General features: G+C 43.3%; 2 protein-coding genes and 2 long non-coding RNA genes across 4 annotated transcripts; 3 read left to right on the top strand and 1 right to left on the bottom strand.

Annotated features, from left to right (window-relative positions):
* The first annotated feature begins 4,139 nt into the window (after nucleotides 1–4,139).
* Nucleotides 4,140–6,981, top strand: LOC130210971 (uncharacterized protein DDB_G0288629-like). Its single transcript, XM_056441524.1, has 4 exons — nucleotides 4,140–4,293; nucleotides 4,446–4,522; nucleotides 5,424–5,690; nucleotides 6,837–6,981. The coding sequence occupies exons 1-4, from the start codon at nucleotides 4,272–4,274 to the stop codon at nucleotides 6,840–6,842; spliced, it is 372 nt and encodes a 123-aa protein (XP_056297499.1). The 5' UTR covers nucleotides 4,140–4,271; the 3' UTR covers nucleotides 6,843–6,981.
* Nucleotides 6,982–8,621: 1,640 nt separating this feature from the next.
* On the top strand, nucleotides 8,622–9,577 carry LOC130211106 (uncharacterized). The gene is made up of 3 exons (XR_008834928.1): nucleotides 8,622–8,727; nucleotides 8,882–9,064; nucleotides 9,427–9,577. It is a non-coding gene; the product is annotated as an uncharacterized LOC130211106 (long non-coding RNA).
* Nucleotides 9,578–12,685: 3,108 nt separating this feature from the next.
* On the top strand, nucleotides 12,686–117,323 carry igsf11 (immunoglobulin superfamily member 11). The gene is made up of 8 exons (XM_056441007.1): nucleotides 12,686–13,232; nucleotides 39,857–39,886; nucleotides 96,347–96,510; nucleotides 107,252–107,459; nucleotides 107,863–108,018; nucleotides 109,408–109,530; nucleotides 111,205–111,352; nucleotides 112,626–117,323. Exons 1-8 carry the CDS (start codon nucleotides 13,172–13,174, stop codon nucleotides 113,224–113,226), a joined length of 1,491 nt encoding a protein of 496 aa, XP_056296982.1. The 5' UTR covers nucleotides 12,686–13,171; the 3' UTR covers nucleotides 113,227–117,323.
* LOC130210580 (uncharacterized) lies at nucleotides 57,696–60,169 on the bottom strand. The gene is made up of 2 exons (XR_008834834.1): nucleotides 58,994–60,169; nucleotides 57,696–58,013 (listed from the first exon to the last, which is right to left on the bottom strand). It is a non-coding gene; the product is annotated as an uncharacterized LOC130210580 (long non-coding RNA).
* Nucleotides 117,324–122,012: the final 4,689 nt, after the last annotated feature.

The raw sequence follows: 122,012 nt of genomic DNA, 5'->3' as shown, positions 1-122,012 counted from the left end.
CGAGAGTTTGGGGTGCCGGGCTGTCGGGTCTCTGTGCGACTGCAGTATGAGCTGTGTTTGTATTCTCTGCAATAAATCAGATATGTTCCCGGCGTTCATTGGACTCTCTCTGGTTATTTTTAGAGTTAGGTGAAGGTGGCTGAACCAGACAGATGTGTGATAAAAACTACTAACGTGAAGAAAAGTCTCCAAGTCTCTTTTACCCAGGTTAAGGACCTGAGGACCAGATGAGGAGGACGGAGGACCAGAGGACCAGATGAGTTCCAGATGAGGACCAGATGACTAGATGAGGAGGATGGAGGACCAGATGAGGAGGATGGAGGACCACAGCACCAGATGGACAGCGGCGGTGGTCTTTCTTTCAGTGGGCTGAGTAAGTAATCCCCCTCCAAGACTACAGAAGTAGTACGATTCCATCAATGGAGGCCAGATTCAACACAACAATGTGTCGTTGAGTTCAAAAGTATTCATCTCTTGTGTTTGTGTCTCACAGGCAGGACTCCACTGGGCTTTTGTCTCACTCTTGGGGAAGCTGAGGGTGGGCGTCAACCATCCCGATGCCCAGACCCCCAGCAGACCTCTGAACCCCTCTCAGCACCCCAGAGAGTCCAAGACCCAGTGAATAAGGTCCTAGCTGCCCCCCCCACCCCGACACCACCCGCCAGCCAGGAGGGCGAGGAGGGTCCCGTCCCCACCAGCACAGAGGACGTAGTTTGTTTCCATCTGGAAGCTCCTCACACACACACAGGACTCTGTCATCCAGACAGGAAGCTGTCATCCGCTGTTTGCATCATCTGCTGACAAGAAATCAAGGAGGAGACTGACGCTTCAGGCTGAACGAGAAATAATCATCTAAAAGCTTTCAAATGTCATTGTCGCATAAATTCCTGTATGTTCATGTTCATGTATGTACAGTATTGTTACTGTTTATTTACTGAGTAGCACAATTATATACATGTTCAACAAACCTTCTCAATATGTCTTTCTTTAGATTGTATCATTTTTCTGATCGTTGATACCACTGGGTTACATGTTTTCTCAGAAGAAGCAATTGGTTAATAGAAGATCTATTGTTTGTTTGAGTATGTATAATAAATCATGAAAGTGCTCCTTAACCAATATGCTGGTTTCTGGAAAGCAAATGGGACACCGTTTTACATTGTATCGATGCTAAACACATTTTGGTTCCAAATTGAACAAACAATCTTAAATACACATTGGTTTTTCATAATCAATATCCTGGTGGTGACTGACGAGAAAATGGTGCCACTACACTTTCCTAAAAACGAAACTGAGATCTTCTGAAGAAAGTATTGTAGTTTTACCAACACAGGATTGGTGGTTAAACATCATTTTATTTAAAATTATGCAAAAGCACATCAATATAGCTGATCTAGTACAACAAAGGATTGACGTAGGAAATGTTGTCAGCCAACACTTTACTACATTGGGAATATTGAATATTGTCTCCATAAAATAATTCATAATTCATAATCATATTTCTTCAAAAATAACAGGTGTAGTCCACTCATGTGGAGCCCATTGATGTAGATATTGAATGATTTCACTCTACACTTGATAATAGTGAAGCTATTGAAGATTGTTTCCATAAATGACAAAATATTCATAATAATTATTCAAAAACACATTTCTTCAAAATAAAAGGTGTAGTCCACTCATGTGGAGCCCATTGATGTAGAAATAGAATGATTTCACTCTACACTTGATAATAGTGAAGCTATTGAAGATTGTTTCCATAAATTATGACAAAATATTCATAATTACTCCAAATCTTTTTTCTTCAAAATAAAAGGTGTAGTCCACTGATGTGGAGCCCATTGATGTAGATGTTGAATGATTTCACTCTACACTTAATAACAGTGAAGCTATTGAAGATTGTTTCCATAAATTATGACAATATATTCATAACAATTATTCCAAATCTTTTTTCTTCAAAATAAAAGGTGTAGTCCACTGATGTGGAGCCCATTGATGTAGATATTGAATGATTTCACTCTACACTTGATAATAGTGAAGCTATTGAAAATAGTTTCCATAAATTATGACAAAATATTCATAAAAATTATTCCAAATCTTTTTTCTTCAAAATAAAAGGTGTAGTCCACTGATGTGGAGCCCATTGATGTAGATATTGAATGATTTCACTCTACACTTGATAATAGTGAAGCTATTGAAAATTGTTTCCATAAATTATGACAAAATATTAATAAAAATTATTCCAAATCTTTTTTCTTCAAAATTAGAGGTGTAGTCCACTCATGTGGAGCCCATTGACGTAGATATTGAATGATTTCACTCTAGACTTGATAATAGTGAAGCTATTGAAAATTGTTTCCATAAATTATGACAACATATTAATAAAAATTATTCCAAATCTTTTTTCTTCAAAATAAAAGGTGTAGTCCACTGATGTGGAGCCCATTGATGTAGATGTTGAATGATTTCACTCTACACTTGATAATAGTGAAGCTATTGAAAATTGTTTCCATCAATTATGACAAAATATTAATAAAAATTATTCCAAATCTTTTTTCTTCAAAATAAAAGGTGTAGTCCACTGATGTGGAGCCCATTGATGTAGATATTGAATGATTTCACTCTACACTTGATAATAGTGAAGCTATTGAAAATTGTTTCCATAAATTATGACAACATATTAATAAAAATTATTCCAAATCTTTTTTCTTCAAAATAAAAGATGTAGTCCACTGATGTGGAGCCCATTGATGTAGATATTGAATGATTTCACTCTACACTTGATAATAGTGAAGCTATTGAAAATTGTTTCCATAAAGTATGACAAAATATTCATAATAATTATTCCAAATCTTTTTTCTTCAAAGTACGAGGTGTAGTCCACTCATGTGGAGCCCATTGACGTAGATATTGAATGATTTCACTCTACACTTGATAACAGTGAAGCTATTGAAAATTGTTTCCATAAATTATGAAATATAATTCATAATAATTATTTAAGATGAGTTTTTTCCCAAAATAACAGCTGTAGTACAACACAGGGTGGCCATTTGACGTACGGTATCAGTTGTGTCAGCCTAGACAATCTTTCAGTGGAGCTATTGAATATTTTTGGAATATGTTTTTCCTGGATTGCTTTTTGCAGACGGTCCCTGGGCTTAGGTCTCACAGCTGATCGCACATTGAGACCAACGTTATTTATCGATCTCGAAGACCGGCTTTTTTTGGTAAAATGAAGGTTGTAGCTTGTTGTCGACATCACTCCGGTCACAGAGAGGTGTTTTTTGTGTTTTAACTCCGTTTCGTCAGAGAGCTATTGAGCCGGGAAGTCCGAATCTGTGAATATCTTTCTAACTTTACTGAACTTGAACTCACCCAGTTCAGTATCTAAGTCGAAATAATGAGATAGTATCTCATAATTATGAGATAGTAAGTCGAAATAATGAGATAGTATCTCATAATTATGAGATAGTAAGTCGAAATTATGAGATAGTAGGCCTATCTCATTATTATGAGATAGTAAGTCGAAATAATGAGATAGTATCGCATAATTATGAGATAGTAAGTCGAAATAATGAGATAGTATCTCATAATTATGAGATAGTAAGTCGAAATAATGAGATAGTATCTCATTATTATGAGATAGTAAGTCGAAATAATGAGATAGTATCGCATAATTATGAGATAGTAAGTCGAAATAATGAGATAGTATCTCATAATTATGAGATAGTAAGTCGAAATAATGAGATAGTATCTCATAATTATGACTTACAGGATCTTAATTTTTTTATCACAGTGGCGGAAACGGGCTTCCATAAATAATGCTGCCAGTTTTTGTTAAACTTTTTTACGGCTTTTATTTTATTTGATTCATTTAATTTAGTCATTGTTAATGATTTTTTAAAATGATTTAAATGATTTTTTAATGATTTTTGCTTCATTGTTCATTGTTAGTTTAATTTAGTTGGAGTTAAATCAAAGGGGGTGGGGCGTAACTCTCTCCAGGTGTGTCTCTGATTCGACAACCTACACCGCCTCAAATGATCATATATCATTTCACAAATATTAATATTCTATTGTGCATAAGACGGCTGAACGTCACTGGAAAAACAACAACTGGAAACTCGTCCGGTGAATGTGAAGGCTGTGTGACACTCAGGTGGAAGGTTCAACGCGTCACGTGTTCAAGGCGCGGCCCACCCCAGGGTGCCCGGCGCGTGTGAAGAAGAGCGACACTCTCATTTCTCTGGAGAGCAGCACGAACAGGAGTCCCGATGTCTTTCGATCTGGCGTCAGGTAGGCTCCAACTTATGTGGACTGTTTTTAATAAGGAGCAATACTTTCAATGTCCGGCTGATCTTAGTCTCGTGAAACTTCCGGTCAGCTCCGCGTATCCTATTCAGTGTGTATTCTGCTCACCTCGGCTCGTCTCTTTTGCGCGAGTGCAGCTATCGGTGGGGAGGAAGAAGTGAAGAAGGAAGACGCTCAGAAGGATGAGATAACATGGCCCTGGAACAAGGATAAGGTGTGTGTGTGTGTGTGTTCTTTTCTTTTCCAACTTCTTATCATGTCAGCTGTTTTCTGTTTACAACGCGCATGTCATTACGTCATCACATATCATTTAGCTGACGCTTTTATCCAAAGCGACTTACAATAAGTGCATTCAACCATGAGTACAAAGTCTTGAACAAGAATCAAGGAAGTAATATTTCTTCAAGAAATCCAAACAAAAAAAAAAATCATAAGTACGATTCATTCAAGTGGCGCTGACGTGATAATTTGTTTTTATTCAATGTATAGTCGGGAAAATATGTGTTTTTAGTTTTCCGGTGGAAGATGTAGAGACTTCCTGGTGTCGTTGGGGAGCTAATCCCACCAATCAGGAGCCAGGACACCAAACAGAGGAATTCTCTGTTCCAATCTGCTTGATTCAAGATTCAAGATGTTTTATTTGTCACATACACACACAGGGTGTGCAGTGAAATGAAAGTGGCAATGCTCAGCAGGAATGTGCAAGGGCAACAAGTACACACTATTTACAAATAAAAAACAACACAATATTTACAGTGTGTGTGTGTGTGTGTGTGTGTGTGCCTAAGAGGGGCAGTTGTGTGGGTCTATGTGGGGGTCCTGGTGAGGTCGGAGTTCACAATCCTGATGGCCTGAGGAAAGAAACTCCGTCTCAGTCTCTCTGTTCTTGCAGCGTGACTACGGAGGCGCCTGCCTGACCGCAGCAGCTGAAACAGTCTGTTGTTGGGGTGGTGAGGATCCTTCATGAGGATCCTTCATGTCCCCTCTCAGGCACAATACACTGCAGCCAATGAAATGCTTACTTCTGATAGATTACTCGACTCGAAAGCAACACTTAAGAGAACCCGTCCCAATCAATGACGTTTTCAAAGTAATCTTTTGTCGTTTATTTTTAGGACTCTAAGGACAAGTCTGACAAAGGTGACAAAAAGCACAAATCTGATAAAGGTGACAAAAAGCACAAATCTGATAAAGGTGACAAAAAGCACAAGTCTGATAAAGGTGACAAGTCTCATAAAAAGCACAAGGACCACGACGGCGGAGAGGGCAAGAAGAAGAAGAAGAAGGATAAAAAGGAATCGAAGCATGGACATGGATCTGGATCTGGCTCCTCATGCTCATCCTCTTCCTCCTCCTCCTCAGGCTCCTCCTCCTCCAGTGAGGTAGGCTAAATTCTACAGTTAATTGTTCTCGTTCATTGCATTTTGGACGCAGCCTTTAACCCAGTACCACTTCCCAGTGTTCAGCTTGCGTTTCCCACCAGACACTTGGGTGTCGTCTGTTGACCTCGAAACCTTTTCCATCGCCAAAAGGCAATAAAATGCCGCTCGACAGGAAACCGCCCCGCCTCGCGCCAAAGGTCGGCCGGCAGTGCGAACAACGAGATCTAGAGCGAGGCCGGTGGAACAGGTCTCGCCCTCGGGACCTGTTTTTAATCGGCGACGACGCGCCCCGCCCTCCAGTTTGCGCGCGCGGTGCCATTCATGTCGCGAGCAGTGAAAACATTCCACGCTCGTGTTTGTCAAGCCGCCGCCGAACTTCTGTCCCCTGCTGCGGCTTCGATCCGAGGAAACGGAGCGCGTTCATGAGGATGAACGACGGGTTTACCCAGGGGCGTTTGTAGGATTCAAATAAAGGGTGGGGGGGGGGGCTAAGCCCCAAGGGCAGTGGTATATGATGGGGTAGCCGATGTATGCCCGCGCACTTTTTTTGGGGGCGGGGGCCCGGGCCCGGATATCCATCGTTGGAGACGGTTCATAGATCGGTTCAATCAGAAAGTGATGTCGCTCTGTAGTTTTCTTGCATTCAGTCTATGAGAACACAAGAGACAGAATTTCAGGGTCATAGTGATATTTTATGCTCATTTGGACTCTATCGCTGGGATAAAGATGAACTAATTCAGTGTCAACTATACAATTCAATGGAAAAAATATAATAATATATATATATTAATGCAAAGAATAGAGAGATGTCGATAGTTATTTCTTGTATTTATAATTTGCGTATTCACACTCGCTCAATGGAGACAGCTTCTGTGTTGCCCTTTCATTTGCCTCATGTAAAGCATGACGAGTAAAGAGCCACGCCTAGGGTGGGGGAGAGAGAGAAGGGTCAAGGGTCAAGGGAGCTGTGGTTGACTCATCGCCTCCTTTTACGATGCTTTTAGAGACAACCTGTGTCCTTCCTACACGTACTACGCCTGAGTATCGGAACTCAGTAAAGAGGGAAGAGTTGTTGCTGTACATAATCTGAAGTGTTCGGCCTCTCTGCAGTAACGTCATTGTCCTCTTGTTTTTTTGTCATTTCAGGATTGATGCTAGCTGGGCACCGCTCTCTCGGTCTCTGAGCATCTATTTTACAAAATGACCGTGTGGAGTAGTAATAACTTTCCTTGCATTGATTGTGTAAATGAATCTGCCGATTCCGAAAAATAAATGTTGCGAGTGTCAAGTTTTTCTGTCAAGTGTGTTTATTTCACTTTTTTAACAGAGCAGTGCAGCAGAGTACAACACACAAGGTTGTTTACATTTTGTTGAGATGACAAAACTGAAAAAATAATAGAAATGATTAAATGGTTTAAAAAAAGAAGAAACTCTTAGATAAATATAGTGGAGTGAAACATACGTCTCCCTCTGAGGTGTAATGGGTGGCGTAGAAGTATAAAGTAAAGGAGATGTACCTGAGTGGAGCACCTGAGTAAGTATACATAGTGACACATGCAATTTGAGGATGTCACTTGAACGAGCTCGGAAATTGGGATAGTTTATAATAACAAAGATTGTTTGAATAAGTTGAACTGTTGGTGGCAGCGCTTAACGGAACAAGTAAAACACAAAATCAAACATGAGGCTGTACAGTCAGAACCAACCATTTAAAACGATGTCAACGTTTTTTCTCACTGTTCTCCCAAAATGTAGCCAAATATTGTAGATTTTAAACAACCGTATGATTCCATAACGCTTGATTGCATCACGCGGTAGTTTCATTCCACCAAAAGTAAATGAGAAGCCGCATGTACACTGTAAAATGTAATAAGTTAAGTTTACTTGAAAAAGGTGAGGAAACTGATTGCCTCAAAACTTCTAAGTAAATTTCTTAATTTTGAGTTCTTAAAACTGAAAAAAAAAAAGAGTTTCGGCAACTGATGTAATTGGAGTAAACATTAGCTAAGTCAACTCATATGTCAGTTCAGACAACTTAAAAGATACGAGTGAAGGTAACTTAAAATCTTTAAAGAAGTCTGCTGATGGGCACATTTACTCCTTTGCTGGAGAGAATCATTAAGGTCAGTCATATGTGGAGAGAATATTATATTTAAAAAGCTGGTCAGCCACCTGGTGACTGCGGTTACATTTGTTCAGTATATTTTGTGGGGACATTTTATAAAAGAAAAAGGTTGTCAAAAATAAAGCGCAGTTGTATTCTGTTTCTGCCTTTTTGCTGAATAGACTCGCACACATGTAAAGCTCGGTGTGTACTCCTAATATCCAACACTGTTATTTAATACTTCTGTTTTAGATTTCATGAATAAAATGCAGCAGCAGTTAGTTGTTTCTCTTATGAATGCCCCCCCCCCCCTTCCTACAGCGATACTGTCACACTGGTAATTATATATAACGTGACACTAACGTTGTTCTACATCCTCAAACAAGTTTTCGATGTTGAAAGGAGAGAGTCAACACCCTGTTCCCCAATTATTGAATCAAACCATAATTATAGCTTCAGTCACGACCTTCTATCCAGTCGGAAGGGCAACAAAAATAACACTATATTAATAATAATTAAAAAGTACTACTTATTTAGAACTGGTAACATCTGTAAGTTATATTTTGTGAGTGTAGGCGAATATTTTAATTGAAATCTGCTCAATCAGCCTACAAGCAAATCTACATTCCTGTAATAATTATCATTCTTCATCATGACTATGCTATATTTTGCTCATATGTACTCTTAGATACATCGCAACAGCAGCAGCCCGTGTATTTTTTTACCGAACATCTTATCCCGCTCAGGTTTTCCACTTTTCAGGTTTGTGTCTCCAACTGCGCTGAACCCGGAAGGAGGCGTGGTTTGGGGGCGTGGCTTAGTAAAACCCGTGCTTGAGGTGCGGCGAACGCGGGTACTTCTAGTCGAGTTTCTGAGGACGCGGTGGTTTGTGAAGGTGCACGAACAGGAGACACAATGAGCGGCCACGGCAAGGTGAGAGTTTGGCGTGTGTGTGGGTCATAAGCGTGGTATGAATCGTTGCATTTCGATATTAAATCTAATTAATCTGTTTGATTATGATTACTGGACTCAAACACAACCCCAAAGTATAAAACCTGTCAACTTTTTGTTGTTGTTGCCATTCTAGGGGGGAAGCAAGGAGAAGTCCAAGGGCGACAAGAAAGACAAGAAGCCCAAGAAGGACAAGAAGGACAAGAAGGACGGGAAGGACGGGAAGGACGGGAAGAAGAAATGCTCCGGGAAAGAATCAGGCTCAGGCTCAAGCTCAAGCTCAAGCTCAGGATCGAGCTCCGACTCCAGCTGTGATGAGGTAAGACGAATGCTACTTTGATTTTTTAGAGATCTCCTGCCACTTGCATCTTTGATAGAAAATGTCCGTTCCTTTTTCGGCGTTAGCTCCGTGTTACACCTCAGAACTCGGTTTGTGGAAGTCTTCTCAAGTGACTGTGAAAAGCAGCTCAACGGGTAGGATGCCTGTCAGAGGTCGGTCCCCGGATAACATCGCGCCTGACCCCTCAGTGCCGGTTGTAACTCGGTGTGACACGCCACGCCCTCCACTGTGTGCCACAACGATTCGCCCGCCAGAGATACGGGAAGAGCCGTGGGATTTAAAATGCTGTTGATAATTCTGGTTTCCTTTTTGAGTAACGCCTTTTTATTATTATTTTTCAGAAATGATGCTGCGAGCGGACCGCTGTCAGCCGATCGACTAAACTCACCCATCAGGTCACCGCTGTGAAAGAAACATGCCGATCTTGTGTAAACAAACCTGCTGATAAAATGTTCTGTCAAACATAAAGTGCGTTTCCTTCTTCACAAGTGAGCAGTGTTGTTCATTTTAAAGCGCAATCAAAGTCAAAAGTATTTTAAAGCAGCTTTATTTTCAAGATTTACATTTTTATTTTTTCATATTTAAATCCTTTAAATACCACAGTTTACAAATACTTACAGATGAGAATTATGAATTCCAAATCATTAGAAAAAGGTACTTGATGTTTCAAGTAAACACACTGATAAATGCATAATATTTTTTTAATGTTTTATTGAATTGTGTTGTTATATTGTATTATGTGTAATATATATATATTATAATAATAATATATATATATATAATCCATATATATATATATTACACGTAATACAATATAACAACACAATTCAATATTACATAAAAAAATTATATATGTATACTATATATATATTATCATGCTATAAAACACTTTTACTGAGGCATTAATGTATCAGCAGCATGTTAATGTAGCCGGTGGAGGAGGAGCTAAAGTAAACTGGTGGACTACATGCTGCGTAGTTCATTCCAAAAAATAACTCGTATCACAGGCTAAATGCAGATTTAAATAAATGGGTTTTAAAAGCTGCTTTGAAAGTGGCGAGTGACGGAGAAGCTCTGAGCTGATGGGGGAGAGAGTTCCAGAGGGAGGGGGCAGCAATGGAGAAGGCCCTGTTGTTAATGTGTAAAAATAAAAGTTATGTAACTGTAGTGGAGTACAATGTAGAGTATTTCCATCTGGAATGTAGTGCAAAAGAAATATAAAGCTGGAAAGAAAACAAAGAATAAGTACATTAAGATTGTACTCAAGTATGGTATATTTATTACTTATTACACAAATGGGCTTCCACATCCATACCACAGACCTCCCACTGTGCACTTTAAAGTCCATACTTCCAAACCAGAGGAGAAGGTGGCTGGGGGCGTGGCTAGAGGTCACATGGTTTAGCTGGGATCGAATCAACCTTTGAGTGGGACAGTTTTTTGACGGCAAAGCCCAAAAGTTTCTTCAATTTTAAAATCAGGCAATTCGCTGCCAGAGCTTCAGCTCAACCAAAAAAAACAATCAATGATTTACTGAGAGTCCATTTTTTTCTCCTCATCTTCATCCTCCAGCAGTGATGAGGTAGGCCCGACGCTGCAGTTGAAAACATTTTATTGTGGGTATTTGATATTAAATACTTTATATGAACTATAGGCCTTATTGTGTGGAACTTTTGACCGACTATTATTCGTGAAAGTGTTCCCACGTTCCACTTCTTTGTGGAACTTTTAATTGCAACATGAAATGTAGCTCAACAGGTCACATACCGGTCCCACCTCATGTCAAAGCTTGTCAACTCAATTATTGCCTTTGTTTGTGTCTCTCTGTGTGTGTGTGTGTGTGTGTGTGTGTGTATGCTGATTTCATTCACATGCTGTCAAGTGAACATCTTCCAGATCTGCAGATGTATTTTTAGCTGCCAAAACTTCCATCCTCACCTTTTTGAACTGTTAAAGCTGAACACGTCAAGTGCAGTGTTTTCTTCACCACAAGAGGGCGCTGTTAGCTCTCTTTTTGAGGCCAATCATAGTTTTGAAATCCAGGTCAAAGACCAAAGGAGTTTTATTTTGAAAATGTATATTTACAGAATACACACAGGAAAAAAAAACATATGGGCAAAGTTTATTTGCCCATATGTTATCATTGTAATACATTTTGAATTGAAAAACCTTTTCAAACCTGCCAAAGTTGTGTGCACTTTTCTCGGGTGGGAGCTGAGGGTGCGCACGTGAGAAATGTTTAAATCTTAAAGGAGAAAACGAGTGAGAGATGAAGAACGACAGGGATGTGAAGGCCTCGGGGTGTCCTTAGTGATAAACATCTGTACATGTCTGCCAACGGCTTCAGGGCAGAAGAAAGAATGGAGGGATTGATGTACCCCCCCCCCCCCCCCGACCCGCCCTTCGCCCTCAGCTGCTTCTTAGTAGCTCCTCTCGCCAACAGTTAGCAAATTTAATTTAAAAAAATCACATGCAACAATTAGTTTTATTAAAATAGAATTAAAACATTCACACACACACATAGTTGCCACTTTTTATACTCAGTCTGTGCACACATATGCCTTGTGTCTAATGATGTCCACATTACTGATTCTCTAGCCTACACAGTATCGACTGTATCACGGTAAAAGTTCCACGTGTGTGTGAACAGTCACTATAAATAACTCTCTTCCATCGGTCGTTCCCAAATCTCACCACAAGAGGGCGCCAATGTTCCCCCTCGCTCTCTTTCCTCTCTCTCTCGCTCGTCTGGCGTCAGCGGTCGCCCAGCAACAGCCGGGCTGGAGCTCATTTTAATCATCCGCTGTAGAGCGCAGGCACGTCGCACACACTGAGACCGGAACCCAGGTACATTTCGAACTACAAATTAAAAGCACACTTAGTTCAGCTGTGTTTCTCACCGTCTTATTTACTGTACAGATTTATTTACTGAGGCTAATCCTGGCTGATTATTATAGATTATAGATCTTCAGTGGAGTTAATTGGATTATGTTCACCTTGGACTGTCTGAGTTGTTGGTTTAAAGACGTTTTTCTTTTTCTTTTACAACTTGTACTGTACAAAACATTATTTTTTAAAGTTATCTTTGTTTGTATTGTCGAGAAATTTCTTTTTGAAAGTGTGGGTAGCAGGCTGGTAAAGAAGCGAAGTGGTTCTGGCCCAACTCCACCCTTGTTTGAGAACAATTGTACACACTATTTGTGTGCGTGTAGTCACGGTCATGTGATATGTTGCAGCAAAGTGCTGTCCCATTCATATTTACACAATTTTAAGCCCTCAACCATTTCCCATGTGACGTCAGTAAGTCCCTGAGGGTTCAGGGTTTGAGGGTTTAGGTGGGGGAAATTGGGATTGGGCCCGATAGGTTCAGCGCACGGCGCATGCGCACTGTGCCAAACACTTTTGCTCGGCGCAGCAAAAAAAAAAGCAAGCCGTGGTGGTCGCCAATTATCCCTCGTGTCCTTTTGCCACCTCATTAAAAAAAATAATAATACTCGGGTGTTTTATTTTGAAGGAAAAAAATTAACCGGAAGTTGCCTTGTTTCTAATGCCGTGCAATTTGCTCCCAGGTCTGCTCAGCCGCAGCGGAACAGACGAGAAACCATGGAGCGCAACAAGACGCGTTGGAGAGACTCACCAAGCGGACCGGACGAGCAGTTTGTGATCTGTTCCTAAGTCGCGTTCAGGGACAGTCGGCATCTTTGTGTTCACCAGCAGGTGGACGTTGAGTTGTAACCCCCCCAGCGTGCGCAAATTGACTGGAGCGCTCTATGCAATACAAATAGACTTGGAGTGACCAGCGGGAGGAACCGGAGGAGTGGAAAGGCGCCCGGAGGACCAACCAGTGCCCGCCGGAGAGAAAAATGATCTTGTTTTTACCACCGCTCATTATGTCACGTTGTCTTCGGGACATGTCGCTGGTGTGCGCTGCGTAAAACCCGCTCAACACCCCTCCACCGGACTGCTTTCATGTCTCACGCCATCAGGGCGAACAGTTACTTCTCTTCAAGGAAACTGTGAGCGCAGCTGAGGTTGTATCCAGGAGGAAGGAGGCGCTGGGTGAACACCGAGAGCCAGTTACGAACCATGGCGAAGTTTCACAACTCGGACCTATGGATAGCCTGGATGGTCATCTTCTGCATGGAGGGTGAGTTGTGTGATGGTTACACTTTTTTAAAAACTTATAATTGTAACTTAGAACAAATAATTGTAAAGGGACTTTACATATTTTCTGTCACGTGGACGAATCATTGCTACATTGCGCACAGATGCATTTGGAATTAAATGGTGCCATGAGCTCAACCTCTCCATTCCGAGAGCGCGTGCCACATCCATTTGACCCCCCCCTCCCTCCCTCCATAATACTGTGTGTTTGGATCAGGCAAACAAATCCCCGGCATTTCAACAAAAATAACTAAAGCACCGATTTAGAGTGACTTTTGCCCGGTAAGTCGTGTCATCTCTCCCAAAAGCTCGTGCACATCTTATCCACAATGTGCCCGGCCGCTGTGCGCGCGTCTTACGCAACATAAGGAGGTGGAATGACTGGATATTAGGACATGGGACAGTGAGAGTCACGTGTTTAAAAAAAAGAAATGGTACCCACACGAGAAGGGTAATGAGCGGGCAGATCAGGAGGGGGAAACCCCAAAAGAAAACCACAAGAAACTCCTATATCCTGTGGGGAATTGTGTGAGAGTGTGTATGTGTGTTGATTGTAACACTTTAGAGTTTGTTGACCTTAAATTCCTTCTTCGTCTAGTTGTGGTGTTTGTTATCCAACAATATGGTATTGGAGGTTTGTCATATGTTAAGGTTGTTTCTATCTTGACTTGTCTGACATTTGTTAAATGAGCTCTCATAAAAGCTTTAAGAGATGTCCAGGAAATAAAATTAAATAATTTACAAGAAAATAATTGCCAGTAAAACAAAGGTTAATGGTGCAAGACATTTGCATCAATACAAAATATATATATATATATATATATATGTGCATATATGATGTATATACTAATAAGTAAAGTTGTCTGAAATGAATTATGGGGATAATAAATAGCTTTCAGTTTAAAATAAATGAGTCCATTCAACTTGTTTTCATATTGTGTACACATCTTTATTATTTAGAAAAAGAAAAAAAGTGGAGGAGAAAAATGCTACAATGCCAAACAAGTCCCCCTAGAGCTTCATGTCAGGACACACACACACACACACACACACACACACACACACACACACACACACACACACACACACACACACACACACACACACACACACACACACGTCAATTTGGAAAGAACAATTGTGTGGGATCAAATTCAGTCCTGAGGTGTTTCACTCCGCTGCCCACTTAGCCGTATACCTCTGGAGTGAGTGGTTGTATTGTGACTTGTCAGCTTCACTCAGGGTTACACGCATGTGTACACACACGCACACACACACACACACACACACACACATGCTTATTTGCTTTGTCCATGTCTTACCATTTGTCTAATAAAGTGGTTGTAAATAAACCACTGTGGATCGCGGCCACTCTGTTTCCTTTGCCTCCCGAGTGATTCACACGTTCATCCAATACCCCCCAAACCGCTCAGAACCCGTGCCGAGCGAAGGGTCAAGTGTACGAATGACTTCATCAGCAGGTCGGTGGCGAGCGGCTCTCTTCACCGACCTGCTTGTTCTGCAATGTTCTTCTTCTCTACTTTTTTTTACGTCTTGAGCGCTGCCTGCGTTTCTATAAATACATTCTGATGCAGCAAAGTCCGTATTGATCGTGGTGGCTTCTTTTGGCTGCGTGTTCTGACCTCCACTTTTTGCGTGTCACACGTTGTCACTCGATTGATGGGATCTGTTTTGTCGGGTTAACGGACACCGGATGGTTCCGTCTAGTACGCAATGAGGTGTTTGACTTTTATTTAAAAAATGTGTTGAACAAAAAAAGTGTGTTTTTTGGCTTTGCAGGCCATACTTAAACGTTATACACATGTACATTATATATGAAATCTGACCTCTACATTAAAGCCAGCCTAAGCATTTTAGGAGCAGAGGGCTCCAGCTCCTCGTGAGCGTGTTGGACTTCTGTGTCTTGCTCAAGGACACTTTGACAGCACCAGCCCGGGGATCGAACCACGCATCCTTGTGGTTAAAGTACGACCCGCTGATCCACGGCCCTGCGCGTTCTCGCATGGTCTGGGTCTTGGTGTCCTGTTTCCTGTTTTATTTTCAAGTCCTTGTCTCTCGCGTCCTCTATTTCCCTGCACTTCCTGTCTTTATGATTGTCTGCCCTGTCCCTAATTGCTAATTCCCTTCACCTGTCGCTCTCAGGCACTCCTCTGCCTCCTATTTGATTGCAAGCTCCGCCCTCATTGTTTCCACCTGTGTCTCGTTGCCCTGTGTAATTAGCATGTGTCTACTACTTGTCCGGTGCCAGGTCGTTTTTGTATTTCCCGTATTCCTCGTCCTTGTGTGACTTTTTGCAAGTTAAAGAGAGTTTGTTCGCCTAACCTCGACTCCCGCGAGTTCCTCTGCCCTCGGAAACGTTACAGGACTTGACACGTTCCTAGCTGACGTTCACTCGACAGTTAAGCGGAGGTGAAAAGAGGAAGGAGGCAGTCAAATCCGTAAATGACTTTGACACGCACGCCAGCCACGGCCAAAGTTTGAAGGACACGGCGTGTCGTTTCTGCTGCCATCGCGCCTCCCGGTCGCACATAAATATTGTATCGCTAAGAAAACCTCACAGCTCCACAGAAAAGAGAACTTGGGTTAGTTCAGACGTGCGGGCGCTGAAAAACATTTGTGGTAAAGTTTGTACAAAGTTGAAAGCGTAACCATCAGAGGCTCTCTGCCATCGTCACAACGGACCCCCGCGGCGACACCGACACAGAGCGGCTCTGTCCACGATGCCCCGGTTTAACGATCCGCCCAGAACAACCCTAGAGGGTGTTGCGGGGACTGATCCGGAGGTCCAATCAATTCAAGTAAATTACATTCAAGCAGAGGGCGCTGGCTCTGAACTTTTAGTTTTGGTTGCGTCTGCATAATATAGATGGAATATCTTTTATTTGCACACAGTGAAATGGTTGGATTAGCCTCCAGGACTTCAATCCCACTGTTCTGTATGTTTGAAATGAAGAAGAGACCAGTTGAGGACGAGGAGCGCTCGAGAAGCAATAAAAGAAACCGACAACATGGAGCGTTTTTTAAAAAGCTGGTGGACATTCGGGGCATTTACGTCGGCATCAACGCTGAACTTAGACCAGCTCTCTTCTCCACTTCCTGAGCTTCTTAACCTTTTGAGGCTCGGCTAAACGTCCCGGAATGAAACTGTATAGCGAGCCGGGGTCTGATTATTGTTTACGCGGTCTCCTTTGTTGGGTTTGCTGATTGCATAATATGATGTGTTCACAGTATGAGTGAGGAGTGTTTCAGGCCAAAATACATCCAGCAGTAGAGGTACAAGCTGGACTAAACTAGGTAAAAAAGTGATTTCAAAACCTACATTCAATAATTATATAGTACAATGCATCGCCGGTCTAATAATACATCTGCAAATCACCAACATTATGTGGTTCTATCGCCTCTTCAAAGCTGCTCTTTTCAGTATATTGTTTCTTTCACAAAACAAATGCCAGACAAGAGCTCTGAAAAGATAAGAACAAGTGTTAAGGAGCTGTGATACATCTCCAACCATCATGCAGGTTTCTGTTTTCTTGTTTTTATGATTTAATTCAGAGCCACGACAGCCTGAAAATCGGTTTAAAATCCTGCTAATGCAGAATTCATATGACGGAAAACATCCCGTCTGTCAGTTGTATCTGATAAGTAGCGCTTTTCTTTTTTTCTACCCTCCTTTTTTTCCCGCCTGCTGTGAAAAAAGGAGCAGCTGGAACACGAGTGCTGGACAGATGGAACTTTCCACCTCGATTAATTCTCTCGCTAAAAATATCTTCTCCAAAAAAAATGTAAAGACCCTTTGGGACCGCTTGCAAAAGTGCACGCGCGTGCGGATGTTTGAGCGACGGGCGACATCAGAGACGACGACGACGGCCCTCGGATGATGGCGGCGGCGGACGTCCTGGGAGTGCGGATGAATAAACGACGGGCAGATATTTGGAGGTGGAGAGCGCGCTGCGTTCGCCCCGTCCCACGGTCCCTTAAGCACACATTAAACTAGGCCCCAAAGAGTCAACATCGCAGGGGAAAAGTGTGTTGCCGTACAGCGATACGCAGATCCGTCTGTGTGTTCGAGCCACAAAGAGATAATTGCCGGTGAGATACGTCCTCGATGGAGTACGTGTGATAATAGCGCAATTATGAAACCTGCTGTTAGCTTCAGAACCTGCAAAAAGGCAACGCCTCCGCTATATACCTCAATCACGGAACAATTAGTCGCTGCACGATGCTTTGTATGTCTGGCGGAGGAGGGAAATCCATCGCATGGCGATAGACGGTATGGAAGAAGTGGACTGCCTAGAACTTGCATTTTTTTTACTCATGGCCGTCAGAGGGCCGACTCATCTGGTTGGAAAAATAAAACCTATTGTATCAGTCATTTAGTAAATAATGGTCCCTTTGTAAAATAAAATCTGCAAGAAATCAAGCCGCTACCACGGCAACCCGGCAACCCGCCAACCTCTCTTCCAAATATGGTCACTTGAGGCTCCAAAACAAGGCGATGGCGGCTTGAGGCTTCAAAAACGGTCGTCCGCAAACCAACGGGTGATGTCACAGTGACCTCGTCCACTTCTTTCCTACGCTAGCATAACTCACTCTACATGCGTAATGCATAGAACACTGTGTTTAGATCCATACACCGTACTGTGACAGATTTCCCTCAATTCGGTTGAGACCGTCTTTATTAAATTGATTCAATTTTCGAGTGTGTGTGCGAGAGAGAGAGAGAGAGAGAAGAGCCCTGGGCTTATACATATTTAAAGTGGATGTCTTCCTCCTGTCACGGCGGCCTGAAGATACTCTCCTTGAAATGAGCAGTTTTGCTTGGCTGGCTCTGGAGGCTTGACGGGACCTTTGCTGACAGGACTCCTCCATTACATCAGTTACTCGAGGCATTTGGTACGTGCCGATATAACGTTAAGACGGGCGGAATAGAGTTCGGATGAGTGTCATGTGAAAAACTTTCCGTATGAATGACTTCTAGTCGGCTGCTTACGTCCACGACACGTCCACGTACAACAGTTACTGTTCCAGGTTGTCTCGAAGGCTCGGCACGAACAAAGAGGGTCTCTTTCATCCCATGAATACCAGCAAAGTCACAAGGGTGAGTTTAACTTCCTGGTGGGGGGGGGGGGGGATTTTAAAGTTTACTCTTTCTCTACCACCATTGGGGATTTCCACTGACTACACTCTGACAAATAATTGTTGTTTAGACGCTCAAGATCCTTTGAGATATGACACCCATATTAGAACAAATATATTAGTTTCCAAAGAGTCACCTGACTTGAAAGACAGTTTTATAAATAAATAAAAAGTTGTCATTTAATTCTTTTTATTCGTTTAGACATATTAACATAATACAAATACAAAAATGTCCGACATAAACATTTATATACATACATATACACATGTACAGGCATATATATATATATATATATATATATATATACACATGCACACACAAATCAGGACACAATGATATATATATATATATACATATATATATATAAATACACATGCACACACATAATAGGACACAATGATATATGTATATGTATATACATATATATACATATATATATATACGATATTACACCCATATTAGAAAAAACATATTGGTTTCCAATCAGTTATCTGACATTAAAGTCATATAACAGTTTAATTTTTACATTAATTAATAACAGTTAATAACATTCAACCCAACACATGTCAGCATTTAAAATCTACACTTTGCACTTGACCAAAAGTCATATTTATACTTTATTCTTACTCGCAAAGGTGATAGAAATAATGCTGCTGGCATCTGCTCACTTTCACGTTGGCAACAGTGAAAGGGTGATTATGTTCATTGACTTATTTTACACAAAAAGGTCCAGCATTCACTCCAACGCGCGCGCGCATGTGTGTGTGTGTGATATATTGCTGCTCAGTGTTGCTGCCAGAGGGTCGTTAAGTTGATCTCCGTTACCCAGAATAGTTGCTGTACGCTTTTATGAGCTCAGATCAATGTCGAAGGAAATGCTCCTGTGCACACATTAGTCCCACAAGTGTGTGCTAACAGGCAGTGTGTGTGTGTGTGTGTGTGTGTGTCTGGGACCTCATATTCCCCAGACAAATGAATTACTGTGGATCCCAAAAGGATCAAGGTTTCCCCCGGACTGTAATGACCTCATCAGTTGGATCAACCAATCAGGTTCTAGACTGCCAGTTTGTCGTTTAGGTTCATTAGGCAGATTCAGGCCCTCCAGTGAGCTTCATGTTAAGAGGAACAGGAACTTCAGGCTGTTCAGCTGTTCTTGTTTATGCACAAAGAGGGAATAGCATTTGGACTTGGGCAGTCAAACCTTTTGGAAATAAATTGAAAACTCCTTAAAAAATGCGTTTCAAGCAAAGACGCTATCGGCTAAATGTGTTTTGATGAATTATTATCAACATATACTAACATACTGTGGTTGGCTAAAGCAAATCAGTTGTACAATGGTAAATTGGCAATAGATACAATTAAGTAATTTGAAGCTATTGTGTTACAGCTCAGTGAGCTTTTAAATAAAGACCTCACACGATTTCAAGAGGTTTAATCAATATTTTATTTTAGACTAAGACAAACACATGATAAAGTAAACTGTAGTCTGTAGGTCGGTGGTAGATCAGGATGCTGAGAGAAAGACAATGCAATGAGAAGTCCTGCAGCCCAAATAACCACGGGCCCGTCCCACGTTAGGTGGCCCCGCCCCTCTCCACCTGCAAAAGGAAAAACACCAGAAAGTGGGAGGAGCACTGACGGGGTCGGGGTCAGAGTTGCATTTCTCATTTGAGACAGCACCAACAAGTTTTACATACAAAAACAAATATCTCAGCTAGACAACCACAGGACTGTCGTGACGGGTGGTTCTAGTTTTACTGACACCAGCTGAGTCCAGCTGTACTCCCTGGAGTACTGTGTCCTTGTATCACTAATTTGAAATTGATTGTTAATTGATCGGCAAATTGACCTTTACAGCACTTGATGAACCCGGCGGCTGAACTGGCCTGTGTCACACGGAGAGATAATGCCGATCCTGTGACCTGCTTCGTGTGCATGGGGCCTCAGTTCTGTTGTCTTGACCAGGCTCTAAAAATACACCGAGGATAATTTCACATGAGGAAGGTAACGTTGTAAATTGGGTTGCCCGTGCTCTTCGGTAATGGCTATACCTTTAACTGTTAGCTGGGTTGGGAGCAGCTAACAGGAAAGACTTCTCTTCTGAAGGGTCAGAGGTCTCCGACATGACGCGTCACGCCTTACGTTGGGTGTCTCTTTGCGATCGGGGTGATCAGGGTGATCGGGGTGAGGCGTTCCTGACTCTAGCAGAATACTGCAACGTGAAGAGAACAGAGGGGGCACAAAGTGAAAAGGGGGACGGATTCTCCTGCATTAAATTAGCCCGGGGATTTTCACAGCCATAGGTAATTCATACAGTGGCGGTTGGGGGGTGGGAGGTGTGTGTGTGTGTGTGTGTGTGTGCCTTTGCTCTTTTAATCTAGTTCAATGTCTCTCCTCTGAAAACCTATTCACAAGAAATACAGACAGAGCGGAGGCTGATTAAGTGAAGTAATGAGTTAGTAGTCGTAGAAAGTAAGTTAGTAAGTCGGCCCAAACAAAAGAATACAAACTCACAGGTGTATTATTTGGAATACAAAAATGGCAGGCGTTTAGATTAGGCTGTCTATACACTTTGTTTTTCATTCGTAAAGAAATCTTTTTCTCAGTCTCTTACCCAAAGATATATAATAAACTACACACGTCGTTCTTTACTCATCACATTCTGATGTGGCAATGGAAGCAATGTATATCATCACCAATAGAAACGCCGGTCAAAACGAAGACAGCGAGACGTTGTAACAAACTGAAAATGATCAATGACAAAAACACAAATTGTGGGGGGGGGGGCGCTGATCGATTAAATATATATCTTGTTCTGCCTGTTTTGTGATAAACATGCCTAAATGGTGCCTAATATTTCTAGACTGAAATAATATCGGCATTATAATTATTATAACTATGAGGATTTTTTTAGTTGCCTATTTTGTGGAGCCCCCTCAGGACTTGGTGCCCTCCGCACAGCGCGTATAGTGCGCGTTATGGGAGCGGCGGCGCTGCGTGTGCACGGCTGATCCCACGAGCCACGCTCCGCTCTCAGCGCTCCTATCTAGTTAGTCGGGACTCAGGAATGAGACGTCCTCGCAGGAGTGGAAGCTCCCGGTGTGACACACTTTGGGCTCTCAGTAAATGTGTGTTAACTGCCTGAGTCGCTCCCTTTAGGAAACGTTGTGCATCAGTTCTCAGTCGATTCATTATTAGTCCCCGTTTGGCACAGCGCCCCACAGCCCTCTCTCTCTCTCTCTCTCTCTCTCTCTCTCTCTCTCTCTCTCTCTCAGGTGTCAATCCTTTAGAATACAGGGCAAACTTCTTTCTCTCTTGTATCCTTCCACCTTTCCCTCCTAACCCGATCTCCTCTCTTTACTATTTACTATTTCCCCGTCTCTCTCTCTTTCACCCTCTCTATTTTTCCTCTGTGCCTCACTTTCACGCACTCTAAATGTCTCTCTCTCTTTCTCTCTCTCAGGTGTCAATCCTTCAGAATACAGGGCAACTTCACTCTCTCTCTTGTATCCTTTGCTTTCCCTTTTACATCACTCTGCTTGTCCAATTTCACTTTTCCCTCTCTCTTTTTCTCCCTCTCTCTTTTTCCTCTGCGACTCGCTTTCACGCACTCTAAATGTCTCTCTCTCTCTCTCGGCCTCTTTCTTCGCCGTCTTCCTCACACACTCTGCCGACACACAAACGACTTTCCAGGGACGAGTGCGAGACTGAAAAGCCCCCCCCCCCTCCATCCCATCCCCCGCTTGTTCTCTTGCTCTGTCCTCGCAGACCAGCGAATGAGGGCGTCCAAACGTGATGCGTGTGAACAGCCAGGAAAGAGTGGCGAGCGAAGGCGCACAGTAAGAGAGAGGAAGAAAAAGAGAGAGAGAGGCCAGGACGAGAGATCCCATCTGCGCATTGTTTCAGCAGACTTCACCTTCACGTTGCTGCTCTTCCATCCAATAGAACATGTTCCCCCGTGGCGTGCACACAGACATTCAGGTGCCCTCGCAAAAACTCCCTTTAAAGACATGCAGTGCATTTGCATTACATGCACAAACACCAACAAACACCAACATATCTTATTTACCCATCTTTTGTACACAAGTGTGGGATGTGCTCGCGCACAAACAGGCAAACACACCTGTAATATGCAGCCTTACACACAGTTTGCAAAGTACGCTTTCTTGTGAAGCTATTATTTCCGTACGTATATGTCACACTCTGAAAGTTGCCCTCTTTTCTTACGTGCCGTGGCGACGACCACGTCGGCGGTGCTCGTCTCACAGGAATACGAGGGCCGATGGTATCAGCGGGCGCCATATGCTGCTGTGCCCCTTGAACTCTTAAGCGGCCACGGAGCCTGTGGGTGGGGGCAGGGAGACACTGTCCAGTGCGCCGCACTCTGCTTTGTATTTGTAATGTGCTCGATTTTGCAAATCCACTCGGCCCTACATGGTTCTGCCAAAATGTTAAGGATGTACACACACACACACACAAAGAATCTCCACCCCGCCCTCCCACACACATTCATCTCACGAGGATATTGCACGGACTTAACTGTGATAATTCCAGATCGGAGTGTTGTCACAGACCCCGCTGACACACACGGGGTGTGTTTGTGTCCTATTTGTCCACCACTCTACAAAAAAACCCTCTTTTTAGTAGATCCCGGCTATTTGAGGAGATTTAAATAAGCGTAACACAATGCTGGAATGTGAAGGAGGGCTGAGGGTGGAGACACAGCATCACTCGATTCGGGAAACCACGTTTGGAGAAATACACTCCGAAATATCCTCACTTTGAGATAACCCCTAACTTTGGCAGTCTTAAAAACCTGTAACTTGCTTCTTATTTCAATCTCTAACATCGCAGTGGCACATAAAAATCATCATGGACTGTGTATTTCAGTGAATAACTTGGTTTACTCCTAGAGTGCACAATGTAATGGACCACATACACTTTCACTTTCTCAGCTGGGAAAAAAAACGCCTAATATATTGTGCTTGTATGATGGAACGTGATCATTAAATGATTCACATCGGCATTAACTCGCTTATCTCTCAGCAAGTCATGAGAAATAGGCTCCGAGAGCGTCCTTGTGACTTCGCTTAGAAGAGAAAGTGAAGTGATGCGTTCAGGATGTGTTGAGAGGTTCATAAATTAAACCTTTTAATGTCTTTGCATTCGCACGCGGCCTCCTCTTCTACTTTTAATATATATTCCACTGTTGTAATGGTGTTAAAACCCTGTTGCGCTTCATATGGGGGGCTGCGACTTGCTCACTTGCCTCACTCTGCTGATCCGTAGCCAGCTTGTCCACTAAGAGGTGATTTGTGAAGATGAAACATTGTGTAAACTATTGAGCCAGGGCCCAAATCATCTGCTAAAACGGGCTTGGCAGCAGATTATGTCTGTCATTTGGTCTGTGACCCTGGCTTATAGATAGCTTTGGCTGTACTTGATCAGTTCAGTGACACGAGAGCATGACCTCGCGTGAAAACACACGTATAGGATACACATAAGCCACACTTTATTGTAATTAACACCATTCAAACTACTGTGTCTGTGAATGTGGTTGATTTTATTTTTACATTTTATACATTGCTGCCTTTCACCAGTTTTAAATTAGAACATTTCCCACTTCAGAATGAACTTGCAGATGTGTGAAGAAGACGACTGCCGTGTTAAAAATATATTTGTTTGTAAGCACGTGGAAAAATGTCGAAAAAGACTTTGCAGTCACTGCCAGGTGCCGTAAAAAACCACCATACGTGACGAGCAGAGAGACAAACGCATGGAAGCCGACATGTGCCGCTCACGGCAGACAGGAAGTGAATGTGATGATGCGACAACAGGAAAGCAGCTCTCGGTTGTGGAAAGCCTGATCTGACTGTGTACTAATCTTTAAATGAACGTGAATCTGTATCTTCCCGAGGGGATGTCGGTTCTAAAGATATTGCAGCTCGGTAGGAAACGCTCCACCGCCTGCTAATCCCATCTTGATTGCGGGCGACAGTGTCCCAGCCGGCACCCTGTGGTCGGAAAGGCGTGACAGGGTACATACGGGATGCTGAGATCAGATAAATATGAATGTGTGAGCTTGTTTGCTATTTATAGGCGAGCAGAAGCTGTGAAGGGAGGTCAGAATGTGTGCAATGTGACCGAAACTCTGATGGGATTTCTTATTCCTCAAGATGCTTTTTTGAGTTAAATGTTTCTGCTACTGCTGATTGGTAGTCTGGAAAACATGGCGCGGGAATAAGTCGGGAAAGTTGATGAAACTTGCAGAGAATGACGGCAGAAGTTGCAGAAGTTGTTCGTCCAGGTGTCTGGCAATGCAGATTTGTGTTTCATTGGCAATGCTGTCAAAAATAAAGTAATTGTTGGAGCTATTTATTTTGACATTTTTATTTAGTTTTATTGTAAAGTAATATTAATTATTCATTGCTTATTTAGGTTATATTTTGACATGTTAGAGTTTTTTCTTATGATAGTTGCAGTTTAGTTTAATACATTATGATTGATGTTTAAATATATTTAGTTTTAGGTTCACTGATTGGGTAACACTGGGCACCTGTGGTTATTTGTAGAGGTGGGTAGGCACAGGACCAGCATGCATCAGGGTGGCCTATGGTTTTTTACCAGCACATGAGTGCCAACATTTTGTTTGTTTAGGAAATAAATTATAAGAATAATGACATACGGAAATGGACATTACTTTCTTTTGGCTGCGTCAACTCCGAAACCCACGGTACGTCAGTGGTAATTACCTTCGCATTGAAAATGCGGAAGGTTATGTTTTGATCGCCGTGTATTTATTTATTTATCGCATGAAATTTGGTGGGATGATTGGTTATTATCCGGGGACCATTTGATTAGATTTTGGGATCGATCGGGTCAAAGGTCAATGTAAAGGTCATGAAAAGGTCAAAATCTTCTTTTCACCATAGCACGGTCAATTTTTATCCAATTGGCATTCAACTAATGCCAAAATGTTCATAATTCAATGCCCAATCTTGTGATATGCGAAGGTATGCGCTCTACCAAGTGCCCATTCTAGTTTGATTTATAGTTTTATTTGATTTCTAAAGACAAATGGCAACTACAGTCATGATTATGGATATTATTTTGCAACACGTAAATAGAAAATAGCAACGGGCCGAGGAAGGAACCTTGCGGCACACCTGCGCTTTTCTTTTTCAAAATCAGGTTTGGAATCTTAAAAATGGTTTAAATTAATAACTACTTTTGTAAGATTGCTCTTAGAAGGAATTTTAGTGATGGTTTGATGTCAGATGTTAGACTCGTCGTCTCTTAACTAGTCCGTTCATTGTGAGTCCGTCCAAGAATTAGGAATGAAAGAGATGATATAGCTCGTTAATTATTAAGACGAGAAGAACAAATTGAAAGCCATTAGGAGTGGTTCTCAATAGATTCCTAAAGTAACATTAAGTGTGTGTGTGTGTGTGTGTGTGTGTTGTGCCATCGATCAAGGTGGTTGAAAACAATGATGGCAAGCTTTTGTCCCGCTGCTCCTAAAAATAGATTCTCCTCTGGTAATTTGTTTATTGTCCTCTGCTCCCATATACAAACACATACACCCCCCCACACACACACACACAAGCACCCATGCGAGATGTACACATCCACACAATGTCAAACAATCCAATTTGAGTCGATTGGGGTAATTAGCCGGAGACTATTAAGTCGCTTTCTCCCTGTGCACTATCCCGACTGTAATTACGGCAAAGCAACAATGATGTGCAATTACAGTTCACCGTAATTGCTCCAAAGTGATGCGATGTCAGTAAAGATGGCAGAAGGGGCGCTGAGATGATGGAACTGTTCTTTTACAATATTGATATACATAGAAGCCGCCGGGTTGAGCTCAGTCAGAGAGGGCAGGACGGAATACTCTCACGGGGAGTTGCGTTGGAAGGCTTCGTCAACATCTCTCATAATCAGTGGCGGAATATCAAGCGATCCGTCTTCTCCGGCCTGTAAGCGGTTGACATCTCCCCGTAATGAAAGCCGCGAGATGAACCGCACGGGGTTCTTTCTTTAACGACAACGCGAGATGATCAGTGACTCTATTGTGCCCGGCGCGAGGGTGCTTCGTCAACGTCGGACGGTGTTTTCGGATGATTTCCCGCCATCGGAATATGGGACTCGAATGCGTGCCTCTACCTCTATTGTGCATTGTCATTAAGCAGAATGGGGCTGTGTAATGCTTTGAGTGGGCGTGAGATGGGGAGAGAGCTCGTCTTTATTACTGTACCACGATGAGAGAGACACGGAGATGTGCTGTGTATTAGAGCACAATGGGGGGAAATGCTCTTTTGTTGAAATGAGGAATAGGAGTGCTCATGGAGACGGCCATCAGATGCCATTCGAGACTCTATTCGCTATTGTTATAATGGAACACAAGCGGAGATACAAGATTATGAAAACAGGTTGAACTGAAGCAGCCATTCTGTAATGGATGACACCAGCGATTTTAATTAATCTGTGTTTGAATTACAATGAAAAAGGAATAATAGCCTGAAGATGAGATGAGGCAGAGATGATAAAGCTGTTTATCAAAGCGTCACGGGCTCTGAGAATGAGATCTAAGCGGGAGGCCTGGGAACCTGAGAGTGAGGGAGGAGATGGACTCAGGATGGGTTCTAGAAATGTGATGTTTTGAGCAGCGTCGGAAATACACGAGGGCAAAGGGAAAAGCTGCCCCTATGAAATATCATTTTGCCCCTGATATCACGAGGAGAGGGGCACAAAAAGTTGTTCTTTATGTGTGTCCAATCTGTATTACTAGGTTGGGACACAAAAACAATCAATATCTATAATTTTGAATTATAAAAAAACAAAGAAATAAGTTGAAATTGTTTATAGTTGTTTAAAAAATCGAATAACAATAAACAACCACAAAGAAAGAAGAATAAAATTGAATACGATTATCTGATTTGTAATTTTTTTTTTGAATCTGTAGACTACTGCCTAATATTCTTATTAATGCCATTTTTATGACAATCGCTCATATACTGTAAGCCTAATTAAGTATGTTTATCATTGTTGAACAAAGGTTAAATGTTATTTCACAAGTTTCAAAAAGTGCCCCCAATATATATTTTTAAATGCCCCTGGGTTCAGTCAGTGGGGGCAAAAATTGCCCTCTAAAAAATATGTAAATTTCCTACCCTGGTTTTGAGAGGAATTAAGGGAATGAAGCGTTTACGCTGGAAGCTAAGGAAAATATCTTGGTTCGTTAAATATTGCGACAGCAAACACGCCGTGTCTCGTGCTTCGGGACACTTTTGACTTCCTGTTTCCTGACCCTAAGTGCTTGTGTTGCGAGCGAGCAGACCGCGGGAACACTAATTAGTTATGTTGTCAGTGAACATTTGACAAAGAATGAAAAAGACTGCTGGCGTGGAAGTCTTGTTCAGGAGAAAGGATGTTTTGACTCTGCCGTGCACCTTCGGTTATCTGCCACTCAAGTAAATTGCTCACCGCCATGCACTGTTTTAATGTGGCAGCTTCTATCCAGTTGTGAAGTATGAAGTCATCTCTCCTTTCCTCTCCTCTCCAACTCCAAAGTAAGTGCAATAAGTGTGATTGAAACGTATGTACAGGACTGTCTCAGAAAATTAGAATATTGTGATAAAGTTCTTTATTTTCTGTAATGCAATTAAAAAAACAAAAATGTCATGCATTCTGGATTCATTACAAATCAACTGAAATATTGCAAGCCTTTTATTCTTTTAATATTGCTGATTATGGCTTACAGCTTAAGAAAACTCTAAAATCCTATCTCATAAAATTTTAATATTTCCTCAGACCAAGTAAAAAAAAAGATTTATAACAGCTGAGTGTTTGTCAAGGCTCAGGAAACCCTTGCAGGTGTTTCGAGTTAATTAGACAATTCAAGTGATTTGTTTAATACCCTACTAGTATACTTTTTCATGATATTCTAATATTTAGAGATAGGATATTTGAGTTTTCTTAAACTGTAAGCCATAATCAGCAATATTAAAAGAATAAAAGGCTTGCAATATTTCAGTTGATTTGTAATGAATCCAGAATGCATGACATTTTTGTTTTTTTAATTGCATTACAGAAAATAAAGAACTTCATCACAATATTCTAATTTTCTGAGACAGTCCTGTATATGGAATATGTATGTGTGTGTATATATATATATATATATAAAATGAAAAGGTATGGGTAGAAGTAAAAAAATGCTTATATATTCCTATCCTAAATTATTATAATCAATTAAATCAGAAAATTAATATAAAATAATAAAGAAATACAAACATTATATATATATTACATTTCTATATTATTTTTCTTTATTATATATACTTTTTCAGATTTATTTAAAAAATATATATATTGTTTTAATTTCTTTATTTTTCTTTATTTTATATAAATGTTCAGATTTATTTGATTATAATAATTTATGATATGAATATATAACCATTCTTTGCTTCTACCTATACCTTTTCAGTCTTTCTGTTTTGTATATTATATAGAATAATATTGTATTGTATTGCAGGGATTGACTGAATAAAATACACAACAACAACAACAACAAAGCATCTGGAACTCACCACAGTCTAAATCCCTCTCCATTTAACACTTGTTCTCTCAGTGCCATCCCTCCATCTTTCCACTTCAGGTTCAAAGGACAGAGAGGTCTCTTAAAAAAAAAAAAAACTTAATTTCCCCTCTTTTCATCTCCTTTCCTTATTCCCAGCTTGGGGAGTTGTGAATTAACACAAAGACAAACTTGACTGTTACCCTTCATTTTGCACTGCGTTTTCACTCTCCCCGGCCTCGTGGAGACTCAGGTGGGCACGAGTATTAATAGCTTCCCTCGTCCGTGACGTCAGCTGAAGTCACACATGCGCCTTTCAACGCTCTCGAGGTGTTTTATGTTAATTAGAAACATCACTCTCAGCACTTATTTAGTCGGCGCTGTAAAGCTCTCGTCGAAAAATGTTTTCCTGTCGTGCATTCATTCCTCCGACCTCTTCCATCTGCTCTCTTCTCCCCAATCTTTCTTATCACCATTCTGCTCTTTAATGTGACCGTCAAACAGTATTTCATTCCCCCTCTTTTCTCTATTTCTCTGCATGGCCACGTGACTAATCTCTCTCTCTCTCTCTCTCTCTCTCTCTCTCTCTCTATTGAAACAGGCCTGGATGCTCTGTCTGAAAGCTTAGTGGGGTCCTAAATGCTAAATGCCAGTCTGTCTCTGCCAGGCGCCCGCTTAGTGCCGGTCTCCTTGGTGATGAGACCGGCGATCCGGCCGTTCTGCACCAGACACTGAGGGGCTTGTGATTTAAGCGTGCGTGTTTGTGCGACTACGAGTGTGTACAGTAGATATGTGTGTGTGTGTGTTTTGCTCCCTATCTGTTTAAAGACGCGCCCCGTCTGCGAGGCGAGGGGAAAGCAGGCCAGCACGATGTATTCACTGGCTCATTATGATGCGAATGCATTATGTTTCCTGTCAACATGCCTCTGCCAAACAAGAGGGGCCCTGTTCTCCCCGCCAGGACTCGGGGGCCCCAACTTGGTGCGGCTCTGCCCTGGCACAGCTCACCAGGAGTTTAGCTCCACACACTTCTGCTGGCCTCATCCCCCATTCAGTCCATCTGCACTGGCATGTCGGCGAGATGGGAAGACACCATTCACAAACGCTGAATGATTTGGCTCGATTGGATTTAGATACTTCTGATATAATCTTGAAAATTACAGCAATGTCTTACAGCAGTGAAAAAGGAAAGCACAAGGTTCTTTAACAGTTTTGTCCAGCCGTCACTTTTCTGACGTTAATCCCGACTCGCATTCCTCTCGTCACATACTGACGCCGGGGAAAAACTTCTCGGCAGCACTTTCTAACACACTGGGTAGCATTATTATTTATGAGGGTACTGTTGTGAATTCAAATAAAAAACACTGGCTTGGGTTAAGGCAACAAAACCACAAGATGAGTGAAGGAAAAACGTCTCGGTTGAGCTGAAAGCAAGTCAAATAAAATACGGCGTCCCTGTTGATCTCCAGCTCTATTTTACCCTCACCCTGAGGTACTTGAACTCTTCACCTCACTATTTACTACTTCTAGTTTAGCAATGAGCTTTTGGCTCATACTTGGAGGTGCCGACTCTCATCTCTGATCTGATGATACGACCATGCAGTTGATTGACAATTTAAATGCTGATTCATCTTAAATAAAGTTTTATTTGTCTGATATTTTGACTTAATTGTCCCCAAAAAGGATAAATCCATCTTATATCAAGTGTTAGCCATGCTACTAGTTACAAAACAACAGATGCACTGATTCTGCTCTCCTTAATCAAATCCCAAGACATTTTTTTTTTTTACAACAGGCAGAACACTTTCCCTAAAATCAAACCTCTGCTCCGAGGAGAACCACCAGGCATAATGATCATAATCAGCCCAGTAATACTCAAAAACAGACTCCTTACATCGGCGCTGGGGCTGTAGTCGCAGTTGGGGGTATTGATCCAGCTGACTCGTTCTTTGATACCCAGGCGTAGAGTTGGAGGTCAACTCTGTGGTCAGAGCCTTCATATCTCACTGGGACCAATTTAAAGGCCCGAACAGCCGAGGGGCCTGACAGCATGACTCCTCCTGCTAATGCAAACCTGCGTTTAGTAAAGCTACAGTATATTCTCAGGGTTTCCGTGTGCGTTAGGGCAGGTAAATACACTACCGTTCAAAAGTTTGGGGTCATCCAGACAATTTCGTGTCTTCCATGAAAACTCACTTTTATTTATCAAATGAATTGAAAATTGAATAGAAAATATAGTCAATACATTGACAAGGTTAGAAATAATGATTAATATTTGAAGTATTAATTTTGTTCTTCAAACTTCAAGCTCAAAGGAAGGCCAGTTGTATAGCTTATATCACCAGCATAACTGTTTTCAGCTGTGCTAACATAATTTCACAAGGGCTTTCTAATCAGACATTAGTCTTCTAAGGCGATTAGCAAACACAATGTACCATTAGAACACTGGAGTGATAGTTGATGGAAATGGGCCTCTATACACCTCTGGAGATATTTCATTAGAAACCAGACGTTTCCACCTAGAATAGTCATTTACCACATTAACAATGTATAGTGTGTATTTTTGATTAATGTTATCTTTATTGAAAAAACAGTGCTTTTCTTTGAAAAATAAAGACATTTCTAAGTGACCCCAAACTTTTGAACGGTAGTGTATATCTATATATGTGTGTGTGTGGGGGGGTCTTATATGGACTTGTGCATGCATGTGTATACTCTGCTTTAAACTGCTTGCGCAAGCAAAACTGAGATACTTTGACGTGTGTGCTTGAGAGATTGCATGCGGCTCACACACACTTGTCATGTATAAATGGATGGCGGGTATAACACTCATGAAGCCTGTGTGATTGAGCATATCCAAGAGAGAGGCAGAGACACAGAAAATGGCTCCACCGTGGGCTGAAGCCTCATGTATTATGAAGACGACCGGTTTACTGTCTGTGGTCTGAACTCAGGTAGAGGTGAACCGAGGGTCTGTGGCGGGCTTTTAAAGGGTAAAAGCCCTCTGGGAATTGTTAGTACAAAAATAATACGGTATAAAAACACGGAATTAGTTTGGAGTCGGATCTTTTTTTTAAATTATCCCAAATGAAATCAAAACCAGAATCCATTTTGACAGTTGGAGACTTTGGCTAATAAAGGAGAAGCAGACAAGACCAACAGTCGAAATGAATAATCTCACCGCTTCCAAATCGTGACATTTTCATTTCAATTTCAATTTTAGAAATACGCTTATTGCCTTTCTCGATGAGAACAGTGATGGTCCCCACATAGAAACGCTTAGGGAAGCGGTTGTGTGCTACGACTCAACCACCGAGTCCTTATCCTTCAAGTCTTTTCTTATGTAAAACTGAGAAATACAGTTTAAAAAACCCTTCCGATAAAGCATGATGTAAATCTGACACAACGGGAATTAGTTTAGCACACAATACTGGTGATTGCTTGGCAACCTCACAGTGATGACAGGTCTCCTGGACGTGGCTGTGACGGGACCTGGAACAGTCGGGTACATACTGCATGGAAAACCACAACCTCAGCATTTTTATGCGTCGGTTTTCCACATATAGCGTGTTCATTTTCTGAGCTGTAGAAGCGCTGTGGCTCAGTGGAGACAGCATGTTGTACTCCAGCCACCCTGTTGGCGATTTTAACCCTGACATAAAATGTTTGGATGCCACAAAAGAAAAATTTCAGATCAATTCGGGGATGAAAGAAGGTGAATTTTGTAATTTTGCCGAATTAATTTCAGTGCATGACTCGAATGAAAGAAAATAATTTTGAGGAAATAAAGCTCAACACATTATTTTGGTGACTGACATGTGACGGAGGCCTGATTGAGAGAGAATGTAAAAATAATCTGGCTACCTCTACTGGTAAATTGACTGTCAAATGACCTTTTGATAAAAGCATATGTGGATCCACTAAATTGGCTCCAGCAGTCTCACGCTCTGATGTATCACTGCCACACTGAGCCACTCTAACTGTTCTTATTTCCTTCACACTTTTTCCAATTAAAACATGACTTGTGATTAAAGGCCAGCAATCCGTTTGATACAGTGTGTGTGTGTGTGTGTATGTGAGTTTAATGGAGAAGGAGATATAAGCAGGCCTTTTGTGCGAGTGAGGACATGCTGCCAAGTGTCTTTGTGACATTGTTCATATAGCTTGGCATTTGTAGATAAGCGCGTGTGACTGTGTCTTTATTTAATTAAAAATTAATAGAGTTCTCAGTTCACACGATGAGGCTAATTGACCTCTGGAGACGTTTCTCTCCTCAGTGATGAAGAAGGTCTGCGATATACGATTATGCCTTAGATATGAGCTTTTTAAGGGCTTTAAGTTCTGAGGTGACTGCTTACTTTTTCAAGAAGACATTTGAACACATCATTTCCTGTATTGTGAAATATTTCCATCCACTGGGCTTTACTTTATGTTTTTTTTTTTATCATTTCAAGATGTTGGGTATTTAAATATTCAAATCCGACCGCAATTAAACGACTTACCAAAACACAGCACTTATATACTCGTCAGGTGATGCTTTTAACACAACTTTGAGTCGCAGTGCTTTGGAACAGAGCTCCTGGAGCGGATGTGTTTTATATGAGCAATATTAAAAGGTCTGATCATCAATGATTAATCGTCTTTGCGCTGTAATGTCGGTTAGGACCCAGGAGGCCCGCTAGCTGGAACGCAAAACAAACAAATCATTCTCCATGAAAGGAAAACACCTTTTAACACCCGCTGCGTTGTGTTGTTACGACCTGTATTCCCTATAACAAAGACAGCTGATGATGAGAAATCATCAATGTGTGGGAAGTCAGGATTTTTGTTTTGTTTTTACTTGCGTTTGAAATGTGTTCGCAATCCACTCGGGGACAGTGTGCACACACATGAGCGGGCACACACGCTCACTCAGAGGCATTCGCACTGACACAGGCAAAAGAAAAAAATCAAACTATAAGAACACCTCTCTGAAACCAACAACTTGGTTAAGACTCAGGAGGGGAAGAGAATCAGGTGTGAACACCGTGGGTCATGAAGTCATGTGTGAATGTTTGCCATGGACGTGTGTGTTTTAAAATTGTGTTTTTTAAAGATGCAGTTCGTGTGGGTTGAATGAAATGCGGCGCCTCCTCGAGGGAGTTTGTTTGGGCATGTTATCTCCATCACTGCCTGCTCACTACCTGGCGAGCGTCTTCTGGCTGAACACACGAGCCGGAGAGCCGAGCGTGGGTTTGCCTCCGGGAGACGCCGTTTATTGTTTTCCTTGAAGCGGCAACCATTGAGCGTCTCTCTTCCTTTACTTGTTCTCTTATCGGCAAGATGGAATAAAAACTGGCAGCGGGGCAGACCAACGAAAGAGCAATTTTTTTTACTCTACTTAAAAGATTCAGATCTAATCCTTCAGACCACCAGGAGTGAATCTTTACCTCGACACCATTCCAGGAGATAAACTTTGATTCACCGCGACGATGGGACTTTGTCGTACTCCACAGCTCAAACAGTAACCTCAAACATCTCTCTCTCACTCTTATTCATCCACATTCTTGAGTTTTCTTGACTCTTTTGACTCTCTCTCTCTCTCTCTCTCTCTCTCTCTCTCTCTCTCTCTCTCTCTCTCTCTCTCTCTCTCTCTCTCTCTCTCTCTCTCTCTCTCTCTCTCTCTCTCTCTCTCTCTCTCTCCCCCCCCGGTTGCCCTCGGACTTTCCCTGCCCCACACTTCGACACACCTGTTCCCACTTCCCTCGTTAGTCGCCGCCCACACGCTCACCTGCGTCTCATTACCTAATCAAGCCTCACTGTGCGGCAGTGTTGCCAGGTCCGCGGTTTTCCCGCGGAATTGGGCTACTTTTGAAGTGTTGCCGCGGGTTGAATTTTTTGTCCGCTGGTTCGCGTAGACCTATTTTGCATGCAAATTACATGAATATCTTTAAATAAAAATCCATATTTTAAATGAAATAATTTATTTATACCCAAATCCTACCAAACTGACTCCAGATCAGCACGTACACACATGGACATGGACTTTAAAAGCAGTGTATATGGTTTGGCACGGGCATATTTTGAGTTCTGATATTGGGCTGGTTTTGTCACACAGACCTGGCAACCCTGCTGTGCGGACCGGTCCATTGACCTGTTTTCTATAGATGTGTTATCTGAGACCTGCATCCTCCGTCCTGCCGGTTTTGAACCTCTGCATGATGTGTTTTTGGACTTTGGATTTCCTTTCGGACCACCTTCCTGGTTTTGACTCCTGCCTGCCTCGGTACTCAGCTAACACAACCCCGGTTTTTCAATAAACCTCTGATCACTCTACCTCTATTGTCTGCATTTGGGTCGTTCCATGGCGGCCTGTACTCACCCGCCCCACTCGTGCTCTTAGAAGAAGAAGGAAAGACTGGGTAGTAAATGCATATCGTTATGTTACAGAGGGGGAGAAGATATAGGAGGTGAACTGACTGCCCGCTCCCGCCCCTGGCTGTGGTCATGAAGTCCCTGAGAAGACTGGTATTGACCAAATAAGAAGGAATATTTTAATAGCATTAAATAGAATGTTTTGAGGATAATTATATGATTTATGATCAGACACAACATGACAGATTGTTTTTCACATACAAATTAATCTTCTCACCTAAATGCTATTTCTTCTGTTGCTGCTACTGAGCTACAGTTTTGCCCTCATTTGCATACAAAGGTCATCCATGAGTCAATGTATTCTATATTATTTTTGCATTGTTCTGGAGTCATTTGTTTCGCTGACAGTATACATTTTTTAACGTCAGCTGCAATTTAACCGCCATTTGCCACTGAGGGACAAAACAGGTTCTATTACTGGGACAATTTCTTCAAATGAAAACTATTGACCTTGTCTCGACCTGTGGATGTGGTTTGTCTCGATAAATAACGGCACTGTGGAAAGAGATGCGGCTGTTGAATTTTGTAGATGTCTTCTGTGTGTATTCTTATATTGCTGTACCGCAAACTAAATTCCATTCATCTCCATTGTATTGATTACTTTACATTCAGCTGACGCTTTTATCCAAAGCGACTTACAATCATGTTACATGCATACCCCGTAGACACAGGGAGCAACTCAGGGTTAAGTGTCTTGCTCAAGGACACGTCGACTAGGGCGGGGATTGAACCACCAGCCCTCCTCAAGACAGACCTGCATGATGAAATGTCAGATGTGGAAATCTCAAATTGAATTGAACTTATAACTCCTAAATAGCCAGAAGCCGCTGGGTAGAATTTTCATTTTTATAATCTACTTTATTTGTGTGTAATTTGGATGAGGCTACAACCCTTGATATGAATTCCCCTTGAAGTCCCAAAAGACAATAATACAACACTCCACATATATAGACCTATTCCCCAGTGACAACTTTCGTAACTCTCAAGTTAAAGACTTCAGCACCGATCGCGCGTCTGTGTGATTTCATAAAGTCAAAGACCAGGAGCCTTCATTCCACATCTATTTGCTCAGCGTCCGAAGGAGTTGGCAACGCCGTAATACTGAATAAAAAGAAGGTTTCAGTTGCGCTCCCATCAGGGTGGATCATCCCCCGGACAACAGACTCCAGCTGTGGATGCGGACATACTGTCTCCACTGTTTCACACGCGTCACCATGTCAATCGATGGCACACAGTTGATTATTTACACATCCGGCAGCAGACATAGAGCAACATTATCATTCAGTCAGAGTCGTGCCTCTGGTTTACTGGAACAGTGCCTCTTGTTTAGCTCCGTCTTGGTCTCCATGAACATCTGACAAACACATCTGTCCCATTAGCAGCTTAATGCTCCGCTATGTTCAACCAGCTAGTTGCTAATTGTGTCAGTTTGTTTGATTGTTATTGAGCAGGGGGAGTACAGATCGTCATTTTTATTCTTAATGGTTAAATATTGACTACAACGAGCATCAAAAACACTTTGTGTTCATTAGATCCCACCTGCTTTCAACTATCGGCGTTAACCCGCCGGACTTAGTTTACCGTTCCTTAACTTTTCTTTCCTCCATTTCATACGTCTTTCTATTTATTCCCACGAACGCCTCCAGAGTCCGAGGGAAACTGCAAATGAGCAATTACTAAGATGGGCAAACACTGAGGCCGTGATGTTTGAACTGAGAACAAAGACGGGTATAGATTAACACAAACATCGATGTCAGGAAGAGAGAAAGAAAACGCGAGACGGTCCACGAGAGATCATTAAAGAGGTTTGCGATATGTGCTCGTCAACAGGCTTTTACAGACTTTTACTCGTGGGGGGGAGAGGGGGGGGGGATGCTACAGCTGGGGTGGCTTGGTCTCCATGGAAACTGACATTCCCTTGAAGGTGCTTGGCAGCCACCACCAATTGTTGAGCTTGGGTAATGGTTTGAAATTCTCCGTAAAAGTGCCTCTGAGGTTGAGATTAATTCCAACCCGCTCGGCTCGGGGTGACTAATCACACCGACTCAGAGGGAAGGGAGAGACGCAGTGTGGTGGCATTCAGACAAGTTTATTTGAGCTCTTTTGTTCTCGGCTGCCACTCTTTTACACATGTATTACTCGGCATTGTTTCAGAATAATGTATTGTATCGATAGTGACGGATTGCTCATATTCCCGGGTGGGGGGGAGGCCTATCCGACTGTTCCCACCATGTCATTTGTGGCAGGGATAATGTATTTATGTCCAATATATCCATTTTTACAAAAACAGCATGTGCAGCTTTTGGTTTTCTTCTACTTCTACACTTTTTTTCTCCCCTTTGAGCCTTTGCTCCAGCTGAGAGACCCACCTGAATGCGAGTGGTCAGGCTCTACTGCTCAACAACAGAGGAAATGACCGCTCCTCACCGCGTCCGACTCGTTCCCCGTATGCAGCCGGCTGCAGACGGGCCCGGGAACATCTGCCACTGAAAAGGATCAGCCAGGCGGAGCGTCAGCCTCACACTTGTACCCTCACAGCCAGCTCATGCTGAAGATATGGCCAATTACTTCAGTGTGCTTCTTTTCCCCCCACTGAATACACCATTGAGAACCTTTTAGTTGACTTGTAATCACTTTTGTAAATGTAGGTTTTGCGGAAAAACAAGCACAAAGCTTTTTTTTTCTCCCCGCGAGTTCGGTCCGCTCCTACTTGATTTGATCTTGTCACACATGAAGGGGGTGTAATAGGATTCTCCGTTGAGTAAGTGCGTATGCCTCAAGATTATAAGCACTCGGGCTCTCTCCGAAATGTTATTTGCATTGGTTATACGAAACAGCATTACTTGTGTCAAACACCATAAGGGCGTATACACGGGGGGTTATGGCAGAGCGAAAGGAGATTTGATCCTGTGATTCAATATATTTTGTGGCCATTATTTCGGATGAAAACCTCAGACATGAACTTGCACATGACGGAGTAAAGCTGATTTGTATGCCGCAGCAGCTCCTCAGTTGTTTCCAGGCCTCCTGTCGCTTGGGTGGTCAGTCTCTGAGGGAGCCAACGGTTTTTTTGGCACGGGACATAATGCACCTTTCAGAGTCTCCTCTTTTCACAGGTCTGGACTTGTAACAACAGTCAGTGCACGCCAGTGAAGTTTGGGTTTTGCATGGCATTACAGAATACGCCAAATAGTTTAAAATTGTTTATTAACTGGTCTTACAAAATCCGCAGTTACGCCTAAAGTGGGTCTGGTCTTGAGAAAGTACTTTCATCTCTGAAAAGCGACGAGATGAAAGTGTTCGTCTTCCCTAGAAGAATCCATCACGAAGTGGTTCAGTACAGGCAAACGGCTTTTTACACTGATGATAGTACTCAAAGCCGTTTGAGTGACGGCAAAGTATAATAAACACTTGAGACTCACATCCTTGTTTCTAAACCAATCCGCAGCCAGCGCTCGACCATCCCACTGAGCAGGTTATCAGGCAGCAGATGTAGTGCGTATCCATTAGCAACAGCAGGTCCAGATCCAGCAGACATAAATTGGTTGGTTCCAGTGCTTCGGCTTCAGACTGGAAAACAATGATTGAAGCTGGAGTCCTTCAGGAAGTTGGGGGGGAAGTTTTTTTTATTTTTGGGGATTTCACTACTAGCTGTGCTGGTACCATTGGCGCTGGGAGGCGTATAACACATTCATCCAAATTCCCAGTGAATCCATTATTTATTCTGTATCAACATGGATAGGCAAACATATCTTCAGAGTATTTTCTGTTATGTCCTCTGTGGCCAACGAGCATTACCAAACCTCTTAGCACTGAGCGGAAATCTTAATCATCTTCTTTTATTGTTGCATGTATCAAATATGCACTCGCAGTCATCTCTGTAGCCACCTTCTATTCTTTAATACCGGTGACATGTGAGAAGCTTTGCTTGCTGCTGCTCTGCTGTTGCACCCAATCCTATTGTCATAAGTGTGTGTGTGTGTGTGTGTGTACTTCGCACTTATGTGGATGTTGACTTCTTCTAGTGGATATGCACCCCTGCACAATAATTACTTTGTGCTTGGTGCCAGGGAAGGATTTCATTAACTGTCCCTTTCCAGGGTAGACGGTCTATACAACACACACATGCACACGTGTAGCTCTCCTTCAAACACACATCGAATACGTCAATATGTTTGCTAAGCTGACGCTAATGCCGAGACTGGAATGCACTAACAATTACTTGCTGTTGCAGGAACATAAAGTACAAATGTTGAGTGACACGGCTCAATAGGCAATTACAGAGGAGCGTTGGGGGAACGCCGCCGACAGAGAGCGAGCGCGGCGTGGCTTCACGGAGAGAAGCTGACGTTGTTGATTTTATGTTCAAATTGCTTCATCAGTGTATGATCTGCGTATGCGCTCTGAAAACACAATCGTAATTATGTTTTCTTCTTCCTTTTTGTTGTTGTTGCAGGTTCGAGGTTTGATCTCCACACGGGGAAAGGTAAAAACCAAAGTCTTCCATACACTTCTGGATCCCTTTGCTCTATTCTTTCTCTCTGTGCATGCGGGAGGGAGACATGAGGATTTTGATTGGCGGGCATTAGCATCTGCGATTATGTGGGGGGGGGTTAAACGGTTATCCTCATCATGGTGAACATAAAACGGGGATTAGTGGTGTTTTATGGTATCATAATCACACATTACCACGTCCTGAAATACTCCAGCGCACCTGTTGCAAAAAAAGAAGAAGAATGCAACTCGTTCACGTTTTCTGCCACAGATTGAGGTGGGGAATGCTGGCTTTGCGAAGATTTTAGTTGATGCAAACGTCTGAAAAGGTCCCTCGCTGTGCGCATTTTTCTGCATGCACCGTGTCTTTGGCTAATGACTCGACAGGATGTCTCCCCCGACTGGTTCGACTGAATAGAAGATCAGCGTTACTTCTATCCTGAGATATAAAAATGTATTCAGGGTGTCGTCTAGGATGACAAGTTGGAGTGTTTTTTGTTTGTTTTTTTGGTTACATTTGCAGCATTTTTTTGGTCTATTTCTGGCAGATGGAGTCTGCAACGGTTTATGTCTGCGGCCTTCCCTGTGTAGATCCCGGAGTATTTTAGTCCCGAATAATCCCCACCATCTGCTGTCTCCTCCGCTATGTTTTAGTGCTCAGTATCTCTCCTCTATCTGTCACTGGAGTGTATTTGTCCTCTTCTTGTTTTTCTCTATATTTTATGATCCCTCGCAGCTGCATCTTTTTATTTATTTATCGCGATGCCACTCTTCCTCTGATATTCTGGCTCTATTTCTCCATCACCTTCCTTCTCCCTCCTCCACTCGATTCCAATTGCACTGCTCTTTCTTTCTCGTGGGTGTTCATGTTCTTTTCTTTTCTTCATCCAGTCCATTTTTTTTTTTACATGTTGTCTTCCTCTTCGTCCTCATCTTAACATTTGCTTTTGGCCTTTCTTTCTTTTAAATCGCTGGATGTCTCGACACACTCTACTAGTTTCTCTCTCTCCACTCGTATACGCCAACCACTTTTCAAAGGCGGTCAAATCCTGATCTGGGCTTCATGAGTGCTGGCTGTATAGAGCAATATTGTATATGTGCATTTTTTTTTCAGCACAAATGCTCCTCAGGATTGGGTTGCACCAGCTGTTCGTAAATCCATCACTACGTTTACGTGTTAAGTCCTTCCTACGTTCTTAGTAAACCCGAGCTAGTTTCAAACTGGTGATTAACTAAATTGGGTCGCCCCAATCGAACTTGAGGAATGTCTTGGCGAGTGAAGTGTAAATCTGTTGCTGAGAAACATCTGTCCAATCAAAGGCAATCAACTATGTGAACACACGGTCAGTGCAGCATCATGAGCTGTACAATAACATCCTGAAATACCAGTTTTATGAAGGCAAATGGTATATGAATATTACATGAAAAACACTTCAATCCGTTCTTATTTCTGAGATGTAATTGCAAACATGAAAGTATCCAGAGCGACACAAGCTGCATAGGGTGGTGGACAGCAGACTATCGTCACGGAGACCAGTGTTTGTGTCCTGTGTGAAGCCAGAAGTCACAACGATGATTCATTTAATCAAGTAACTTCCACACTCCCCAAATTCAATTCAGTTTATATTGTATAGCCCAATATTAAAAATTTGCCTCAAAGGGCTTTACAATCTGTACACAAATGCCACTTCCCTCATTGTTTTAACTCTTTTCCTAAACTTAAGCGAGCAGTTTTGTTGCCTAAATGGTAATGAAGTTGTTTCCTGTGAGGATGCAAGTTTTATTTTGACCAAAATCAACAAACCGACCCAGTTTTCTGGCCGTGCTGCTGACAGAACGCAGCACATCTTACGCTGCCAACAGGCCGCCCGCTCATTCATACCGCTGAACAACACCTTTGGAAAAGAATAAGCAGTTTGTAACTGAGGATAACAATTAAACAGGGACTTGTTGTTCAGAGACCCTGACGACTAACACACAACTTCACAACAAGGATGAAACATCGAGCACTGTGTTTTATTCCGTCACACACTTTTACGATCCAGGTGTTTTGGGATCTTTATTTGGAGAATACAAGAGCTTAGCAGTGTAGTTTAGATGTTATGCAAAGGGTCTTGGGACTGTAAAAAGAGATATCTCTGCTTGCTTGGAAAATCCCATTTGAAATATGACTGGCTCTCATCTTCCAGTACAAGTACCTCTCAGGTGTCCTGGGACAAGGCCCTCGGCTCTTAGCCGCTCCGCCGGAGTCGTTCTCGGGCAAATGGTACACGACTGCTGCAGAAAGCGCGTGCGACCGTATCACTTCTCTCCTCTTCCGCATCCGATAATTAGGCATTATAACCATGTTCAAGCTCGCTAGGAGCTAGCGCGAGCTACGTGTTCTTTCAGTGCTCCATGAGAACGGCTTTTACATGGAATATGGCCGAAGAGGTTTTCAATGTCGTCTTTGTCAATCGTCGTTTTGTGCTTTTAAAATGTATTTATCTTCTTTTTTGTTGTTGTAAGTACCGGTTCAGGCACTATTGGAAGAAAAAAAAAACGATACCCATCCCTATGTGTCTGTGTTCAATTTGAGATTTCCAGGACTAATATTTAGGAGATTATGGCCATTTTTGCACTTATAAAATGCAAATATAAGGAGAGTAAAGACGCCTATTGCTGTTATAATACGCAGGCGATACAACATATAAAATCATAATAATAAATAAGACTAGAGTACGCTTTTTCCAATTAATTAATAACAGCATTGTCGAAAAGCGAGACAACAAACGTCAAAGATACGTTGATTAGAGACGTATTTGGAATACGTCAAACGTAATCTGGGGAGGAATACGTTTCAGTCAAACCTAATGAGTATGTTTTAGTTCTGGGGGAACGTCGTTTTCGTGATACAGGGTTGGTGTACGTTACATCTCTGTACCAGCGCACAGCTGGAATAACAATGACTGAATGGATTAGTGTGTGTGTGTGTGTGTGTGAAAAGCGCGGGAATCAGACAGAGACAGACTGATAAAACACCGTGATGCGCCTGTGTCGAGTGCGTATTTGATAAAGCCGGATACCTTAAACAGAAACCGATAATACCCCGAGGTCATCATATTTTGGCTGGACTTCTAATGACATCACAAAACCATGGACCCCACGTGTACACACACACACACGGCACTGAGCAGATCATATCCTCGTCATCTGACACAAATCCATTAGCAATAGAAGTCACCACCTCATCCACCCCCTCTTCTTCCTCAATGTCCTCCTCTTTTTCCATCTGTTGTCCCCACGTTCCAGTCCACTGAGAGCAGACGGGCTTTTGTAAAAGCAGATAACGGTGACTTCTGCTGCCGCTGATACCGACGTCATCTCGTCTTATAAATGGTAACGATGATGCTCCTTGAATAATTGTATTTGTCTTGTGTTTTTCTTTTAAAGAACAGGCATAAACTCAATGTGCGTATGACGGTAGATTGCCAGCTGGGTCCTTTATGCTAAAACTGCATGCGCCCCTGCTGCTGTAAGCTGACTTGGATTTCTGTTGAGAGCCATTCCTCTGCAAGCCCAATATTAAAATCCTCCATGATGTTATTCTTCCGTGGCTCTTTGTCCTCAGCGCCGCAATGCATTTCTTGGATTACGCGCATCGAGGAGCTCTCGTACGAGGCGTGCAATCTGCTCGACGATTCAAAAAACGCTCCTAATTGAAATGCTGAAAAGACAGCTCGGGCTAATCAGCTTAGAGATGCAAGTCCGCAGTCGGCGGATAATAAAGAGGATCTCGGTGCTGAAGAGTCTATTACCACCCCTGTAATGAGAGTTCGCGAAATGTGATCGGAGCACAATGGAGGGGTAGGAAAGTTAAGAGGGAGACGGTGGCAGCGGGCATGGAGGACTAAAGCGGCGGCGGAGATGGCTCCCATTGTTTAAAAAGACGAGGAACATCAAACCAAAGGGTTTGAACACCTGCTGCAGAAATGCAAGTTTTGATTAAAAAAAAGGAATTTTAAGGTGAGATTTTATAGGATGACGCTGGTGTGAGGTGATGCAGGATGGAAGAGTGTGGGTACACGCGAGCATACATGATGTATGCTGGAGGAGATCCTTTCAAATACTAGAAACAAATCTCGTGGAATTTGGTGCAAGTTCTTCCAAAATGGCCCATATGAATGTTTTCAAATGAACCGATATGATGTTTTTTTGATCTGCCAACTCTGTGAGTTACACTTTGACAACTAAATATATTGTAAGAGATCAGACGTGAACCAGTTTCTCAAGTGTCTTCACTGAATGGTTCCGAATGAGGATAAAAAACGTCCCGCCACGCTATCGCCGCGCGGCAGTCGTTTGCAAGATGACGAGAAGAGACGAATCGACCGTGAACACAAACCCATGTTTCCAGACAATGAACCGTCGCTGTGGGACGAGTTGCGAGAGGAGCATGTGATCCGTCTTCTTTGTGGCGCTCGGGAGTCTGGCCGCTCAGATAAAGACGTGCAGGCTTTCCCTCTGAGCGCCGCACGCAGACGGTTGCAGAGAAGATTAAAAAAAGCATGCATAACTTTATCCAATTCTGTGTTTTTTTTCTATTCGAATGCATCCTTGAGTTAAAACTGAAGGATAATGCGACGGCACAGTCAATGATTAACTCCTAGGTGTGTCATTTTATGTTGTCGAACTAAAGATGGTCTGGAAAGAAGAACACAGCAGAAGGTTTCCAATATGGCCGACATAAACTCAGGTGATAATATATGTGCTGTGTCGTGGTATTGGATGAAGGTTTTAGTTGCAACCAAATACTCATACAAGTTCAAGATCCTGCAAAAGGAACAGTTTCTGAATGCCGACTACTTCAGGGTCTCTCTCTCACATTCTGACCCACCGACCCTCGCCTTTCCACACACACGCACACACACACACACACACACACACACACACACACACACACACACACACACACACACACACACACACACACACACACACACACACACACACCTCTGTTTATGAGCCAGAGGTCAGGGCCGTGACGTACGAGTGGGACGCAGCAGCTCGCTGCTCTGCTGTACGTGGGCTCCCACCAGCGTGCCGTGGAATCGTATACCTTTAAAAGTACGGAAGTGACTCTCTCTCTTCTTCCCTCGCTGTGAAGTTAATCTGGTAGAATGTATTTCATTAGATTTTAATCCAATTAAAAGTTGAAACAAACACCCCGTGGAATTAACGGCGCATGCCACAGTTATTACCTTTGCATTGAAAATACGGAAGGTAATGTTTTGATCGCCGTGTATTTATTTATTTATTTATTTGTATGCGTGTTATTCGCATAAGTAAAAAAGTATTAAACCGAATCTCATGACATTTGGTGGGATGATTGGTTATTATCCGGGGACCATTTGATTAGATTTTGGGATCGATCGGGTCAAAGGTCATGGTCAAGGTCATGAAAAGGTCAACATCTTCTTTTTACCATAGCGCGGTCAATTTATATCCAATTGCCATGCAACTAATGCCAACATGTTCATAATTCAATGCCCAATCTTGTGATATGCGAAGGTTTGCGCTCTACCGAGTGCCCGTTCTAGTTGAAAGTGTGATCAGATGTCCAATTTAAATCAAACCTGTCCTCGGCACTTCACCGGAGCTATTCATCACTTTATCTACACACGCTGCTGTACTAGATGTCTTATCTGTTGATTACATTCTGAAATGTGAGGGGGAAAAAAATAATCCATGCCGCGATCTGAACATAACCAGAAGGCTCTGAACTTAAAGGAAGACTTTGGCACTTCGGAAAAAGATTTAATTCTCATTTCCGTATATAGCACAGAGACTGGAACTGGGAGAAACGGCGAGCGTGGCTCTATCAGCACTTCTGAACACTCATTAACACTTGTGAAGTGCACTAATTATCATGTTGCATGGCGTTACAGACACATCTGCTGTGCTCTCGTGGCCAGGAGCAGTGACTTCATGGTCCCCCAGCTGGTTAACACTGTAACACCTGTAAGACTTTGTATTTTTAGTCTTTTTCATAACACTTTTTTGCTGCTGACAGATGACAGAAACGTTCTGAACCCAAACACTTCTCACGTCCTCGCCATAGAAACAAAGTTAATGGGCCCGTGTATTGACTTATTGTTTTTTTAAATTTCCCCACCCACTGTAGCCAGGGAGGGGATCTGCCTGTAGTGACATAGGCGAGCTCACAGATTGCAATCAATAAGGTTAATATATTCAAACAGATAAATATTGATATTTGTGATTTAAACAGCTGTCTTTGCAGATCACGATTCACTGAATTCGACAAAAATAGACTCAAAGTTTAAACAAATAACGCGCAGTGTCTCCCGGTGACGCGTAGCGTGAATCTGTACACGTGCGAGTCGCGGAAATCAATAAATGTGTATTGACTGTTTGAGGTACTGGTCGGCAGATTTCATTACCTTTGAGTCAGATTATCTATTAACCCCCATCTAAACACACTGGCTGCGAGAGGTAGCGCCACCTAGTGTCGATCCTATCGATAGGACTCTGGTATTCATTTGTTCCATCTTTGCAACAAGCGGCACAACACAGAATCTAACAATGAGTTAATTATGTTCTTTTATTTTCATTTTATTCTATTCTGTTGCATTTCCTTCCATTTTATTCTGTTCCGTTCCTTCCTATTCCATTCCTTTACCTTCTATTCTGTTCTGTTCCATTCCCTCATGATGGGCCAGGCCCATGACATATGTTATCTCCCTCTGTCCGGCCCTCCAGCCAGGGAGAGGACTACTTTGTCTCTACATGTGTAAGGTGGGCTCGCTGCCAGCCACAGGAACGCCATTGCTCATTACCATCGACAACGCAGCCATTAGTCATCGCAGCTTCAAGTATCTGAGACCTGCAGGATACAAATTATACATATATATATATATATATATGTGTATATTATATATATATATACAAACATATATATATATGTATATCTATATATATATCTGTGTGTGTGTATATGTATATAGATATGTATATATGTACATACAGGACTGTCTCAGAAAATTAGAATATTGTGATGAAGTTCTTTATTTTCTGTAATGCAATTAAAAAAACAAAAATGTCATTCTGGATTCATTACAAATCAACTGAAATATTGCAAGCCTTTTATTCTTTTAATATTGCTGATTATGGCTTACAGCTTAAGAAAACTCAAATATCCTATCTCTAAATATTAGAATATCATGAAAAAGTATACTAGTAGGGTATTAAACAAATCACTTGAATTGTCTAATTAACTCGAAACACCTGCAAGGGTTTCCTGAGCCTTGACAAACACTCAGCTGTTTTACTTGGTCTGAGGAAATATTAAAATTTTATGAGATAGGATTTTAGAGTTTTCTTAAGCTGTAAGCCATAATCAGCAATATTAAAAGAATAAAAGGCTTGCAATATTTCAGTTGATTTGTAATGAATCCAGAATGCATGACATTTTTGTTTTTTTAATTGCATTACAGAAAATAAAGAACTTTATCAAAATATTCTAATTTTCTGAGACAGTCCTGTATATATGTATGTACAATGTGTGGGTGTATGTGTGTGTGTATGTATATATATATTATATATATATAATATATATATATTGGAACAAGATGGGCGAACAGATTGAAACTGAACTGAAAACATGACTACATCAATATATGAATATATGCACATCTATGTATGCATATACTGTATATATATATATATTGGAACAAGATCGGCGAACAGATTGAAACTGAACTGAAAACATGACTACATCAATATATGCATATATGCACATCTATGTATGCATATATATATTTCGTATTAGGTCGGTCATGAGTTCATAGTTTGTCTGCGCTGTATTAAAGACAGCTGCAACATATTTTCAACCCAAAATAATGTCACTGAGATTTAGATCCTTTTAACCTGACGAGGATGTGTTTTAATGGCCGTTCCATTTTCAGGCGGAGATATCTCTTGTGCTCCAACCTGAGGTGTGTGTGAAGCGAGGGAGACGTTGTGGGTGCGGGGTGAGGTCAGGCCCAAAAGACTCAGCCATTGGTCAGTGTCAGGCGGCTAATTTAGAAAGTGTTGTGTCAGAGTAATAGGAGCAAAGATGCACACGCACGTACACACACACACACACACACACACACACACAAAAAGGCTGTCTCCCTAGCTGCCCGACTCACTACTGACATTACACTCTTCCCCGATGTGCTTCATTGGAACAGTTATCCACTGTAAGTAAATGAAAGGCAGGCGTGTGGAAGGAGAGCCGAGTGAGAGGGCTCGGTAAGGACAGGCAACAGATGGGGAGGAAATATGGTGAGTTCAAAGAGGCGGGGCTGGAAGAGGAGAGTTAAAAGTTTGTCTGTGATTGACGGAGAGAGAAAGTCAAGGAGTGAAAGATGGGGGAGGGGGAGGGGAGAGGGAGAGCAGCTGCTCTCAGATGTCTGTCTCTTAGGGCTCGACCAGGAAACATCTTTTAAGTTTCTCAACCTTGGCATTCGGGCACCAAGACAAGTGCAAAGATACGGAAACAGGATGCCGAAACATAATAGTACGGACGGGACGGCGAATGTTGTCATCGTAATAAGAACATGTTCGTATTCTCATCTTCTTATTTGAACTTTCTCTTACTTTTGTTGGGCTTAAATGAGTGTGCCCCGTCAGATACTCCTTGCTTGTGCACATGGCCAGCGTAAACATGACGAATGCATAAAATAACTAGAACGGGCACTCGGTAGAGCGCATACCTTCGCATATCACAAGATTGGGCATTGAATTATGAACATTTTGGCATTAGTTGCATGCCAATTGGACAAAAATGTACCGTGCTATGGTAAAAAAAGATGTTGACCTTTCCATGACCTTGACCTTGACCTTTGACCCGATTGATCCCAAAATCTAATCAAATGGTCCCCGGATAATAACCAATCATCCCACCAAATTCCATGTGATTCAAGAAGATTTGACCTGTTCATGACCTTTGACCTTTGACCCGATCGATCCCAAAATCTAATCAACTGGTCCCCGGATAATAAACAATCATCCCACCAAATTTCATGCGATTCGGTTCAATACTTTTAGAGATTTTGACCTGTTCATGACCTTTGACCTTGACCTTTGACCCGATCGATCCCAAAATCTAATCAACTGGTCCCCGGATAATAAACAATCATCCCACCAAATTGCATATTTGGTTCAATACTTTTTGAGTTTTGCGAATAACACGCATACAAATAAATGAATAAATAAATAAATACACGGCGATCAAAACATAACCTTCCGGCATTTTCAATGCGAAGGTAACTAGAACGGGCACTCGGTAGAGCGCATATCACAAGATTGGGCATTGAATTATTAACATGTTGGCATTAGTTGCATGCCAATTGGATAAAAATTGACCGTGCTGTGGTAAAAATAAGATTTTGACCTTTCCATGACCTTGACCTTTGACCCGATTAATCCCAAAATCTAATCAAATGGTCCCCGGATAATAACCAATCATCCCACCAAATGTCATGCGATTCAAGAAGAGTTTGACCTTTTCATGACCTTGACCTTTGACCCAATCATCCCAAAATCTAATCAAATGGTCCCCGGATAATAACCAACCATCCCACCAAATGTCATGCGATTCGGTTTAAAACTGTTTTTGTTATGCGAATAACACGCATACAAATAAATAAATAAACTAGAATGGGCACATATCACAAGATTGGGCATTGAATTATGAACATTTTGGCATTAGTTGCATGCCAATTGGACAAAATGTATCGTGCTATGGTAAAAAGAGTTTGACCTTTCCATGACCTTGACCTTGACCTTTGACCCGATTGATCCCAAAATCTAATCAAATGGTCCCCGGATAATAACCAATCATCCCACCAAATTTCAGGCGATTCAAGAACATTTTGACCTGTTCATGACCTTTGACCTTTGACCCGATCGATCCCAAAATCTAGTCAACTGGTCCCCGGATAATAAACAATCATCCCACCAAATTTCATGCGATTCGGTTCAATACTTTTTGAGTTCTGCGAAAGATTTTGACCTGTTCATGACCTTTGACCCGATCGATCCCAAAATCTAATCAACTGGTCCCCGGATAATAATCAATGATCCCACCAAATTTCATGCGATTCGGTTCAATACTTTTTGAGTTCTGCGAAAGATTTTGACCTGTTCATGACCTTTGACCTTTGACCCGATCGATCCCAAAATCGAATCAACTGGTCCCCGGATAATAAACAATCATCCCACCAAATTTCATGCGATTCGGTTCAATACTTTTTGAGATTTGCGAATAACACGCATACAAATAAATAAACTAGAATGGGCACTCGGTAGAGCGCATACCTTCGCATATCACAAGATTGGGCATTGAATTATGAACATTTTGGCATTAGTTGCATGCCAATTGGACAAAATGTATCGTGCTATGGTAAAAAAAAGAGTTTGACCTTTCCATGACCTTGACCTTGACCTTTGATCCGATTGATCCCAAAATCTAATCAAATGGTCCCCGGATAATAACCAATCATCCCACCAAATTTCATGCGATTCAAGAACATTTTGACCTGTTCATGACCTTTGACCTTGACCTTTGACCCGATCGATCCCAAAATCTAGTCAACTGGTCCCCGGATAATAAACAATCATCCCACCAAATTTCATGCGATTCGGTTCAATACTTTTTGAGTTCTGCGAAAGATTTTGACCTGTTCATGACCTTTGACCCGATCGATCCCAAAATCTAATCAACTGGTCCCGGATAATAAACAATCATCCCACCAAATTTCATGCGATTCGGTTCAATACTTTTGAGTTCTGCGAAGATTTTGACCTGTTCATGACCTTTGACCTTGACCCGATGGATCCCAAAATCGAATCAACTGGTCCCGGATAATAAACAATCATCCCACCAAATTTCATGCGATTCGGTTCAATACTTTTTGAGATTATACAAATAAATAAACTAGAATGGGCACTCGGTAGAGCGCATACCTTCGCATATCACAAGATTGGGCATTGAATTATGAACATTTTGGCATTAGTTGCATGCCAATTGGACAAAAATGTATCGTGCTATGGTAAAAAAAAGAGTTTGACCTTTCCATGACCTTGACCTTGACCTTTGATCCGATTGATCCCAAAATCTAAGCAAATGGTCCCCGGATAATAACCAATCATCGCACCAAATTTCATGCGATTCAAGAACATTTTGACCTGTTCATGACCTTTGACCTTGACCTTTGACCCGATCGATCCCAAAATCTAGTCAACTGGTCCCCGGATAATAAACAATCATCCCACCAAATTTCATGCGATTCGGTTCAATACTTTCTGAGTTATGCGAAAGATTTTGACCTGTTCATGACCTTTGACCCGATCGATCCCAAAATCTAATCAACTGGTCCCCGGATAATAAACAATCATCCCACCAAATTTCATGCGATTCGGTTCAATACTTTTTGAGTTCTGCGAAAGATTTTGACCTGTTCATGACCTTTGACCTTTGACCCGATCGATCCCAAAATCGAATCAACTGGTCCCCGGATAATAAACAATCATCCCACCAAATTTCATGCGATTCGGTTCAATACTTTTTGAGATTTGCGAATAACACGCATACAAATAAATAAACTAGAATGGGCACTTCGCATATCACAAGATTGGGCATTGAATTATGAACATTTTGGCATTAGTTGCATGCCAATTGGACAAAAATGTATCGTGCTATGGTAAAAAAAAGAGTTTGACCTTTCCATGACCTTGACCTTGACCTTTGATCCGATTGATCCCAAAATCTAAGCAAATGGTCCCCGGATAATAACCAATCATCCCACCAAATTTCATGCGATTCAAGAACATTTTGACCTGTTCATGACCTTTGACCTTGACCTTTGACCCGATCGATCCCAAAATCTAGTCAACTGGTCCCGGATAATAAACAATCATCCCACCAAATTTCATGCGATTCGGTTCAATACTTTGTGAGTTATGCGAAGATTTTGACCTGTTCATGACATTAGTTGCATGACAATTCGATAAAATTGAGTTCTATGGTAAAAATAAGATTTGGACCTGTTCATGACCTTGACCTGACCTTTGACCCGATCGATCCCAAAATCTAATCAACTGGTCCCCGGATAATAAACAATCATCCCACCAAATGTCATGCGATTCGGTTCAATACTTTTTTAGTTCTGCGAAAGATTTTGACCTGTTCATGACCTTTGACCTTTGACCCGATCGATCCCAAAATCTAATCAACTGGTCCCCGGATAATAACACGCATACAAATAAATAAATAAATAAATAAATAAATACACGGCGATCAAAACATAACCTTCCGGCATTTGTTATGCGAATAACACACATACAAATAAATAACTAAATAAATACACGGCGATCAAAACATAACCTTCCGCATTTTCAATGCGAAGGTAATAACTAATAATGATGACTTTATTCATATAGCATCTTTAAAATGAGAGTTTACAAAGTGCTCTTGAGAGAATCAAGGCACAACAAATATCGTAAGATACAAAATATAAATTAGGAGAACCAAAGAACTGCAGAAAAGGATGACATCACTTAAAAGCTGGTCTATAAAAATGGATTTTTAAGAAGTGATTAAAAAACTCTCTGATTCTGTACGTGTTCATGAGAATTGTAAATTGGCTACCTGCCCGATAAACCTGTATAAGGCCACGCGTCCTGTCCCGTGTCCTATAAAGTAGTCTCAGAATTATCGTCAAAGAATGGGGGAAAATAGCGAGTGGTGTTAATGTCGAGTCACCGAAGGGTCGGACTGTCACTGCAGTTAAGAAGAAATGGTTCCATATAAAAAATGTCTTGCAAGGAGATCGATGCCTGAGACATAAGGGGGAAAATACATGATATTGATATTGTAGCATTCGGCAATAGCATCAATAGCCAATTTAAATTAACCCTGATATCGTTGGGCTATATGAATTTCGAATTTGATGAGCCCATTATTCAATTGCACCATCAAACAGGATAATACAACATATGAACATATATGTATGGAAAAATGTAATATGATGTTTGTAGATTTCCCCACTGCGGGACGAATTAAGGATAATAATGGAAATGATTATTATTATAATAATCATAATAATAATTATGATTATTATAAGTATTACAATGATTATAACAATAATTATTATTATTATAATGATTATAATAATAATAATAATAAATATTATTATTATTATTATTATAGTTATCATACATATTATTCGTAAAGTTTTTTTTTTTACTTAACCTTGTTTTAAATAAATGAAATAGAGTGAACAACTTGGATAACAGAAGACTGACACATGACTCCAACGGCTGGTCTGGACAAGTCGTAAATTGTGTTTGAAAATAAGAAATATGTGGAATATTCTCCTAAATCTCTGGAACAAGCCACTTCACAACTCCTCTCTCTGTGTGAGTCGTTCCATGAGGCCCATTGTGCGACCATCTGTGTCGTTGTGACTCAAAAGTATGTCTTTGAATGGCAGCTTTATTTTACATCGAAGGAAGAAAAGTAATTGCTCTTGGATCGGAGGTTTCATATGCAATTTGGATTAAGCCTAATGTCAAATACTTGGCTTTGCTGGAACCTTTTCTTCTCCCCGCTTACATTTTTTATTTTTTATTGCAGATTTACACGGGCCGCTGTACTGTACAGAACCTGTTGACGGAATTCCATCATCCCATTAGACCCAGTTAGGAGCGATTATTGCATAATTTGAGGGTGGCCAGGGGAAATGAGCCCGTTTTCCCATTGATTGACCTTTTGGAAATGACAGGAGAAAAAAAAAGAAAAATGTTGTGTGCGGTGCACGACCGACGCTCCAACCACCTGGAGGGATCGCCATAACCACAGGATCAACGGCGAGCGCGTATTGGCGTCCGCTCGGCCTGTCTCGTAGTTTTGGCGCACAGGTTGACGCCGCCGCCGTCACGTGTCTTACACCCCGTTCATTATGAGGCGATTTGCTTTGGGGATGATTATGGGCCATGTCCTGGCGCTCATGCATTATGCAAACAATATTGCACCCTTCGATGCCGGGGAAAGAAAAGCAATAAACGCTCTGCCATCATCGGTTATTCTGGAACAATCAAAGGACGGTAATGCGTCTGCCGAGCACCCTCAGCTGGATAACACTGTTTCCCAGTGGTTGTTTTTTCTCTCTCTCTTGATATTAGCTCATTGAGATCACTGCCGTTCTGATTTTCTTGCATTTTTTTTTTTTTTTAGAGAGACGGCATGTATCAAAGGCAGCCGTATAAATGGAATATTCTGTTTTATATCGAGCGACACAGCTCCCGCTCCTTGAATATCAATGTGAATAACTGCATTTTGAGGTATACGGCTCTTTTTTTGTTTTTTATACATATATTACAGTACTGCACGTGCATGTCATTTCTGAACTCATTTGCGAGAGAAGAACTCATTACTCAGCACGGCAGATATCTTCTGTCACAGTTTTCTTTTTTGAGGTGAAGGCCACTAGATATATTTTATTTACACCTCTGAATTATTCAAGGGAAGGGTTTCTCGATGGAGCTAACTTGGAACATCTCGATGTGAACAACTTTGTTTTTTTCCTCCTCTTTCTTCTCGTGTGTCCTGCTATACATTTCCCACGCACATTTCTTTTTCTCCCTCACTTCCTTCTGCAGAGTAATCCCTCTCTGTGTTTCTTTCATCTGCCCCCCCCCCCCCCCCCGGACACCCCTATTATACCGCCGTTTGCTCCCATCTTTTTTATCCTTCCTCAAGTCTCCCTCCTCACTCCATCCACCCCTTCATTCTTCTTCTTTACTCCTTCTTTATCCACTCCTTCATCTCTGCTTTGAAGCGACCACGAGTCGAACCTCATTCAGACGGAGCTTCGTAAGACCCCACTCAGCATTTTCCTCCTCCAGAGTGTGTCTCTGTGTGTGTGTGTGTGAGAGTGTGTGAACCCACTTATGCCTCTAACTGATCTCTCTGCCAGAGAATCTAACCTGTCAGATCTGACAGGACATTCAAACAATATCCACTTGTGAAATATCTGACCCCGGGCAGCAGTGGTGTGTCGAGGGTCGACAGGAAATCTCATTTTTTTTTGCAGAACTCTTTTGAAACCAATTTTGTTGAAGTATTCAACTTGGACTTCAGCCAACTGCCACACGGGACTCTAGAAGCGGCAGCCATCAGTCGCTTGGCGCAGGATCCCTCCTCCCAACACACACACACACACACACACACACGATCGTCAACACCAATCCCTCATTCCTCAGAGCACAAACGAGGGGAAGGGGGATGACAACAATCAGATGACAGATTACCCGCTATATATAGAGCCTGTCTTATGCCGCCACTCTTATTCATCTTCTGCCCACGGCCCCAAGACATTGGATACACCTTCTGGTTTGCGACTGGCGGAGTGCGTATAGACCCCCCCCCCAACCTACCCCACCCCCTCCATCTCTCTCAGTCTTGGGTCCCGAGCCTCGTGGCGAGGACGCGATGGCAGAGGGGCGACGGCATCGTCACGGTGAGGTGGATTTGCAGATGGTCTTTCGATGGCAGTGGGTTGTGTCAGTGATAAAACCCCACTGGTCAGTTTAGAAATATGACATGATCTTGTTAGCTCAGCTGGTTTAAAAAAACAACAACAAAAACATAATAATCCTGAATTAGCACTATTTTATGTTGGGAGGGTGTGCTCTGACATGCCTTTTGCACTTTGGTACCCATATGGAAGCGCAGCGACATACTTATGTACCCAAAGAGAGAGAGAGATGGATTACTGCGCTCTGCAGTGTAATATCCGCTGCTCCCTCCTGTCCATTTGTCTGCTAAGTGTTCCTATAGACTGTCACACGGCAGATTGATGCTCTGCTCGCTCTGGTCGAGAATATAGTAAAGTATGGATTAGAACCACTGTGAAAGGCCACGGATAATCTCCCTGTTTTGCTTTTCCCCCCCTGTCATTCTCACTCTGCTTTGCTCTCTCTCTATACCACCTCACTCAGCCTTTATCTCTCTCTCTCTCTCTCTCTCTCTCTCTCTCTCTGTAAATCATATGTTTTTTTTCTGTCCAGGATTTACCCGCTGCTTAGAAGGTTGATCATTTGTACTAAACCAAAGGAGATGACCTCTTTCTTCTAAACCTCTATTGTCCCCTTATGCTCACATATTGAACAGGACATACCTTGACATATAAGCTGTTTCATAACTATTTTTTAATAGTGTTTTAGGGTTTCCTAATCTCAAAAACGTAGTCTCCTCCGCTCAAAAAAAGATGTTCTGCTTATTGTTACCTGTCACATGAGTATTAGACTTTAAAAATAAAATATATATATATATATATATATGATAATATATAAGGATTGTGGCATAGTAGTGAAGCCAGTGTGACCTCCAGTGCACAGTACAGAGAGAATGTACCTTTTATTACATTAGTAACTTCTTGTTTACAGTAGTTTCACCTTTTAAAACAACAACTAACAGTACATATATGAAATCTGGATTCAAGAATTCTTAACTGGATAACTGAACCTTACTTTTTGTGCGAAAAAGGCAATTCAGACATGCATTATTATTCATAGCAGAGTATGCTGTGTGTATGCCTGGAGGGTGTCTTACGTTTTTTATTTCTCTGGCTTTAATGAAATGTAAAGACAGATTTCCTCCAGTAAAGGCACCAAAATGACAAAAAACACCTCGTAACAAAATTGACCCGCAGTGCAGAGCGAATCTGTGAAAATGCGAGGTGTTGCTTTAACAAAGTGAGGCTGTGTGTGGTGTAAACTCCATCATGGCGGTTTGTATTGGTGTCGGCCTCCTGTACCTGTGATGCTTTTGCACATATTTTGGCAGCTTGCCAACTGACGCACACGCAACAGACTGGACGACTAAAGTGCATTAACCGAGAGTAACAGTTGTCAAGTAGAGCCCCACAAACTCTCACAATTCATCTTCATGGTTGATCACTTTGGACAAAAAACAAACACTATATTATTTTTATAGCATTTTATTTTTATTTTGTTTAGATTTGAAGCTCTTCTGTGGCTCAGAGGTAGAGCGGATCAACCCGTCCAATCGGAAGGCTTTTTACAAATACAAGTCCTTTTACTGTTGTTGTTCTAAAAAATGTATGTGTGTATTGAATGCAGAGCACCAATAGAGTTTGTTTAAACTTCTAAAGTTAAAACATACACTACCGTTCAAAAGTTTGGGATCACCCAGACAATTTTGTGTCTTCCATGAAAAATCACACTTTTATTTATCAAATGAATCTAAAATATAGTCAAGACATTGACAAGGTTAGAAATAATGATTAATATTTGAAGTATTAATTTTGTTCTTCAAACTTCAAGCTCAAAGGAAGGCCAGTTGTATAGCTTATATCACCAGCATAACTGTTTTCAGCTGTGCTAACATAATTGCACAAGGGTTTTCTAATCAGACATTAGTCTTCTAAGGCGATTAGCAAACACAATGTACCATTAGAACCCTGGAGTGATCGTTGCTGTAAATGGGCCTCTATACACCTCTGGAGATATTTCATTAGAAACCAGACACTTCCACCTTGAATAGTCATTTACCACATTAACAATGTAGAGAGTGTATTTCTGATTAATTTAATGTTATCTTTATTGAAAAAACAGTGCTTTTCTTTGAAAAATAAAGTAATTTCAAAGTGATCCCAAACTTTTGAATGGTAGTGTACAAACGACTAGAGCCACAAAATGCTTCTTCATATAAAAAACACGACATGAGATAAGATGAAATATTCCTTTATTAGTCCCTCAGTGGGGAAATTGCAGGATCACAGCAGTGGTTGCACAGAGCAGTAATAAAAATGTACAAAAACGGTAACAATATTAAATATACAGAGGAATACTAATATATATATATATATATATATATACAAGGTAGTAATAAAAGTGTATTTAACAGATTAAAGTGTCCAAGTGATCGAGTGTTTAAGTGTTTTAGTGGTTTTAGTGATCTACTGCAAGTTTGTTGTGCAGCCTGACAGCAGCAGGAAGGACTTGCAGTACCTCTCCTCAGACACCGGGGATGACTCAGGACTGTCCTGCATGGGGTCAAGAAAGGTCAAGATACAATAACTGCTCTGCATACAAAGGAGAACTGTATGTGTTCCCCATCATAACGACCGTGTGAGGAACAGCGTCCGCATCCGTAGTGATTCCCTAAGCGATCATCCCGATGCATTAAAACTCGTTCTCACTGCATCAAGTACTATTTGATACTCTTAAGTTGTCTAAAGGTTCATCACAGACACACTAATGCATTGATGTATTTACTTCCTACAGCCAGACTGCTTTGCACGGAACACTTTCTTTTTTTTCAACTCTGGATACCAAAGGGGGAAAAAGCAGCTGCCACTTGCACTCATGCACACAAGCTTCACGGCATCTGCTGCCTTGCTCATCAGCGCGTCGGTGGCACACCGCTGCGTCGTCCTCTTTCTTCTCTCACTTTAAAGCATCGTTCTCCCTTCTTATCACCTTTATGTCGACTTTAATCTTCACAAGGGGGAGGGGTGGAGGGAGGGAGAGGTAGAGATGAAGGCCCTCCCATGGGATATCATTTATCTTGGCGCATATATTTACATCAAACCCAAAGGTAAGCCCCCCCCCCCCCCGCCCCCACCTCTACACCAATCCACCTATCTCCCTCTGACGGCGGACATGAATACGATTCAACATTTCCAATTGGATTCTCCCGTCTACTACTCATCATGTCGTTGCCAGAAGCATCATTCTTTTTCTTATATATTTTTTTTATAGATGAAACGCAAAAAAATCTGTGCCAGTGAGAGACAAATTGAAGCCATGAAACTATTCCTTTTCATGCTGAGAGGAGAAGGAGCACTCTGTTAGCCTAGCTGACATTCCACTTAATTTGATTCATTACTGCGCGGTGACGCTATTGTCGCCCCGTGCCGGGAACTGGGCCAGTGGAGGAGCTCCGGAACAATATATATATATATATATATATGTATATATGCCGCGGCCTTAACTCCAAATTGCCTTCGCCACAATGTCTCACCATATTTGTGAACCCATTGTGAAAAGAAATTGGGAGAAGGGATTCAGTCCAACCAGAACCGAGCCCCCGGGGTGCAGTTGAACCGGTGTGGCGCTGTGCAGCATGCTCTGGTTAGTGGAGTCCTACAGAGAAAAGAATATGAGCAAATATATGGCACTATGTCAAACTCCATCAGGTGCTTCTATACAACAGTACGGGTTGTATGCAGAAGCATTTCATACATTCATATCTTTAAACGATGAGGCTGGTGTTTTCTTTGGCGTTTTTATTCTATCTTATTTTTAAATAAATCCCATGAAAAGAAAAACGATGTCATCGTTGTCTTTGCACTTGGCTCTCAAATATAAAAGTTAGAAGTTTCATACTGACGAGCTAAATAATTTCCTAAACCAGCTGGTCGTTTTTTTTTTAGCAAATGTTATTAATAGAGTAATAAAAGGTGTTTTTGTTGGGGTTCTTTTTGCTGCTTTTCATCAGCGGATTAATACACATTCAGATTGCAATCGGCAAACTGTTACACACTCCGATTCTACAGCTCTCGGGAGTGTGCTTTCGGCAGCAGCGTGGTGTATGTGGGATTCATTCAAATTAAACTGCATGTGAGTTCATGGTAATGAAGGAACATGTGACCCGGCGCTCCACCGTGGAGTTTAATATATCCGTGTTTTTCTACACCAGCAGTACTTTGCTTTAAAGTAGAATATATATCCACTAGAGACATGTCATTGAAGCGCATTAGAGCTATAGAGCTATAGCCGGATGGCTCCATATTCCTGTTTGTATGTTTGGCAATGACTGAAAATCAATAAATAAATAAAACAAATGTCCTTTTGGAACCTTGATCAACAGATTTGCAGCTTTTCACCACAAACAATATGTTCCCCGGGGGATGGCGGAGATAGCAGAGTGGCAATGTGTCGCTGCTATATCGCTGACACACGCAGAGACTCGGATGGAGAGCGGAGCCCGATCCGTCTGTGTGACTCGCCGTGGCGTGACTCATACAGTATGCGTACAGTACGGACAACTGGTCACCGGGCGGTTTTTGCCCACGACAAGTTGCTCGAGCATGCTGCTGTGGCCGAAATACATAGGGAGGGATGCAGAACTCATGTTAAACAGAAATATTACCATGTGAGGTAATACAAACTCATATTGACTATTCAGATTTCATTAAAAAAATAAACATATCAGGCAACGTGTACAAAAATAGATTGATCGAAGAAAAAAAAAGAGAAAATACGGGATTTAGCTCCTCTCATATTTCCATCTTTAGACCTATCTTTAGATGTAATACTTTAGACCTATCTTTAGATTTAATACAATCATATTTAGTGTGTTCAGAGTGATACATCTCCTTCAGTGTCATTACTGTGAAGGCCTAGAACACACACACACACACACATGCTGTATGACATGCTGAGTGCCACTCTGGTTATTCAGTGAGCTGCAGGGCTCCTCGTGAGGGTCCACACATCACAGGGGGCCCCGACGTCGTTGATGTGTTTGATGTTATTCAGAAAGAATAAATGCACATTAGCATTCCAAACGAAATGCCTGCTCCTGGCTCTTCATGATATATCAGGAAAGGGAGAAGAATGAAAAAAACATGAATTTAAATGAGCAATTATTATTTGCAGGTAATCCATTTCAGGTGAAACATAGTCCTGGTTCCCCCATTACTCACGACAATTCCAACGTAACATGTAGACTTGTTTCTTCGTGCGGGGATCCTTACTGTCGGATGCGATAAGCAGAACAATAAAGAATGGGGCTTTTTTTGGTCCGCACCAACCAATCTTTCAACAACATGCGCCAGACTTTGTTTCTTTCTTTATGATTTCTGCACAACATATATATATATATATATATATATATATATACCAGGGTATGACATTTACATATTTTTTCGAGGGCAGTTGTTGCCTCACTGACTGAAATTCAGGGGCATTAAAAATAAACAGGGGCACTTTTGAAAACTTGTGACATAACATTTAACCTTTTTTCCAAAATAATAAAAATACTTATTTAGGCTTACAGTCTATGAGCAATTTTCATACAAATGGCAATATTCGGCAGAAGTCTACAGATTCAAAGTGTTTTCTTAGATTTATTTGAAAAGAAAACAAACAGAAAACATAAATAAGACTACTAATCAATTTTATAATTATTTTGTGGTTCATTATTGTTCTTACAATTTTTTAACAACTTATAACAATTCTAACTTTTCTTAGATATTTTTTATAATGAAAAAAAAAGATATATATATATTATTTGGCGTGCCTACCGCGTACAGGCAATACAGATAGGACGCACAGAACAAAAATAAAACGCTATTAAATTATTGAAATTATGGGGGCATTTTGTTGCCCCTCCTTATGATATCAGGGGCAACATTCGATTTCTTAGGGGAAGTTTTGCCCTTATGTATTTTTCTGACGCTGATATATACACATACAAACACTCCCACTGTCTGTCTGTGTGCAGTTTTTAATGAAAGATTCTTCAGGGCGTCTTTAGGCTTTGTCTGTCTCATGGTGAGCGATCCGCCGACCTTCTTACATGCATCTTCATTGTGAAACACACGAGCGTAGAAGAGATCATTAGAGGAAGCCTCTGGATGCATCTCAAACGCCACTGTACGCCGCCGAAGATCATTCCTGATTGGCGTGCGGAGGCGCCATTCATTCATCATTGCGGCGTTCATACACCGCCACAAGTGATTTTGAACCCAGCCATCCACCAACCTCATCTCCCACACCCCTGCTTTCCTCCGCTATAAATCATCATCTAGCCACAGGCCACTGGGCACAGAGCAAGGTGACACTCCACACTGCTAGCAACACCGCTGGAGGTGGAGAGTAGAGAGCGAGAGAGAGAGAGAGAGGTAGGGGAGGGCAATAGGTTGAGAACAGGGTGGCAAGAAAGAGAGAGAGAGAGTGTGAGTGTATCTATCGACTCGGCTGTCACAGTGGGAGGGAAATCTTTGATGTAAACTCTATTAGTGCTTGGCGTGTAGAAACACAGCTCAGACATGAGTGAAACCCGGGGTGGCTCACGACACCTCAGACGTCGTCTGGAAATTCAAGCCGCCCCGGAAATGTGCAGTTGCTAAGGCATGAGAGAGAACTGGTATAACAATATGAAATGTGTTCCCGTTACCCGCTGGAGATATTATGTGTACAGTCTGCCCTGTCCTGGAAGACACAGGACAGAAATTACGTTTTTATTTTTTATTATGCCTGTATACAGTGTGACCTCATGGTAAACAGTGAAGTTGATGCATGCATCTCCATCTCAATAATAAATACATAAACATGTCAGAAAATCTAACTCTGCAAGGCGGTGAATACATAAAATGTTATTCATCAATTTTCCCAAAATGTCAAAATATGCTTTTGAATAAAAATCTCTTTCACATTGTTTTTGAATATTTCCAAATACATGAAAAGCAGCTTTACTTGAAGAACACCCTCTTCGGCCTCTTGCTACGTCGTGACCTTGGGAAGTGAGATACGGAACATGAAGATATATGTCTATGTATATATGCATATGTATGTATATGTATGTATATATATTAGGGCTGTCAATCGATTAAAAAAACGTAACTAATTAATCGCACATTTTGAAATTCATTAATCGCGATTAAAAGTTTTTTCTTTTCTTTTTAAAGACAACTTCACACAGAGCTGTGTTTTCAAAGAGGCTCCTACCTATAAAGTGCCAGCGAGGTATTTAATATCGTGGATGATGAATTGTTTCTTCAGTGAAACATCCAGATTAGTAAAAAAAAAAGAAGTATATTAGAGACCCCATTGGTCCTGTCATCTTTACCACTGAAAAGCAGAACCAGTGGCCTTGGTGACTGACTGACATTCAAATACGTTAACCCTCTGGAGGCTGGGGGCATTTTATACATTTTACAAAAAAATGTAAATTCACCTTTTAAAGGCGTTTGCATATGACACATACCCCCTTGTGTTCTACATCAAACATTCCAGAACAATCTCAGCTCTATTCAATGAGGCTCAGTTGTCCTCGCGCCGTGTTCTCTGGTTCTCTGACTGACAGGCTGCTAATGAGCTTCACCTGTGTGGTGGGAGGTCCTTTGTGATTTACTGAGTGTTCATTGGTTGTTTTTTTCGCAAAATGTTGACGGACAAACGGATTGACCAATCACGGTGAAGGTTTCGTGTGACAAGTTATTTCCGCGCCGCGTCACCCGACACGTCGGTCCTCCGTTCCTCTGTGTATCAGAGGGGGAGATGGGAGGAAGGAGGAGCAGGAGGAAACCCGACTGATTCATCCACGAGTTAAACTGATTTCTGCGCCTTATTTTTGCGGAGAAATAATTGTTTTAAAAACTGAAACAGTGTTAAACCGTACTGCCGCGGTTTGACACTCGGTTTGAGTGTAAAAACGTCAACGAACACCGGAAGTAAACAAAGTTGCGTTAATTGCGTTAAAATATTTTAGTGCGTTAACGCGGCCAAATTAATCGCATAGATTAACGCGTTAACGCTGACAGCCCTAATATATATATGTACATGTATATATATATGTACATATACATATATGTATATATATGTACATATACATATATATATATACATATACATATATGTACACTACCGTTCAAAAGTTTGGGATCACCCAGACAATTTCGTGTCTTCCATGAAAAATCACACTTTTATTTATCAAATGAATATAAAATATAGTCAAGACATTGACAAGGTTCGAAATAATGATTAATATTTGAAGTATTAATTTTGTTCTACAAACTTCAAGCTCAAAGGAAGGCCAGTTGTAAAGCTTATATCACCAGCATAACTGTTTTCAGCTGTGCTAACATAATTGCACGGGTTTTATAATCAGACATTAGTCTTCTCAGGCAATTAGCAAACACAATGTACCATTAGAACACTGGAGTGATAGTTGCTGTAAAAGGGCCTCTATACACCTCTGGAGATATTTCATTAGAAACCAGACGTTTCCACCTACAATAGTCATTTACCACATTAACAATGTAGAGAGTGTATTTCTGATTAATTTAATGTTATCTTTATTGAAAAAACAGTGCTTTTATTTGAAAAATAAAGTCATTTCTAAGTGATCCCAAACTTTTGAACGGTAGTGTATATATATACATATATACATATATATGTACATATATATATGTACATGTGTATATATATAAATATGTCAATATAGGTATATATGTACATAAATATGTATATATATATACATATATAGTACATATACAGGACTGTCTCAGAAAATTAGAATATTGTGATAAAGTTCTTTATTTTCTGTAATGCAATTAAAAAAACAAAATGTCATGCATTCTGGATTCATTACAAATCAACTGAAATATTGCAAGCCTTTTATTCTTTTAATATTGCTGATTATGGCTTACAGCTTAAGAAAACTCTAAAATCCTATCTCATAAAATTTTAATATTTCCTCAGACCAAGTAAAAAAAAGATTTATAACAGCTGAGTGTTTGTCAAGGCTCAGGAAACCCTTGCAGGTGTTTCGAGTTAATTAGACAATTCAAGTGATTTGTTTAATACCCTACTAGTATACTTTTTCATGATATTCTAATATTTAGAGATAGGATATTTGAGTTTTCTTAAGCTGTAAGCCATAATCAGCAATAAATCAGAATAAAAGGCTTGCAATATTTCAGTTGATTTGTAATGAATCCAGAATGCATGACATTTTGTTTTTAATTGCATTACAGAAAATAAAGAACTTCATCACAATATTCTAATTTTCTGAGACAGTCCTGTATATATGTGCATGTGTATATATATATATGTTAATATAGGTATACATGTGCATAAATATGTATATATATGTACATGTATATATGTATATATATATATATAGCATCAACAAAAAAGCTTAGAAACTTCTTATCTTAATATTTCAAATGTAGTGGAGAGCAGAGACCAGGAAGGCGGAGAGGAAAGCCTGACGTCGGCCGTCCTCACTAGAGCGTGAGGAGTGTGTCACCTGTACACTCTTCTCTAAAGCAGGTCTGTCCTTCTCACTGTCGACTTCTTCTGCCCAGAGACCACTCGTTCGGTTTTTAATTCATTCAGCGTCTCGAGGGATATCTCTAATATCGATCAGCAATGCATTCTCCCCCGAGGAGCGGCCTGTTATGACCCTCCAACAGAACACCGGCTTCATGAATCCGCCCTCAAACGCAGCGCGCTCATCCAAGTGGGAGCGGGAGGTTACGATGGCGGCTTAAACGGCAGTCGGCTCACTTAACCCGGGCTTCGCCGCATGGTTTTTCCATCGGAAATCTAATTCCATTTAATTAATTAGCAGTCGGAGTTTACAGACCCTCGCGTTACGGCGCATTAATGCTCGCGGGCGTCGAGTCGAGATTTACTCGTCACATCGCGACTAAAATGCAGCCACGTGTACCGTAATGGCGTGATTAGATGGGGCCCGGCACCCCGCAGTTGCATTTTAAAAAGTTGATCAAAGGGAAGCGGAGGAGAGGGTGAAGTCGTCCATCTCTCGGCCCCTCGATTGTAACGAGGCTGGAGCGCGGCGGGGAGGGAGGGCGGAGCCAATCGGGGGGCTGATCCTCCACCTTCTTCACATGCAGTGGGAATGGCGCGTGTGGCGGCAGTTGTCGCGGGCATCGATTCCAGATGTTGCCCCAGGTTTTGTGCGGTGCGGCGCAGAGATAATGAAGAGGAGTGTTATTAACCGCGGTGGGTTTTAAAAAAAATTTTTTTTTAAGATTTCTTTTTATTAACAAACATTTTTTTACAGGATATTTGTAGTGAAATTTACAGTTTGTTATGCTGAAAGTATTATTTTACAAAAAGAAAATACACAAATGTATAACCTTGTCGAAACACCACACAAGGATGATGTTTTTTTTTTTACATCATAAGATGAAAACAAAGAGAAAACAAAACAAGACAAAACAAAACAATAATATTACACAAACTTTTGGTGGGTTTTTATTTTGACAAACGTTGGCTGCTCCGTATCGATCCCGTTGCATTCAACACATTCATAAGCAGATGTGAGTACCTTGTGGCGGAAAATACAATGGTGATGATTCAGGCAAAAAGTCCTCTTTTGAACTTCTAAAAGCTGAGCTGGACAGATTTTTTAAAATGTGGACGTATCCTTGGCTGAAGTCGGTGAAATGATTGGCTCCCCAAGGAGGGAATTAAAACCACCTCCTCAGAGAGAGAGCTCTGGTTTGAAGGCAAAAGGACTCTACGTTGATTATTCTTTTCAGTTATTTATTTTCATCTGCAGCCTTGCTGCGACACATACTAATGCGTGTGAGCGGTGACTTCCCGGTGTCGGCTACAGGCGGCCGGTGCCCCGCCAGATTAATGGCACTACGGGAGGAACAAAAGAAACCAAAGTTTACTCTGAAACTCAGAGGGATCGTTGTCACGGCTGCAGACGGTGCATGAGCAGAAGTGCTTGTTCAGGGTTTATTCACGTCCGTGATGTATATGCACGCTCTACTGCAGAGTTGTGTGTGTGTGTGTGTGTGTGTGTGTGAAATGTTTCCTTTTCCAGCTGTTGTTGACACCTGGGGAGAAATAGCTGACAGCTGACATGACAGAGGAATAGGTTGGAGCGGAGGGATTGATTGATCGATGGAGCAATGGATGAGTTCAGGAACCTTTTTTGGTTGTAGTCAGTTCCAGCTCAGCAGGGGTGGAGAAATTAAGAGCGAGTCCTCTGTTGCCCCGCCCACTTTCCACTGAATCACTTGTGTTAATGAATAAAAATGACTGCTGTCTGGGTTTCATGTCTGTCACATTCTCAGGCCTTTCATAGCACGTTGACTCACTCGCAGATCTAGTCGGAGACACACACACACACACACACACACACACACACACACACACATGCATTCGTCTCCCTGGCTCCAGGCAGTTCTTCTGCTTGGCTCGCCCCACTCGCCCTCCTCTCGTTGGCTCAACGGCTCGTGGGTAGCCTCTCCGGCTCGCACCGCGACAGCAACACTTAACTCTCCCTCCGGCGAGACGGGGCCATCGTCTATTGTTCGGCCGCGAGACCACTTACATGCTTTGTGTTATTCAGATGCAGAAATGTGGCACCTACACAGCCACAGATACACAAGAAAACACACACACACACACACACACAGGATGATTATTCTCATGTCTATTGTAACTTTTGGAGTTTTTACACATTTCACAAAAGGCAGTGTCACTGATCCCTCTCTCGATTCCAGTGTCCTCCAGCTCCAGATCATTCATATTTTACCACACTAGGAGTCCTGATGATAAAGCGTAATACTTCCCTCACCTGCAGCGTCTTCATCTCGGGGTTCATATTGAATATTCGTCGTTGCATATTGGATCCGTATATCCTGAACGGAGTTTGCAGGCTCTGTAATATTCGGCTAACTAACTGCAAGCAGCTGAACTGCTGGTCTTCACTCATTTGTGAACTCATCACGCATTTCTGTAAAAGAAATTTCAATGTGTAAAAGGTCGTTTTTAAATTATTTTGATATTTCTTTCCTTATTATACTTTGACAATAAAACCAGGAGCAGAAAGGGGCTGGGTGGTTGCTGGATATCGACGTCTGCTTGTTGAATGTACAGTTTGGACAAACAAAAAAAGAAGCATGATTATACATGTTGGGGTGTCGAGTTTATCGTCATTTTATAATCAGTGTCAGTTTTTGAGATTTCTCACTGTTGAAATCATTTCCCAAACAGTGTAAACTGAGGTATGATGCAAATTCCCCATACATATATAATATTTGTGGTTTTATCTGTCATTAGTGCATGAAAATATCACATATGTGTTTATCTGGGTGGCGGTTCTCCCCAAAGAGAGTGAGGGTTTACCCACATTTTGATTTACCCCACATTAAATATATAATACTACACCGGTGCTCCTTCCGGCTGGTTGAGCTGTCCTGTGGCGGGTCACCCTCCAGCGTTGTATCCCGCCCGGTTGCATGTTCTGACAGCGTGACGTTACAGGTCGTGACCTCCCCCAGCTGTTCCCCGGCGCCGCCGTTAGCCATGTGTGTGTGTGTGTGTGTGTGTGTGTGTGTGTGTGTGTGTGTGTGTGCAGACCGGGCCGAGCAGCCTCCTGCGCCTTTTCCCCCGCAGCGTGATGTCGAGCCCGCAGCGGGTCGTTCCACCAATCGATCCGCTCACATCACACTTGGCCCACATCCCCCCGCAGCGATCTCCTGGTTCCCCTGCTGAGTCTTCATCATCACGATAGATCTTCTCCTCTTCCTCCTTCCGCTCCTATTCCACTCGTATGTCCACGAGTGGCCCAGCATGTGGACAATAAAAGCAGGATTCGGTCTGATAAGTCTGTTTAAAGGTAGTCGCACTCAAAAAGAAAGCTCCGCAAATGTATTACATTTGACTGCAAGTCTATGAAAATTACTATTCAGCCTATGAAAACATGAGCAGTATAATGGATTCTGTGGCGTAAAAGTTTTGATATTTGCAAGTTTGTTTTTAATGGTCCGTGCTTTGCTCCGGTCACTTTTCATACTTTCATACAAATAATCTATAGTTAGATTAAAAAGCTTTACTTACATTGCTAGAGTGACTCAGATAAGCGTTTATACATTTTCACAGATTCATTCATTTTAAAAAAGCACTATTTGTTTTATTTAAAGGTCAAAAGTGTTGCTTATTGGTTGATTTAATTTGAATTCAGAGGAGATCATTATTCACACGTTGTCTGGAACAGGAGCGATGACTTCTTTTGTTTCATATATATATATATACTGTATATATATATATATTTATTTATGGGGATCGCTTTATGCCTGCAGTCACACGAGAGGAATTAAGAACATAGAAATATACAAAAATAAGGTCTACGCGTTGCATCCTACCAACATATTTAACAAACAATGACCGCCTATTGTAAGTAAGTTCTTCTCAAAACATTATTACTTATCTAATTAATAAAAAAATAAAGCACAAAGACCACATGAGGACATTTGTGTCTGCCTCTGTTAAATTAGGACCCATGGAAACATGAAACTAATAAATAGTTATATTCTATTTAAATTAAACTGGAGTAATTTCAATTTTGTATTTTTTTTCATGGGGTTACAAAAAAAAACACAAATTAAAACAGAAAACAATCGTATGCAGTCTTTGGGAACATATCGAGCGCCAAAGTCTTGAACAATAGGAACGATAGAATGAAGCGTCTTTGAGATGCGACACAAAGTATCACCTGCAGTTAGGAATAAGATTTAGGGTTCCACGTCACACCAGCTTCATCGCAGCTTTGCATCTCTTCACCAGTTAGCGGGATGTGATTCCAACGGCACCGAGACTCATCGCCTTTCAGCTCCTCACGTCTGACTTAATGATTTCTTTCCAGACGCCTCAAGACGAGACAACTATTTTTAACCCTAACAGCAGCTGTGGCATTTAAACGGCGGTGAAAAGTTCTGTCAATGGTTATTTTGAGAGTTACACGCACCAGACCATATAAACCCACGTATCTGTGTGCTGAGTGTGTGTGTGTGTGTGTGTGTGTGTCTGTCTCTGAGGGAGATTTGCGAGAGAGTAAATGAGAAGGTGTGAGAGTCTTCTTTGAACCCAGTGAAAGTGAGGAGGGGATCGAGTTGCCGGTGCCGGTGAGGCGGCTATTCCAAGACGCGGTGTGCGGTTCCATCTTTGTCATGTCGAAATACCAACCGAGGGCCCGGTCCGACCGTCCGTCCGTCAAAGACGGCGTGGGGGTGTTTGCTAATTCCGAACCGTTTTCGAGAAGTCTCATTCTGAGCCTGGGCTGAGGTGTGGAGGGACAGCCACTGTGTGTGTGTGTGTGTGTGTGTGTGTTTGCTGTAAGATTGAACGATACACACATCCCCGACCGAGGGAAATTGCACGAGTGTCGGCCATTACGTGTCAAGGTGATCTGTCATGTCTCGTCGGTTGTGTTAAGTTTTAGGTTTAAGTCCTGTTTTCCATCTCCGCTTTTATTTTGTAGTAACTGTCCTCTCTCATTTCAGGAACTTTATTTCCTGCCCCGGTGTTTCCTCGTTAGTGTGATTGTCTGCTCCACCCCTGATTGTGTCCACCTGTTCCCCATTTCCTCATGTATTTTAAGCCGGTGTCTACCTGTGTCTTGTGTCAGATCGTCTCGTCTCTTGTCTCGTCCTGATCGTTCTTGATAGTGTAGTCTTTTGTCCTGGTTTACTTTTCCTGCATAGTTGTGATTTTGTTTTGTACTTTGTTCTAGTTTTTTTCCAGCATAGCTGTGATTTTCTGTTTTTTTATAAATCCTTTTGATTGCCCTGAACATTGGAGTCATGCTTTTGGGTCCTGTTTTTTGAGTCATGACAGAGCTCTCTGCATTACGACGGCTGTAAGTGCCGTCATCAGCCCCGCGTGTTATAAGTCACGTCCGTATCATTACCTGATATCTCGAAAGATTTACTGCACCACGGGGCCAAAGAATGCGTCTTTTACCATTCTCATCTTATCGCTCCCCTTTAACCCTCCTGTTGCCTTCGGGTCAATTTGACCCCATTCAATGTTTAACCCTCCTGTTACCTTTATATTTACTGACATATTTTACCCTCGGGGTCAATTTGACCCCAGCAATTAAAACCTCCAGAAAATTATTAGAATTAATATAGTTTCCCAAGTTTAAGTGTGAGGTACTTTATGTTTGTTTGTTGACTACCTAAATAGCCCTTTAAATATATAAAAAAGTTGATATTTCTTATATGTTTGACACAGTGAAAAACAGCCTGGGGTCAAATTGAGCCGAAAGAACACCGACATTAAACATTGAATGGGGTCAAATTGACCCTAAAGGTAACAGGAGGGTTAATAGCACTCCCCCTGGCATACCTTTTGCCTCTGCATGAATTACCAATTGCATCCTGAGAGCTCATTTCACGAGGCATATTTTCAGAGGGAAAGCGGCTTTCAGAAGATGTAGCCGACGGTTGATAATCGGATACGATCAAAAGCACGGCGGCGCCGTCCCATTTGTTTACAGTAATGAACCGAGCCCGTTTTATAAATGTCCCGTAATAACGCAAAACACCAACACCGCAGGACTCGTTCCTCGGGAGCGCGCCCAACGAGCTGAAGGAGCTAACGGGCCAAAATAATTAGTCTTCACCAGCGATCACCACGCTCGTTAATCAGCTGAGAGCGAAGCGCCGATACATAAATAGCTTTTCCTACTACTCCTAAATCCACACAACATTATAAGTGTGTAATTACCAGCCTGATCACGTTGAATATACACATTGCCCGGTAACCGGGCCGTAATTCAGAATCTATTTCTATTGCGATCATTTCGGAAGCCCCGTTCGATAAAAGCGCGGGGGCACTCGAACGCAATCAAGCAAAAAAAGGGGGGGGGGGACGCCGTAAATCAGCGGTATTCCGGCAGCGTCGCGCGCCGGGCAGAAGAACGCGACCTTTGTAACGTATTCTCGTTGAGGGCCACGCGTGTTTTCTTTGTGCTTTACATATTCAATTTAATTCATGACAGAAGTTGACCTGCACTTTACTGAGATCTCTCTCTCTCATTCTCTCTCTCGTTCTCTCTCTCTCTCTCGTTCTCTCTCTCTCTCGTTCTCTCTCTTATTCTCGTTGAGGGCCACGCGTGTTTTCTTTGTGCTTTACATATTCAATTTCATTCATGACAGAAGTTGACCTGCGCTTTACTGAGATCTCTCTCTCTCATTCTCTCTCGCTCTCTCTCTCTCGTTCTCTCTCTCTCTCATTATCTCTCTCGTTCGCTCTCTCTCGTTCTCTCTCTTGTTCTCTCTCTCGTTCTCTCTCTCTCTCTCGTTCTCTCTCTTATTCTCGTTGAGGGTCACGCATGTTTTCTCTGAGCTATACATATTCAATTTAATTCATGACAGAAGTTGACCTGCACTTTACTGAGATCTCTCTCTCTCATTCTCTCTCTCGTTCTCTGTCTCTCGTTCTCTCTCTCTCTCGTTCTCTCTCTTATTCTCGTTGAGGGCCACGCATGTTTTCTTTGAGCTATACATATTCAATTTAATTCATGACAGAAGTTGACCTGCACTTTACTGAGATCTCTCTCTCTCTCGTGTCTCTCTCTCTCTCATTCTCTCTCTCTCTCATTATCTCTCTCTCTCTCTCTCTCTCCCTCCCATGTTTCCAGGCTGTGATAGGTGTGAGTTAATTTATTTGCATGATTTCCCGATGCCTCCTAACTGCTGTTCTCGCTGCATATTAACGCGTAGATCAGATGTGATCTTCCCCCACGTGTGTGTGTGTGTGTGTGGGTAATCATTTTGTGTAATTTGTACGTGTGTGTGTTTGTGTGCTGTGTATTTTAAATAATAAGAGTTAGCTGATATTATGCATGTCACGTCACAACCAATTAAGCCCCTGCGTACTGGAGGCCCTTTAAGTGTGATTTTTCACAGGAGTGTGAGATCTCGAGGATCGGAGGGAAGTTACACTGACTCTATATTCAGAGGCTGAACCAGGCTCCTATCACTCCTCCTCTCAACCGCTCTAAGTTACCCGCCTTATCGGCTTTCATACGGGACATTTTTGTCTCGCTTCCAATTTGTGTTTGAGTGGTTACATTCAGGTTGAAGAAAAAATAAAAAACACTTTTTTTATGAGGTTTTCTGATCAAATATTGAGAAATTGGAACGATAATTGAAGTCCGAGCGGCGCAATTTAGAGAAGTGCGGTCGCCATTTCCCCCCCGGCAATACAAACTGAACTAGAATGGGCACTCGGTAGAGCGCATACCTTCGCATATCACAAGATTGGGCATTGAATTATGAACATGTTGGCATTAGTTGCATGCCAATTGGATACAAATTGACCGTGCTATGGTAAAAAATAAGATGTTGACCTTTTCATGACCTTGACATTGACCTTTGACCCGATTGATCCCAAAATCTAATCAAATGGTCCCCGGATAATAACCAAACATCCCACCAAATTTCATGCGATTCGAGAAGATTTTGACCTTTTCATGACCTTGACCTTTGACCCGATCAATCCCAAAATCTAATCAAATGGTCCCCGGATAATAACCAATCATCCCACCAAATTTCATGCGATTCAGTTTAAAACTTTTTGAGTTAGGCGAATAACACGCATACAAATAAATACGCGGCAATCAAAACATAACCTTCCGCATTTTCAATGCGAAGGTAATTATAAAGATCCAACGGTCTGTTTTTCCGACCACATCTTCCAACTGCAGTGTATAAAAGCTCGGAGACTCTTCCAGGATGCAGTAAGCGCTCGTCTCCGGGCAGACCTCCATCGTGCCTCCATGCTTGGCCTTGAGTCTGACCCCAGCGCTATGACAGCGAGGTGTTCATGGTTCTTCCTGGGAGCCGTCGTGGGATGTGTTTGAAGCCGTGTTTGATTAAACCTCCACTGTGGACAAGCTTATGGCTGAATCGCAGCCTCGCCGGGATTCACGTGTGAAACTGAGAGTGTGACGGAGCGAGAGAGAGAGAGAGAACTGCAAAGTGGAACTGACTGTCAGATTTTATATTTAGATGGCAAGTTTGGTAACAATCTCCCCTCGGTGTCTCTCGCTCTCCCCTGGTTGGTTACTCTGTGTTGGAGTCGTAAAGTCCCACCAGAGACATCCGATGACAAATAGATGAATGGACTCGACACTGTTTATTTTACCCGCCTGTGTTTTTGTCCCTGCTCTTTAAACATATATTGTTAAAATAACTCAAAACGAGGATTGGATCGTGCCTTTTTTCCCCTTTTTTTTATAAACAAGGTGAAAATGCACCTGTCATTTTCTCCCCCGCTTTTAAATTGTGGCATATTTGACGGAAAAACCCTGTTTTTGTAACACACAGTGCTTTAAATAGTTCCTCCCGTCTAGGTTATCGTCTAGATGTGAACTACCACCCAGCTGTGAACCCGGGCGTGTGTGCGTCTTTATACTTTTGTACGAGCTTTGTGAGTATGTCTGTGTGTGTGTGTGTGTGTGTGTGTGTTTACAAGGCGGAACCTTATCAAATGGGGCTGCATCATGTGCTGATCATCTCCCCATCTGTCCCCAGGACTCTCCGCAGCGCTCTGTAAGGCCTCTCTGTCTTCACTATTAATTGAGTTCGGGGAGCTGCCTTTTTTTGTTGTTGTCTTCCCCGGCTTCTCCGTACGACTTTTCTTCGACGGCCGCAGTTTGAAATCGGTTCCCACAGATGCCAGCCGGCTGACAGGTGATTTGCTTTGACGAGAGGCCTGTAAGTAGGACATCAATCACATTGTTTACACCCTCGCACGCCGTAAGAGACGAGTCATATTATTTGGCTTCAATAGTCACGGCTCTTCTTGCACATTTCTAAATGGCACCTTCCCGGGGCTTCTGGCACATAGTTAGGGGTCTGGAGACTATTACAATATTATGTTCGCATCACCGCCGCTGCTGTTCAGCCCACAATGGAACACGACATAATCCATCACATTTAGCCGGCTCGTCCAGGTGAATACAACCAGGGACTTGGTGCCGTTGGAGTGCTGTGTGTTAACACACTCGCCAAAGGCAAATGAGAGGGGGGGGGGGGGTTGCAAAGAATATGAAGGCAACTTCTTAGCAGTCGGTTGTTGTTACACAACAGCCGACTGCCTCCCCGGGCACACAGGTCGGCTGTGGTTCCACCTCCTCGTATCTACAGTATAATATCACATTATAATAAAGGTCATTTGCCAATAACTCACAAAAAAACCTACATGAGCAATTTCACATTTTTTAAAAGGGCCAATAGGTTTTAAACAGGTTGGGATGAGGCAACACAACTACGTGGTTATGCTTAAGAAAGGATCATGGTGTTAAAGTCCTCGCATGTCATGTTCATTGAATGTGTTGTAACTCTGTAATGATTCATTCTGGTCACATGACATCTATTGTTCTGTCCATCCTGGAGAGGGATCCTCCTCTGTTGCTCTCCTGAAGGGTTCCTCACTTTTTTCCCTCTATGAAAGTTTTTATTTTTTGGGAGTTATTATTGATCCGATGTGAGGGGTCAAAGGTCAGGGATGTCGTATGTGTACGGATTGTAAAGCCCGCTGAGGCAAATTTGTAATGTGTGATATCGGGCTATAAACTGACTTTAATTGGACGTGACGTTGTTTTGTACTAACATAGTTATGGAGGCTACGTAACGTATGAACTATTTAAATCACTAGAGTTCACTTTTGTTTTGTTGCTCTCGTGATCTCAAACACACACCGGCGCTGATGTTTGGATCAGTGTGAAAAAGCAAAACGGCATATCTTGTTTATGACGGTATTAGGAAAGTATGAAAGAGACTTGACTTGAGATGCTGTATCTCCATATGCCCCCCCCCCCCCCTAACCCCACATCTCTGCCTTTTATCTTTAGCTTCTTACTTCTATCGGGAAAAAAATAAAAAAGCAGCATCACCCCAAGCGAATTTCAAAAAATTGGTTGATACTAATTGATATTCTAAACTCGCCCGTCCCCCCCTCGGGGCGATCCCGTCTTTATAAAACGATACAGGACAGCCCGAAAGGGGAAAAAAGTATTTTCTTGTCGATCTAAGCGAAAATTTGAAGCGCACCACCGTGAAGAGCGAGGAGTTCCTAGAGGACGAGCTCCACGTGAGAGGAGATTCTCTTCCCTCTCTTTTATTCTGTCAGAGGCAGGGTATTAAGGGATCTCCACAAACGCTGCTTAATTGTATTATTCCTTCCGTCCACATTAAATAGCGTCGACCGGAGAAGCACCGCAGCTCAACACCGTTTCCATGATTCCTTGTCGTTTGGAACACATCGTGGTTCCAACCACCTCCTCTTGCTTGACACCGGCATTAAAATAGCTACCGGTGCTTCAAAGATGCTGATTACCTGAGTGCATGAGTAACCAGCCGTGCGCCTTGCCAGTTATAGCATCTCTCATTGCCATCGAATAAACACATAAGACACCGTGAGGGGGGGATTTGATTGCATGGTCTCGAGGCATTGTGCCCGCCTCTTTCCTCCTCCTTCACTGCCTCCCTTCCTTCATCTCCTGGGCCTTGCCCAAAGATAACACAGTCTTTCTAGGCCTATCCCCGAGACAATACGTGGGTACCGGTTTCCTCCAAGGTCACCCATTCATTACCCAACCGGTGACAGTTCTGTGGTAGAGATGTGGGTCAAACCCCTCAGAGTCGGCGCACACTCCCCCACTTTCTTCTTCTTCTCCATGACCCTCCACGAAGGGGCTTGGACAGGAACGAGGGGTGCTTTAAAGTGTGTGTGCGCACGGCCTATAGAGTCAGCGCATGTTCCCGAGACGTCTCGGTGGAACACGAGGATACATTTAGACTCGATTCGGTGCCGAGAGGAATCCGCAATGATCTTCCATCGATTCTGCGGCGCCACGTGGAGGCCCGTGACTTTGACCGCGGCGGCAGCAACAGGAGCATCGGCACGCTCCGAGCGCTTCGATTTCCACTCGTCACTGTCACCGGTCTGTATTTCACAGGTGAAGGGAGTCACGTCGTAGCCCACACTGGCTGGGTTTCTCTTTATTTGTTCTTTTAGCAGGCAGTCAGGTAAGTACAGTAAAGTCCAGTCGGGCATCGTCTCCAGACGGGTCCTTTTTAGTTAGTTTTATGCATTGTTTTTTTTGCTTTGTCTTAGTTGTATGGGTAGTTCTGATTGGGATGTTGGGATCAGCTGATCCTCTTAACAGGAAGAGGCGGGGCACTATCCCGATGGAGGGCGATGGGTGAGATAGTTCTGAGCTCATTGGTATGGACGGATGCCCATAGATGGAGTGAGATGTCAGCAGTGACAGAGACGTCGAGTATTGATGGTGTGTTCGTTATTCGCTCGGTTTAACTCACCCTGTACCTACCTGAGCAGGCGGGGGAGGTCAAATCTCATCAACTGGGCTTAAAGGGGGAGAGAGGATTTATTCTGCTTTGTGACTCTTCTTTTATTGTGTTTCCCGAATTTAATTTTGACCATTTTTTGAAATCCACTTTTTTACGAGTTTCATACTCATTTCATCAGCATAGCGGCAAGACCAACGGGAATGGAAACGAGTAAACGGCGAGGCAGAGATAACCTTTGGTATCATTTACAGCACACTGTAAACTTTCACTACCTTCATATCGTATTGGATGTTTCCATTGCACAGCCTCTCAGCCCAGATCATCACTTCTATAAATAGTCCTCGCTATAATTCCTCTTCGATACATAATAATCTAATATGATCATTTCAAACTGAGTATGCAAATATTTCCATCGAAGGCCCCGTATGAAATTTTCTTCATCATTCATTCCGAGGTACGCACTCAAATGAGCTCAAAGGGCTGCCGATGCCCCGCGCAATATGTTTCAGAGAAATGGTGTTTGAATTCAAATATGTATTAAAATATGCAGGTGACAAGACGGATACACTTTGCTCTTATTCCTCATAAAAATCAACCCGAGGCATTTTACATTTCTGGGGCAGTGCATGGGGGATGTGAAGTGATTCAACTATCGTGAAAGAGAAATACATCAAATCTCTCATAATTGACCCTGAGCATGATGGCGGTCTCTCTCTCTCTCTCTCTGCCACAAATTCACTTCTTTTTTTGCCTCCACATTTTTTCTCTCAAGTCTGCACACATTGGATGGCATTCCTATTCATCCCTCCACTTTTTTAAAGTTTTGTTTTAATTTACAAATGTATATTCCTGACACATTTGGAAATGGAAAACCTGGACATTTCCATCTGCCAGTATTATAAAGCAAGATTCGGACCCCCGACTGGGAAATCTATAAGGTCACGTGTGAAAGAAAGTAGAAAGTATGACTGATTGGACCCCCAGTTGAGCCATTAGCACCTCTTTCAGGCTAGAAGTTATTCTAGAGTTTGTTAGGTGATTCTTGTGTGTGTGTTAAAGTGCATGTCCTGTGTGTTTATGTGTGTTTGTGAGAGAGAAAGATGTGGTGAGCAGAGATCGGTCGAGAAGTTAAGCCAGTGAGGCAGACGGAAGGCGAGAAGACGACATCTCTCTCTGAAATAGAATCTGGTCTCATCGTGTGGGGGAAATCCTCAGGAGGCTTTTGGAGTCAAAGCGCAGAAAAAAGATGGAGATGTGCTCGAGATGCGACAGTTTTACTGACAACATCCCTCTTCCTTTCCCTCCGAGAGTCACTCATGGTGACCCGTGTGTTTATTGTGTTTTCTCTCGTCGTGAGGATAGGGAAAGCCAAATCCTCTGGGGATCATCTGCGTGAAGTGCAGTGCGACGTCTTCTGCAAACGTACAACAGAAGTATCCGAGGATTCCTCCCCTGCTCTGTGTCGGATCTCCTCAGAGAACAGGGCGCTGCGTCACATGTTGCACGATCAACGTCATAATCCCTTATATCCATATGCCATAAGAAACTATACGTCGTCATTTTAAATATGTTCACCCCGGGTCTTCTGTGTCACACGCGGAGGAGAGAGTGCAACCTGCAATTCATTCAATTCACGGCATCTAACTTATGGTTACAAGAAGTGTGTGTTGGTGTAACGTCAACGTATCCATTTATGCATCAACGATAATCCAACACAAACGCGTCGGCCGGCTCTCGTGTCTTTAAATCTATTCGTGTGAATGATGGAAGATGTCAGGATGTCACAAATATCCACCGCTCGCCATAAAGCACAACTTCCATCTCCGTGGATGATGTCTTTCCCATCCATACTTTACTTTGACTCGGCAAAGTCAAATGATACTATTACGTTCAGTTTGTGTGTGCGTGTGTGTGTGTGTGTGTGTGTGTGTTTTCCTCCTCTATCATCAGAAGGCAGGAGGTTTATTAGAGCAGCTGGAGTCTGAACGCCCTCTGATCTGGCACTAAACTTTAAATTACAGACTTCCCTGGATAAATGTTTTCTCTCGATCTCGTTCTCTGTCTGTGTGTGTGTGTGTGTGTGTGTGTGTGTGTTTGTGAGGGCTCTGTGCATGATAAAGCACATATGTGCGTCATTACACTGTAATCCATATCTGTGTTTCTGAAACGCTGGCCTGTGTGCGTGTATGTGTGTCTCTGTGTGTGTGTGTGTGTGTGTGTCTGTTCTTCCTCCCACATGGTCCAGGTGGCACAAGGAGGCTTCCCTTCCGGCTTCTACTTTTGAACACGCACACACACACTGAGACACGCGCGCTCACTCCGGTGGATGACCGCACGTTTCTGTGGATGATTAGATTACGTAAGAAAACACTGCAGAGCCCTAATAGTTGGTGAACCCAGATTACGCAGGATTATCATCCCTTTTGCTCCGCCTCTGTCTTCCCCCCCCCCCCCCCCCCCCACACACACACACACACACACACTGTGTGTATGACTGTTTTGTGTCGATGTAGGGGAAGAGTGGATGACGAGGGATGAAACCAGGGGAAGAAGGATGGGGGCGAATGGGGCGATATGTGTGGGCCGTGGTGGGGTGGGGTGGCATGGGGTGTGTGTGTGTGGGGGGGGGGGGGGCGTGGGGGGGTTGAATGATGCCACAAACACCAGAGCCAGATGGGACAGAACCTCTAAGCAGCTTAGATTCACAGTAATCACGCAGGCTAAATTGCCATCAGTCGTGTATGTGCACGTTTGTGTGTGTGTGCACGCGCGATTGTGTGTATGCATGTGTGTGTGTGTGTGTTGCATGCATACATGCATCTGTGCATTCCCAGTGTGTCCCATGCATTAAATCTGGGCTGCGGAGAGAATGTAAGAAAGGGAGTGAATAAGAGATTGAGCCAACATTATCATGCAATCAAGATGTGTGTGTGTGTGTGTGTGTGTGTGTGTGTGTGTGTTTTGGTGGTGTAGGAAGAGATATTGGAGCCCAGCAGGTCAACAAGGTGGCACTACCTCGTCACCGTGCCAATGAGATATTACAGAGACAATGGAGTGAGACATTACAGTGTGTGTGTATCTGTGTGTGTGTGTGTGTGTGTGTGTCACACGGCCTCGGGGGATCAGAAATCAATAATCCTCTGTCCATAGCAATCAGCTTTGAATGTCTGCAACAACAAAAAATGGATCACTGGGGGTCACAAAAGCAAATGAATATCCACTGAGTCTCATTAATACCCAGAGGCTTTAACATATGCATAAGTATGATCCATGTGTGATACACTCAGGGCATTTTCCAAAGTATTTCTGTTGTGTGTTGTTTCCCGCACATGAGAGAGGAGATGGCTTTACACTTTATGAATAAACGCAAACTGTAAGTCCCCGGAGAGGAGCTGGCGTGCGTGTGTTTACCGACATGAATATTCAATTACGGGGCCGCAGCACGTCACAAAGGGAAGTCATCACTGGTTTATTTATTACTGTTTTCTAACATGCTATGCAATTTTGCTTCTGGGCTGCTCCCTGACAACAGATGTGTGTGTGTGTGTGTGTGGTACTGGTTGGGTCTAATATTGATTGAAATGGATCAATAGGGATGATTGTTCTGGTGCAGGCCTGATCACGGTGTTCAACGAGTGACGGATACGTGATATGTTGTTGATTACTCACGTCGGGGTTTTTTTTTTCACCACCAAACCTCCCGAAAGAAATCAGCCACAGTTAATTTGCGAGTTTCTTTGTTCCAATGATCTCATTGATTGGTGATGCTCCATCATATCTTAAGGAGCTTGTAGTACCATATTGCCCCACTAGAGAGCTACGCTCACTAAATGCGGGACTACTTGTAGTTCCTAGAGTCTTAAAAAGTAGAATGGGAGCCAGAGCCTTTAGTTAACAAGCTCCTCTTTTATGGAACCAGCTTCCACCTTCAGTCCGGGAGGCAGACACAGTCACCTCGTTTAAGAGTCGACTTAAGACCTTCCTCTTTGACAGAGCTTATAGTTAGGGCTGAATCAGGTTTGCCCTGGTCCAGCCCCTTGATATGCTGCTATAGGCTTATAGCTGCCGGGGGACGTTTTAGGATGCACTGAATACCTATCTCCTCTTTTTTCTCTCCTTATGGATGAATTTTCATCTCTCAATCACACGTTACTAACTCTGCTTTCTCCCCGGAAGTCCTTTTGACTTCACGTCTCATGGGGTCATCGGACCCTATGAGACGACATAGATCCTATCTGCCTGATGGATCATCGAGGTCTGGGTCGTGGAATTCCTGCTCCTGACTACGCCACTGTCCTGTTGAGACTCCGCCCACTGTTGAGACTCCGCCCACTCCTCCTCCCCACCGCCATCTGCCTGATGGATCGTGGAGGTCTCCATCGTGGAATATGCCTACTATGAACTATTCATACACTCTGTCATATTCATTGAATGTATTTAAACTCTAAATCTGTCCTTCTGTACACATTACATCTATTGCATCTGTCCATCCTGGAGAGGGATCCTCCTCTGTTGCTCTCCTGCAGGTTTCTTCCCTTTTTCCCCCTGAAGGGTTATTTGGGAGTTTTTCCTGGTCCGATGTGAGGTTTTGGGGCAGGGATGTCTATGTGTACAGATTGTAAAGCACTCCGAGACAAATTTGTAATTTGTGAAATTGGGCTATACAAATAAACTGAATTGAATATTAAATGCAAAAAAAACCCCTCACTTTATTAACTCTTGCATCACCGTACCCCCCCCCCCCCCCCCAACACTTTGCTCTCGCCCCTCTCTCAAGAGGAGAGAGGGAGATGACAGCGGGCGCCACTCTCCGTTCATTGAACATTCGGCTCGGCTTTTGATGGAATTAATTTGAATGTAAATGATGCCGCGATGGAAGAAAGAAAAAATCTCACACGCCGATACCACCCGCACTCCCCCCCCCCCCCCTTTGATGTCTCAGCGGTCCACAGAGAGAGGGAGAGAAACCCAGTACAAAGCACAACCACAATATGGAGCTATTACTTTCTCTGAAGCCGTTAACAGCAGCGGGACATAATGAAATTACATTGTCGGGGGGGATTTAGTCAATGATTTGATCAATAAATGTCTCTATTCTTAATTTCTAGCTTTAACATCGGTGTCGTTATGGCTCTTAAGGGAGTGGGTGGAATAAAGCAACGCAGCGTATTTTCTCCCACTAAAATGGCCGTTTAAAAATGTTGATATGACTCTAAAGGGAAATGTATAATTTAACACGAAATAAAGCAGAACGTAACGAGACACGGAATGAGACGACGGCAGAAATGGAAAAACAAGACCGCAGCAATTATGAAATAATGCCTCATTACTAAGTAAATTCCTTCTTGTCTGGATACAAAAAATAACTCCTCAAAGAATGAATTGTGGGGGATACAGGACAGGTCTCTGAATAAATGATGGCGCCGATGGAGATACTTGAACCACAATGTATGTTGTCGATTCCCAAATGCAGGAGCACCCAAAACAGGGGGGGGGGGGATTATTTGCTATGTATTTGTATTATTTCAACAATTCAAAAGAGACAATATCCGGGTGGGTCAAGTCTATACATTTTGAACTTTTAGAAGAGCCCCTTGATTTTCTTCTCCTACATTATGGAGTTCCTCTGTTTTTATTCATGTAGTGTAAGTGGGGAACTGTGTCTGTCTGTTTTTTTTTTTTTTAAGAAAAAGGTGACCACAAAATACCATATTGTCTCCTTCGATTCCTCCTCTCCTGTTCCTCTCTTCCTCCTCTCATCTTCATGTCATTGCATATCCTCCCACCCAGACCCATCTGCTACGAATAAACATGTAATCACATTTACATAACATCCCTGTCCAGATGAATTGAGGGATTAACTCTTCCTCTGCGGCAGGAGGAATTGATCTCACTTCTTAAGGTATATTACGCATTAAAACATAGGAAATAAGATGCATTGCCTCTGCTCACGGGAATTAAAAATAAAAGAAGAATAAAGTTATGGAGATGGATGGGTTTTCAAAGGACGAGATGCAGTTGCTCGTGCACTAATAAGGTTCAAAATAACACCAGAAGTGCATTAAAAGAAAGGTTGAGGGGGGAAAGAAAGAAATTGTATGCCACAAATAATACATCCATGCATTTATCCACTTCTCAGTCCATGCTAGACCCATTCATGTCCGATAGATCATCAATATATATCAACATGTGACTCCTCTCCCACTAATCATTGTGTATTAGAGGCAACTCCAGCCTCTTTCATGTTCATAGGCCACATCCACCATTCCACGTCTTTTTACTCCATTGATTTCCAGCATCCTCCCAGAGCTCGCCCCCACATACATCACCCGACATTAAGGCCTCGTCTTTTATACCTCTCCCCCTTTTTTTATATTTATCACCACATCCCTTACAGAGACCTCTTCCTTTACGGCTTCCTCGGCCTCTATGAATTGCCTCATATTTCCCCCCTCGTGAGGAAGACAGTTATATTTCCTGAAGACACTTCTTAGCACGGGAGAGGGTTTTTGAAACGATTTATGAGCCCTTTCAATGATGCGAGCGTCCGCCTTCCTTGAATCCTCCTCTTTCTCCTATACAGACGTGTGAATCAGTCAGGATGTCACTTTGATGCCGTCGTAAATCCCGCTCCCTTCTTTTGACTCCCCTTATTGAGGTATAAGAATCCCATAATATCTCTTGGGAATCGAATGCGTTCCCTGTTCTCTCCCGGGCTCTTTGAGACCGGAATAGACTGATGAAGTGTGTGACTGCCTCCACAGTAATTACGTGATGAATGCGTTCATTCTGTGTATAACCCAGAGCAGTGAATAGCTCAACTGATTATTGAGGGGTGTGTTCTTCGTGTGTGTGTGTGTGTGTGTGTGTGCACATGAGAATAGATAGGCTCCAACAAAGAATCCCTAAGAAGGAGGACAGCGTGCGCGTTATTAACTTTCCGCTGACTTCTGCTGAACTTGTACCCAAATCTGATTTATCAAAGAGTGAATCATGGCCGTTTCCCACAAGCTCAAATTGTAAAATAACCTCTAGGCGCTCCTCGCGGTCGTCTTGTTTGGGGACGTTTTAGTGGCTCACCTTAACCTCCTGTGTCCTTTTCAACCACACACTCAGGACATCGAGCCAGCTGCCAGTCGGCTGTGAGTGAAACCCGAAGGCCATCGCATGAAGCCGTCAACGTTTAAAAAAAAACCCATAGATGGATGTTACGCTCCATTAATAGTGGCGCAGTCTTGCCGTCCAGCTCATATGGATTTTAGTTCACAGACGGGGGTCTAGCACGAGTGACAGAGCCATAGAGTCAGGATGGCAAGACGGATCAAAGGAAGATAATGTGCCATGGCCCCTAAATACATCAACGTTATTGTAAGTGTCGAAGGGCAGGATTAAACATATCTGTGTTGCAGTGGCGGATGGTGGAATAATTTCTTTGGGGTAGGGTCATCCAATCAATTTCAGGAAAACATCCCAGTATGATTCAATGCAAAAAAAAACACGCGTTATTATTTTGAAGTTTAATATTTATTCCAACACTGACGTCTTATTCATATATATGTATATATATATATGTGTGTATATGTGTATATATGTATATATATGTATGTATATATATATATGTGTATATATATACATATATATATATATGTGTATATATATATGTATATATATGGGTCTATGGGAATGACTCACTTTTGGAGCCAGCCTCAGGTGGCCATTTAAAGAACTGCAGTTTCTTTAAATATCAAATGACGGTGAAGTAATGGCCCCACGGTTGCACAATTAGTATTTTTAATTTCAAAACTTTTAGCCCATCTTTCTGAAGTACTTTTACCCATGTAACATGTTTATAGGACTTGTATTTTTAATGAGAGTATTTGACACTGTTGTTTACTTTAGTAAAGGGTCTGAATACTTCTCCCACCATTTGTTATGTGGGTATTATATCACGGCTCTCATATTGTTTGTATACAAAACCCACATGACCACAGCAGTATGCATACGAACATGGACACACACAGACACAGACACACACAGACACACACACAGTCCGCCTCTGAGGCTCACATCACAACCAGCTCACTGCCTGTCAGTCAGGCCCTGAGGAGTCTCCGTGGACGCCGCACACACACACAGACGTGCCGAAAAGATCAATTGGCTTGCATTTAGCAACATATCCCCCCCCCCCCCCCACCACCACCACCACCACCACCACATATGCCCACCACAAAGTCTCTGACCTACACCCTCGACAGCAGATGCACTGACGGTATTGATTTGCTCATATTAACTCAGCCTTCATGAAAAGCCCCAGGCAGCAGAGGAGAGGAGAGGAGAGAAGAGGAGGGAATGGAGAGAAAGAAAGGATCTGGAGGAGATGAAGAGATGATGGGGAGGAGGAGGGCGGCGTAGAGGCGTGTAATGCAATGCCTGGTGCCTCTGATACTGTAAACATGGTCAAAACGATTCACATGTCTCATAAAACATTTGAAATGTTAAAAATGAATGGCACAACTTCCGTAATATGCTGTAATTCGTATGATTCACACACTCTTCTGAGGAGATGGGGGGTGATAGTTTCTAGCAGTTACGCTTAGAGTATGCACATTACCGTAGTGGTAAATATTTAGCGCAGGCAGATATGGATCTTTTTAAAACCATTTGTCCTCCACATCTTTGCTGACCGGGGACGCTCAGTCCCTCGGGTCACGCCGAGCGTCGCCATGTGGCTCTCTTTGAGCCACATGGAGTCAACATCTGCTTCTCCTTAGCGTGTCAGCAAGAAGTAAGATGGAAGGATGTAGTCTCCGCTCTAGTATACACAAACCCTACAGCCAACACATTCGTAATGTACTCATCGTCCGGTAAGTTGCACAACATTACCAACAGGTGACATCATTGCTCTATGGTCATAGAAATATACTTTTTCCTCACGGGGACTGCAGGACATGTTGTAGAAGGACATACGTTGGTGCGTTTATGCTTGGGCCTTGAGTAACACCCTGTTCCGCTTCTCCTCTGTGTCTCCTCTGTCTTGATTGGTTAATTCCCTTCACCTGCCCTCAGCCGCTCCTCAGTCTCCTTGATTGGTTAATTCCCTTCACCTGCCCTCAGCCGCTCCTCTGTCTCCTTGATTGGTTAATTCCCTTCACCTGCCCTCAGCCACTCCTCTGTCTCCTTGATTGGTTAATTCCCTTCACCTGCCCTCAGCCGCTCCTCAGTCTCCTTGATTGGTTAATTCCCTTCACCTGCCCTCAGCTGCTCCTCTGTCTCCTTGATTGTTTAATTCCCTTCACCTGCCCTCAGCCGCTCCTCAGTCTCCTTGATTGGTTAATTCCCTTCACCTGCCCTCAGCCACTCCTCTGTCTCCTTGATTGGTTAATTCCCTTCACCTGCCCTCAGCCACTTCTCTATCTCCTTGATTGGTTAATTCCCTTCACCTGCCCTCAGCCGCTCCCCTGTCTCCTTGATTGGTTAATTCCCTTCACCTGCCCTCAACCGCTCCTCTGTATCCTTGATTGGTTAATTCCCTTCACCTGCCCTCTGCCGCTCCTCAGTCTCCTTGATTGGTTAATTCCCTTCACCTGCCCTCAGCCACTCCTCTGTCTCCTTGATTGGTTAATTCCCTTCACCTGCCCTCAGCCGCTCCTCTGTCTCCTTGATTGGTTAATTCCCTTCACCTGCCCTCAGCCGCTCCTCTGTCTCCTTGATTGGTTAATTCCCTTCACCTGCCCTCAACCGCTCCTCTGTCTCCTTGATTGGTTAATTCCCTTCACCTGCCCTCAGCCGCTCCTCTGTCTCCTTGATAGGTTAATTCCCTTCACCTGCCCTCAGCCACTTCTCTATCTCCTTGATCGGTTAATTTCCCTCACCTGCCCTCAGCCACTCCTCTGTCTCATGTGTGTGTGCACATACATGGGATTTGACTCGGTTCCACTCCCACTCTCGTCGTACGTACATGGGATTTACAAATAACAGGATAAATGTGAAAAAGACATTGGAGACCATATAGTAACAGCATGTATGTACAATATAAAACAACAACAGTGACAATGAATGTGAATGTTAGTGCAGAGAGAAGTGGTAATAGTGCAAGTATAGACGTGTCTGACTAACTGTTCATCAGAGTGAGGCCAGTGGGAAGAAGACGTTCCTGTGTCTGCTGGTTGATGACGTCCCACCAGCATAACATTATTCTTGTACTGAAGTCGGGTAAGGACTTTGCATGGAAAATATGTATTTTTGTAATCATTACTTCACCTGGGCCTGCTGTGGAGAGAGGAATGTGGTCGTGTCGGGGTGTTTAAATCCGTAATGTGAGTGCATTTGTCTGCCGGGGCTAATGGGCTCCTCACTCATCAGCTGTTCCTCTCTTCCGCCTTCCTTCCCTCGCGCTCGTCTCTCACACGCCTTCTCCTGCGTCACGCACGCACTCTAATTTACACCCCATTTTTCCTCTTTTCACTGCAAACTCTCTCTCTCTTTTGTGGAGGAGGAATAGGAGGCGTGCGTTTGCCAGCCATATGGCGCTGCCACGGGCGTCCGGAGCAGATGTGCTCGGCATTGGGGCTCTGCTCCGTCGAGCACATGCGTAGACACACACACACACACACACACACACACCCCGATGCTTAAGCAGCGCCTGTTTCCGAGGAAGAGGTCACTGACTGACAACCGCATTATCTAACTCCCACAGTGGAGCCACGCTGGCTGTAGGAACGACAAAAAAACGACAGCGAGTCCTCAATGTGACTTTAAATGAACGCCAAAGGAGTGCCTCCATCTAAATGGTTTAGGCCGACTGCGTTTCTGGCTAAATACCTTGAATAATACATACATGTTGCTAAATAATCGGAATATTGAACCATATATATGTAATGAAACACACTTCAATGCCAGACATGTTTTAACTTTTGCACAATTTGATGCAATCCAAGCCCAGTGCTGCACAAAAAAATCCTTACTTTCGTGATACCTCGTGAGGGCCAGCACAATAGTTTGTCATAAATGTTAAGTAGAATAATTACTCAACGTCCTTTTTTGGGGAATTGTTACGTATGAGTGGAAGGAAACTTCAGCGATCAGACTTCGGTGCTCTCGACTTCCTGCTTCCCTTGCCGTCTGGGAAAAAGCCGTCGCCTACAGAGTGCCGAGTCAGCATGTTTTTGTTGTTGTTGCTGAATCGTCGAAGAACCATGGATGTGTGTGTGTGTGTGTGTGTGTGTGTGTGTGTTACAGTGAAGTAAAGTTCTCTCTGAATGAAATGGGATGTCAATTTGACCAGTGTGCAGAATGAGGATATAGACTGGTTCCCAGTATTTGCTGAGCCAGCGTTTGACCGACATCAAACATTCAAGAGCAGTTAGTTAGAAAGCATCAACCATGCCGGTCAACACCTACTGCAGGCAAAGATTATAGGGTTTGTGCAACAACAACAAAAAGAAGGGCAAAAATCCTCACACAGAAGCAGTTACTTGAGTTTTTTTTACAAATGGCTGTTGACGTGTATCTTGTTTTTTGTATTTATATCTGATTATTCAGAGTAGATCAGAGCAGGTTGAGCCCGAAATCAAAGAAAGGAATAAACAACATCACGGGGACGACTGGACATCCTCAACTGATTCATCTGGTGATGCGATAACTTGGATAGAAGAAGGAAGAGCGTTGTGATTCTCAGAAAGGCTGATGAGATAAGTTCTCACATGACTTTCCTCACGTGTGTCTTTGTTTAAATACACTATTCGATGGAGCTGACTGACACAAACCCGGGAAAACACAATTTACACCACCCCCCCTCTCTTCTGTGATCAATAAAAAAAGAGTAAAAGATGAGCGTGATGATCTGTAAATGTTGTCACTAAATGAGACGGGGGGGGGGGGGGGGACAAAACCGATTTTTAAATGAGATCAAAATGAGTTTTCTTCTGGGAATCAATAACTGTTTTTTTTCTTTTCTAAATAACAACATGCACCCCTTGCTGGTCGTGTGTCATGGCGGAGTCAACTGAGAGCATCTGTTCGCAAGGAGAGCGCTAACCTTTTTGACACTGTGTGTGTGTATGTGTGTGTGTGTGTGTGTGCACGCAAGACAGCTGGTAAAGCGCAGTCAATGAGTTGTCGGTCCTTTAAAAATAGCTCAATTTTGACGAGACTGATCGTGCATCTAGTGTGTGTTTTCAGAACATATTTGAATGTCTCTGTTTGTTTCCACTTACAATGAGCGATGGACGAAGGGGTCGACCAACACGAAGAGAGAAGAGAACGGCTCACGAGGGACACACTATCTGGACAAGATAATAAATAAATAAAAGCATTTTGCTATGAGAGATGTTGAACCAGGAAGTATCTGTAACTCCTGTGAGGAAATGGGTCTGGTCCGATCTGCTCCCTGCAGTCCTCTGACTGACTCCATCCCGCTGAGCTCATCACATGAAATGGTTCAGGAGTCGACAGACACACACTAATAAAACACTACACTTGTTTGTTAACAACGGCTCAAGCAAGATATATATATCTCTCTCTCTCTCTCTATATATATATATATATATGTATTTATATATATAGAGATATCTCTCTCTCTTTCTCTCTCTCTATATATATATATATATATACAGGACTGTCTCAGAAAATTAGAATATTGTGATAAAGTTCTTTATTTTCTGTAATGCAATTAAAAAAACAAAAATGTCATGCATTCTGGATTCATTACAAATCAACTGAAATATTGCAAGCCTTTTATTCTTTTAATATTGCTGATTATGGCTTACAGCTTAAGAAAACTCTAAAATCCTATCTCATAAAATTTTAATATTTCCTCAGACCAAGTTAAAAAAAAGATTTATAACAGCTGAGTGTTTGTCAAGGCTCAGGAAACCCTTGCAGGTGTTTCGAGTTAATTAGACAATTCAAGTGATTTGTTTAATACCCTACTAGTATACTTTTTCATGATATTCTAATATTTAGAGATAGGATATTTGAGTTTTCTTAAGCTGTAAGCCATAATCAGCAATAAATCAGAATAAAAGGCTTGCAATATTTCAGTTGATTTGTAATGAATCCAGAATGCATGACATTTTTGTTTTTTTAATTGCATTACAGAAAATAAAGAACTTCATCACAATATTCTAATTTTCTGAGACAGTCCTGTATATATATATATTTATATATATATAGATATCTCTCTCTATATATATATGTATATATATGTATGTATATATATATATATGTATTTATATATATAGAGATATCTATCTCTCTCTATATATATATATATGTATTTATATATAGAGAGATATCTCTCTCTCTTTCTCTCTCTATATATATATATATGTATGTATTTATATATATATATTTATATATATATTTATGTATTTATATATATATAGAGATATCTCTCTCTCTATATATATGTATATATATGTATTTATGTATGTATATATGTATATATATATATATATGTATTTATATATATAGAGATATCTATCTCTCTCTCTATATATATATATATATATACTGTACACATTTCCTTTCATCCAACCAGGCTACAGAAAGGTAAAATAGACAAATCAAAACAAATGTTTAAGCTTTCTTTCTTTTTACTTCATATGTATTATTAAATAAAGACACATCAGATCTTTAGCAGTAAAACAAATGATGCTTAACCATTCAAACTATCAGAAATCAGATGGTACGGCCCAAAGTGCACCTCCGAGCCGCTCTCTCTCTCTCTCCTCTGATAAGACACAATTGGCACCGAGTTGAGCGGGAGTTCATCCTGAAGGTGAGCCACACGGGGGACTCAAACGGCCGATAAATCATTAAGGGCCCTTATTGTTGGAGAACCGCGGCGATCAAATCACCTGCGAGGAGCGCCGCGGCTCCCGAGAGGCCCGGGCCGGGCGTCGGCGGGCTCGAAAATCCCCAAGTCTTCATTGGGAAAGCTACTCCAGTGAAGGAGAGGAAGAAGAGCAACACAGAGGGGCAGATTAAGCCAGGCAGAATGAGTGGGGAATAAAAAAAAAAAGAAAATAACAAAGAATATAAGAGCTAAATCTCTGCTTCCAGGCCAATTACTGACTAAGGACCAGCAGACGAGGTCACCTTAGGCTAAATGCTGGTTCCAGGAATAGCCCTCTAGTCTTATAGGAGCTCAGACTGTATTTACGGTGTAGACAGAGGAGTAGACGGGCCTCACCTGGTGGCGTGGAGACGGCAGGTTCAGGGTCCGGTGGTTTCACTGAAACCTTCTTACTTTGGTACTTGTGTTCTATGTTTATGGGACATTTCCATTTCTAAAGCAGTGGTTGAATGGTTTGATCTCAATCAGACTTTACCTGTACATAGCAGACCGGAGACACGCTCAGCCGCTCCATTCGGACATCTGGCAGAACCGGGCTGTCGTCACCCGCTGATAAAAAGGGACTTGAGGATGGCGGCTGCCAGAATGAACACGGCACCCCTTGCCAATCATGCCAACTTACTGGCAGGTATACGCTTGCCAGGATGTTAGATTGTACGTGCGGACACGATGACAGGTTTGCCAAATATGCAAGTCTGACAGGGAATGGAGTTCCTACACACGCACACACACACACACACACACACACACACACACACACACACAGGGACGATGTGTGTACATCCCAAGTCTCTAAATTGCAGCCACGTTTCCCCTCGCTCGCGTGTTTTCCTTGCGTCTTAGTCCCTCCCACCAAGGAAACCAATGCGATGAGATAAAGAAACGAGGAAATATAATTCCAGAGAACCACTTTGAGTACAGGGGGGTAGACTGATCCTGTAGATAGCAGAGAAACACACACACACACACACACACACCGATACAGTAGTCAGCTGCAGCATGTGAGGCCGTCCATGTCCCGAGTGCTTAAGTGAGGACCTTCTGCTCCTCATGTGATGCTCGCTTGTCTGTGAGCAGCATTTGATCCACAACTCAAAACACCACGAATGTTTTTTGAGTCACAATTTCTTGGAAACATCTCGTCTCGCTTCCAAAATAACAGTGAGCTCGAGTGCCTTTTCGAACGCAAATGTGACAGACGTGTTGTTAGCGTGTGGCCTACGAGGCCTGCTGTTTATAGCAGCGATGCATTAGGAGCGCAGTAAGCCGGGCGAGTAAGACTCGGTACAGTATTAAGCTGTGGAGTAGCCAGCGGGCCCTGTTAGGCAGTTGGCTGTTGTGGCTAATAGGCCACCTAGAAAGGGGCGGGGTTAGTGGATGAGTACGAGGGTTTTAAGGCTCTTTCATCGGGTGAGGGTTTGCAAGCCGGACGGAGGTGAGGAATTGAGAGGAGAGGAAAAGGAATTGAAGGAAAGGAATTGAAGGAAAGGACAGAATTATATGGGAAAAGTCATGTGAACAAAACCTCCGACAGATGTTAAGCTGACATCAGCTGAGTTCCCCGTGACCCACGCAAATCCACATTTTTGGGGTTTTTATTTTGTCAGTGGATATGACCGTGCACAACCCTTGAACTGGCAGAAGGCGGAAAGGTCTTTTCAGCTTTAGGTCATGCAGTTTTTTGTAGTTGCACGCACAGTTTGTCTGCACACAGTAGACAGGACCAGCATTTGCTTCGTTGTAAAAAATGAATGAGGACCTCATGGACGACGGTTAGAGAGTAAGGCCTGTCCTGAAGGCGTACATTTACTGCCGGGTAACATCCTTTTAAGGTCTTATCTAAATCAAATGTTACTCATTGAGTTATGACTGTTGAATGCAGTTTGAGTGGTTCTTGAAAAGATTATAGATGTAGAATCCAGAACGTGGCCAGGAGACGGGCGGCGCAAGCTCAAAGGAAGTGATTGACCTTCTGGGAGGTACACTTCCTCTTTCTTCGTCCCGCTCACATGTCTGCCTGTTAGCCTAGCTTAGCACAAAGCATTTATAAATAGGGTGAACCAGCTGCCCAAAGTGAACACGGTGCACCCGCCCACACCGCTGAAGCTCACACATGAACACGTTGTCTCGTCTATTTCATTTGCACAACAACTGAAGTGTGAAGAGTGTGTGACTCCCACTGTTGAGACTCCGCCCACTGTTGAGACTCCGCCCACTCCTCCTCCCCACCGCCATCTGCCTGATGGATCGTGGAGGTCTCCATCGTGGAATACGCCTACTATGAACTATTCATACACTCTGTCACATTCATTGAATGTATTTTAACTCTAAATCTGTCCTTCTGTACACATTACATCTATTGTTCTGTCCATCCTGGAGAGGGATCCTCCTCTGTTGCTCTCCTGAAGGTTTCTTCCCTTTTTCCCCCCTGAAGGGTTATTTGGGAGTTTTTCCTGGTCCGATGTGAGGTTTTGGGGCAGGGATGTCTATGTGTACAGATTGTAAAGCACTCCGAGACAAATTTGTAATTTGTGAAATTGGGCTGTACAAATAAACTGAATTGAAAATGTGATCAGAGCGGCCGACTGTCACGCCTGAAGCGGGAGAGGTTGTGTTCCTCCTCTTCCTCGCCTCCTCTCGCTTCTTATATATATATATATATATATATGAATGAGAGAGAGAGAGAGAGAGCGAGAGAGCGAGAGAGCGAGAGAGAGAGAGAGAGAGAGATCCTCGTGTCCTCCTCTAGCTCACTCCTCTTTTCTCTATTTTTTTGCCATTTTCAAATCCAATTTAATCTGTTCTTTATGTTTTTGTCGATATCTTTGCAAATAACAGTGGAGTGGAGATTTTTTAAAAATCTATATTTAGGAAGCAGCTGTAGTCGACATATATTTGTAGATTTAAATCATTTAATTCTCGTCCGTGGGCCAATACATGTGACGACATTGAGTCAAATCATCGTAAAGGATAACACTGCTTTAGAAATAACGGACGGTCTTCGATAGGGCCCGAGAGGAGGCAAGGCGGCTGCACTGGTCTGACTGGTTGCTGTCAGTCAGCTGTTCTGGGTCCCGCTGAGCACTGGGAGGAAGAGAAAAAAAGAGCAGCAGGGATCAATGTTTTTCGACAGAAACATCTCTTGGATGGTAAACCCAATGAGAATAGACAGTTTATCGACATCACTGAGCTCAGCCTGGAGACGACTGCACTCAGAAGTGTTTAGAAATACAAGAAAAGAGGGGAACAGCATCAAGAACCAGCGCCTGTCTCAATCCATGGCCCTGGTCTTTGAGTGTTTCCTAAAATGACGATACTTTGCATCTGACTTGAATTGCTCTTTTATTTTTAGTACCACAATAGCACCAAACGCATCATACTGAATACATTTTCTTTTTCATCTGGGGCGGCCATATTTGAGAAAGAGCTGCTCACCATTTGAAACCCTTTAAAGAGCAGTCGTCTAGCGGACACGCTTCAAGAGCACAGCTTTATAAAGCGTTATCGCATGTTCATGCAATAAAGAGGCGACGACGAGAAACCGTGCAGTTAGGTTGGCGAGGATCCGTCCCGCCGTCTCCGTCTCTGTCCCTCCGACGTGTCCCTGGAGGTCAACCCGATGACCTCCACTGATGAGTTTGAATACGTGTGCACGGCAGTGGTTGGGATGTCACTTGTCTGTGTGTGTGTGTGTACAGTATCTTTGTGGGCTTTTTTTTGTGTGTGTGTGTGTGTGTTGTGTGCTTGTGGGAGCTTACAGGCTCTGTGCACAGAGGTTCCCTAATCCAGTGTTTTGAAATGAGCCCTCCAGCTGTTGTGGGCTTGAGAGCGACTGCTGCCTTGGAGGAGGCTTAGGGACGATAAGAAGCTCTCTATCTTCATTCCTCTCGGGCCTCCCCTTCCTTCCTTTCTTTCTCTTCTTCAACAGTCCTCTGTCTTTCTCCCCTCCCGAAATCCAGCACACTTAATATCTCTGAGGGGACATGAGAATAAACATTTGCACTGATCTCCTGCTGCCAACGCCATCTCATATTCCGCTCTAGGGTCGTGACCTAGGGTCGTGGCCTAGGGTCGTGACCTTTTGCGTGAGCATCCCCCGTCTTTGCCGTTAATACTCCAATAAGTCCAGAGGTTTGACTGGGTGCACAAAGTGAACATTGTGTACACAGAGAATGAAAGAAGATCGGATTAGAGCTTTTTACATGATATTCACACTGTGGTCTGAGATTGTGGATGTCTTGAGGACTAAAGGGAGGTAATTGTTGAGGTCATTAGGGACTTCGTAGCAAATGCCGTATATTTATTGAATTGGAAATACTGGATGTATGGATGGTTGTGAGATTTCTATTCTGAGGCGATCATTGCGTGCACTCGACATCTGGCTTGACTCCCACGGACCACACGCATGACTTTTTTTTCTCGACTATTGGCTTACAGCGAGATCATCATCTGACATTATCGCTAACAAGGAGGATTCACAGGACATGATCAATTATCTGTAATCGTATCAGTGCCATGATCTCCCCTCACCATGTTTAGATAAGAGTACTTCCCATGGGGCTCTTTGGACATGGATACATGCGTGCGTGGGAGATGTAACTTAATCTAGGCTGTAATGTCTTTAGCCGGTCTCGAAACAGGACGCCGTATGGACATGTGTGTCTCTGTGGGTGTGTTCTGGCCGAAAGCTGAATCCAGTCGACGAACGCCACTTCTCAGTGTATCATCGTTGTTTGTATGTGCTCAAGAGGCAGCCAACGGTATCAACAAAATCCATCACCTCCCCCACCTGTCATGTTGGTTCAGTGTGTATCGATACAGGCCGTTTCCCCACAGAGGCAGGAGAGGAGTAAAGCGTTTTAGGGAATGAATAACTCAAGAGACGGCCTATCGTGTTCCCCCATTAAACTATTGCATATGTCATGTGCTCCTTCCCAGCGTGGTCTAGATGTGTGTTTAGCTGAGGAGCTTGGTTCAGAAATCATGTTTGTTTTGCTGCAGAGATAAAAAAAATAAAAAGGTCGCGGAGAAGGGAAATTCAACTTTTCTTTCTTGTAGAAATATTGAAAATTCACATGTACACGGCAGAGGTTTCGCTTCTTATTTACTTAACCCTGCTGTTACCTTTAGGGTCAATTTGACCCCACTCAATGTTTAATGTCGGTGTTCTTTGGGGTCAATTTGACCCCAGGCTGTTTTTCACTGTGTCAAACACATAAGAAATATCAACTTTTTTATTTATTTAAAGGGCTATTTAGGTAGTCAACAAACAAACACAAAGTACCTCACACTTAAACTTGGGAAACAATATTAATTCTAATAATTTTCTGGAGGTTTTAATTGCTGGGGTCAAATTGACCCCGAGGGTAAAATATGTTAGTAAATGTGAAGGTAACAGGAGGGTTAAAGATGTCCCCTCCTTCACGTGGAAGTCCAATGGGAAATGCAGTAAGACAATAGTGCACATATTTTCTTAACGATTGTCCAATCTGCATCCGTTTGGAACGGTCATGTCTCCATCTAGATATCCGATCTGCTCCGCCTGTCCTCTTGTCGCACTTCCTCGGTTCACAGTCCGCGCTCACCTCGTCGTGTGTCGAGTCGCTGATCACCTCCTCTTCCCGTCCCGCAGTGTGCGTGCGGGCGCTGGACGTGACCGTGTCCCAGAGCAGCGTCCAGGCGGCCCGCGGCCAGGCGGCCGTGCTGCCCTGCTCCTTCACCACCAGCGCCGCCCTCAACAACCTCAACATCATCTGGATGGTGATCCCGCTCTCCAACGCCAACAAGCCGGAGCAGGTACAGAGCACACGGCTGACGTAGAGCCACTCGATCGCGGGATGTTGAGGTCCTAAGTGACGCGCAGAGCGCCGGTGCACTGTTGGCCGAGATGTACGCTGTGCTACTGAGATGCATGTAACTCATTCTCCAATGAATCGTCCCACGTGGACGCCCCCGCGCCGCTTTCCCGACGCCGACCGTCCAGTCGAAGCAGGTACGCGTGACCCGATCTGCGCCGAGGTGTGTTCAGGTGCAGCGCAAAAGAGAACTGGGGAAAAAAACTGGGAAATAAGAGATATTTGCACAATGCACAGGGAGAGAGAGGACGTGTTGTTAAAGTGAACCCAAGCTAACGCCATGTATGTGACAGAAAGCTCTCTTCCCGGTGCACCTGAACGCACCTTTTAGGAGCATATTAGATGACTTTAGTAGTAATGTAGATGTCGTAGTCGTGAGTTTACGGTGTGTCCGTAGATTAGACGACTCTCGCTGTCAAAGTGTAGACCTGCAGGACAGCCATGCCACGTAGCGCCTTCTCTAGAGAAACTACGCATCAGTTGCACGGCGACGAGCATCCTGAAGCTAATGGACTGATTTGTTTTGTTGATTTATTGTTGAGAATTTTTATCCCACTGTTGCTTCCTGGCTTGCTACTCTTTTACTTCTTCTTTCTTTCTCACCTTGCCTTCCTTCCTTTCTCCCTCTCTCTTGCTCTTTCTCTCTTCCCCCCTCTTGCGGGACTTCTCTGATTCCATTCGAGTTGGTTAACATGCAGCCGCGGGCCGTACGAGCTCACCTGCCTCCCTTCACTTTGAAACCCCGGCGCCGGTCGGCCGTCCAAATAATACAATCATCTTCTGCACTAATTACCTCACACCCACGACAGGCTCTGTATTGCAGCTGCTCTCTCCACACACGCACACACACACACACACACACACACACACACGCACACACACAGACACACACACACTGGCAGACTGCTGGTTGCGGTTACATATATGCATTGCCTTCGCACATACACTACACATTAACTTAGACCTCACAAAAGAAGTGTTAAAAACTGCCGCGCACGTTTCCACGCGTCCGTAAGCGTCGACGGGGACGTGACGCACACGGTGAGCGCACACCTTGTTGCAAATTGCACACACGCATCTACGCATACAGGGACACACACACACACACACACACACACACACACACACACACGTTCCATGCAGTCACACGCAGGAGCAGCTCGTCAAGCCGGTTGCGTTCGTGTGAATTCGGGAAGCGGCCGAACAAAGCGATGGAACAAAGGGCTGCGCTGGGGCGACGGGGTGAAACTCCAAGGTCATTTCAGAGGAAGAGAATGTCACGAGTGATCAGGGTTGACGCTAAAAGCCGCTAAGAGTTACCGGACGGGACTCTGCGCCACTTTGGCGAGTGCGCTCAGACCACCCGGATCTTCGCTGCCGTAAATCTGAGCACGATCACGTTCCCTCAGCGGCGTTGTGGACGGACGTGTTCCCACGAAGTCGAGTAGGACCCGAGATCCAGGTGGACGCGTGTCTTCAACGCATCCATGTGAATATCCACGGGATTCGCAATAGAGGAGTACACACACAACACACATTGTTATTGGGGTAAAGTTACACATTTTACTTTCCATACTCATTTAAAGAGCCACCAGGGTGGTGGTTATGTTGAAAGAAGCCTCCACGTGACACGCTCACATGCTGATTCAAATGTATTGGTCGAGTATTTCGGTGATATGACGTGTGTCAAAACCGCTTTGGGGATCCATCTGAATGGGCCGACACACATCAGCCAACCCACCTTCACAAAATATACAATTATTTATTTCAATGTTGAGATTAGAATGTAATTTTAACGACTTCAACGAAAATAAACAGTCAGATCGAGGGAGAAGGAGCGGGCATGAAACTGAAAGTCTACTTTTATCTTGAAATAAATCCAAAGTTGTGAGTGTGTTTCTGCGCGTGTGGAGTCTCTTCTCCGTGTTGAGGTCGCCGTCCCTGTTTGTTTACCCTGAGCATCTGACGAGCTGAGCTCCAGATTACAGCATGTAGGCATGTAGCTAAGAGGAGTGTGTGTGTGTTTGTGTGTGTAATGTTCATGCGTGGTTTCCCGCGATGTAATGTCTATCATGCTGTTTTATGTGATCAAATTTCCTGACCTCGTCTTTCTGGGCTGCTAGGTGTGAGATAATCCAGATAAACACACACACACACACACACACACACACACACACGGACAATGGATTTATGTTTACATTGTTTCTGAGCTGTTGTTTATCCTCCCTAAACTGTTTGTTATTTATTCTCTAATAAAAGCTTGAGGTTCACGCCACCTGTGGGACTAATTCTAAAAAAAAAAGATTTTTCAGAACATTAATATCGATCAGGAGACATTTCTTCAACGTGGCGAGTCTGTCAGTCTTATATTGTCCGAGCCTGAAGAAATCCATTTGTCGTACACATTTACTCTCTGCTTGTCGACTTGAAAAGGGGGACGTTGTTCCAGAACTCCATTACTGAAGAAAAGTTTTCGCAGCGTCATCGAAAATCATTTAGGAATGATCCAGTCTGGGGGGGGGGGGGGGATTAAAGGGTGTTTTCATCAATTGCTGGAAAGATAGCTGTGTTTTTTAAAATTTTGTGACTCACAGGGGGAAAGAGATCGTGCATGTTTTGGTGAAATGAGGTCATGGAGAATATGTGGTGAAGAAATGAGAAATGATGATAATCTGTAATTGAGAACATCTGTCACGGTGTTTTAGAAGGAACTAAGATCCGCCCGAGGAGAGGCCAAACAGACGCTGCCTTCACGTACCCTCCAACACGACCACGTGACCTTTGCCCCCCCCCCCCTTCCCTCCCGGCCGGAGACATTTTTGTCATCAAACAAACCGAACGTTTCAGACGAGGCCGACAACGGCGCGCTGTTTGTCCGAGGCTGTGACTCCTCCCCGCGGAAAGGCCGAGGGGAGGTCGCGTAACGACGCAAACACTTAGCTCCAACACACTGTCTCATGAGCTCTAACGGGATATTTTTATTGATTTGCGCAGAGGAATTTTTTTTTCTTCTTCTTCCTATGCAGACATCAGTATGCAGAGTAAGCAGCAGTACAGTCATGTCCACCAGGAGGGTTTTTAAGTGTCTTTCCTGCAGATATGAGAAATTCATTGAAGGACACAGATCACTAACCCACCATGATGCCAAATCCACATCACTCACATCCCTCATTACACCTCAAGCGCCAAGATAGCTTAAAGAAAGCCACTGCATGCTAATGCCAATGGGAAAATTCACTGCATGTTTTTTTTTGTAAAGCTCTGATATCCTTTGCGTGTTTGTTTTTCTTTTAGGTGATACTCAATGTAGTGGAATTAGGCAATGTTTCTGGACAGCCGACACCCCCTAACCTCGATCCTCAATGGTCATATTCATTGGTCATTACTGCAGTACCAATAGATTAATTTAAATCATATTGTTAGACTTTACCCCCATTGGTGTATTCACAATTTCTGCCAACTGCTTTAACACTCTCTTCATTTTTACACATTTGTTTTCCAACCTATAGCTCATTTACCTCTACAAATAAAAATGTTTGTATCCAACACTGCCAAGCAATGATAAGTTAAACTTCTAAATTGAGCATAAACCTTCAAAACAAACGCTACCCTTGTTGCCGTGTCCTTGAATGCACCTAAGAAAACATAACGAACCAATCAATCTTAATTTAACCTTGTGGTGGCAATTTCTGTGAAATAAAGTGTGTAATGAGCAGCGTGGGCTCGTGGCATGGGGTCTGGTACATGAGAACACTTTGTATGCTTTGGAGAATATTGATTACAAAGTATATACGCAGTTTATGGATTAAATCTAGTGCTGTGAAAAATAACGCGTTAACTCAATTACAGGTTTAACTATTTTTTTTTTTTTAACGCATTTAGCGCATGCGCAGAATGAGCTTCCAATCCGTCTGTTGTTGGTCGTCGGGACGAAAAAAAAGTCACTTGCAAAATGAGCTTCCAATACACCTTCAATCTGAACTCTGTCCGCTCTCATGCAGACGGTCTGTTCATCGGTAATGATCCTTCCCCAGGTTCACCTCCGGAAACCTTGTTACGACTTTTACTTCCTGTAGATCAGGGTCTCAACACGTCGATCGCGACCTGCCAGTCGATCGCGGCGTAGTGTCGGTAGATCGCATGACATTAAAAAGATTGGCCCGCCCTCCTGACATGTTCTCTATAGCACGTCTTTGTTCTTTTATTAAACTAAACGTCTGTTGTTGATCGTATCTCCACAGCAGCATGTCATTTCTGTCTCTTCGCGTTGCGTTAACACTTATCGATCTCCGTCTCGCGCCACAGAGCTCCGTGCGCGCATCGGGACCGAGCAAAAAAAATGTCACTTGTCAATCTGTCCACCTTTAGATTGTATCATGGTGGAGTTAATGGTTGACAAACAAGAGAAAAATGCTCTGTTTAACCCTCCTGTTACCTTTACATTTACGAACATATTTTACCCTCGGGGTCAATTTGACCCCAGCAATTAAAACCTCCAGAAAATTATTAGAATTAATATTGCTTCCCAAGTTTAAGTGTGAGGTACTTTATGTTTGTTTGTTGACTACCTAAATAGCCCTTTAAATAAATAAAAAAGTTGATATTTCTGATATGTTTGACACAGTGAAAAACAGCCTGGGGTCACATTGACCCCAAAGAACACAGACATTAAACATTGAATGGGGTCAAATTGACCCGAAAGGTAACAGGAGGGTTAAACATTCTGTTTAGGATTGATTGATTGATTTGATTTATTTGTCGTTTGCCAGAGTACAGGTACAAAAGCATCGAAATTGCAAGAAAGGGTGGATGAAAGATTACAGTATAACATGAGGGAAGAAGGCGAGAAAAAAACACCAACCCCCCGACTATGCCCCGAGAGGGGTACAGTGTGGGAGCAGGAAAAAAACACCTTAGCACATAAGCACATACATTTTAGACATGACTTGCAACGAGTAGGAAGGGGGGAGCGGAGGTAATCCAACAACTGGGTGATCTAAGACAATCCATTGGGGGCAGAAGGTAACCAGCACCGACAAGCAGCCAGCCGGTCCAGCAGCCTTTCACGGCGCCAGCCACAGCCCCATCCGGTCACACTGGGGGTAAGAAGCAGGCGAAGGCGTGGGATGGGGGGAGGGGGGTAGTGAATGCATATCAGTATGTTGAAAGTTCGTGCGTGCGTGGCCTGGTATGTCGTCCTCCCCCAGGCCACAACAGACAGAGTTCACAGTCCGCAAGATGGTCGTTGCCATGGAGATAGCCTTGAAAGGTCCTGGGAGAAAACAACCACAGGTGTCTGTGGATAGGGGAAGGAATGAGAGAGGTTCTCACTTCAGCGATCTTCAGGAGTTGTTGTTCCAGTAACGGGCTTGGCCATGGCCCGTTCTGGTTGTGGGAGCCCAAAGCAGATAAGATTGGGATTGTTTGGTCTTCCAGCAGCTACATCCAATTTGCGCACCTATTATTCCACCACTTTCCTCCCATTTTTCAGATCGATCCAATTTCGTCGGGCAGCCTTAGGGGGCTTTTAACGGCTGTCACCGTTTCCTTAATTTTCCGATAAACCAGGGCAACGCCAAATCCAAACAGCAGAAATCCTGTAATCATAGTTCCGAATAGGTAGATGTCATCTACGTCCTCCACGGAAAGGGCTGCTAGGCACACGACACGTCCATCGTGTAACCAGCTGCAACGTCCCGGCAGGACGGGCAGGTTCCCCCGAACCCAAGCTTCTCGTCGAGAAGGCGGTGTCAGTGCGTTGAGAGACCAGTTGATCAGATGATCAGTTGATCGGTCCATGGTTTTTAGTTCGAAGAGCGATGAGGAGAGAGTCTCTCAAGTATAAAACAAGACAAGACATGACGATAGGAGCCAAGCAGGGAAGGGAAGGTCATGGGGAGGAGAGGGAGAGAAAATGCGACCGCCTTCGAAGAGAGCCAAAGATGAAGATGTATTAATGTTCCATATGGAAGAAAACTGCTAAATAACTGCTGAGTTGCAGCACCATTGTATAGAAGAATGTATAAATGTATATATCCGTCTTTTGTCATAAATCTCTATGTTCTCACAAAATATACCGAGAATATCGGTAATATGTGATTAATCATGATTAATCCACAAAAACCTGTGATTAATCCGATTAAAATTTTTAATCGTTTCACAGCCCTAATTAAATCATATAAAAACGTGCAGTGTAATGAAATAGTGACATTTATCTGGTCCCATATTGTTCAAAACATGTCTCAGAGGAGAGAACGGGAGCATATGACATCATATCCACGGGGCCAATAGGGTCCTGAGAGTCAGTCGGCTGTGAGGTTGACATGTGCCACATCATTTAGGAAGCACCACTGTCTGCATCCACCTGTGGAGCAAGATAAAGAGACGTATGGTCAGAATGTGAGTCCATGCTTGCAATGTGTGTGTGTGTGTGTGTTGGGTTTTAGGAGGGAAAAAGGATGTAGCAGAGGTTCTCCGCTGGACGTCCAGCAGCAAGAGGTCTCAGGGCCGTCTGCCATCTGAGTGGCGGCCATGACCTCCTTTCTCCCTGCGCTCAGCCACAAAGCCAACCAGGCCACGCGAGAGGACGAGGAGATCCACACACAGCCGGGGATGGACGCGCGCGGCGGGAAGAGATATCGATTCAAGAAAGTAGCTGCAATGTGACACGTTTAAAGCACAGCGCACAACTTTAAATGTCCAATAAATCCCTTTTTCAGACGGTATTGCTTCATTTCAGTTTTTGGGGGGGAAAACTAAAAACCTCCAGGAGCTCTTAAAATAATGAGAAACAAAAAAAGCGGAGGCAGGTGTGAGATGCATTACGGTTTACGGCGCGTTTTAATCCTGCACACAAACACAAACACAAACACACTCGGGATGTGCGGCGTGTCGTGAGGCCGATTGATCGGATCATTTTCACTGAGCGTGCAGATTATGTCGTTGGGTCGCCAGGAGCGTCGAGCCGGGGCACAGCCGTCTGTTAGAGATGGAAACGGAGACGTAGGCACAGACAGACAGACAGACACATGACAGACAGACAGACACATGACAGACAGACAGACAGACACATGACAGACAGACAGACAGACACATGACAGACAGACAGACAGACAGACACATGACAGACAGACAGACAGACAGACAGACAGACACATGACAGACAGACAGACACATGACAGACAGACACATGACAGACAGACAGACAGACAGACACATGACAGACAGACAGACAGACACATGACAGACAGACAGACAGACAGACACAGACAGACACATGACAGACAGACAGACAGACAGACACACGACAGACAGACAGATGACAGACAGCGACAGACGGGCAGACACGACAGACAGACGAACAGACACGCGACAGACAGACAGACACGCAGACACGCGACAGACAGACAGACAGACAGACACGCGACAGACAGACGACAGACACGCGGCAGACGAACAGACAGACACAAGACAGACAGACAGACAGACAGACACGCGAGACAGACAGACAGACAGACACGCGGCAGACAGACAGACAGACAGACGCGGCAGACAGACGACAGACACGCGGCAGACAGACAGACAGACAGACAGACACGGCAGACAGAGACGCGGCAGACAGACAGACACGGGCAGACACAGACGGCAGACAGACAGACAGACACGCGGACAGACACGCGGCAGACAGAACGGGCAGACACGCGGCAGACAGACGACGCGGCAGACAGACGACAGACACGCGGCAGACAGACAGACACGCGGCAGACAGACAGACACGCGGCAGACGGACAGACAGACAGACAGGTAGACACGCGGCAGACGGGCAGACACGCGGCAGACAGACAGACAGACACGCGAGACAGACAGACAGACACGACAGACAGACACGCGGCAGACAGACAGACAGACAGACACGCGGCAGACAGACAGACGACAGACACGCGGCAGACAGACGACAGACAGACAGACAGACAGACAGCAGACGACAGACAGACAGACACGCGGCAGACAGACGAAGACAGACACGCGGCAGACAGACAGACAGACAGACACGCGGCAGACAGACGAACGAGACAGACAGACACGCGACCAGACGAGACAGACAGACACGCGCAGACAGACAGACAGACACGCGGCAGACAGACACGCGGCAGACAGACGAATGACAGACACATGACAGACAGACAGACAGACACGCGGCAGACAGACAGACAGACACGCGGCAGACAGACACGCAGACGACAGACAGACAGACAGACAGACGACAGACAGACACGCGACAGACGAACAGACACGCGGCAGACAGACAGACGACAGACACGCGACAGACAGACGGCGGCAGACAGACAGACAGACACGCGACAGACAGATGACAGACAGACCAGACAGAACAGACAGACACATGACAGACAGACAAATAGACAGACACATGACAGACAGACAGATAGACAGACACATGACAGACAGACACATGACAGACAGACAGATAGACAGACAGACACATGACAGACAGACAGACAGACAGACGCGGCAGACAGACAGACAGACACGGCAGACAGACAGATAGACAGACACATGACAGACAGACAAATAGACAGACAGATGACAGACGACAGACGACAGACAGACAGACACAGACAGACAGACACAGACAGACAGACAGACACATGACAGACAGACAGACAGACAGACAGACACATGACAGACAGACAGACACATGATAGACAGACAGACACATGACAGACAGACAGACAGACAGACACATGACAAAAGGTTTGACTGTAAAAAAAAGAAAGTTAATTTAAAAAATATAAGTGAAACCACACAGTTATTACACCGAAAAATAGTCTGAGGCAGTGTAATCGCACACAAACTCAAAACACTCCCCATACACTGCCACACACACACACACACACACACACACACACACACACACACACACACACACACACAGTTGCAGGCTCCCATCACAGCTGAGGAGCTGCCTATTCATCTGCACATAAGAGGACAAAGCGAGCGTACTGCACTCAGGAAATTGCAGCCGCGCAATTTACAACCGTTAGGCAGCGGTAGAGGACACAGTCACATGCACACCCCTGCACTTTCATCACAACTATCACACGCACACACACACACACACACACACACACACTGGTGCCAGTTGTTTCCCGGACTGGGCCTTTGAACAGTTCAATGAGGGCTCTTTTCACCACACTGAATAGCCCCTCTGATTCCCCACCATGCTTTGGTGTGTATGTGCGTGTGCGTGCGCCTTGTGTGTGTGTGTGTGTGAGCCTGGTGCTCCTGTGTGTGTGAGCGTCAGATTTTAGTGCGCACGTGCCAAGTGTCCTCTTCATCTTTTGTGCCGGCCCAGCTGAGGGGTGAGAGCTGCTCTGCATCTGGGCCTCACACGACCAGCTCCTCCGCCTCCGAGCCGGAGGCCTCGGGGAAGTTTTGGGAACAAATCGATCCGTCCGTCGCGCTTTAATTTCGACTCGAGGCGTGAATTCACTCTCACAAGTGTGTTCTCGTTGGGATTGTTCTCAAAAGATCATGTAGGTCTAGATCTTGGTTTGATTTCTCGCTGGATGGGCTTCCTTGTGCTGAAATGGTCCTGCCTCGCCACTGTTTGATTTATCAGATTGCAGTTTCTATGTTTCTAAGTTAAAAAGGCTTTAAATTATGCAGTTCCATTTCGTGGATGCTTTTATCTGAAGATACCATGAAAGCACACTTTTAGTACGCACCCCGGACTCTACCCAGTGAGCTAGAAACAACCACTTACAAATAAAATATATGTTTCTCTTTCTGTTGGTTTGTTCCTCGGGACATGAACGTCTGCTCACGGTTCACTCTCCGGCTGCCTTTGAGCCTCTTCCTGGAACTCGGTCTCCCTCTAGTGAGAGATCTCTGCGACTGGAGTCCATGTCTAGCACACACACACACACACACACACACACACGAGTTTGCTGATTTTTTTTTTTCCCTAAACATGTCAGAGCTTAGCTTTCTTTGTCTTATATTTAGGTAAATATAATATATTTAATATATGTGTGTGTGTGTGTGTGAGGGTTTATTGTTTCACCAGTTCTAGGAATCACATTCATAAAGTATTCATCCCCGCAGACTGAAATAAGTTAAATAATCACGATAATAAAACATTTGTGGAGCAAATTTGTATTAATTGCTCATTTTTAGTTAATTACCTTCGCATTGAAAATGCGGAAGTTTATGTTTTGATCGCCGTCATTTATTTATTTATTTGTATGCGTGTTATTCGCATAACTCAAAAAGTATTAAACCGAATCGCATGACATTTGGTGGGATGATTGGTTATTATCCGGGGACCAGTTGATTAGATTTTGGGATCGATCGGGTCAAAGGTCAAGGTTATGAAAAGGTCAACATCTTCTTTTTACCATAGCGCGGTCAATTTTTATCCAATTGGCATGCAACTAATGCCAAAATGTTCATAATTCAATGCCCAATCTTGTGATATGCGAAGGTATGCGCTCTACCGAGTGCCCGTTCTAGTTATTTCTGTTTCTCTGACCTCTTTGCCACCAATGCCTCTTCCTGCCTTCCCCCCTTTTACCATTCACTTCTCTCCTCACCCATTCACCTCATCCTCCATCCTTTTGTGTACCTCTGTAAACCTTCTGCGTGTCTCTCCCCGAATCCAGGTGATCATCTACCAGGGCGGCCAGGTGTTCAGCCTCTCCGACCAACTCATCGGCCGCGTGGGCTTCGTGGCCACCATGCCGAGTAAAAGTGCCTCCATCTTCATCAACAACACCCAGCTGTCTGACACTGGGACCTACCAGTGCCTGGTCAACAACCTCCCAGACAGAGGGGGGCGCAACATCGGCGTCATCGGGCTCACCGTGTTGGGTAAAGATGCATCTGTCACAACAACCCGTCGATATGTGTCCTTCACTTCATCCGCTGAGACGGAGAAGAAGATAAGACGTGATCTCATGTTGAGTTTTGAAGAGCTGCAGCGTTCTTCTGATATTCAGTATTTCTGAAACGGCTGTGGCGGGCATCCTTTTCTGCCAGTTGTAGAGCTCTAAACACGTGTAAACAACAACAAGACACAGTCATGATTATGACGGTTGAAACCGGATTTATCTTGGCAACCGGAAAAATCCATTTTGAGACAATTAGCAGTAAATCAGCTGCTGGATTAACGAATAAAATGTGAGATTTCCTCTGCAATTAGGAAAAACAACAACGATAAGATTAGCATTGTAAAGTGGTTAACAAGCCGCCGCCCACTCTCTCCATCTGCCAGTGCCCCCCTCGGTGCCAGCGTGTCGGGTCCAGGGCGCGCTGGATGTGGGCAGTGACATCATGCTGGTGTGCAGCTCAGAGGAAGGCACCCCCACGCCGTCCTACTCCTGGGAGAAGCTGGACGCGCTGCCCAAGCTGCCGCACAACGCCATGCAAGGTATTACACACAGGCTGGAGTTCCCTTTTGCCCCCGGCAACAGCATCCCACCATCACCTGACATGCGCCAGGCCCAGACTACTGCTGTGGGGTGATGATGGATGGATGCAGTGTTCCAAAGCTTGGGAAATTTGGGAATAAGTGCGTCGGGAATGTGTGTGTTTCTATTTTTTTGGCCACTCTCCCATGCTGAATTCAGACTCTGACACAGTTTTTTACGATTGGACCGGTGTTTATCCGAGTTGTGTTTTGGTTTTCAGCATCGGAGAGCAGTGGTGTGGTCTCACCTCTCCGGCTGCGCCCAGTCAAAAATAATCTTCATCACCGATCACTGTCTTCGTCTGTACACTACTGGTCAATAAAAGGATAATATACCACATGTAACACCAATTTCACATGACAGATTACCATAACAATTAAGTTAATGTTTTCTTCCATGACTAAGATAATGATGTAGACACTCGGACATTAATCATAACTGCAGCGACAGTTCAAATGTCATATAAAACATGTTATTTGTGAGATGATAATGGAGAAGAGGCTCCAGTGTGTCACTCCAAAATGGCATCTGAGTTGATATAAATACTTTTACAAAATTAACTAACCAATAGGTACGTTTCTTACTCATCGTATGATATTTATATTATTTAACACCCTATAAATTAAATATATAAATTAAATTTAAACTATTTGAGAGATCTAGACTCACATATTCATGTTATTGTAATAATAACTTCAAACAAACATTAAAATTAACTTAAATCGGTCTACTCTTAATTTCGTATGCATCTCCTCCTGATAGTGGTCTGAAAGCTAACCTGGTTCAACACAGGTGACCTTTACATTGGTGGGACACATCTTCATGTTTTTAATTGAGTTTTTAGTCTTCTTTTGCTGAAATGAGATCCGTCTCACTTCCTACATGAGGCTTCTGTAATGGATCCAGTAGTTTAGTGACATGATTCTGAACCCACATCAACTCCTTCATCATTTGTGAAAGAAAGGAATCAGTGAACTTCACTTGCACACCTTGTATTAGTGTATAGCACCCTCTGCTGGTAGATATAGGTAGTTCAGTTAAGGGCATTATCTTACTCTAAAACAAGCATTTGCCTTTTTTTCCTCCATTGAACTCATATTACTGAGTTCTACATTGCACTCTAAATGTTGTACATGCATAGGGTCATATGTGTGTGTGCCTCGGCATGGTTTTGTATTGTAGTCCCCTTAGTTACTCTGTGACTCTGTGTGTGTGTGTGTGTGTGTGTGTGTGTGTGTGTGTGTGTGTGTGTGTGTGTGTGTGTGTGTGTGTGTGTGTGTGTGTGTGTGTGTGTGTGTGTGTGTGTGTGTGTGTGTGTGTGTGTGTGTGTGTGTGTGTGTGTCCATCAGACCAGATGCAGGGCACTGTGACAATGAGAAACATCAGCACCAGCACCTCAGGACTCTACCAGTGTACCTCCAGCAACGTCATCGGCAAGAGCACCTGTCTGCTGGACCTGCAGGTCGTGGCACGTGAGTAACCTCGAGAACCCGGCTCCCGTCCCGCTGGATCCATGTCGCGCAGTTATTGTCGTATATATAGACGAGCCGGAGGCACATTCATAGATGGAAAAGCCTTTGTCTCACTCAAACTCTCACATCAGGAAAGTTCAACGTCTGACTCTTTGTCAGACGGATGAACAGAAAGCGCAGAGAGCAGAAGAAGAAAGACAGAGTTGGTCTGGGGTCATCCGGGGTCAGACGGTTTTGATAGCTTGACGGGAAGGACTGCAACGTGGTGACAGAGTGTTTCATGTTGTGCGTCTGACAGTGTGTGACAGGCAGACGCTCGGGGTCAGAAATACAAGCAGACAGACAGCCGAGTGCCGAGCGGGTCCGTCAGAGACGACCGCGGATGTTCACTGTCACCGCGGTGCGGATGTACACGCCGGGAAAGAATCAGCGCAACTCCAAACGATTCTCTTCCATTGATGTTTCATATTTTACTCGAGTATTATTGGGAAGAAAAACAAAACTGATAACACATCCATTGCACACAGAGACATTGAGAACTGTGAATCAGGAACTCTACTTTATGTCACTGCGGAATCCCTCACACCAATTCATCATCTCAATTTAAATTATTTCCAGAACATAAGAGGATATATAAATATATGTCTCTATATTCGGGCGAGGCACTGAACCCCTCGGTGCTCACTGCAGCCCACTGCTCCTTTAGAACTGAGGACGGGTTCAATTCAGATGAGAACGTCCCCACTGGGATCAATGAAGTGTTCATGAAATGAACTGATCGAGAGTCGAGGGTAGAACAAAGACGTGGTCTACCAAAGGGACTCACGGTCGGACGAGCACCCATTCTCAAATACAGTGGACATATGGCACCGTTTAAAGTTTAGTTGTGCAACACGTCACATTTTTACCTTCGCATTGAAAATGCGGAAGGTTATGTTTTGATCGCCGTGTATTTATTTATTTATTTATTTGTATGCGTGTTCCTCGCATAACAAAAAAAGTTTTAAACTGAATCGCATGAGATTTGGTGGGATGATTGTTTATTATCCGGGGACCATTTGATTAGATTTTGGGATCGATCGGGTCAAAGGTCAAGGTCATGAAAAGGTCAAAATCTTCTTGAATCACATGGAATGTGGTGGGATGATTGGTTATTATCCGGGGACCATTTGATTAGATCTTGGGATCAATCGGGTCAAAGGTCAAGGTCATGAAAAGGTCAACATCTTCTTGTTAACATAGCACGGTCAATTCATATCCAATTGGCATGCAACTAATGCCAAAATGTTCATAATTCAATGCCCAATCTTGGGATATGCGAAGGTATGCGCTCTACCGAGTGCCCGTTCTAGTTAAATAGTGTTTTAAGAGTGTATAAGCTGCATAATACCAAGATTGCATTTCCATCGGCGGCTCATAGCTCAGGGTGCTAACAGCGCTAACGGTGCTAACCGAGGCGTGCTCGGGAAATAATGCTCACGTGAAAGTGGCGGTCGAGACGGCGTGATCCAACACGCATGTAGGGAGGGTAACCTCTGCTCAGGGAGACATTGCTTCACTTTATATTGACGTAGGTTGTCGTTTGCCGCGATATCAACGCTCCGAATGTCGTGCGACCGACTTGAGACCGACTTCCCCGCTGACCGGTGCTCCTCCCGTCTCTCCGCTCCGCAGCCCAGCCTCAAAGCGTGGGTCTGATCGCGGGCACCATCGCGACTGGAGTGTTAGCCGTCATCATCTGCTCCCTGTTGGTGGTGGTGACGCTCTTCTACTGGAAGAACAAGAACAAATACGACGAGGAGGAGATCCCCAATGAGATCAGGTACGGCGTTTTTGCTCGTGGCGCTTTCAGTCAGCCAGTTGCAACCGTTCGCTGTTGGTCTCCAGAGCACAAAGACAATCAGTGGGTCCTGAGGTGTGAGGTCAAAGGTCAGGGATGCCGTATGTGTACGGACTGTAAAGCCCTTTGAGGCACACATTTGTCATTTGTGATATCGGGCAATGCCATCCTGTTATTGGACGTCTCAAACAGGGATTGTTTACTTGCACATGTGTTGCAGAGCGCTTCGTATTTCCTTCTGTAGAACGATTAGTGTGTCGGCATGCCAATCGCAAAGATCAGTTTAACAAAAAAATAAGTTAATTGGGTTTAAAGTTTGGAGAATTCATCTTAATTTCATCTGCTGACAGCAAATGTCATCGTCCTCACGGCTAATGTGTCTGTGCAGCTCCGTCAGTTAATTAAATGAGCTGCAATGTCTCCCATCAATCACTGCATGAATCATTTGGAAGATAAATTACAGTTCAGATATCTGAGGCTTTGGCTGATTCATCACTGATAACATACGCCTCATTTTGGGCTTTAACTCTGATTCCATTTCTACCCGACGGCTCTGCTTTCACCCCCACGAACAGAAAGTCACTATCACTTTGATCTCAACCACATTCATCAGGAGTCAAACTCATTTAGCCCAAATGACTGCATACAAAAGATTAGGAGCAAGACTTGAATGAACTGCAGCTTAAAAGCAGTAATTTCATTACATAGACTGTGTATATAAAAAGAAAAAAGAAGTTATTGTTGTTTAAATGTTTTAAATATAAATATATATATATATGTACACGTATATTCATATATATATATATACACATATATATCTATATATTTACACGTATATATATACACATATATATGTACACACATAAATATATATATATATTTATTTTACAATCAAATAAATAGAATAGCCCATGTTAAATTTGGCAATGTAGACATTTTTCTTACTGTGATTTATTTGACAATAATAATAATTTAGGATATGCATATATAAGCATTCGTTGTTTCTACCTATACCTTTCCAGTCTTTCTGTTTCCTATATTATATAGAATAGTAAAAATAAAAATACAACTGTATATTTAACAGGGTTCAGAAAAACATAAGAGCCAAAATGAAAAATGAATGAGTAGTACTACGTGTCTCACTACTTTTAACTCGTTATGCACCAATTCAGGATTCAGTCTAACTATTTGAAGACCGCCTTCATTCCTCGTGTCACTGCCCTCCTCACAACTTCCTCTTGCGTCTCCTGAACAGAGAAGATGACCTTCCTCCCAAGAGGTCATCGTCGGCGAAGGCCTTCCACGCCGACGCCTCGTCCTCGGAGAACGACACGCTGACGTCCACCAACACGGACAACAGCCGCTACTGGCACAACCCCAAACCCAACTACGACACGCACTCCTACACGCGCTACAACGGGGACACGCGCCACACCTTCTCCGCCACCGCCGCCGCCACCACCGCTCACGGTGCACAGAACGCGGCGCACGGCCACGCCCACAGTACAGTGCCCGCGGCACCGGGCTCGGCTCCGCTGACCCGTCACGCGCAGCCGCCACCGCCACCGGCGACGACGACGGCGGGAGCGGCGACGATGACGACATCGTTCGCCAACGGCGGCCACGCGCTGCCGCCGCCCAAGTCTCTGGTGGTCACCACGAACTCCGCCCCGTCCCCGGGCGCCATGGTGCGCAGCAACGGCTCGGTGAGCCTCAAGCCGGCGGTGACGTCCGCGCACGGGCACCACACGCACACGCACACGCACACGTACGCCGTGAGCCAGGCCATGCTGGAGCGGATGGGGGCGGTGCCCGTGATGGTGCCCGCCCAGAACAGAGCCGGCTCGCTGGTGTGAAAGATCACGTGGTGAAAACAGGACCAACGTGAGTGTGATGTATACAAACAATGCATATGACCGGATATGGGCTGAAGCCGCCCGCTGCCCTTTACACCTGTGTCTTGTCTGGACCTCGTTAGCTACAACACCAACTGGGATTCCACATGCAGAGGTCATTTAATGCCAACTCCTTGACGTATGGGACCCTTCATTTAGTCCACGTGGAATATGACCATCCACTCATTGGATGGATTTTTTCCTGGGAACAATTTTTCAGTCACTCGGATATGAATTTACAAAGTTGTGGTGAAATTTCCCCGCACAACCTGGATCCCCAGATGTTTTTTTGGGGTTTTCCATGGCTGGATCATTGTGATGATTGTTTGGACTCAACACATTGTCCGCGTGGTCAGAGAGAGGCGGGCGGCCACTCCCGCAAACATGCATGTGTCTAGGGCTGCAACTAACGATTATTTTGATAATCGATTAATCTGTTGATTATTTTATCGATTAATCGGATAATTAAAAAAACACTGTAATTTTCAACCCTTTATTCAAAACAGGGTCCGTACGGTCATGGAAAACCTGGAAAAGTCATGGAATTTTTAAATGGCTATTAGCAGGCCTAGAAAAGTAAATGAAAAAAATAAAATCCCCAAATGTTTGGAAAAGTAATGCAAATTTGTTTTATTCAAATGTTAATTTACATGGTATATATACGGTATGCTTTGGAATTCTCATTGTTATTTTAAATACTACATCTTCTCACTTGTTCATGTCTACACAGAGTTTTCATTAAATGTTTAATCATGAAAATTTGGTTTAAAGTCATGGTAAGGTCCTGGAGATCCACTGGTCAGCATGTGTATGAACCTGTTCACTGGTCATGTGGATGAACCCGTCACAAACAGACTGACAGCGCTTTACTCTCCTGAGTTGGCTATTTATGGGTTAAACGCCTAATACGGTGAGGGGGCGGGGCTTATCTCCGTTGCCTTTCTCCGTGGAAAAATATTTTCAGCCATCCGCCACGGAATAAATAACCACGTTTTCTACGTTATACTCTTGTGGAAATGCCACACACGTCGTGACATGTAGCGCCCTGGTGTCTGGGTTCATAACGTCACCCGGGGGCGCACTCAGCTCCGTGAATGTCTCCGACTACGTGAAGGACTTCTGCATCCAGCGCCACGTGAGCAGCAGCAGCCAATTAGATTCATCAACAGCGGAGCAGCTCAGCGCTGATTGGCTCTCACAACGCAGCGTTCCGTCTCTCCCTCCACTCTTGTTTCTCCTGCGCGGCTCTGCGCTCAAATCTACTTTGTTTACACTCCGTGACTTATTGAGCGCCGTAATAATCGCGCGACACAACGAATCGATCATGAAATTCGTTGCCAACTATTTTAATAATCGATTTTTATCGATTTTATCGATTCGTTGTTGCAGCCCTACATGTGTCTCTTTGTTTTTTAGGATAACAAATGACAGACCTTATTGTTTAAATCATTTCTTTTCTTTGAGAGTCGATGGAGGATTGTGCATTGAAATCGTGAATGTTTCCAAGCTCAAGGAGGAATGTATGAGGATGAAATGATGTCGGGGGAAATGGCTTTAGAAGCTTCGGGAGAGAGGTTTTATTGGGTGTGATACATTGCATAATATACTTTACGTTATTGAAAGCCAACATTTTAATGACGTTTTCGCCCTTTTCAGAGCAATTTTACATGAAACAATAACTTAACATGACATGATTTACCCATACTTCATATATCAAACCTTTTCTGCACTCACAATATATTGGTGATATTTGAAGATAGCACAAGCACTGAATTCTCCCCACAGGAAGCTACCGCCCCCCTGGTTTAGGACACAACCTGCAGATGGATACTGTCGTAATGTTTGCTGTGTTCATCCTCACCGTTTAATGTCACATCAGTGCTGCTTTCACAAGTCTTATTCAATAAATGCTTTATAATGGGGGAAAAGTAAAATATATGTATGTATATATTTTTTAAGATATATATAGATATGTGTATATATATATATAGATATGTGTGTATATATATTTATCCACAAATATATGTATATGTACATATATATATATATTCACAAATATATATGTATATATATGGAAATATATATACACAAATATATATATATGTATACATATATCCACAAATATATATATATATGTACATATGTATATATACATATATATATATTTTTTAAAGATGATTTTCTTCCCTTTGACACATGCTTTCACCTCTCGGTTTCTACTGTACATATTTAACTACAGAAGTAGGCTAGATTGTGAATCAAAGAAAATACATGACATGTCTGACTGATACATATTCTACAACTCACGTGTCTTAATTTTAAAATGGTTCTTGTGAGAAAACGAGCTGGTTTTTAATCGTCAGTGTTATTAGTTTCAATGAAGGGATGTTTTTCATTTTTTCATTTCTTTTTTAAAGTTTTCATTTTCCAGTGAGTGTTGCCATTTCGTCACAAGGTGTGAGGTAAATTCAGTATGGTTGAACATATGTTTGACTTTAAATAATAAGACACCTCTGCTGTATTAGGGTACAACGTTTCACTGTGTTTCTGACCTTATGTATTTCTATTTTAACCAAATCTCACCAGCCTGTTAAAGAACTGTTTCAGTGTTCCCAACATGTCTCAATCCTCATTTCTCATTGTGCATTTCCTCAATGCCCAAAACTAATACTGTGTTGTAGCTATGATGCAATATTTAATGCAGCTATTTTTTTTTCCTGTTTGACATGCAATATTGGAAAGTGTGTTTTATTCTACAAAGAAATTCCTTTTTGCTTTTGACGTATGCGATTTAATTGAATGTGCTTTTTTGGGCATTTAAATATATACTGAGACAAATTAATGTGCTAACATTACAAAACTTGCTCCAGCTTTAACGCACACACACACATTTTACATTTATATTATTTAGTCCAGTTTACTTTAGAAAACACCTTTTTATGTCAGAACTATTACATTTATGGCATGTTTTCATGCCATTTCATAGTAGGTGTAATATTACACTCATACTTAATTAATTAATACATTTAAGAACATTGGTTGGCAGCTACTTTGGAGTAGTATTAGCGCATTATTTTAGACTGGAATAAAAAATAAATAAATACTCTTTAATCCAAACACATATTTGGCTACACTATGCACAATGCACACTAGCCAAGGTGAGGTACTTTTGTTTTATTGCTGTCATCCCTTATTATAATTCATGCATTTATGGAGTCACACAAAAAAACTGCTTAGTCAGCACTGCTTTCCTGTCACGGTGATGTGTGTTTACACGGGCCTGGATCCAATGGCAATCCTGAAAATTCTCCTTTTTTTTGGCCCAGAAGTCATAATTCAGATAGCTTGTAGTTTATTATCTGCATTATTTTTTATTTTTTATTCACTATCAGTTACAACAACATATATCAGTCCAATTCAATCACAAACATGTTTCTTCATCTGTGTACATTTGACCCCGGTCTGCTATACACCTGCTCAGTATTATTACACATTTATTACACATTTATTACACATTTATCCGACGTGTTTCTTTCTTTGTTTTTTTTGGTCTCAAGGCTGTCCACCATGTGACGGTGCTATTGAACTCACACACATTAATACCTCCCTGCCTTTTTTGTCTGACAGTGTTTTCATGATAAATTAGATTTCACACACCGTCTCACCTGGCGTCCCCCCCCCCCTCCCCCTCCCTGTTCTTCCCAGATACAGTTTCAGTTCAGGCTGGAGAAGCTAAACTGAGATTATTTGACTAACTCTGTCCTCTGTTTGTAGGAACAATGGAGGACAGAGAGCACACCCAGTAGAGAACTACTGAGGCTTTAACCCGGATTGAATATCAATCCCTCATCTTCTTCCCATAGGTCGGCGTGTGGAACACATGGTGATATGTGGGTTGTGTATAGAGATAAATAATGACTTGTGATATATATTGCCAATAGTTAAGCCAATCTGTAAATATGTATAAAAATACATCTTGTTCTTACTGTTGGGTTGAAATGAAATAGGAAAAATAACACTGGAACTTGTAGTGAATAAATATTGTTAATACATTCTAATCGGCTTCCCTTCTTTCGTTTGTTGGTGTGTTGCATGTTTTATTTGGCGTGCTATGATTTCCCAGCCTGCTTCATGTTTTTAAGATGACAAATGACATTGATCAATAACGAACAATATAATTAAAGAACGAAAGAAAGAAGAAAACAAGTTAAACTAGAACATTTCGTGAGACATTTAGATGGTGTGACTACTTCAGAGAGGTGTTTATATACATGACATAACCGGGAGTAGGATGTGTTAATGAGGTCAGTTTGCTCCTGCCTGCCCACATAGGGGAGAGACAGAGAGTACAGGGTGAGGGGGTCCTACCTTCCTTCCTTGCCTCCTTGCCTGGCTTCCTTCCCTTCCTTTCCTTCCCCGTGTCTAATCACTAATCATGTCTTTAGGTGAGTGATTGCCGGATGCAGAACACCTGGTCCGAGAGCAGGAGGGCATAAAGGCCTTGATCCACACTGTGCGGGGGGGGGTTGTTCTCCTCACAGGTGGAGTGGTGGTCGTGGTTGGGACTCTGCTGCTGGTTCCTTTGCTGTTGGTTCCTTGGCTGTTGGTTTCCTTTGGTTTGGCTGACAACACTTACACTCCTTCCCACACCCATGCACATGGACACTACTGATGTTACTGACTGCCACACCTCACTACGTTGTGTTCCATTATTACGTTAAATAAACACCTTTTCCTTAATTTAATGCTGTGTCCGCGCCATATTTGCCATGCCCTAAGAGCCGGGTTGTGACAAATTGGGGGCTCGTCCAGCTTTTTCCCGTGTGCAGTAGGTGATTTGGGAACGTGTAGCGGTAGGCTGTTGAATTTGTTTGCTTGCAGCATTTGCGGCAACGACACGGTAAAAAGTGTTCTTACGGTGGGTTTACGTCGTAACCTAGCGGTACGTGGCGCATATATGCAAATATTTGGTTGAGCACTTTCCAGGGCATTCATTTGTTGTTTGTGCCGCTCGTGGGATTTGAGGTTTTGGGTTTGAGCTACTCCGTAAATTACGATATTTATTGTAGTCTTTGCTCTTCAGTATTCGAGGAGGTTTGTTACATTTATGCTGCGGTAGGTCCGGATCACGATTGCAGGTTGCTCTGTGCGTAAGTGGTGTGGAGTTTCCCCTGGTAGGCGTAGCAACGTTCCCTGTTGGGTTCGTTGAGCGGTGTTTGTTGTTGTGCTGTGGCGAACGTGGTTGAAGCTTGCTTGGGAGCATGGCCGTGGTGTCTGTGGAGTTGCTAGCTTGCTAGTCGCTCTGCTAAACCAGCGGTCTTCAGTGCATAAATACCCACCACAAGTAGCTGCATGAAGACTAGGGACAAGCTTAGATAGTAGGGAGACTCTACACCAGGTTGAGGGTTATTCCTCATTGCACGAGAGTGTTCACTTTGTAGGGTCTGTCTGAGTCTGCCGTGGTGGTAAACGTGGCTTTTGTTGGTCATCTTGGTAAATAGTTGAGATGTCGGAGGCTGAGGCGTTCGTTGATTCTCCATCTCAGGAGTCCCTGGATGTGTGCACAAGAGAGCAGCTGCTTTGGATCGCAAATCATTACAAGGTGGTGGTTGAAGGGGACAAACGTGTCAAAGAGAATATCAAAGATGCTATAATGTCAAAATTGATTGAGAGAGGAATTCTGTCTGAGGGAAAGATTCGGGCCCTGTTTCTACTGCTGTGTCTTTTCGAACTCATGGACTAACGTTTGAGCAACAAAAGGAGATTTTGCTGTTACAGATGGAACATGAAAGGAGTAAACTGGAATTGGAGAATAGTAAGCAGATAGAAATGGAGAGAAGCCGCCAAGAGCTGGAGAGATATCGTTTGTCTCTGATCGCAGATGGCAAGTTGTCCTGGGACGGCCGGGGCCCACCCCGGGCCCACCGGGGCCCAGGCCTGGGGGAAGCACGTGGATGTGAGTAATTTGCGCTGGTTGCCACCGTTTAATGAGAGGGACCCTGACACGTTTTTTTTGCTATTTGAACGGGTAGCTAAGGCTAGAGACTGGCTCGATGAGGACTGTGCACTGATGCTTCAGTGTGTCCTGTCAGGGAAAGCACAGGAAGCGTATTCCACTTTGAGTCTGGAGGACAGTTCGAGCTATACTAAGATAAAAGCTGCGGTGCTCAAAATCTATGAGCTGGTGCCAGAGGCCTATCGCCAAAGTTTTAGATCCTTGGAGAGGAAAGTAGGTCAGACGTATGTGGAGTTGGTGAGAGACCTATCGATTCACTTTAAGCGGTGGTTAACTGCCCTCGACGTAGCTACGTTTGAAGATCTGTGCGAGTTGATGGTTTTGGAGCAGTTTAAAAATGTCCTTCCAGATCGTGTTGCAACGTATATTATCGAGAGGAGAAGCGTGACTGCTGCTGATGCGGCCGTGTCAGCAGATGAGTATATGTTGCTTCATAAAAGCAGTTTTAGAGAGTGTCGCAATGTTTTGGGTGTACGGGGAAATGGTTCTGAGGCAACTGTGCAGGAGATGCGTTCAATGAAGGTGGGAGGGTTTAGATCTAGGGTGGACAATAGTAATACCTGTAATTATTGTCGAGAGGAGGGGCATTGGAAGGCAGATTGTCCTTTGCTACAGTCTAGGCTCAGGGATGTGAGGCCTTCTGCCTGTGCGGCTACAGTTACCGACTGCTGCGTGGCTGAGGAGCTTCCGTCTCACTCATGTGACCTCAGTGTTTTGGCAGCTTATGCTCCGTTCATTCGAGGTGGATTTGTGTCACTTTTAGGAAGTGAGGTGAAGGTCCCGATAAAAATCTTGAGAGATACAGGGGCCTATGATTCGTATATTATTGACTCTGTTTTGCCTTTGTCTGAGGAGACTGACACTGGTGACTTTGTTCTCAGTCGCGGGATGGGATTGAAGATTCTCCGGTTCCTTTGCACAAGATGGTGCTGGACTGTGCGCTGGTGAAAGGTGAGATAGCTGTTGGTGTCGTCCGGCGTTACCTATTGAGGGTATACATTTTATTTTAGGCAACGGCTTGGCTGGTTGTAGAGTTTGGACTGACACTCCTCCCGCACCGGTGGTCACATGTTGTCCGGTTGATTCTACGTTTGGAGAGCTCCAGAGTGTTGCCTGAGGTTTTCCGTCCTGCGTATTTACGCACGCTATGAGCAAGTCAGACCCTACCATGTCATTGGTCGACACGGTGGAGGTGGTGTCGGAGGTCCCGGTTCTGTCCGGGCTTCCTGTGTCACTGTCGCGCGGAGCGGTCGTGGAGCAGCGGGGTGGGGATTCGTCTTTGAGGGAAATGTTTAAGCGAGTTTTGCCCGTTTCGGAGATGAATGGTGCAGTTAGTGGCTACTTCTTGCGGAACGAGATGTTCGGAGGATGGCTTCCCATTGGTGAGGATTGTGGGGGAAATGAGGTTTTCCATCTTGTGGTGCCGACTGGGGTACGCAATCTTGTCTTGGAGGTGGCGCATGGTAGGTGTGGACACTTTGGGAGCCGGGGAGCCTTGGAGGGGTTTCGCCAGACCCTTGGGTCTCTTCTGGGTGGATTTTGTGCTGAGCTGGATAGCGACTGGGAGGAGGGGCTTCCGTGGTTGATGTTGGCTGCGAGGGAGGCTGTACAGGAGAGTACAGGTTTTAGCCCTAGTGAGTTGGCTTTTGGACATTCTGTGCGTGGTCCCTTGGCAGTACTGAGAGATGGCTGTGTGGATACGAAGTTGCCAGTAGGACTGGTGGACTATGTGAATGGTTTGGAGCATCTTGTGTTTCTAGATGGTGGTGTGGCGGGGGAGAAGTCTGTGTCACGAGGTGGAGTGAAGAGGATATATGACCAACGTGCAGAGCAACATAGGTTCGGTCCAGGAGACCAGGTTCTCGTGCTTGTGGCTATTGTTAGTTCACATTTTCAAGCTAAGTGTACGGGTCCAGGCACGGTCACGGAGAAATCGTCTTGTCACGGGCACCGTTGCATTGAAAACAGTACGATGACGGTGATCCGTTTGGACACCGATTTTAAGGGGGGGGGTGTGACGGTCCCCGTGTCTAATCACTAATCATGTCTTTAGGTGAGTGATTGCCGGATGCAGAACACCTGGTCCGAGAGCAGGAGGGCATAAAGGCCTTGATCCACACTGTGCGGGGGGGGGTTGTTCTCCTCACAGGTGGAGTGGTGGTCGTGGTTGGGACTCTGCTGCTGGTTCCTTTGCTGTTGGTTCCTTGGCTGTTGGTTTCCTTTGGTTTGGCTGACAACACTTACACTCCTTCCCACACCCATGCACATGGACACTACTGATGTTACTGACTGCCACACCTCACTACGTTGTGTTCCATTATTACGTTAAATAAACACCTTTTCCTTAATTTAATGCTGTGTCCGCGCCATATTTGCCATGCCCTAAGAGCCGGGTTGTGACACCTTGTTGCCTGGCTTCCTTCCTACCTTCCTTCCTCCCTCCCTTCGTCTGTGTGTATTAGTGAGACACACCCACATTTCTCTCTCTCCTCCGCACCGATGACCCCAGTACGTATTATAAATGAAAATCTGTGTGTGTGTGTTTGTGTCATTGGTTCTGTCAAACTGCACTAATGAGAACACCTGTGAGCCGCAAACATCAAAGGTTGCCATAGTGATAACTTCAAAAGCAAGACGGTTGCCAGGCTGAACATGTAGTTAAAGCTACGGAACACCTAGGATTATACTAGTGACATCACAGTGTCATTTTCCGGGGGAGAGTTGTTCACAG

The sequence above is a fragment of the Pseudoliparis swirei genome, chromosome 20 (genome assembly GCF_029220125.1).
Source record: "Pseudoliparis swirei isolate HS2019 ecotype Mariana Trench chromosome 20, NWPU_hadal_v1, whole genome shotgun sequence".
Classification (NCBI taxonomy): Eukaryota; Metazoa; Chordata; class Actinopteri; order Perciformes; family Liparidae; genus Pseudoliparis; species Pseudoliparis swirei.
Note: the sequence above shows the minus strand (reverse complement) of the source record. Positions and strands in the feature narration are given on the sequence as shown.

Bases quoted from the DNA above. Each gene is read 5' to 3' on its own strand.
- LOC130210971 (XM_056441524.1), top strand. From the start codon at position 4,272: ATGTCTTTCGATCTGGCGTCAG. The intron at 4,294-4,445 runs GTAGGCTCCAAC...GCGCGAGTGCAG, and splicing joins GTCTTTCGATCTGGCGTCAG to CTATCGGTGGGGAGGAAGAA. The intron at 4,523-5,423 runs GTGTGTGTGTGT...GTTTATTTTTAG, and splicing joins GGCCCTGGAACAAGGATAAG to GACTCTAAGGACAAGTCTGA.
- igsf11 (XM_056441007.1), top strand. From the start codon at position 13,172: ATGGCGAAGTTTCACAACTCGGACCTATGGATAGCCTGGATGGTCATC. The intron at 96,511-107,251 runs GTACAGAGCACA...CCCCGAATCCAG, and splicing joins ACGCCAACAAGCCGGAGCAG to GTGATCATCTACCAGGGCGG. The intron at 108,019-109,407 runs GTATTACACACA...TGTGTCCATCAG, and splicing joins GCCGCACAACGCCATGCAAG to ACCAGATGCAGGGCACTGTG.